Below are 144,179 nucleotides of genomic sequence, written 5' to 3'. Positions count from 1 at the left end.
TGCATTATGCTCTGCACCAGTTTTGGGCACACCAAACTATGAAAAGGCCTTAGTGTTGTTTGTGCATGAATGTGATGGATGTGCTTTGGCTGTATTAACGCAGGAACATGGAGGGAAGAATAGGCCATGCGGTTACTTTTCTTCTGCCCTTGATCCTGAGGCATGCGCTTTGCCAAGATGTCTGCGCGCTGTCGCTGCTGCTGCCACGTCTGTAAAACAGAGTGAGGGAATGGTCCTAGGCCATGATTTAACCCTGATGGTGCCTCACTCTGTAGATGTTCTACTGAACCGAACTCAAACGCAACACCTCACTTCTGCATGGTTGACAAGATATGAATTGATCTTGTTTGCTCCTCACATTCAAATTAAGAGGTGCTGTGTCCTTAATCCGGCTGAACTCCCACCTTTTCCGCAAGATGCTACTTGCGGCGATGAAGTACCACATGATTGTTTGTATACGACCGAACAAGAGACAAACGGTAGAATTGATTTGAAAGATACTCCCTTGGATAATCCACAAGGAGAGCTGTTTTGTGACGGCTTCTGCTTTAAAATTCTGGATGGTACATCCACAGCCGCTTATGCAATCACTACATTGAGCACGGTTGTGGAAACTAAGAGAATCACGCATAATTCTGCGCAGGCCGCAGAGATTATAGCATTGACCCGAGCTTGTGAACTTTCCAAAGGGCTTTCAGTAAATATATATACTTATAGTCAGTATGCCTTTGGGGTGGTTCACAACTTTGGGAGACTTTGGTCAGAGAGCGGGTTCCTAACTTCGCATGGCACCAAAATTCAACATGGCTCCCTAATAGTACAACTACTCTCAGCGGTTGCGCTCCCTACTAAGTTAGCAGTTATGAAATGTGCAGCACATCGAAAGATTGTAGATGATATTGGAAAAGGGAATGCTTTCGTTGATCAGATAGCTAGACAAACTGCCACTGATCTCTTCACGGAGATGTATGTTTCAAGAGAGACTGTAGATGCCTATGCAATGAATGAGGGTGTTGGGTCTGTATGGGATATCCAAGCTGCCGGCACCAAACTAAAATGGCCGGACGCCTTACCGATCGTGTTACTAGTCATGCGCACAACCTCTCAAACTAAGACTGGGCTCTCTCCATTTGAGGTGGTAATGAGGAGACCTGCCAATATCTGGAACCTTCCAGAATGTCAAACTTTAAAGAATATTGATAATCTACTACTTTCTGATTATTGTAGCCAATTGACCAAAAACCTGTATTTGATTTATCACCAGGTACGAGAAGCTTTACCTGTATGATACAAGGGCCCGGGCCACGGCATACGGCCTGGGAGTTGGGTGCTCGTCAAATCATTTGAGCGCACCTCCTGACTCGCGCCTCGCTGGCGTGGCCCATTCCAAGTCCTGTTGGTCACCCAGACAGCGGTGCGGGTTGCTGGATGAAAGAACTGGATCCACACTTCACACATCAAGAAACTTCCTCACCCTGTGCCACACGCTACAGAAGAAACAGAACCCCTCGCTGACAATGCAACGAATGATCCCAAAGCAGTAAGCAGCACTGAGAGTGTGTCAGAGAATATCTCTGAGCCCAGGAAGCTTGGGGAAGCTGCCATTTTGTCTCTGCACTCTCCACAAATTTTGCACCCAGAAACGGCTGTTTTGAATTCAGCCCCTTCACTTGCCTCTGACACGTTGCTTCCAGCAGGAAGTGACGACATATTGTTTCTGGATCAATCAGCACCAGGAAAAGTACGATATAACCTACGACCGCGAAGATAGACCTATGGCACGGTTTTGCTCTGCATCTGATATACTTACCGCACAGTTTTGCTGTGCATCTGATAGACTTACGGCACAGTTTGGCTGTGCATTCAGAGAAGGAAAAGAGTAATCGAGGGCTTGCTTTTTCCCCAAATTTGAGAAAGGGGATTCTATTGGCTGGGGTAGTGGAAGGACTAAGAAGTCGCTCGACCGAGAGGTCGCCAGCAACAAACTTTGGAGTGTTCGTTTGAAGACTACGATGCCCGCCACCGCTACAGCTTGTATGGGACTTGTAAATAAGGGGGTGACCAACTGGGACAATGGACAAAATGCCTGGGCCCCAAAAACGTATTGCTGTATTCTTATATTGATGTTTGGTTTTTTAATAGTCGTTGCCTTAGGATTGTGGTACCTCGAGGAAACTCACTCTTTAAAACTTTTGTTGCCTACTGAAAGTGCACCCATTGTTCCTACTCCCTTTGTACATTTGCATACTTTATCCCCTCGGGATTCCCAGCACAGACAAAGGTACCACAATAACACTTTACTGCTTATCACAAAGGCTACACATGCCATTTTTAATAAATATAACCGTTGGGTCTGCTCACATTTACCGCAACACGGGGATAAGGGGCTAGGTTGGTATATTCATCCTTTACCGTTGACAACTGCCTGCTATGCTTCTCTTAGAGCACTGTTTTTTGGCCGATGGAATGATAGCATCTCAGGGAACTTTGATGGCACCAATTTGAATAGTTTTGAGAAACGTGTTTTGACTCCCCTGGGATGCTCGCTTTTTGAAAATAGGAGTAAACCGAATGTTGCTTCTATTAGGCCTTCTGATAAACTGTCTCGTCCTTTCCAATCTTTGATTTCCTTTAAAATGGCTCAGATAGGCAATAAGGATGCCATGCCCCCTTCTTACACTGTTAACCATAGCCCCGATTCAGTTTCTTTTTGCATACAGAGGAATGGAACTCAGTCAATGGGAAATTTTCTAGGTTGTGCCAACGTTGCAAATTTGACTGGGGAGAGCAGACCTTTGTATGTAGGCGAACCTGTCTACTTTATCTGCGGTAATGTAGCATTCCCATGGTTGCCCAGGGATTGGCAGGGAACCTGTTATTTAGGAATCCTGCTGTTTCTTTGTTGCTGTATTCAGTGTCTACCTGGTATGTGTTCAATGCTAGGGGGATGTTGCGCACAAGCAATAGGTTCAATAGGACATAAAGTATATGCCCCAGATAAGACTTCCAAAGAATATATATTGAAGGATAGCAAATAACCTAATGGCAATAGATATTTCGGATTTCAGGGTGCATGGACGATGATGCATGGAGTTATTTGCAAGGAGATCCAAAGTAGTTTTTGGCACTTGGCATAGGCCAAAAGGAGGGTTTGTCGAAAGAGAAAGTATATCGTGCCTCCTATTGTAATAAATATATTAATATTGGCATACGCCAAGCTGCTCGAAAGTCGTTTGCAAAAAGAAATCCGTGTTGCAAGGTCCTGACCTTAAATCCATGTTCACCACCATTTTAGGTCAAACCGCCATTTTAGGATTCATTGTGTAAAAGTCACCCTGAGAGCTAAAAGGGTGGACGATGTCATTCCAGAATACAATATGGCCGTCTTGACCTCTGTACATAATAATAATAATAATAAAAATGTGTAACTTGCCTGCAGGCCACTTGTTGAGTTCGTGAACTGAGACCTTGGGCCTCATTACGACCCAGGCGGTAAGTTACCGCCTGGGCCGTGACTTTACCACCATGGCGTAAACTACGTTTACGCCATGGTGGTTGGCGGATTTACCGCCCCATTCCGACCTTGGCGGGGCGGTAAGTCTCCAATCCCCATTTACCCTTCCCCATTCCCATTTTTGCCCCATAGGGCATAATGGGAGTGGGGAAGGCGTTAATTACGCCACCGTAAATTACGGTGGCGTAATTAACTCCATGGTCCCTTAGCGCCATGGATTTTAACACCTACCTAAAAGCAGGTGTTAAATCCGCCATGGCGCTAAGGGACCTCGTACTCAGGCGGTAAGGGTCGGCGCTGTTTACGCCGTCGTAAAACCCTTACCGCCTGAGTCGTAATGAGGCCCCTTGTCCTTCGTTGACCTATGTGTAGAAGGATTACTTGTGCAATGAAACTAATCCACGAGCATATGTTGAGACAATGTATTCAAATCCTGACCGAAGAACATCTGTTTAACTACATTGTATTTATGTTTAAGAAGTCCTGCATGGAAAACCTTAGAATACACAGTTATTGCATAGGATGTTGATACATGTATTAAAGGCAAACCAGTTATATGCGGTTGTTTGAGACTTGGCACGAACCCTAGATCGGTGATGTATTAAAAGGAATATTAACCCGAAGTGGGGCTGGACATTGCGCCCACCAAATGTATAAAAAGCGAATGCATTCTAATGTACAATGTCTCTCACTGAACACACTGAACCACGCTGGAGTTCGTTGTGTTGTACTGAGGGCCGATAGCTATCTGATTTTGCTCTGTTTTTGTAACTGGATTCAGTATGAAATAAAGTACTTTGTATGTTCCTTTGTAACCCATGTTCGGTGTATTTCCTTTTGGGGTACTCAGCCTCGATATTTTATTTCTGTTTTCACACGTCAATTTAATTGCTAAATTAATTTATCAGTGCCTTGGAGTTGAGAGCAAATGTTGCTCTATCCTCTCTATAAAGTGATGTAAAATGATCATACCAAATATTTTCAATAATTGCAGTTACAAAAGGGTTCCCATTGATAGTAGTACCTTGCTGTACTATTTTCGAAAACAACTTGGAATCTTTAGATGCAGAGGCCTTGAGCAAAGCTTCACAATTTCTGTTTTCTTTAACAACCTGTTTGTGTTTAATAAAATGTTTACATTCGAATGATACATTCTTTGTATTGTAATGCTGCCATGCTCTGTAAGTTTACGGATGTTCACAAGGTATCTCTTATTTTCCCACCATCCTTTATCAAAGCAACTGGCCTTAGCTAATAGTTCTGCGGACACAGATTTGGAAGACTTTGTAAAACAGGCACATATAACATGGAGAGACAGTCATATGCATAACAAATTACTACAGGCAGGGTCCATCTGATGGGTGGTCATGATCTGTTCAAAGATGGAAATCAGATTGTTATAGGCAATGGGAAAAATGTCCTCCAAATGGCATCCTTCCCATCTCTGTCTCCTCCTATTGTGTACTGTGGAGAAAACCTTTCCCTTTAGATCAGGGGTTTGCAAACCTTTCGCTCTCCAGATGTTTTGCACTACAACTCCTATCATGCCAGATATCCTCTGAAACATCTGAAGAGCCAAAGGTAGCAGACCCCTGCTTTGAAGGAACGAAAATAGCCTTTATGGTTAGAGTTAGAGTGCTCCATGATCACTTTCATTTGTAATTAAAACGTCAATGTTTCTTAATTAATTTTATTTTAGTAAGCTAGATAAGATATACTCAATATGGCTGAGTTTGTTGCCGTTACAGTATTTAAAGGCTGGTGGAATGTCACCTGCCTCTCATTAAAATCCCTGACTCCTAGTTTATGAAAACGTTGGGCAGTCAGGATTGCACATTTATGGTATCTCTTATGATGCAGTGCAGTTAAAGGAGGCATATCCCAGATAATGTTCTCCTCTTCATGAATATCGATCTTTTCATCGTTCAAATTGCAAATTGAAATCACCCATAATTACAATATGCCACTTGTTTGTTGTTTTTTTATTGTACAAATTCCTTTATCATTCAATCTAATGTATTTCAAATGTCCATACCTTTAGGGCCATGGGGTCGATTTTAAAAATTGAACAATAATAATGCTTCCCCTCCCTTAAACACTGTTTTTTTGTTTTTAATTAGTATACATTTAGAATAATATGGACTATGTATACATTATACTCAAACCAACAACAGTGAATAACATTTCATAAGATAACAACAAGGAGATCCCTTCCATTATTATAAAATATGTCATATAAAGTTAATATACCACATTCTATTAATAAAGTTCTTTTAAAATCACCATTACATGGTCACACAATTTAACTAAATGCAATATTTAATTAGCATATTTAAAATGTCATAAAACGTTCCCAAATTGTATTAATAGATTGCAATTCTACTCCATTGCTATAAACCCTCAAGAATGTATGACAAAGTTGTGTAAGACTACAACAGTCTACTAAAAGATGCTTTGATGTTTCAAGGGTATTCTCACCACACAGTCTGCATTGTCTTCTATTTTGGGGTATGCACCTTCACACTTTCAATCTCAAGTGAATTAATCAGATTACATTACATTTTAAAATACCTTCATAGTGTGTAGTTAGTAGGATAGGCACGTATTCATGCAGGTGTTGTTCGCTCCTGTGTATTATTTCTATGAAAGGACCCCTTTGATTTTCGCTGCTAGATTTTATCATATTGCTCTCAATGTCATACGTTTTTTGAGATTGCTTTTACAATGCACTTACAAGTAGATAACGGCAGCTGGAAGGTTTGAGAACTTATTTGCGCAGCCCGATTTCCTGCTGTTGCATTAATGTAACTTAGACAGCTGTTACATACCGTTACCTTCATAATCACATGGGCTGGACCAGTCGTGAAAGTAATGTACCTGAATCTGTCCATATACATCTCCATTATAACATCAGCCTCTTATCAACTACTGTGGTAATTATATAGTTTAAATTCAAGCGGGATATAATTAATGGGCGTCTTCTTAGGTAGTCGTAGTAATGATCTAATCAATTTACCTTCCATTTTATTCAACTTTAAGCTATATGTCTGTGCCTATAATTCCCCTCCATATAAGATACAAGGTCATCCTTTTGCCTGATATATTGTTATAATTGAATGTAGTGAGTGACCTCCATGCTTTCCTGCAAAATTTTGGAGAGCCCCAATTTGCAGAGTGTTCTTTGCCTCTACAGAGTCAAAATGTGCAGACCACTTCAATGTATCATCCACGATCACTCCCAGATATGTGTACGTCATCACCTGCTCAATTTTATTTTAATTTTAAGTCCATCAATATGTCTTTCAGCTTTGCTCGACTAGGGGCAAAGGCCATGTTTTTTGTTTTCTCACTGTTCATTTTGAGACCCTCTTACGTTGAGTATTTGCCAAGCACATTTAGCTCAGACAGCCTTCATTTTTTAATGTGAGTTGGGAACACGATAAAGTTGGAACGACTGTGCCTGATTAGTATTCTTGAATGTGTCCTGCTGCGTGTGCTGATGCCCCTTGGGACAGTGCCCCACTGTCCTGAACAGGGAAAGCAGAGAGTAGGTAGGAGACCCTGCACAATCACGTTGGACACTGTAGAGCAATAAGAGTAGAATCTCTCTATTAATAAATCGAAAACTTTGTTCTTGGAGCAGTGGAAGGGGACTGGTTGCATCCTGGTGTATGTTCAAGGGAGGAGCCCTGTATACTGGATCAGTGGGTATCCACATGGTTACGATAACAAGGCCAGTAGTGCCCTAATCGGAGTCTCCTAATGGTCACACTTTGTTCACTTTGGGTCGAAACACGTGTCAGCTACATGAATAAACACACTTGTTCTACTTCTCCAAGAACCAAGTTTATGATTCATTAATAGCGAGATTCTACTATTGTTACTCTACTGTGTTCAGTTCGATTTTGCAGGTTCTCCTACCTACTTTCTACATTTTATATTGAGCAGTCCGCAGGGGTTCATAAAATGAGTATAGCCCTGTAACATCATCTCAGTACAGTCCCATGTCTCCTAAAAACATATTATACCATAGCCCATAATAAAATGAAGCCATTCACAATCATCTAAGTGTTTGGCTAATCATACGTTTTTCCATGACAGTGGCTATACTAGTTTCAACTTGGTTTTCATCCAAACAGCATGAAGGGTGTCAATCAGCTTTGGTCCCTAAGTTTTCTTTAGTTAAGATTACATTAGAAGGTACATGATTAGGGTTATCCTGAGACAGCACCACCTGTGTTTATTTCAGCATTTTGGGTCTGATTCTGAGGCCAATTTGCAACCCGTCCGGGGGGAAAGTTCTACAATTCATAGATCGTAAACCATTAGCTACTTAGGCAGTAGCGAGAGTCAAATGTATGTAATCTGTATTGTCAACCTCTGAGGTATTGTATCTGTGGGCTTGTGCACTATACCCCCTTATGACTGAGAGAGAGTGTTCTTACAACAAATCAAGTGTATGGATTTTTAAATTAAGTTATCTATTCCCTCTCCTAGATTATTGTTGGGTTTAGGGACATTTAACAAATTAACAAACACATTCCTTGCTGGTACATTGAGATGCAGATGGAGTAAGCCACTTGACACTTAAATGATTGATCAACACTGGTCTCTGTCGCTCATACAATGTAGATTTAGGTATATCCAGTAGACAAGAGGAACCTTTAAGGGTGCTAAATGGGTGACTAGTAAACCCTTTTTTGAAAGGAGGGCTCTCCTTGTCATGTCTTTCTATAACCTTGTTAGTGCCAACTGTGGTATCGAGGCCATTGGTGTTTTTAAATTATTATATGTCACTTCAATTAACTATTGCATGCCCTTCTTCAGGTCAGTGACCTCTTATTTTAGGTTGGCTATTGCCTGACGTAGGGATGTGATTTCTGTTGCAAGAGTTGGCATATCTTGATTGACATGACCCTGTTGTAGCACTCTCTCTCTCATGCTGTGGGGTAGTTCTATGATGTGATGATCCGTGTCTTTATTAAAAATGTTGTCGCCTGGGAAATGAGCTGTTACTTGACAGTGAATCATGTTTGTGTGTGTGTATGTGTGGGCATGTGTGTGTAAGTGTGGCACATATGCAGCCCAATTGGGGTGTAGGCTTCCTCCACCACCTCTCTGACACTCTTTTTCCTCTCTGTCTAGCCTGCCATTTCATCCATCCTCCTCTGCCCATTCTCGGGCACCTCTAACACTTCTTCACGGCAATATGCCTGTATCCCTCAACGGAAGTCTTGCAAAGGTGGCAATCTGTTCCACAGTGCTACTCTACATTTTCGCTCCGCTGTCAAATACTCCTCGGAAATCTGCTGTCTTCTGGAAGAGCTTAATTTGGATGTACTCTGTCTCACCAAGACTTGGTTCATGGCCAGCCATGTCACGAGTTTTGACACTCTCTTCCCTGATGGCTACAAGATCCTCTATGAACCCAGAACCGACCACCCTGGCAGGGGAGTAGCCCTGATCTTCCCACAGTGGATCCCTGCTTCTGTCATTCCTACGCATGCCTACTCCTCCTTTAAATGCCTGTCTGCAGGCTCTCTATCTCTCCTGGCCTCTCTCTCACTGTGGCCACCATCTACAGGCTGCCTGGCCAGGTCGCCCTCTTCCCCTCTGAATGGGCTGACCTTTCCTCCTCCCTCCTTGCCTCTACCTCTCAACTTCTCCTCCTCGGAGATATTAACATCCATTTGGATGCTACTAGCCCCTCCTCAGGGATCTTTCTCAACCTCTGTGACTCTCTCTCTCTCTATCTCTCTATCCTACCCTCACCTCGACTATCTGCCTCTCAGGTTAAGTCAACCCCAGCGCTGCCACCCACCTTTTCAGTCATCCGGCCCATGAAGCGTGTGTGGGTGGAGGCTTTTGCTGCTGCTTACTCTCCTCCTCCTACACCTTTGGCTGACTCACACTCTGAGACAGCCCTTTACAACCTTCATCTCTCTATCTCTAGCACCCTTCATGTCCTTGCTCCTCTCATGAGAATCCATTTCAAGACTGCATCCAAGTGCAACTCTTGGTACGATTCTGACCTCGCCAACCTTAAGCGCAAGTGGAGGGTGGCTGAGAGGAAGTGGAGGGCATCAAGTGCACCCTCTGACAAACTGGCCTGCCGCCTGCTCCAGAGGCATTACAGACTCTCTGTCCTCTCTAAGAAGAGAGCCTACATCCAAGCCAGTGTCTCTCCGGCCTCTAACAACTCGGCCGAACTATTCAAAATCTGCAAGGAGCTGACCAATTCTGCTGCAGTCTCTACATCTACTGTTCCCTCCCAAGCCCTTTGCACGGCTGTGGTATCTCATTTCACCACTAAAGCTCAGGACATCCTGTTTGCACTCTCTTCCTCTACCTCAACTTCTTTTCCCTTTACCATTCTAATACCCTCTCCGGCTGTTTCTCCTCTTCCTTTCTCCTCCTTCCCCCTGTTCACTCCTAACCATGTTTCTAGACAAGTCCTATCTATGAAAGCCTCATCAAAGCAGGTGCTCCGCTGCTCCTCCAGAACCATTAAGGACCACATCCACACCCTTGCTCCATCCTTGGCTGATTTCTGTGATCATTCTTTTACCACTGAACCTTCCCCTCCCCCCTTACTCACTCTCTTGTGCACCCCTATCTTAAGAAGTCCTCTGCCGATCCTTCCTCTCTGGCAAACTATCGCCCAATATCCATTTCTCCTTTCCTGGGCAAACTCCTGGAAAAGCTGGGCATCTCCCAGCTTATTCTACACACTGAATCTGTTGGTTGTCTCCATGACCACCAGTCTGGCTTCAGAGCAGCCAGAAGCATGGAAACTGCTCTCCTTCAGGCTCCCCTCAGCCTCTTCTGATCCTTCTCTCATACCAGACAGTCTGTCCGCAATTCAGGAATGGTGTGCCTCCAGCAATCTCTGCCTTAATGCCAGGAATACTGAGATCCTCCTCATTGGGACACCTTCTCCCACCTTCCCTCTTTCACTATGGCCACCAACCCTGGGCCCTCTGCCTGCTCATTCCTGTGAGGCTACAAACCTTGTTGCCATCTTTGACTCCATCCTCTCCTTCTCGCCTCACATTTCTGATGTCTCTAAGAAGTCAAACTTTCAGCTGGACCTCCTCAAAGGTATTCTTCCTTTTCTCACTTTCATACAGAAGATCATTGTCTCCAGAGCCCTGGTCCTCTATAGGATCGACTACTGGAACAACCTCTTTCTAAATCTGCCTGCCTCGACTCTTTGTCCTTTATAACATTTCCATAACAGAACTGGGAGGCTTGTCCTTGGCCTCAAGCCCATGGATCATATCTCTCCAGCCCTGAAATTTCTCCACTGGCTCCGTGTGGCTGCGAGGATCAAGTTCAAAACCTTTTGGATCGTCCACAAGGCTTTCTGTGGCCGGGATGGTCACTACATCCAACTTTAAATAATAATAAATAATGTGAAATCAAGGTGGTGGAAAAAGGGTAAACACCACAGAGTGAGTTGTTTGGAAAACATGTGGCAAAGCCAAGAGAATTGCAAGGAGAATCAAGGTGAATGTTAACCAATGGCACGGGTTTCAGAGAGAGAAAGAAAAGCTGTGTTGGCAAGAAAGCCTGAAGAATACAGAAGTATAACAATGTGCCAAAGGTTATCGGTTATGTGACCTTTAATGGGTGGACTGTTTGGTCCAACAACTGTGCCTACACTGAGCAGCCCCTGCTTGGAAAAGCCAAGGAAAGCAGAGATAACAAGCTTCATTTTATAACTCGTTGCTGAAGTGAATGAGCAGATGATTACAAAGTCGTACTGGGACTGTTTCTAAAAGACAAGAGATTTAAACTGATTATCGTTTGGAAGTTGAGAGAGCTAACATCTTGGGGAAGGGAACCCCGAGACTTTGTGAACTACATTGAATCCTTGGAGAAAGGAACCCTGAGGCCTTTTGAAACTGTTTTGAGCTAGATTTGATCTGATTATACTTTTGAAACTTGGAGAGTTGACTTCTTGAGGAAGGAAACCCCAAAACTGTGTGAACTGTGGTGAACTCTCAGGGAAGGGAATCTCAAGACAGTTTGAAGCCCGAAGAGCTGACTTTTTGGGGAAGGGAACCCAGTGACTTTGTGAACTGTGCTGTCCTCTTGGAGAAGGGAACTCCAAGATTTTGTGAACTTTGTTCTCTTGGGGAAGGGAACCCCAAGGCTTTTTTTTTACTGGTTTTGAACTTGGGAAGGGGAAGCTGGAAGTAAGCCAGGAGCTGAAAAAAGCTGAGGAACTTTATTTGGAACATTGTTTATTCTGTTGCTACCATCCCTCCACTTTAGCTTTAGTTGTGAGGGTAAGTATAGGTTTTGGACACAGACAGACTTTTAAGTTGAACAGACTTTTATGTTGAACCTATTGACACAGACTATCCTTAGTTTGTTTAGATAGGGAAATCACAACTCAGCATAGGGCAAAATAGGCCTTACTCCATCCTGATACCTAGGAAAATAAACCATTGTATTAAGAAAATTTAATCTGTTCTCTGTGTCTTACTTCATGATGCCTTCACAGCATTGAGTAATGTTTCAGATGTCTCAGACATGTAGGACTAGTATCAGCCTTCTAGATATGGTTTGGACTACAACTTCCATGATCCCTGCCCCACTGACTATACTAGCCCGGGCTGATGGGAAATGAAGCCCAAGACATCTGGAGTGGCAAAGGTTGCAAACCTCTGGCTTAAAAAATGACCAAGTGGGGTAGGATGAAAAGCCAAGTATGAAAAGATTATACTAACGAGGAAAGACATTGCAAACAAACAGCCAACAACAGTCTGCAATCATTATAAGACAGCTAAACTGTAAACTCAAGGATCAGAGGGGTAAGTTACAGGGGGGAAATTGCATTTATGCTGACATAAGTAATTTACAAGTGAAAGTGCCAACCACAAATCTAATTGCTTCATTGGATTTTGAAAAAGAGGAACAGTGTAATATTGCGGAACCCCATTAGCATAGACAGATGCAGCAGGGCGCAACCCACTTCCAAAGGCAGGGCATTGATATACTAGATGTAGGGACAGCATGCCTGGGGTACATAGCCCCAAATAAGTGATGTCCAGAGGCAGTAGAAGAGGAAGTAGAGGCGGTCGATGCAGCAAAGACAGCAGGTGCTGTTGTGGTAAATGATGTGGTAGAAGAGGGGGAACACAGGTGAATACTGTCCTTGATAGAATCGAGTTGACATCTGGTACCCCAATTATCTTAAATACAGCTCTGAAACAATCACAAGAAGTAATCAGATTATCTAAGGTAATCTCTCTGAAAGTAGGGTCTAGGTATGGAATCTGACTTGGAAATATGCAGCTCTGGCAAAGCTCACGTAGAGATTGGGTTGTCCCAAACACATCTACCAGATGAGCACTCCAGCTGGCCAATGGGAAATGGGAGCAGGGAAGACAGTATTTCAGAATGTGGGATCAATCAATTCTTGAAAAAAAAGAGTACATTAATGCATACATCAATTGCTAGCAAGAAAGAAGTGTGGGTCTGACCATAGAAACAACAAAAAAAGTGCAAACAAAAACAGAATATTTTAAAGTTGTAGTAGATGGGATTCAGATAAGCAATGCACATTATATTTGTTGACTCAGTGATGCATTTGAACATTAACAAGACCATGGGCCTCTTTATAATCCTGGCACTCCCATAATGAAGGGGGCCGGTACTGACCGGCCCCCTTCATTACGGGAGCGCCGATTACGAGGTTCCCTTTGCGGGACTCGGGTCAGACATCTAGTAAAACCAGACATCCTTTCCGGGTCCCGCGAGGGGGAGAGGGAGGTAATAACGGGCCATTTATAATGTGCCCGTTATTACCTCCCTCCCCATTCCCTTTTAGGGGAATGGGGAATGGTTCCTTGAAGGAGGAATTACTGGGTCATCCAATGTTGGAATGACCTGGTTATTACTCATTGAAGGAACCCGGTAATGGAGGCCGGTTTGGAGGCTGCCATGGTGCAAATAGCACCATGGCTGCCTCCAAACTCGTAATGAGGCCGTATGCTTCACTAGCATATGTTCACTGCACATGCACATGTAATGCTATGCCTTTTAAATAAAATGTGCTGCCTAGCTGCAAACAGAAAAATGATTTCAAAGCCAAACAATATATTTTTCCAATGCTTAGTTTTGTTCATTTTTCTTTTTTTCCTATTATGAGATAGAACAATATATTTGTAATTCTTGTTTGCTTCTCCAACGTACTACCAATGACAACGACAGACTGATCTGCAGCCTTGATCCTGAAGTCAAAGTTGATGGCATAATATATAACGTTTCAAAGCTTCAGCTGAGAAGCAATAGGCTAAACCATTGAGCAGTCCCATTATCAGTTCCTTTGGTTCAGTGTGTGGCACTGCAGCAAATTCTGAGCAAATGAAAAAAGCTAGAAAAGCCACAGCAAATGGCCTGTATGGCTGCAAGTGGCCCAGAGACCACAGAATCAGTATGGTTTAGGGTGCCTCCATGAAGGTCTTTTTGGTGTTTTGTTTACTTTTATTTTAATAAAGTGTGTCAGACATCTTGTATGTTTCACAGCGTATTGCTTATCAATGTTTATTCCCTTGAGTCAAGGAATATTCAGCATGTTTAATTTAAGAGTGTTTTGGGTAGGGTGAGGTGGAGGTAAGGTAGAAGATCTGTGTCTGTGTATGCATGAGTGTTTGGAGCATTTTGTTGGTTTCTGATTGCATACTTTGCACGCACAGTATATTACTAACTCTTTTTGTCCCAGAGACACAAAGGCCCTGATTCATGGAATGTATTGCAGGAAGAATTGGGACTTTGCATGCTATTCTACATGCACAGGCCTGTTTGTCGATTCGTGGAATCGACTTTGCAGGACTTGCCCCGGCCTCGTTAGGACTTCGCTTGGCATGTCTCTGCGAGCAGTCCAGTGCCTTGCGCGAGACCCCTGTTGGAAGGTGTGGGCTGGGCCTAACCAGAGACCAAAATAGGGGGTGGAACATGCAGAATGAGGAAGAACAAGGGAAAATGTGGGCGTATTCAGGGACGGTCCATGCTAAGCAATTGCAAACCTAACCAACTTTATGAATTTCAATGTGCAACCTCACGTCCAGAAAAGCCACACGCAAACCCCATGATCCATCCACCACATAATAGCAGGCGTACAGTTCAATGCGCATAGGATCAAATGCATATAAAGAACACAATGCACACCAAACCAACTTCCACAGCTACGAGGAACCCAGCAATATCAGGAGCTATCGAACACCAAAACTGGAGGAGGACGAGGATGACCAGGGCCTGGATTTTCACACAAGGCACCATGCTTTTCGCGATGCCTGATGACCAGACATTTACTAGGTACCGGTTCACCCCAATGTAATCAGAGACCTTGTCAGGGAGTGGGAAAATTACCTAGCATCACCCACCTTCTGCCTCCGGGTCCTTACTCCCCTTGAGAAAGTTATGACTGCACTCCATTTCATTGCAACGGGTTCCTTTCATGGAACCATGGCAATAGTTGGTGGGATTTCGCAGGCCACACAATCCCGCTGTCTCCATCGGGTATTGGCATGCATAACAGCATGTGAGTGCAGGCACATATATATGCCCCGAAACACTGCAGGAAAGGCAGAGAGTGTGTCAGGAAATCTATGCAGTAGCACACTTTCCATGTGTACTAGGTGCAATTGACTGTACACATATTGCGTTACGGCCCTCCAATGGACGGAGGACATATACCGCAATCGCAAGCACTGATATTCCTTTAACATGCAGGTAGTCTGTGATGCTAATGGACAGATCATGGAAGTGTATGCCAATTTTATTTGCAACATGCATGATAGCTACATCTACCACCAATCACCAATCCACTGGGCTCTGATATCTGGAAAAATATGCCAACACCTGGCTCATTGTGAGTATAAACTGTCAAGCACACGCATGCATGTGACACACTGAGCAATAGTAATGTACAAAGAAATGTATTTTTAAAATTTTGTATTTTTTTGTGATAAAGCTATTAGAACAGCCGGACCTATTAACAAACATTGAAATGTCCATCTTCTTTTTCGATAGTTACTCAACTTTGTTTATACAAATGTAGGATTAAAGCACGACCAAGGTAGATGTAGTCTGTAGCTAGTGTCCTCTTTTTAGTACAATTAAGTCAACGAATACCGAAATCTCCATCTTTTATTTTGATGGCCATTGGACTCAACTGAGGTGGATGCAGGATTAAAGCCTGCATGCCCCCTTTCTACCTCTATTACAACATAATGTCCACTTTCTATTTCGATGAGCATTGGACTGTGTTTATATGAACGCAGGTCGGAAGCCTGAATGCGCTAATACGACAGAAGTAACTATAAAGAAAGGAATTGACACGCGGATGCATTTATAAGGTAAGTTTGGAACTTGACACCGTGCCGCGTAAGAGCAAAAAGAACACGCTGATTTAGATGCTGGTTTGTTACCTCGATAGGCACAAGTCAGGATATAAATGCTCGCTTAATCGGGACGCCATTCGAAGACGGCGCGAGGCGTGAGGATGATTGCGCTACATACAAAATACTAGCAATGGCAGTTACAGAGCGCAGGAAGGTATATGACGTATACATCCCTGAATTAAGTTTCATGTTTGACATAACGATTCTAATCAGTCGCATTTTTGCGTTTTGTATTTTTGTTAGATTTCAGGCACACCTTGCCATAAATGAAGAAGAGAACCGGAAAAGGCTCATTACAGAAAAACGCTTTCTGAAAGTTCTGCTTTAACTAATAAGGTAAATAGGCATATTTATTTTCATGCTAGAAAAAACAACTCACATGGAATGACCATATCGAATTCCGAAAAATAAAAAGAGAAAAATAGAAAAAAGAAGATTGTGATTCCTACTATACAAATATCAAGGCAACCATGTTTAGCTTGACCTGGAATGTAGTCAATGGGTGATTTTAGATGGTTTTGCCATTCTGGATTGAAGGCCAGTAGAGGGTGCATTTTTGAATATTTTAATATTGGGAGGCAATGAAGCTCCTGATGTTTTTGTGTATAAAAGATTGACTAAAAGCTAAGTTAAGCTAAGGGTGATTCATTAGATTCTCCAAGGAAATGTATAGGTAGACGTTGTATTTATTAATTGTCACCCATTAGAAAACGGGGTTTGGGCACCCAAATGGAGGGTTTGTTCCCTATCTAAAGGAATTAATGAGGTTGGGTCTGAGCAAAGAAATGAAAGTTTGCTCCCCGAATTAAAGGAACTCGATTGAACGAAGAAATATAGGGTGAAGAGATAAGAGCTGCAAAGGTTTTTAACAGAATGTTTTGTTTGTTTTAAGATTTGAAAAGTTAGAAATGTTCACATATCCTGAAGAAGACATAGACGAATATCTGGAGGAAATTGACTAGATGTTGTCGAGTCAAAACTATTACATGTTGGAAGTCCTATGTGAAATGGATGACAAAAACTTGGGACACCTATAGTTGATGAGGTTTGTAATGTGGGCCAGTAGCACTAATGGATATATTACCATTAGCAAAAGATGAAGTTTGAAATATGGACTAATAGTATAAGTGGACATATTACCACTAGCAAGAACATTGGAAACTAAACAAATTGGAACAGAAGCCTTATGGTTATATGTAAATATTGGCCAATATTGGCTTCTATTGATGAATTGTCTTAGAATGATAGAAGTGAATGGTATGAATTGAGCATGAATGAATGAAAGAGAAGTATTAATAATGTTTTAACAATCTATTTTTGTACTATTTTTTACTGAATAATAATGAAAATAAAATAATGTTTGATTAGGATGGCAGCTTCTGTCTTTCTCCCTAATTATCTCTTTGAATTCTTTGGTCACCATCTATGTTGAATATAACCCTGAGCAACAGACCATGACAATAAATGCCAATAAAAACCATGTACAAATTGTCAGGGGAGAGATCCTACCCACTATCACCATTCATGATGATGCCATACCGGAATCCTGCCACACCAGCTAAGGTAAGAAGACATGACTACAAAAGTTCAGTGAATGGGATGCCATGTGTCAGGCAAGACACATGCAAAAACTGCAAGGACCACTCCCCATTCCTCCCATCAGCATGTGTCCCAGCACACATGCAGCCGGATCTGCCACCCTCATGACAACTCACCAACAGTGACAGCCTCCATCAAAACTCGCAACTATTGCCACCTTGATTGTCTTGATAAAACACCATACATAGACAGACCAGCCTACCATCACCATATGTCATATGCAACCACAAAGGTGTACTTGCCCACCTCAGTACAAGGAAAGCACAAATAACCCACACCGTGCCAGACTCCCTGCCACCAACGACAACAGAAGTGCCACCCTGATTCCCCTCATTTTTCCCTGCAAAAATTACCCATCTGGTTCACATCCACTGCATCTCACCTGAGACAACATTTTGAACCTGCAAAGGCATGCATTGCATCAATGACTAGATGCTGGACAGACATGACAACTCTCATAGGGAACTAGGAAATAGGCATGGACCATCCAGTATCAACATCTGGAAGTACAAACAACCAAGCGTGAGCAACCATCAACATCACAACTGCAAAACCGACCAACAGATAAATCACTGGCAGCAAAGCAAACACATTGCAAGCATAGCACAACATGCACCCTGGAAAAAGGTGCCACTCAGCCTTCTGATGTGGGCTCAAGTGGGAACATTGATTGCAGACACACCCACTATCAGGGCTCATGTGTGCATTTGGGTCAATCATGGATGCAGGGTAGGAAATGGACAACACGTGAGGAGAATGGAAGTTAAAGTGTGGTATCTGATGAGAAGGATGACAAAGAGAAAGAAGGAGATAGGTCACAGCGTGATTAATGCATAGCAGTGGAGTTCAGAGAGAGAGAGAGAGAGAGAGAGAGAGAGAGAGAGAGAGAGAGAGAGAGAGAAAGGGATAGGTGAAAAGGGGTGCTAGGAAGAGACTGGCTGGTGAGGAGATGAGAATGGATATGTCTGACATCACAGTGGGTGAGGGCAAAGAGAAGATGGCTAAGAGAGGAATCCAGAGACATGAAGACTTGTAAAAGAAGGAGCCTGGTCAGAGAGCCTGGAAGGAACATATGTGGAAAAGTAGCACATGTAGTGGGCAAGGATGGACAGAAGTGGGTGATTGAGAAGGGCAGACTGGCAAAGCAAGGCCACCTGTGAAAGGTCAATCCGCAGATTCACATGAAAGAAACATGCACATCCCACCATGGCATGCAGAGCAGAAAGACACCCATGTCCGCAACATCCCCAAAAAAGAATTGCGTACAACCACATACACATACCCTGCACCAACCACCAACCCTCCCCCCACAGTTGAACAACACTGTACATGGACCTCAGGACAATATGCAGCTGTTCAGTCAACCTCCAACATACCACACGCCCTGTGTAAGACAGTCCCAGTAATAGTGCATGGATCCCAAGGTGCACAGACAAAAGATACACACAAGCTGAGGGAGTGGACGATGTACCACATGCATGGGGCCACAATGTGCACACACACAGTGAAGTCACTCACAGTGCTGGATTAGATCATGAAGTAATGTAAAAAGCCATGCAATACATTTAGGTGTAGAGAACATACAGAAATTAACAATTAACAACACGTAACCTCATTTTGGAACACAGGAGCAGTCTATCAGAGGAACACATGTTCATATCTGTACAACCCTACATGCTGCAAGAGTGACAGACCTGTCCTGTGGAGTCAATGTACACAAATGCCCAGAACTGTGTCATCAGAGGCAATGCCATTAAGCGGGGCAGCCGAGGATGTGTAGACCTAATGATGGACGTGTGTGTCATATGTGGAATAGTAGCATGGCAGGTCATGTGAGCAAATAACGGAGTGGAGTTGGCAGTGGCACATGTCAAGGAGTAGATCGGACAGGGAGTACACCTGCATGAGCCATAGGAAACATGGGGCAGGGGAGTAGAAGCGTGTCAGGAAGGAGACATCATCACTGTCAGTGGGGCAAGTATTGGAGAACCAGAACAACAGATTACAGATGCATAGACAAATGCATGTCACTAATTTGCATGTACATCCACAATGTGGGAAATACTGGAATTAGCAAAAGTGTGACAAATGATGCACAATACCTTCCATTATTGACATCAATCATGTAAGTCCATCCTCAAAAACAACACAAATGCATTGAAGTGGAAATAAACATACACACAAATGCATGTGGACTGACACACATCTTCAGTGACATTTACTGTGACTCAATGAATACACCCTCAGCTACTAATTATGGGGAATGCATGCAAAGACTGTGGTGACCAATAATATACACATAACACAAGATACAGTGCACATACGTACCTGCTGACAGAGTTGGCCTGATGTGCTTCCCTCATCACCTCCACTGGAAACTGTTCCTCCAAATTCATGAAAGGAGGGTCAGTGCCTGGCAGAGGGTATGCGGACTAGCGATATGAAAGGGTGCAGGGTGGACCTCCCATGGAGTGCAGTCACCGGATGAATCAGGATCACTGCAACAACAGGGGACATAGTATTTCACTTGCCATAGTCACTAATTATGCATACAGCACATATGCGTCAATATATCATCAACCCATTGACCTGAAAATGCCATCCTAATATCCTCAAGGCAACCGTGGCACTTGACACCGCTGTAAATGGCCTTATGGTCACTACTGCACTCATCATTCCTTTGAGAGGGCAACATCAAATCTCTCAATTAAATAACAATTAAATGAAAATGAGTCCATCTTGGAATGGGGTATGGAAAAAAGGGTCCATCCTGAACAAGAGTTAATACAAATAAAAATTCAGACCACACAGATCACATACAAAAATAAATGTCCATCCTGGATTTATGTGAAATAAAATTCCACTCTGTATGGGGAGAGGGAGGGTGCATGTCAATATCCACATGAGTAGACAAAAATAAAAATAAAAATGAAACATTCCCTGCATGGGCTCATGGACATCAGGGCAACAGTGGTTCTAGAGGTGTGGGTGTGCTGTGGCCCACATCCTGCAGTTGACCTGCTGGTGGTTGATCTGGTGGACTCAATCCACGCAGTGCCAAGGCCTGGTCTTCATTGGCAAGGGCCAGCCATGACACGGATGCATGCACCAGCACCCTAATGGTGGTGAGGTCTCGATGCATTTCCTCACAAATGGACACAGAGTCTATATGTGCACTCACTCGTAACTGATCGAGTTGCTGAGACAGTGTCTATCTCATGGCAGCCATCTCCTCGTTGAGATGTGTTTTTGTGGCAGAGAGTTCATCATGCATTGCTTTCCCCAAGGCCTCCATCTCACGCCTCAGGGCCTCTCTATGTGCCCAAGAATCTGCTTGCAGGGACTCCTGAGATCAGCCCGTCAGCCCTTGATGTTGGCCTCCATGCCCTCGGATGGCGGCATGCAAAATGTGCTGCTCACACACTGTCTCTCCAGCCTGCACACGTCCATCACATGTGCGTGGCCCACAGCAGCCTGATGTAAGGGGCCATGCCTGTTGCTGCAGTTCGCCTGCTGTTGGCTGCAGGTCTAGAACCCTCCATTGGACATCAGCCCCAGAATCTGATGCCAACTCATGGGAGGGTGGCCTTGCAGCCGTAATCACCACAGATGTAGGGCCCACCACTGACTGGTCTTGTGAAGCCAGCTGTACAGCCACAGACTCATCTGATCTGCCTCACCTCCTCTCTCTGTGATGCAAACACATCTGGTTCTGCATCCAAATCAGCTGAGTCAGAAGTGTCCAAAGAGGCCGTAGTATGACTGATGATGGTGACTGATGATGGTCTGTAGCATCCATGGGTTTTCATGGCGAATGACACCACTGCCTCCACTGGTGGTCTGACATACCAACAGTCTTCTTCCTCTTCCTACACCTCTGCATCTGGTGTATCCTCATCTGCACATGGACAGATGATGACATTTTGAGTCATGTGCCTTCAGAATAAATGCACATGTGCATCAAAGTGCAGACAGGCACAAAATGGCAGGACACGCAAGCATCCGACGTCGTGACTCCCCACACTATGAGCTGTAAGCCACGGATGTATGGCATTTTCTGCCATATGGCACCCCACCCCAATCCCCCACCAGGCCTGCCCATGCCATCAGTGAACACATTGACATATGAAAGTGGCATACACATTGCCTGATGGTCAGTGCAACTGTCATATCAGCACAGCAGGGAAACACTACACATGGGGCATTGTAATGGTGAAGATCATCACATGGCATCAGTCAACCACCCAAGTCCACAGATACCACCAACATCAAAACATGACACACAATACAATATTTCAACTGAGAAGTGGCAACCATTTCCAGTCAATACACACATCTATACTGTTAAACCATTTGGCACCATCACTACATATGGCGCATGCCTGAGATGATAAACTGTCAAATCCTTTGAAATGTTCTCTGATTGCTGCATTGAGACATGGCATACACGCATTCCCTCACCATTGGCATCCACTTCATCCACCCAACATCACAACCACTGCCACATGTCACCTTAATGCAATCATGCACCCTGACCAGGAAAGCATGGCCCATTGCATTGTTGTGCTGAGCGTAGTCCATACACAATGAACAACATGATATGTGTACAGCAACGATGTGTGTGCTGTCAAAATCACAAACCTCTCAGTGGCAGGGCACCCAGTGTTTGGTGGCAGAGTGACCATACATATCATTGTTACCGTGTACTGGGTCCCATCAATGTTAACACCACGTCTTCCGGCACCTTGTGTGTGGCACCACGTTGGCGTCAGTCGCCTGCTATTTGCCTAGCAGAAGTTAGGAATACGCATAGTAATTTTAAATTGTGTGTGATGACATTGCCATTCACATGACATTGTCAAATGAAGCGTCAGTCGATGACTGGCTATGATTGACTGACCAACAGTCAGTGACTGATGTTTTCTATGACACTGTCAGCCAACGGCCACTCTCATCTCATACAATCCATACTGTTACGGCACATCATGGGTGTATGGCGAGCACCACATTTGTACTTGCCGTGTGTGGCCGCACAACTTGGTATCCCCTTGCACCTGCACAAATAGTGAATTGGGAAAGTTGTTAAATGCATCTACCAAAAGTATGCCATACTGTACACAATATATATGGCATTCAAAAAACACAGAGTTCTCCTCAAATGCAATACTCCACTGTGACTTATACCCTTGCTACACTACCACAAGTGTGGACAAGTATGCACCTCTCAAGAACACAGAAAGGCCAATGTGCGTTTGAGTGTACAGAAGAATGATGCCTTTGATAAGGCATGTGTCTGTCATGTACCAACTGATGGACAAATAGACAGGTGCTTCTGATTTCAAGTGGATGAACATGTTTGAACTACTACTATGTACATACATGTAATGGAATGCAGACAGGCACACTCATTTGTGTGATCAATGCTGTTACTGTTCAAACAGGCTGACTAGGCATATAGGATTTTCAAATTGCAAGAATGTCAATGTCTGCATGATGACCCACCATGAGCTATTGTTCACCATATAGAGCATGGTGTAACTCCTTACATCATACACATGTAAATGCATTAACATCATGCTGCTACTCCGGGCAGTGGTCTGTGGGCACTGATCCACCAGAGTCTGGACACATTGCAGGATGTCATGATAGATAGCTCTGATATGCATCATGACAATGCATCCCATGGGAGCAGATAACAATTTGAACATGAAACTCAGCATCAAATGATGTCAACATCTGCTGCATATAAATTAAGCAATGAATATTGACAGGCTGGAAGAATGTATTATACAACAGTACATGTAGGTCTTGCATTAATTGGCCATTGCACCAAGGAATATCCTGTGGGTGATGTGTGCCAGTTAAGGGGGCACATCATGGGGTCTGGCTATTTGCACATGTTATTGATATTGATACTGTGCATGCTTGTACTGCCACTACTGTGTACGGCAGCAGACAGTTATGTGTATTGCCACATGAATAGGTGCCACACATGTACACCAGACAGGATACTCCCAGAATGAGGGCCATGTTTTGAATATAAACATTAGCAAACATGCCTTTCCAAAGGAAGTTATACAACTGCAGCTAGAAGCACCACTACACATTTATGGTGGGTCATACTTGATTGAAGAAACATATGATGCACAAGAAATGCCACTCACCAGATTTGTCCTCATAGTTCTCCAGGCCTCCTACAGCTTGCACCTACTCAAGTGGAATGAATTGACTTGTGGCCTCTACATGTGGTGTTAGCTGCTCCTCCTGTGATGGCCCCCCTCCAGTGACCGTTGGCAATGCACCATCCGTTGTGCAGTTGTATGGGTGCTCCCCACATAATGGCACATCTCACAATAGTGATCGGTCAGGTAGTCAATGAGGATCTGGAGCTCCTCATCAGTGAAGTGCCTTTTCCTCTGTGGACCCAACTCCTGTGCCTTGCCATGGGATGAAGCCTCTTCCTGCTCTGCAGGATGACTCTTCTTGGCCCGAGGGGCCCTATGTGGTGGTGCTTCACTTGTCTGTCTGTGACCACATTGGCATCCAGGTGCCGGGTCATCAGTGGACTGGGGCCCACCACGTCCACCTGGGGTTGGGGCAGATGTGGCCTCACCATGTTGCTGACCCAACCCTGTCTGCTCCCTTTCCCTCTAGGGTCCTTTCCACTCATGTTTCAGGTTTAAAGGATAAATAGAAGGCACACCAAAATATTGTTCTGGGCAAAATGAGGAAGGGAACAGTCTACATGATATGCGACATAGATGTGTGGTCCAGCAATGCTCCAATGTACACCAAAAGCACAACATACTGTACACAATACACAGAGGCACACTGAAACTAAAGAATTTGGTACGTGACCTCTTCATGTGGTGCCAGCTGCTCCTCCTGTGATGGCCCTCATCCAGTGACCCTTGGTAATGCACCATCCGCTGTGCAGTTGTATGGGTACACCCTACATATTGAAACATCTCACGATAATGATCGCTCAGGTAGACAATGAGGATCTGGAGCTCTTCATCAGTGAAGCAACTCTTCCTGTGTGGACCCAACTCCTGTGCTGAGTCATGGGATGCAGCATCTTCCTGCTCTGCAGGACATCCCTTCTTGGCCCGAGGGTCCCCAGGTGATGGTGCTTGAGCTGTCTGTCTGCAACCACGTTGGCATCCAGGTACTGGGTAACGGGTGGCCTGGGGCCCACCACGTCCTCTTGGGCAGTTGCAGATGTGGACTCACCACATTCTCGACTCCAACCCTGTCTTCTGCCTTTCCCTCTTGGGGCCTTTCCACTCATTTTTCAGGTGTAAAGGATAAATGGAAGGCACACCAAGATATTGTTTTGGGCATAATGAGGAAAGGAACAGTCTACATGATGTGTGACGTAGATCTGTGGTCCAGCAAGGCTCCAATGTAAACCAAAAGCAGAAATTACTGTATGCAATATGCAGAGGCAGCCCTTAACTCCAAAATTAGGTACACTGCACACTGTAGGCCTCAAAAAGTATAAAAATAAATGCAAGTATGCATAGAGACAAACCCCCAAAACATAAAATATGCAGTACACTTTACCTGAAGTAAAAGGCTTGCAAAGCACTCCCAAATAAGTATGCAATACTTGTCCAGCTCGTACCTTCACATGCAGAACCAATTATGCGTGCTGCGTGCCTTATATTACACTGTCATTGCCGTGAGCCGTGTAAGTGTGCAGTGTCCTCCTGTTTTTCTCACTCACCCCTTATCTGCTGCTTCCTGATTGAGTGTGAGTTCCTGCTTGCAACCAGCACTGTCTTGGAGTGTCAGCTGTCCTACTTTTGACTGTACTCCTGTGTTGGGCCTGTGAGCACCTCTTCCGTACTTGGGACTGCCACCTCCCCCTGTCAACAACCCCACAGCTCCACAGCACCAAGCCAGGACCGAGGTACGCCATACCTGCCTCGGGGGTGCCATGTCTGCTCCATCTACGTCCCCTGAGGAGTGCAGCATCCACATGTCGAGGCAGAGGGCTGCCTACTTGAAGTCCACCCAAGTTGGCATCCTGGTGGATCGGATCCTGGGCACCACTGATTGTAAGGAATCCTACCATCCGCATGGTTGGTGTACGCTCGCCTGGGATTTTTTGAAATTTTTAATGAAATTGAATGATGGTAAATCAACCTCCGGAAAATGTGGGGTGCTAATCCGCAAACATTTTACTATGCTCACTGCATGACATACGCATAGACCTGTGTTCTCTGGGTAAACACAGCCTACAGGTGCCAAACGCTTGTCATATTTAGTTGGAATATGACAGGCAATAGTACATCAAGACATCTCGTAAGGGGGAAGGCAAAACCTTCCTCTTGCCATGGCCAGCCTAATTAACTAAAGAAAGGCTCAGTGTATTCAACCGCCCTTTGTTAGCTGCTGTTTGCAGCTTCTCATACTAATCAGAGACAATTCAAACAGGCCCACGGGGCCATGGTCGCAGGACTAATAAAGGACAGGAAAACCCCAACACATTTTGATATGCACAATGTCAACCTGAAACCAGCTACCACCTCTCATTATCAAGGGCAATGGCCTGCCATGTCTGGGACAACTGTTTACAGTAGTAAGCCCTGCAGGAGGATCCCATTCAAAGGGTACAGGTATGTGGTTTGGCGGCAATCAAAAGTCTGGTCTTGCCGTAGCTTCAAGGGAAACCTGCCACTTTAACCAGGAACCACAGGGAACACAATTAACGAGAGAGATGCTTTGAGCCACAACAGACAGGAAGATGGGTGGGACTTAGCATTACATGTTTTCACCCCTTTACCTTTTCTGTTGCAAAGCACTCTGCTTATGCCTCATGCATACAGGAGATTGTTGGTGGGGACCCAGGATTGGTTCATTAAGGTAGGCCTAGCCTACACCAATCACTGTGGCCCATTTGACTTTAAAAGAGGGTTGAGCCCCTCTTTTGGACAGATAATCTGAAGACTTTGCAAGGAGTAACAAGAAGATCTCATCTGGACCCTGGCTGAAGGAACAGTCTGCATTACATCTTCTGCCAGTGAAGGAAGGCCAGGATTTCCAAAAGGGAAAGCAAGATCCCTCCCCTAAACATATCCCAGGGAACAAAGGGACATACTGAATCCAGAGAACCCTCCAGCAGCTCCAGAACTGGTATCCAGCCAGCACACAGCATGCCCTGCTAGGTTCTGCAAGCAAGCTTCCTAGGTGGGAAGTGCTAGAGAGTCTCTGAACCAAAACAAAGACAAAGCCATTGTTTGCAATACTCTCCTCAGCTTTGGGATGTACACCTTAAAGTATGACACACACCCAGGGAAGAAGCTCGGAGGATTGCATCGATGAGTCTCAACCAGCGTCTGCTTTAAAGGACATTTTCAAGCCAGTCAAGCCCCTCAAGCTGCAACTGACTGCACTGCTAACGGCATCCAGATGCCTCGACCAGTGCTTCAGACCTGCCAAACAGCACTGAGAAAATGATTCCTGACCCTGAGCTGCTGTGTAGGCCAGCCTGCAGCTGTCCATCCAGTTTCACTCGCAGAACTGCCTGCCGCCTGATACCCGCAGCTGTGTCTCGTCTTGAACTCTGTCACAGGAGCTGCAAAGCATCCTGAAACCAACTCGTCCCTGCTGTGCACCAAAAACTTCTACAAGCACAAGTTACATGGTGGTTCTATCCCCCTGGTCCTCCTGCGAATGCCCCTACTGACATTGTACAACTCATTGCTCCCTTTGCGTTGAAACCAAGTATCCTTGAACTACTGAGATTAATTACTTTGCCGACAACCCTCCTGTCAGTATCCAGAGTGCATCACTTTTTCCTTCTTTGAAACTGTGTGTCATCTGCATTCATTTAAAGGGTGGTGTAATGCATTTAAAAAATGTAACTTCTTTGATTGCAATATGGAGTCTAGGTGAAATGCATCCTGAGAACACAAGTGAACATTTGACTCCAAGCTGAAATAAAATACCATTTCTGAACATAGTGTGCGTTTGCTGAAGTCGTGGAAAGACAGCTTGTTTTCGTATTCAGACCAAGTTTGTTGTGCATTTCGCAAGAAGCCATAGGCAAGGTTTGTCGGCTCCCATGAGAAACCAGGAGTTGTTTACAAAGCAGTGATGTTCAATGGCTTCACCGGCCAAGCAGCTGTGGAATTCTACTGACAGTGAACGTCTTTGGCAAAATACTAGGTTGACATTAGAATGAAAGACACCCGACAGACAGAGGAAAATCATGTTACTCTCTCTTTTGGACTTCGGCTGGGCTGACAGAAGCAGACATGCTCCTTCAGCCTGTTCCCGTTGGCGAGTGGCTCTCTTCCAACTTGGGTTTTCCAGTGAAGTGCTTTGCATAGATGAGGTATTTTAGGGGAGGGCTAACTGTGAAGTATTCCTGCTTTATTTCTATCTGTATTTTGCTTTAGTAACATTTATAAGAGATTATAAAAAGGGTCAGATAAGCACATATTTCAAAAACTAAATAGAGTGTGAATGAGTTCTTGTGTTCCAAAAAGCAAATTGCCTTCCTGACTTATAAAGGGCAATTGTGAACCCCATGAGTGCAAAATATCTTAATTACTGAGATTGGGAATGGAAAAACAGGTAGGTTGTATTTTGTAGTGTGCTAGAACTATCTGTTGTGATAATAGTAAAGTAGATAGAGTTATACAACCTTGACTGGACAGTCCCTTTTATCATTGGGTAATAATTGTACTTTCGCTGTGTTGCAACTAACCAACGATCCACGACTTTGCAGAGAAAAGCCTGCTGTTCAATCCACATTACCAAAATTGGACAAGGATGTTTCTTTTAATATGCTTGTGTTTCCAATCTGTTTGGATCCCATCTAGCGTACTAGAGATGTGGGGCTGATTGATGGGTTAGAAAGTGATATTTATCCATGGACCACTGGTGCCCTGGAAGTTGATTCGTCACAATGATGCCCTCTTTAACCCAGCAACGCAGCTGGGCAATGACACAAGACTGAACATCTGGGATGACAACACGGCTGCCATCAATGCCGAAGGGGTGGCAGACTGTACAAAGACCACTGTCCAAAAACTTTGGGACCACCTCCTGACCCGTAGCCATTCTAAGGTGGTGGCAGCCCTTACATATGAACTTTACATGGAGGTGTACCATGCAGGCTGCTACTGTTTCACCCAGGGAGTGCTGCTGGTCCTTGCGCAGTTCTATTCCGACTTCACGCCCAGATCTTCGAGTTGTGATCTGATTTGTGATAGGGAGGTGTACATAGTTTACGGCCCTATTGTCTTGTTTGCTCTTTCTCTTAGCCCTCTTCCACAGAAAGTTGTCCGATATTGTTTTAATCCATTATGTGTATTTTCACTCCTCTGCATATGCTGTGCACTTTATGTTTTGTTTTTTTGTATGCACCCTCACACTTTTGGGTTTATTGGTGTGTGGTATAAATGTAATAAAGTAAACTAAAGTAAAAGATCTCTGCCTGGAGAAGTCGTATGGATCCTGCTGTGAGTAGCCATATAGAGCAATGCTCTACAGGGTATGTGTTGCACGCATGTTTGAAGATGCCACACCCTGTTTGCAGCTTGTGTGATGTGAGATGCAGCAGCTTGCCTCCTCATGCCAATGCTGGGTATATGTGCCATCATAAATTGTATATTGGCATTTGCATGGGTATTGTCAGATTTTTCATCAGTGACTTGTTGTACTCGGGCACATGCTGTGTGAGATCATGGACCAAGTGCTGGGACAGTACGGATGCTATGCTGTGGGCATGTGAGGGATGTGCATGATGGACATCTCCATGTGTGGCACACCTGACAGTGCATCACAGACACATCTGCTGTGAGTGACACAATGTGCATGGATGTTCGTGTATGTCAAATTGATGCATTGACATCTCCAAAACAGGGATGTGACATCTCACCCACTGCATTTGGAGCCCAAGTGTATGTGTGTACATGCAATACATGTATGCTGGGCCACATAACATGCACAATTTGTTCCCAGATATGTGTGGCGGTACATGTTGTTTGCTTGTGTGTTGTTTGCGGCCATGCTGTTCCCATGCCCATGGCTGCATGTCATACTTTTGATTGGTCTTTTTATATGGTGGCGTTGCATGCTTTTGGTGATATGCTGGTGGCCATCAACAATGTGTTTGGTTGACATGTGCATGTGTCATGACTGTGATTCAGTCTTTACACTACACTCATGCAGCAGTTGACATGCAGTTTGCATGGGCACGTAAATGTGTGCCTAAGTTCCTGGTTGAGACATGCTGCAAGTTTGGTGTTGTGAATGTTGTGTATGACACACATGCATTGACGATGATTACTGATGTCAATGTGTTTTGTCCCATTTTCCACAGTTGCTGCAGCTTACGAAGATGACAGAGGCATTGCTGTAAAGCAGAAGGACAGGGACCGAAAAACTAGAATGTAGGGCATACCCCAGCTAGCCTCCATGGCTGAGGGGTAGCAAGGAACATCAAATTGAGCTGCTGGGGGTAGGTCCAGGAATTGTTGTGGTGGGGGACTCCTCAGTGGCTGTGGAGATGGAGGTGGTGGTGGAGGAGGAGGTAGATGAAGGCCAGCACACAGGGGGCATCCAGGAAGCATTCAGCCTGCACCCCTGGGCCATGCACAAGAGGATGTGCAGTGCACCAGTGAGGGAGCTGCCCAACCGCCTGTCCCTGCTCCATCTGCTGCAGCAATGACCACCATTGTGGATGCCTCCACCCAGACCGAGCCCCACCTTGGGGCCGGGGAGATCACCCCTGATATGTTGCACGCCCTACTGACTGGTATTGCAGGGCGGATGGCCTTGATTCATGATTATCTGAGAGCTTTATGTTCTGAGTTCTCAGAGCATCACAAATTGATGTGCCTCTACTGGGGCCAGATGGCACGTGCGCAACTCTCGGGTGGTCTCTGTGCACTGGCACATTCAGCTGCCCCTCCTCTACTGCCTCTCTGTGCCAAAGACATCCTCTAGGGGGCCTTACTTACCAGTTCCCATCACGGCCCCCTCTTCTCCAATCCCACCCACACCACCTAGTCTGGTGGCAAGTCTGGTAGCAAGCACATCACTGCCTCTGCTGGAAGTCCCAGCAAATACAGAGGGGATGGTCAATGTTCCTGCCTAGGCACCAACACAGAAACATGCATCAGTGGGACAACTGGCACCTCAGGAAGGTTCTGGTACTGTAACCCTCGCTGTGCAACATCTGGAAGGTGGGGTACCTGTGCAGTGTATGCTCAACCAGCAGCAGCAGATTAGGAGTGCCCAGAGGCAATCCTCACAGGGCCCCAACAACATCGAGGAGGCAAGAAAGGCTTGCAGGGATGCAGAGGAGAAGGAGAGCAGGACGTTGGAGGGTCTGCAAGCCATCCATGAGAGAACAGTGGCCCGTCTCCACGTGGAGTACGATGAATGCAACTCTGGCCTAGAGGTTGTGATGAGAGACTATTGAGCCCGCTGCTGATGTATGTAGTTAATTGTGGGGATTTTCTTTTTCATTTTTGCCCTTGGACAGTTCCCCCTTCCATGTAGTAGTTATTCATAATGTACATATTTATAATACAGATTTGAGTTTCTTGATCACAGAGTTGTTGGTGACTCTTTGTTCGTGTGTTGCATTTTGTTTACTTGGGTTTTGGTATGCATTTGTTTTGTGACTGTTACATGGGTTTGGGTCCTCACTGTGGATGTTTGGCACATGCTCATTACTTGTGCAGTCATTATTCGGTATGTCTGTCCCTCCAGATGCATGGCCACACACCTACACACATCAGCTGTCACCCAGTGCATGCTCACATGTCATGCTGCACATCTGTCACTGAAATGCTTCATCTTCACATGTGAGTTGTTTAAGTCTGGCTGTACACATCAGTTGTCTCCTTGGCTCACACACTCTCAGACATCCTTCACATCAACCATACACATGCCTGCTCAACTTACATTAGTTGCAGGGGCTTTGATTGCTATGCTTTCCTACCTGACTCCCTTCATTCATTGATTTTTGCATGCTACTATGCACACACATTAAATGTGACTCTGTCCTATCAGTGATGCTTGGACTTGTGTCCTCCTAAGTTATACACCTACAGCACGCTCAGCCCATTGAAATGGCACATGGGACAATGATACGTCACATTGCATTACATTGCTTTACTATGTCGAATGTACAGCGTGCGTTCACACTGTAGCCAGTGCTACATTCTGATATCCTGTAGGTGTCCAGCTGGTTGTGAATAACCAGGGAGTCCTGTGAAGAGCTACGGACATGGATTCAGCATCAGTGCCCCTGGTTGTTCAGTCTAGTGGTGGATATGTGGCTGGTGTGCTTCATGTTGGTGGCAGGCAAGTGGAGTTGAGGTAGGTTGTTGGTCAATATTGTACTGGTAGGAGTGTAATGTGGCAGGGTCAGGCTAGGCTGGTGTCAGAGGTGAGGTGGACTGGCGGGTGGTGTCAGTAACTGAGAGGCTGCCTGGGTGTGGTGTCGAAGGTGAGCTGGCAGGAGATGGCATGACCTTTGGGGCTGCATGGTGGTGGTGTGAGAATTGGGGGGCTGGTGTTGGCGGCAGGACCTGAGAGGCTGCCTGGGGGTGGTGTCTGGGCTTCAGGGGGCTGCCATGCAGTAGGGTATATGGTATCAGTTTGGGTGCTTTGGGAGTAGGGTGGGGGGTTTGCAAAATTGCAGGGGTGCAGCCATTACTTATGGTTGATCGTGTGCAGGATGGCAGGGGTGCAGCCATTTCTTAGGTGGGACATCAAACAGATTGGCTGGGGCACAGCCGTTACTTAGAAGGGAGCTGATGCAGGATCGCAGGGGTGCAACCGTTAATTATGTGCAACCTCGTGCAGATTGGCAGGGGTGCAGCCATTACTTACGGGGGACCTGAGGTACGGGCTTGGATTCTGTATCAGTGCCCCGAGTTGTTCAGTCTAGGGGTGGATATGTGGCTGGTGTGCTTCATGTTAGTGGCAGGCAAGTGGAGTTGAGTTAAGTTTTGTGTTAACATTGGGCTGGTAGGGGTGTTATGTGGCAGAGCCAGGCTAGGGTGGGATTGGAGGTGAGGGGGCAAGTGAGTGGTGTCAGGACCTGAGGAGCTGCCTGGGAGTTGTGTCAGAGGTGAGGGGGGCTGGAGGGTTGTGTCAGGACCTGAGGGGCTACCTGGTGGTGGTGTCGGAAGAGAGGGGGGGCTGGCAGGTATAGTCAGGACCTGAGGGGCTGCCTTGGTGTGGTGTTGGAGGTGAGGGGCACTGGTGGGTTCTGTCAGGACTTAAGGGGCTGCCTGGGGGTGGTGTCTGGGCTTGAGGGGATTGTGTGCTGTAGGGATATATGCCATCAATTTGGCTGAGTTGGGAGTAGGGTGGAGGGTTTGCAGGATCGCAGGGGTGCACCCGGTACTTATGTGGGACATTGCACATATTGGCAGGGGTGCAACCATTACTTATGAGGGAGCTCGCGCAGGACGACAGAGGTGAAGCTGTTACTTACGTGGGACATCAGGTAGATTGGCAGAGGCACAGCCATTACTTATGGGGTAGCTCACACAGGATGGCGGGGTGCAGCTGTTACTTACGTAGGACCTCATGCAGATTGGCTGGGGTGCTGCCGTTATTTATGGGCGACTTGAGCTACAGATATTGATTCTGCATCAGTGCACCCAGTTGTTAAATCTAGGGGTGGGTTTGTGTCTGGTGTGATTCATGTTGGCAGCAGGCAAGTGGAGTTGAGGTAAGATGTTGGTCAACATTGGACTGGTGGGGGTGTTATGTGGCAGGGTCAGGCTAGGGTGGGGTTGGAGGTGAGGGGGGCTGGTGGGTAGTGTCAGGACCTGAGGGGCTGACTGGGTGTGGTGTCAAAGGTGATGGGGGCTGGGGGTGGTGTCAGGACCTGAGGGGGTTGCTGGGATGGTGTCAGGACCTGAGGGTGCTGGCGGTGGTGTCAGGACCTGAGGGGCTCCCTGGGGGTGGTGTCGGGGTGTCGGAGGTGAGGGGGGCTGGTGGGTGGTGTCTGGACCTGAGGGTCTCCCTGTGGTGGTGTCGGATGTGAGGGGGGCTGGTGGGTGGTGTCAGGAGATGAAGGGCTGCCTGGGGGTGGTGTCTCGGCTTGAGAAGGCTGCCGTGCAGGAGGCGTATACGGCATCAGTTTGGGTGCATTGGGGGTAGGGTGGAGGGTTTGCAGGATCTAAGGGGTGCAGTTGTTACTTATGTGAGACCTCACACAGATTGTCAACGACACAGCCGTTACTTATGCAGAGCTCATTCTTGAGCGCAGGAGCACATCCGTTACTTACGTGAGACCTTGCTCAGATGGGCAGGGGTGCAGCCATTACTTATGGGGAACATTGCACAGTGTTGCTGGGGTGCTGGATGTTGGGTCAGAGATGTATGCGTTGGTTTGTGGAATGGTTGGAGTATGGCTATAGTTTTGGTTTGCTGGGGGCCTGTTGTGGGCGTTCCTCGCGCAGCTCACTTTTCTTTGTGGGTCAGGTTAAAATGCGCATGTGAATCCATGAATACACAGAGCGCGCATTCAAAACTTTGCTCATAGGGCCGCGCAGAGTCATTCTCGGCACGCAGACAGAGCAAGATCAATGCGCACGTATCCATGAATTGAGTCCTAAGGCAAGTGTTCCATGTTGGGTGTGCTTTTTGCAGATGTGTTCATGAGTTAGGCAATATATACGTTATTTCATCCGGCTTTTCCACATCAACCGAACTTGTACAGAAATATTGTTCTTTTTATGCCTTAAAAAGTGAATATCGTGAGTTGGGACGATATACATTTCAAAATGTTTTGGCATGCATTACTGATGCTCATTTGAGTCCCACAAACCTACAGTAAAAGTAGATCATTTTGAGCAATGGTGGGTCCAGTAAAGAGATTGTCTGGATCAGTAAGCATACTTCAATCTTAAACAAAAACATAATTTTAATATTAAACTGAGTGATGTGAAAAATGATATAATCACAAAGCCCGGTGTGGATTACATATTTAGTGATTCAAGCATGCAACCCTTTTACAAAGGCATTTTTGTGAACCATAAAGATCTGTGGGCATTCTTATATTCCCAAAATGCTCTTTAATTTTGTGGAAAGTAGGATGGACCAACCACTCGTGGGTGTGACCCGATCTTCTTTCTTTTAGGACCATTTTGAAGGAGTACAATAAAGGTGTGCCAGACTGTCCAGCTTAGAATGATAACATGACAGAATACATTAAAAAATGTATATATATATATGATTTGATTAGTAAAACAACTGTAATATTCTTATAATTACTGAAATGTATTCTGAAATTCATCATTATAATTAGACAATGCAATTATTTTTTTTAAAAGAGCCTGCTATCAATGGGCCTCATTACACGTGTGGCGGTCCTGAAAAACAAGGATGCCGGTAAGCTCACTGGCACCCTTGTTTCCAGACAGCCACACTACGAGTCTGCCTGGCAGGGCCACTGCACCAGGCATGCCTGACCCTGCCAGGCGCATCGACCCCGGGAGGCAGAGTCATCACGGAAGCACTGGCACTGTTAGCAACGGTGCTGGTGCTTCCGAGTCCCCAATCCCATGGAATCCTAAAGGACTCCATGGGAATGGGGACTTACAAAATCCGGCGCCTGACTTTCCTTGCCGCTGGGACTTGTAATGTCCTGGTGGCACCGGGAAGTCAGGCGCCAGATTCAGTATTGCGGGCTGGCGGTGGCACAGGCGGGTTACTACCAACCTTGTAATGAGGCTCAATGATAGTACAATTAAATAATTTCCTTTTTTTATTGTTTAATCAAAAATGAGATTTTTACAATATAAATGTAGATGTAAATGGGCCTCATTACGACCCAGGCGGTAAGTTACCGCCTGGGTCGTACCTTTACCACCATGGCGTAAACTACGTTTACGCCATGGTGGTTGTCGGACTTACCGCCCCATTCCGAGGTTGGCGGGGCGGTAAGTCCCCAATCCCCATTTACCCTTCCCCATTCACATTTTTGCCCCATAGGGCATAATGGGAGTGGGGAAGGCGTTAATTACGTCACCGTAAATTACGGTGGCGTAATTAACAACAAGGTCCCTTAGCGCCATGGATTTTAACACCTGCTAAAAGCAGGTGTTAAATCCGCCATGGCGCTAAGGGACCTCGGAATCAGGCGGTAAGGGTCGGCGCTGTTTACACCGCCATAAACCCCTTACCGCCTGGGTCCTAATGAGGCCCGTAAATATCTCTTCAAATGTCTCGAGAATTGTCCTAAAGAGAAGGCTACCTTAGGTTCGTTCATGTCGGTTGGGCTTGTTGACTGTTTGGTTAAGCAAATAATTTCCTAACCAACCTCGTAATGAGGCCCAATGTGAGTACAATTAAATAATTTCCTTTTTTATTAGTTGATTTTAGAGAAAAACACAGCCTACTTCCCAAGATATTTATTTTTTCTAAAAACCTGAAAAAGCTATTCCCGCCCACATAGAAACAGTCAGAGGTGCCCATTTTGTAAGTTATGGTGCATTCATTTCATTGTCAATCTGAGATGAAAACGGCTGATGACAGGCAGGGCAGCTCATGTTTCATGGGGGCGTAACATTAATGGAAAGCGAAAAAATAAGGCTTACATGAGCTGCCCTTCCTGTCATCTGCCGTTATCATCTCAGCTTTACACTCAAATGAATTCACCAATTCACCATAACTTACAAAATGAGCACCTCTGACTGTTTCTCTGTGGGCGGGAATAGCTTTTTCAGGTATTTAGAAAAAATAAATATCTTGGGAAGTAGGCTGTGTTTTTCTCTAAAATCAACTATTAAAAAGGAAGTTATTTAATTGTACTAACATTGGGCCTCATTACGAGGTTGGTAGTAACCCGCTTGTGCCACCGGCGGGTTGCTGCCAGCCCGTAACACTGAATATGGGGCCTGAATTCCCGGTGCCACCAGGACATTACAAGTCCCGGCGGCAAGGGAAGTCAGGCGCCGGATTTTGTAAATCCCCATTCCCATGGAGTCGGATTGGGATTGGGGAATAGGAATGCACCAGCACCGTTGCTAACAGTGCCAGTGCTTTCGTGATGACTCTGCCCCCCGGGGTCGATGCGCCTGGCAGGGTCAGACATGCCTAGTGCAGTGGCCCTACCAGGCAGGCTCGTAGTGTGGCTGTCTGGAAACAAGGGAGCTTTTTTGGAACATAAGAATGCCCACAAATATGCCTTTGGTAAAAGGGTTGCATGCTTGAATCACTAAATATGTAATCCACACTGGGCTTTGTGATCATATCATTTTTCATATCATCCAGCTTAATATTAAAATTATGTTTTTGTTTAAGATTGAAGTATGCTAACTGATCCAGACAATCTCTTCACTGGACCCACCATTGCTCAAAATGATCTATTTTTACTGTAGGTTTGTGGGACTCAAATGACCTTCAGTTATGTATGCCAACATATTTTGAAATGTATATCGTCCCAACTCACGATATTCACTTTTTAAGGCATAAAAAGAACAATATTTCTGTACAAGTTAGGTTGGTGTGGAAAAGCCGGATGAAATAACGTATATATTGCCTAACTCATGAACAAATCTGCAAAAAGCACAACCAACATGGAACACTTGCCTTAGGACTCAATTCATGGAAAATTTGCATTGATCCCACTATAACTGAGTGCCGAGAACAACTATGCGTGGCCCTATGAGCAAAGTTTCTAATGCAAGCTCCTTGTATTCATGGAATCAAATGCGCATTTTAACCCGACCCACGAAGAAAAGCGAGCTGCGCGAGGAACGCCCACAACAGGTGCCCAGAAAACCAAATCTATAGCCATACACCAACCATTCCACACACCTACGCATCCATCACTGACCCAACATCCAGCACCCCAGCAACACTGTGCAATGTTCCCGATAAGTAATGACTGGACCCCTGCCAATCTGAGCAAGGTCCCACACAAGTAACAGCAGTGCTCCTGCGCTCAAGCATGAGCTCCGCATAAGTAACGGCTGTGCCCCTGACAATCTGCGTGAGGTCTCACATAAGTAACAACTGCACCCCTTAGATCCTGCGAACCCTCCACGCTACCCACAATGCATCCAAACTGATGCTGTATACGCCTACTGGACGCATCCTCCTCAAGCCGAGACACCACCCCCAGGCAGCCCTTCATGTCCTGACACCACCCACCAGCCCCCCTCACATCTGACACCACCCCAGGGAGACCCTCAGGTCCAGACACCACCCACCAGCCCCCCTCACCTCCGACACCACCCCCAGGGATCCCCTCAGGTCCTGACACCACTGCCAGCACCCTCAGGTCCTGACACCACCCTAGAAACCCCCTCAGGTCCTGACACCACCCCAGCCCCCTCACCTTTGACACCAAACCCAGGAAGCCCCTCAAGTCCTGACACCACCCACCAGCCCCCCTCACCTCCAATCCCACCCTAGCCTGGCCCTGCCACATAACACCCCCACCAGTCCAATGTTGACCAACAGCTTACCTCAACTCCACTTGCCTGCCACAAACCCACCCCTAGATTGAACAACTGGGTGCACTGATGCAGAATCAATGTCTGTAGCTCAAGTCGCCCATAAATAACGGCAGCACCCCAGCCAATCTGCATGAGGTCCTACGTAAGTAACAGCTGCACCCCACCATCCTGCGTGAGCTCACCATAAGTAACGGCTGTGCCTCTGCTCATCTGCCTGATGTCCCACGTAAGTAACAGCTTCACCAATTTCATCCTGCTCGAGCTCTCTCATAAGTAATGGTTGCACCCCTGCCAATATGTGCGATGTCCCACATAAGTACTGGGTGCACCCCTGCGATCCTGCAAACTCTCCACCCTACTCCCAACTCAGCCAAATTGATGGCATATATCCCTACAGCACCCAACCCCCTCAAGCCCAGTCACCACCACCAGGCATCCCCTTAAATCCTGACAGAACCCACCAGTGTCCCTCACCTCCAACACCACACCCAGGTAGCCCCTGGGTCCTGACACAATCCTCCAGCCCCCCTCACCTCTGACACAACACCCAGGCATTTCCTCAGGTCCTGACAACACTCACTTGCCCCCTCACATCTGACACCACCCTAGCCTGGCTCTGCCACATAACACCCCTACCAGCCCAATGTTGACATACAACTTAACTCAACTCCACTTGCTTGCCACTAACATGAAGCACACCAGCCACATATCCACCCCTAGACTGAACAACTGAGAGCACTGATGCAGAATCCAAGCCCGTACCTCAGGTCCCCCGTAAGTAACGGGTGCACCCGTGCCGATCTACACGAGGTTCCACATAATTAACGGTTGCACCCCGGCGATCCTGATCAGCTCCCTTCTAAGTAACGGCTGTGCCCCAGCCAATCTGTGTGATGTCCCACATAAGAAATGGCTGCACCTCTGCCATCCTGCACACGATCCCCCATAAGTAATAGATGCACCCCTGCAATACTGCAAACCCTCCACCCTACTCCCAAAGCACTCAAACTGATGCCATATGCCCCTACATTCATGGCAGCCCCCTGAAGCCCTGACACCATCCCCAGGCAGCCCCTCAGGTCCTGCCACCAACACCAGCTCACCATGTCTCACACCACCATTAGGCAGCCCCGAAGGTCATGCCATCTCCTGCCATTCCCCCTCACCTCCAACACCACACCCAGTCAGCCCCTCAGGTACTGACACCACCCGCCCATCCACCTCACCTCCGACACCAGCCTAGCCTGACACAACCACATTATACCCCTACCAGTACAATATTGACCAACAACCTACCTCAACTCTACATGCCTGCCACCAACATGAAGCACACCAGCCACATATCCACCCCTAGACTGAACAACCGGGGGCACTGATGCAGAATCCATGTCCGTAGCTCATCACAGGACTCCCTGGTTATTCACAACCAGTTGGAAACCTACAGGCTATCAGAATGTAGCACTGGCTACACTGTGAACGCATCCTGTACATTCAACATAGTAAAGCAATGTAATGCAATGTGATGTATCATTGTCCCATGTGCCTTTTCAATGGACTGAACGTGCTGTAGGTGAATGAGTCAGGGCCTACTGGCAGGTGCCCCTCACAGGGGGGCGGGGACATGAGTCGGGGCTCCCAAGTGCATGGTGCCATGTGGCCTGCCTGTTGGTCATAATCTGGGGTGATGGGCTGCCTGCGGGGCATGCCCAGGGGTGATGGGCTGCCTGTGGGGCATGGTCTTGGGTGTTGGGCTGCCTGCGGGGCATGCCGAGGGCTGTAGGGTTGTCCCCTGTGGTGTGGGCTGCCTGCGGGGCATTGGGAGGGGCGTGGGACACACCCGAGAGGGCACACACTGCCAAATCGCATGTGAAAATCCACGCACACCCCTGGAATACACATACCCCGCTCGCCCCAGCGAAATCACGTGTGAAACTCCCCATGCACCCCTGGAATACATGCAAGCAGCCCAACCACCCTCCCCATGCCCCGCAGGCAACCCATCTCCCCAGACCATGCCCCACAGGCAGCCCATCACCGCTGGGCATGCCCCCGTAGGCAGCCCATCACCCCAGACCATGCCCCACAGTCAGCCCATCCGCCCTCTCCATGCCCTGCAGTCAGCCCACACCACAGGATGGATTTTTTCCACGCAATTTACCTGCCGCGAGTGGGGTATGCGTATTCCGGGCGTGCGCGGGGTGTGCTACACGCGATTTCGATGGCGTGAGCGGGTACGTGTATTGCATGCCCACTCGTGCCAGGTAAATTGGGTGTAAAACTCCACGCGCACCCCTCGGAATATGTGGAACTAGCTCGCGCCAGCGAAAACAGGTGTAAAACTCCCTGCGCACCCCTGGAATACATGAACCCCGCTCGCACTAGTGAAATCGCGTGCAAAACTCCCAGCGCACCCCTGGAATACATGTACCCTGCTCTTGCCAGCGATATCACATGTAAAACTCCCTGTGCACCCACGAAATACACCTAACCCGCTCGCGCCAGCGATATTTCGTGTAAAACTCTCTGCGCACCCATGGAATACATGTACCCTGCTCACGACTGTCCCCTTCCTCCTCAAAATTCTTGACAGAGCTGCCTATCTACAGATACAGAACCACCTCAAGACAAACAACTTATTAGGACTCTGACAATCAGGTTTCCGACCCAAACATGGCACCGAGACTGCCTTGATTGACCTCAAGACACAAATGGACAACATCAAAGGCAATGGCAAACGTGCACTTCTCCTCCTCCTCGACCTATTTGCGGCCTTCGACCTGGTCAACCATGACATCCTTTGTAAACACCTAACCTCAGCAGCCAAATTCTCTGACAAAGCCAATGCCTGGATCCAGTCCTTCTTGAATAACAGATCCATGAGGGTCTTTTCCCCGACAGCCTCTGCCAACCCAGCCCCAGTCTCCCCCACACTATGTAATGTATTCACTAAACCCCTTTTTGACATACTGGACCGATTGGGTGTCATCTGCACGAACTACGCAGACAACACTCAAATACTTGTCCCACTAACAGGCGACTACTCTACTGACAAGTCAGTTCTCAACAACATCTACTCCATTATCCAAGAATGGATGGCCAAGCACGGCCTCTGCCTCAACGACGATAAGACTGAGCTCCTACTCCTAGGCACCCAACCCAGACTCAATAGATTGGACAATCTGTATCAGACATTCTCTATTGACGAGAACATCATCCCTGTATCCAACAATGTCAAAACCCTTGGGATCTTCCTTGACTCATCCCTCACATTGACAAGACAGATTAACGCCATCTCCTGTGCCATCGCCTACACCTGCAAGCTTATCAATGCCAGCAGACCATACCTCTCACCCTCCAATTGTATTACATTAGCCAGAGCGCTAGTCCTCTCCAAAGTCGACTACTGTAACGCTCTTTATCTGGGCACCAGCCAAAAAACATCAACAAGCTGCAAGTTATTCAAAATAATGCCCTACGAGCAGCTCTGAACATTGCCAAACACAAACATATATCTGATACCAGAACATCCTGCAATTGGCTATTTATACCTCAGAGAATTGAATACAAAACGCTCTCGCTAACACACAAGTGCATGACTAACTAAGCACCCAGATACCTATCAGACAACTTCACATTCCACATCCCACTTTGCCCAACCAGATCTGCGCAAACACACCGTTTAACCACCCCCAGATACAAACTTAAAAAAGCAGGCGGCGCAAACTTCGCCGTACTTGCCTCCAAACTTTGGAACTCATTGCCACTGCATCTCAGATCTGAACCCTCTTTTCATAGATTCAAACACAGCGCTAAATCTTGGTTACTATCCAACAAAGCCTGAACTACCATCACTATTCTACTAACCGTTCATACTATCTACAACCTAGCACAACGTGTATTATGACATGTTCCTGACCTTTAACCAAGTATTTTGACATAACCTATGCTTGCCATACCTCGCATTAATCTGTACTTACCTGTTTAATGTACCAAATCTGCATTGTATTATATTATTCTGTAATCTGCATTGTATTGTATTACTCTGTAATGCTGCTCTTAATTTGAGCCCCTAGATACCCCAGGGCCAGGCGGCGCTATACAAATAATAAACTAAACTAAACTAAACTAAAATCAAGTGTAAAACTCCCTGCGCACCCATGGAATACACGTACCCCGCTCGCGCCAGCGAAATCCTGTCTAAAACTCCATGCGCACCCCTGGAATACACGTACCCCACTCGCGCCAGCAAAATCTCATGTAACACACCCCGCGCACCCCTGGAATACATATGCATTCCAGGGGTGCGCGGGTGTGTTACACGCCCACTCGCACCAGGTAAATTACATGGAAAAAGTCCTGCCTGTGGTGTGGGCTGCCTGCGGGGCATGGGGAGGGCAGATGGGCTGCCTGCTGCGCATGGAGAGGGCGGATTGGGCTGTCTGTGGGGCATGGTCTGGGGTGATGGGCTGCCTGCGGGGCATTGTCTGGGGTGATGGGCTGCCTGCGGGGCATGCCCAGGGGTGATGGGCTGCCTGTGGGGCATGGTCTGGGGAGATGGGCTGCCTGTGGGGCATGGGGATGGTGGATGGGCTGCTTGCGTGTATTCCAGGGTTGCACAGGGAGTTTCACACGCGATTTTGCTGGCACAAGCGGGGTACGTGTATTCCAGGGGTGCGCAGGGAATTTCACACAAGATTTCGCTAGCACGAGCAGGATACCTGTATTCCGAGGGGTGCGCGTGGATTTTTACATGTGATTTCGCTGGTGCAAGCGGGTTACATGTATTCCAGGGGTGCGCGTGAAGTTTCACATGCAATTTGGCTGTGTGGGCCCTCCCGGGTGTGCTCCTCCCCCTCTTCCCATGCCCCGCAGGCAGCACACACCACAGGGCACCACTCTACACCCTGGGCATGCCCCACAGGCAGCCCATCACCCCAGACCATGCCCCGCAGGCAGCCCATCACCCCAGATCATGACCCTCAGGCAGGCCACATGGCACCATGCACTTGGGAGGCCCAACTCATGTCCCCCACCCGCAGTGATGGGCACCTGCCAGCAGGCCCTGACTCATGTCCCCCACCCCGCCCCCAGTGACGGGCACCTGCCAGGAGGCCCCGACTCATGGCCCCCACCCCATGCACAGTGACGGGCAAGTACCAGCAGGCCCCGACTCATGTCCCCCACCGAACACATCATTACAATCCAGATCCATGGCCCTTATGGCCACCCAAATCCCACCCCATGCCATCCCAGTCCAAACACCCAACCAAACATTCCATCCACTCCACATTGAAATCCCCATGTCATGATAGATTCCAAATAACCAGTATGCCCATGAATACATGTCCGTCAGACCCACACAATGGCAACACATGAATGAGAAAACCCACATTGTGTAATGCGCGAAACCAATGAGAGAAGACCACACAAATGAAGTAAAAAAATTCAAATGTATTATATACAAAACAGAATGAATGAAATGAAATCACACAAGAAAATAAATAATAAATTAAAGTCTGGATGTCCGAAATGAAGGAAAAAAAATGAACGCTGAAATCAATAAAATCATAAGCAAAATGGCCCATGGTAAAAAAAAAAAAAAAAAAGTTAAATCCGGTACATAACTATATACAATTTAAAAATCAAGGGTCCATGAGCACAACAATCCAAAGGAAATCTAACAAAAAACCTACCTAATAAATAACTATTTACAAAAAGGTGGGGCATAGTCCATGCGCCCCAAAGGAACAAAAAATAGACAGGAAACCTACACCTACATAACTATTTACAAATGTGGCAGGCCAGTCCCATGGCTAATTTAGTGATGTTCCTCGAGGTCTCACAGGGATGCAGCCATGGAATCCCCCAACTCCCTGCCAGTTTCCTCGAGGCCCTCCACGGCCCAAAGCATAGAGTTCTCCACCTTGACCATCCTGAGCCGTGCCCTCTCCACCCGCCTCCTCTCCACATCTATTTGCCGGCCCAACCGCTGCCACATGGAAGACACTCGCAGTCCGGTTTCCTCCTGTCCCTCGGCCGATGCCTGACCCAGGGTGTTGATGGCCCTGAGCCATGATGCCTCCCACGCTGAGCCTGCTGCTGCCTCCGACGCAACTGCCTCTGCCACCACGATGGCCTCCGGGCTGATGGAATCCCCCAGTGCCGTTGTGCACGTGCCCTGACCGATGATGCCGGCACATCCTCCATCTGCTGGGGTCCAGTTGGTGGGGTGGCCACCCCTGCTGGACCTCTGACTCCTAACTGTGGCAGGGATGGGATCTCCACCAGGCTAGCTGCGTTGGTTGGAGCAGGTCCACAGGAGCCCCTGTTGGCTTCTGGGCCGGAAGACGGCACAGAGAACAACTGGCATATAGTGTGCACCGAGGAGGAGAGGGCCACAAGACTGGCCGACACATGGAGGAAACCCCCGACCATGGTCCCTCCCAACTGGGCCATGCTGCCACACAGCTCTTCGTGATGATATGCGTGGTCCCCCCAGGAAGCACGCTGTCTTCACGAATGTCACATGTGCGCAACGCGACACCAATCCGGACAGACTCAATCCTGTCACAGGTCCCACATCTGCAGGTAGAGGAGTGCCAGATGACGTGGACCTCCCCCCTACGTGAGGACGGGCCTGGGACGGGGCATCCGTGCTGGTGCATGGTGATGTAGTCACAGTGTCAGGGACAGTGACATGCACAGGCCCCTGTGCTGCTTCCTGCCACTGCCCCTAGACTGCACCACTTGCACCAGTGGTACCACCCCCACCCGGCCCCATGTGCGGCTCTGTTACAGCCTCCTCCTCCTCCGCACACACCACCAACCTGGATGGCTCGGCACCAGCTTCCGCCGTCGCAAGCCCCTGTGGGGGCTCACCCGCCCCTTCTCCAGCCATAGTGGCGGACGTGGCACCAGTTCCCTCACTCCCAGATGATGGAATTTCCAGGGAGGGTGACTGGGCCTTGCGTCACCGCCACTGTGTAAAGGGACACATTGAACACAAGCATAAGGGTACTGTACAATAGTCCCCTAGACAGAAAGCAATAGCACATGAGTGGCATTGTCATACTTCCATCATGTCCCTCCACAACACATCGGTCAGTGCAGGCAACACACATGCAGGAACAGGCATGGCACATGCAACAAACATTTGCATCCATTTCCAAGGCACCGTAGAATCATCTGATGGTGGGCTGAAACTCACATGCATCATGGGACATGCTGATCACATGCACATGCATCTGGCCCTGTATACACACAGACGCAGCGGATACAAAGATGACTAGGCTGTATCAGTGAATCAACACATTGTCACGGACATGTGTCATGCATCCATGGCACACACACTACTCAGACACATGGGGCCTCATTACGAATCAGGCGTTAAGGGGTTAATGGCGCCGTAAACAGTGCCGACCCTTAACGCCTGATTCCGAGGTTCCTTTGCGCCATGGTGAGTTTAACGCCTGCTTTTTGCAGGCGTTAAAATCCATGGCGCTAAGGGACCATGGTGCTAATTACGCCACCGTAATTTACGGTGGCGTAATTAGCGCCTTCCCCACTCCCATAATTCCCTATGGGGCAGAAATGGGAATGGGGAAGGGTAAAATGGGAAATGGGGATTTACCGCCCCACTCACCTTTGAATGGGGCGGTAAATCCGCCATCCACCATGGTCTAAGCATAGTTTACACCATGGTGGTAAGGGTACAACCCAGGCGGTAACTTACCGCCTGGGTCGTAATGAGGCCCACGGACATGTACACCATGCATGTCCATGACAGCAGCACACATCTCTCACACCCCAAACATGTCAAAGTACAGACACAGGCATGCATACATGTGTGCATTCCGCATGCTGCTCCGCATGATGCATTGTAACACATACACCATCCATGTGGGTCACGCCTGACTGGACTCACATGCAGCACCATCATGTCCCTGCACACACACATCCACACATGACCCATGTCACACATGCAGCCAAGTAGCTAACTACTACTACACTGCAACATGCACTGTTTCAAACGATAATGCATGGGCACTTACCTCTCGACTCCAGACGGGTCTGCATCCTGAGGATCTGGTGGTGAAACACTGGGCGAATGTGCTCCAGGACCCTCATTGCTGGGTGGTAAGATGGACCTGGTGCCCCACTGCATCCGCTGCGTCCAAGAGGAGCCAGCCCTTCTTGAGGGTCCTGGACTTGTAGTCCTCCCAGCGCTTCTGGACGTGTTTGATGTCACAGGGTGCCACCCCCTCCGTGTTGAGGCACCCACTATGTCCTTCCAGATCCTCTTCCGTCCTTCCTTGTCGGCACGCAATGGTGTGAAGAGGGCATCATAATGCCCCAGAACTTGCTCCACCAGGATACCAACTTCCTTTTCACTGAAGCTGGTAGCCCTCTGCCTCTCTGCTGGGGGGTTGCCACTGGTGCCGGATGGTGTTGTGTCAGACATGGCAACCCTCGAGGCAGGTGTGGGTGGGCAACTGGATCCTTGGGCTGGGCTATGGAGTGATGGAACACCAGTTGGGAGTCCTCTGTTCCAGCAGGGGTGGTCACAGCAACTGGACCCCTGCAGATGGCATATGTGCAGGCACCAAATGGCAGGGCACAGTGGCAGCAGGTGGCAGCAGCAGATGGCTCGTGGGAGGCTGCTAGGGGTTCTGGGGGCAGTTAATCGACCTCTGGGCAGGAGTGTGGTCTTCTGTGTGTTGTTGCGTGGCCAGCTTGATACATAGTGATTTGGCACGTGAAAAACAGCATGTTTGTGTGAATTCTAAGGAAAGGCCCTTATCGCATAAGCGTGTAGGTGACGTGAGCATGAGCGTTTCCCTCAGCACGGGTTAAAGGTCCCATGTGGGTTTCCATCGCTCTGTACGTGCTTTTCGTGGAGCGAAAACATTTTCCAGACGTTGGGGTTCACACGCGATTACTTCACAGCGGCCACAGTGCGTACTTCTTCTTTTGGCGGGGGTGTTGCCTACACGTTCTTCTTCTGTACGCAAGGCAGACGGTGAGTCGCGCATGCTATTTTTCCCACTGCGGGTGTCCCTGTTTGTCATGTACCACTTTTTTTAGGTCATACTAGCCCGCATGTTGATCACGTATGCATTTTCTGTGTTCCTGGCTGCCACAGCATACTACGTGTGTTTTTTTTACATGCACGTGGGCTACAGGGGTCGCATTTCTCTTTTTCATGCTTTTTGGATGTCTGAGCATTGCGTGACCCGTCATTTTTCCTAAGGGGGCACAGGCAGCCTTGCAGGAGCACAGGGGTGCTGTTTGCATCACGTACCTTGCCCCCCTCACCCAAGTTGCCCAGGAAAATTGTTGTGTGTACCTCCTATTGGTACTAGTACATCTGTGCCATGGTTGGGAGGCCACAAAAGGTGAGGGGTGCCTCAGTTGGGCAGCCTCCACGTGCCCTTTCCTCTCCCATGCGCAGCACGCCTGTGTGTGTTGTTGGGGATGTTGGGGCACCACCATGTCCACCGGTACGCCCCGCCATGTTGCAACATTGTGCAGGACACATGCTGCCACAATGATCCAGCACACTACTGGGTGTACATAGAGTAGCTGCCCGCCAGAGCGGTCAAGGGAGCAGAAGTGTGACTTGAGCACTCCAAATGTGCACTCCACTATGGCCAAGGTTGCAATATGATCTGCGTTGTATCTTACCTGAGTTGGGCTGGGGGGGATCCGTATTGGCTTCATCATTTGGGTGCTCAGGGGGTAGGCACTGTCCCCGGGGAAGTAATAATGATTGTCATTAGTTTGGTTTGTGTATTTGTCTGTGTGTGACATGCATGCATGTGCACAGGCATTTGGACTCACCAATGAGCCATGTGTCGTCATGCTTCACAGCTTCCAGGTCCCGGCTCAGGCCGGACATTCTGTATATGAAACTGTCATGGGTGGACCAAGGATAGTTACCATTGACAGACGTGATGATCTCCTGTGCAACGCATACTATCTGCATGTTGATGGTATGCCAGTGCTTGCGGTTGTGGTGGATATTCTCTGTGGCCCTAGGTGGACGTAGGGCCACATGGGTGCAATATAGGGCATCGGGCACTTTGGGGAAGTGTGCCACCCTGTAAAAGTCCTGGGCCATGGCCTTCCTTTCCGAGGGTGTTCTGGGCATGTATATGTGCCTGCGGACTGAGGGTCGTGCAGTCATGATTGCCAACACCTGGTGTAGGCAGCGTGACAGCGTGGGCTCTGAGACCCCCCCCACTATGGCAGTGTTCCGCTGAAATGACCCAGTGGCCAAGAAATGCAGTACATTGAGCACCCTTTCCAAGGGGATCAGTGCTTGGGAGCACAAGGTGGGTGATGTGAGGTCATCCTCCCACTCAGTGACCAGGTCTAGGATGATACGTGGTGAAAAATAAATAAAATTAAATAAATATAATAAGTAAAATCTGGCCATCAGGCATCCCGAAGAGGCTGGTCCTGGGCAAATAAATGCGGGGCCTGGCTATCCTTCTCCTGCGGTGTCCCATGATCAGTGCTGCAAGAAATGGGACATTCAGCGTAGCTGTATGTACGTGTTTGTTGTTTGAGCAAATGTTTATACTGCGCGGGGACGCTTCCGCCTGCCTTCGTGTGGCGGACGTGTTGAGGCTTGTGTGTGTCTTCTGGCGTGCGGGGGTTTCCCCTATTCGATTCCATGAATACGTGTAGTTCGCGTGCGGGTGGGCGTTCCGCGTACTTCCCAGCAGTACTTCCGTACTTCCCCATTTACGCCCTTATTTTCACTCGTTGTTCCGGCGTTCGCGATGTTGGAGTGACGTGTGCGCCAACTGCGTATTTGGCGCACATCCCAGGGAAAACACACGCAGGGCCTTCCATGAATCGCATGCGTGCGTGTGCTCTTGCTTTTTCACGCTTGCGACAGCTTGTGCTACGAATTTCGGCGCACATTTATTCCATGAATCGGCCCCTAAATGTGATGTTGCCTGTATTAACTCTTTCTTTTTGCACTCAGTTTTGTGAAAGTTGAAAATGTAATTCATGCGACTCAAAAGCACACACATTCTAAGTCCCGTCCATGCAACTTGTCAATTAGAATGTTTGATACCAGAGAAATAGAATGAGACATTCAGACACATGAGGAGGCAAGTGCATGCAGGGGCCGGACCACCATTGTGAGCACGTACATGCTGTGAGGGCCGCCCTCAATGCGATTTTACAGGTCTGTGAGGCGGAGTGCTCAAGCAAAGAGCAAGAGCGAGGCAAATAGCTTTACTTCTTCAATTTTCCTCTTGTCTCATGGAAAATTAAAGAAAACACCGGCACATATTCTTTTCAGGCGGCCTTTGCTAATGGATTCCCAAGGAATCAGTCTGCTCATTAGCAGGTGCTAGTGCAAGGTGGGTTCCATTGGAATGCATGCATTTTGCACGTGCGTGAAAATGCCATGCAGGCAGAAAATGAAATTCAGTGACAAGAAATGAATGGTGGAGGGCTGATTCATGGAATTATGTGCGCCGAGAAACGGGCTTTGTGCGCCATTCTGCCCGCAAATCCCTGTTTCACAAATGGTGATTTGAGAGCAGAATGCCGCAAAAAGCCAGTTTTTCGGCGCACATAATTCCATGAATCAGCCCTCCACCATTCATTTCTTGTTACTGAATTTCATTTTCTTTCTGCATGAATCAGCTGTCCCCCAATGTCTTCCCACTGCTCGGAAATGCTGTGGAGAGGAAAAGCAAACAGTGTAAAGACCGAGAAATAGGTACAGGGAGAGACAGAGGGAGTGTAGTGTGACACTGAGGAACAGAGAAAGCCAGAGTTAGATAGGCTTATGAGACGGTGGATAAGAGTGATGCTTCGGGGCTCTGATGAAGTGTAAAAGGCATCCCTTTATTCAGCAATCCTTTTAGCAATAAACAGTGAAACAGAATCTCCGGGGACCTCATGTTTGCATTGTCCTTTGTTCCAAACTTTATAGATGTGTATTGCATCAAAAATATGTCATTTATGTTGCTCTAATCAACATCAACACCCCAAACACTACTGTTGACCGTGATTTTATAGGTAGAAAGAAGGCTTCCCTAAAACGGTTATTCATACTCCCTTTAACCAGCCACATATACGGGCACACATACACGAAAGCACTGTTTAAGTTCACAACTAATCTTTTGTATGTTCTGCAGGTGAACAGGGTTCACATCGCAGCTCCGAATTTTCAGCACCTGAAACACCCAGAATCCACACGATTGAAATATTGTAACCACATTTGACAGGTTGCTTTTCACGAAGTACCGGCTTACCCCCACATATTTTGCCACTAGGGAAGTGTATGTTTACGAACAGCCAATACGCATTGGAGAAATGCAATCATCAGTACAGCAATAGGTAAACAGCCTGGCATGCTGCGAAAAGGCTATCTTTAAAAGAAGGCTTGGGGCAGACCTAAAGGAAATGAGAAACTATTGTCTCTATTCAGAACGGAGCGCGTGGCTAAACCTGTTCCTCTCCTCTCCCAGTAGGCCTTCATTCGCCTGGCCCCGGTGTTCATAATAATGCGTTTCAGGAAGGCTTTCACCTTTTCAGACTCCGGCCATCCATCATGGGTAGCTCATTGTGCCAGAACAATAACATTTAAAGAACAGTAGTTATATGGACTCTCCTAAGAATCTATATAGCCAGGTATGACTGTCTGACAAAGTATACCATGCAAATAGCTGTTAAAACTCCAGCTACCTACTAGAAAACCTTTGCGATACAGTTTCAGTGCAAAGCACACGCTCTGTACACATGCATTTTTTTTGTTCGTTGATCTACAGAGAGAAACACACATAAACGTTTCACCCACAGATGTGGGCTATTCAGGGTTTCGGTGGTTGGAGGTCGTTATGAAAACACTGAAACAGGAGCACAACTGTACGCCTCTGTCCACTATTTAAACGTTTTGAAAAACCACTAAGGGGCTCCTTTTAATCAGAGCTGTAACATTAATCAAAGGAGTAAACACCTTGGTAAGGCTTTTACTCCAATCATCCTTCCTTCTAAAGTCACAGATCATTTTCAAGCATTTGTATGGTGGAGAGGGGGTGCAGAGCGCAACTTGCGTTTCCGCCACCTTCCTTCCTCTCTGCCATAGAAATGCTCGAACACTCGCGCCATGCTTGCACAAATGCTGGAGATCCCTATGGATCCTAGCATAAACTCAGCTGACCCATAGGGAATCATTGCAAACGATGCCTGTCATTGTTGCATTGCAGGCAGCATTTACAATTACAATTAAACACTGGCCAACATGCTTGCATGTCCGGCAGAGTTTAATTCTAATTGTGAACACTGCTTGCTATTCTCGCTTTGCAAAATTAGTAAATGCTGCATTGCATGCACGCATATTTGACAGGGCTTAATTGTGATTCTGAATGCTGCTTGCAGTGCGAGTATGTAAGCGGTGCTCACAATTAAATGTAAATGCTGCCTGCCATGCAAGCAAGCCAGGCAGCATTTACTAAAATTGCATGACAGAGTGCAAAAGGTGGCATGCACATTTGTACACCACCTTTTGCTCTGCAGTTTTGCATTCCGCTGTGCAAATGATGACAATGTGGCTTAAGGGAACAGCCTACGTGTATGTCAACATGTAACCACTCCTCGCAGCTAAATTTCTCATTTGAAAAAATTGAGCACCTAAATTGAGATTTTTCTTGCATTCTGTGTGTTTGCTTACTTGTTGAAATCTAACGAATCCTGGCTATTTCATGATGTTAAAACTTGTTAAATAAAAACAAATGCAAAAATGTGTCATATTTCATTAAATGCCAAAATGCAGGCCAATTTGTGTTATGTACATACACTGACAACCGCCTTGCCTAATCTTACATCATTCATCATAGGAATAGATTCTAATCAATTGTATGAAGACATCCTGAATAACCCACACTATGAGAACACTGGGACTATACCTCAAACAAATCCTGTTTCGGGCAGGAATCATGACACAGCATAGTACGACCGACACACGCACGCAAGCACGCACACACACCCCCCCACACACACACACTTCATACCTCATTAGGTATAATGATACGCATAACATACATCCCTTCTAATGAATGCACAAAGAAAACCATGTGCTTTTATTATTTCATTGTCACTACATAACTGTTCCATCGACATTTTTTTTTTCTCACTGATAACACATTTCCTGACTGGTTCTGCACCCTATGACTGTGGCCTGACTGCACATGAACATCTCAGCTCTGTCCACCTAGGTCATCCTCCCTGGATGCATACATCATTTTGGCCTTTAGACACTTGATTAGCTGATATTGGTGCTTGGTTTGTTGGACTGTCTTGCAGATTGTTTGTGCTGTTTGGGCCTTGTGACTATGGTGTACTTTCCTAGGAGGGTCAATAAAGGACGGCTTGGCAAAGTGCAAAAAGCCTCTTCAACTAGCTTGCCCTATACTCCATTTTGGCTGAGGCCTAACGTCTGCCTCCAACTACCTGTAGTTCTGCTGGATAATGAAAGTCCCTGCTTCTTGTGTATTATTTGCTTATCTGCTCCTCCACTACACAGTCTCCCCCTGTGTCACTCTAGGTCACCATCAACCCATATGTATTATTCACATCACCCCCTCCACATCTTTTGCACCCCTCCTGGGCAGCCTATTGACACTTGAGTTCTTGCTGCATCCATCTGGTTCCCTGACAGTCTCATGGATCAACACTCCCTTCTCTGCCCCACCCCCTTCCTCTTACTTTGTACCACTGCCCCCTAGTTGTCATTGCCCTGCTCTCTGTCACTTCTTGAGTGTTCTTGCTACCCTCTTTTTTCATCCAGCTAAATACATGCCTTTCATACTTTCTGGGATTGCTATTTGTGTTTCATATGCTGCTATCCAGAACTGTCCATCCTCTGCCTTTCTTCCATAATTAGCTTCTACTACTGTGCCATGTAACCTCTAATTGTTTATCCCTTCTCATTTTCTCCTGGCCTCTACTGCCTAGCCTCTCTCTTCCATGCAGATGCTCCCTATGGCCAAAATCTTTAGATCTCCCCTGCCTCTCTCTGTATTCCATTTCTTGTCTCTGCATATGCCTTCCAGCACCGCCTCTGCTTTGACTTTCCTTTTTACCCTTGCCTCCTCTCTTAGCCTGCTTAAAGTCACTCCTCGTGTGTACACTGAACCCCCACCGCTTACCATAACTATACCTAGCTGACCTTGCCTTCACCTCCATCATTTCTGGCCCAGTCACCTCCAATGATCTCAATTCCTGGAGATTGACTGTCACCTGCTTGAAGGGTCCTTTATCTTGCACCTTATACATTGGACTTGCACCTCACTTGTCCACTCTCCTTCATCGACTGGTTCCTGTCACTGTCTAACACCCCTTTTTTCTCTGGCACCTCTCAGTATCTTTTTTCTTTTATAACTTTATTTAACTTTGCACACAGATTAAGCAGTTACATTTGCGACATTCAATTTCAGTGATCATAATACATGTACTGGTCGATTTTACATTACATTAACGTCCTCAGGGGGTGGTAGCTCTGCTAGATACTGTTTGTACTGTGTCCATATATTCCTGGGTCTAGAGGGGGTCATTACTGAGTCTATATACAATTCTTCTATGTCATTAGCCCACAACATGTCTCTGTTCCAGTCCTCTACTGTTGGCGGGTGAGCGTTTTTCCACCTCATCAGAATGGCCCTTTTTGCCAACAGCAGACTTAAATTGAGCAGTTTTCGCCAAGTTGGGTTAATTTTCCCAATCGCCCCCAATGTACACAACTGCGGTGTCCATTCGACTGGTTGGTCCGCCATTTTGTCTAGAGCTCTGAGACCCTGGCCCAGTATTGACTTAGTTCTACACAGTCCCAAAGCATATGGTATATATTAGCTTTTTCAGAGTTGCATCTTGGGCAGTTGCCAGAGAGAGTAGGGTATAGACGCTTGAGTTTCGCTGGCGTGTAGTGGGTTCTATGGATAATTTTATAGTGTATCAATTTGAATATAGAGTTGCAGGGTACCAGCTTAGTCAGTGCACAGATCTGGGACCAATCCTGTTCTTCTATCGGCTGGTCCAGATCTCGCTCCCAACCGGCCTTTGCAGTGTGGGGTGGTTTCGGGCGTGTTTGCATTATAGTTTTGTAGAGAGTGGAGGCCGTAACCTTCTCAGTCCCCCCCCGTGAATATGTAACCAAGGCCCATGTTTATTTCGGGTTCGTTCGGGAATGATGGGTAGATCCGTTGTGTGGGTGTTGCAACCTTGTCGAACTGCTGTCTGTGTGCGTTTGTGTTTCCTACCGTGTCTTTAATCTCATCCCACTTCAAAAACTGTTTATCCCGAAACATCTGTCCCCATTGTGTGATTCCTCTGGCAGTCCAATGCATTGCCACCGCACTGTCTATGGGGAAGGGTGTGTGGGGGTTGCCCCATATTGGCATGCTCGGGTGGTATAGTTTGCCGGGTCAAAACATATAATTTATTTTGGCCCATGCAGTGATTGTGACATTGGATGGATGTATAGTGTTATATCGTTTAGGTGTGGGCCTAGTGATTTTCTCTAGGGCCAGTATCGCTTCCTGTTCCCTCGCGGGAGGGGGTGGGGGGCCAGGGTTGAGGAAGCATGTAGCCCAGTTGGCAGCATATTGTGCCTGCGCTGCCAGGTAATACAATTCCATGTCGGGAGCCATTAGGCCGCCTCTGGGATACGTATCTGTTAGCACCCTCCAGCTCAGCCTCGAGTGGCCGCCCCATACAAACGCTATGCATGCACTATTAATTCTGGAGAATAGTGTGCGACCCGGCCACACCGGTACTGTACTGAACAGATAGAAAAGCTTAGGCGGAATGATCATTTTAATTAATGCTATCCTACCCATCATTGATATTGGAAGGGCATTCCAGCGCTTTATTTTGGTGCAAAGTGCGTCTGCCAGTGAGCTGTAGTTTAGTGTTCGGGAGAGTCAGCGGATCTGGCTACAGCCGCACCTAGGTAAACAATGTGTAATGGGCTCCATATAAGGCCGTGGAGGTTCTGGGGCTTCATAGTGGCATCTGTGAGCGGGAATATCTCTGACTTATTGGGATTTAGGCAAAGACCTGAATATTCTCCGAACTCTTTCACTGCAGCCAGCACCTTGCCCAATGTGCGGTCTGGGTTTTTCAGGTATAATAAAATATCATCCGCATAAAGCGTTATAATATGTGGCTTGCCTTCTAGCCATATCCCGAATGTGCCATAACGGAATCTGAGTATGTCCGCAAGGGGTTCAATAACCAGGGCGAAGAGTAGTGGGGAGAGTGGCCATCCCTGCCTAGTGCCCCCAGTAGTTCAAGTATGTCTGTGAAAGATCCATTAATTCTGATCTTAGTGTATGGTCGCGTGTAAAGAATTTGGATCCACCTTATGAAGTTTGGGCCAAATCCATAGTTTCGTAACACCCCGAACAGGAACAGCCATGAGACAGTGTCAAATGTTTTCCGCATATCTAAGGAGACCGCTATTCCTTGGCTTTCTGGGGGTATTGTGGCAATGATTTGGTGGCATCTCCTTATATTTGTTGCCGTAGATCTGCCTAATATAAACCCAGCCTGATCTTCGTGTATCATATATGGCATCAGTGGTGTAAGCCTAGTTGCTATTATTTTGGCCAGGATTTTGGCATCAGTGTTTATTAGTGATAAAGGTCGGTATGATCCACAGTCCCCAAGGGGCTTCCCTGATTTCAGCATGAGAGTAATTATAGCTTCCCTGGTGGTTTCGGGGAGTTCTCCTGTCTCCAGTGCCTCCATCCATACAGCGTGGAGCCTGGGAACCAGTTCACTACTAAACTCTTTATAGAACTCAGCACTTAGCCCATCTGAACCCGGCGCTTTCCCGTTGGGGAGAGCTTTTATTGCATCGAGTATTTCAGGTTCGGTGATGGGTAGCTCAAGTGATTCCCTAGTGGTATCCGCTAAAAGTGTTGTGGGTATCTGGGCTAGGTAGCTCTCAATCTCGTCATCTGTTGCAGTGCTTTGCGGGGAGTATAGGTCTTTGTAATAAGCATATAAGGTCTCCTTTATTTTGTCCTGGTCGGTGGATACCGCGCCATCAGGCATCTGTATCCATGGTATGGTTGTGGGGCCATTCTCTACACGTACTGTTCTAGCTAATAATTTCCCCGGGCGTTCCCCTTCCCCATATCTACAGGCTGCAGCTGGTCGATCAAAGATCTGACCTCTTGTTCTGCGGTCTCGGTGTATTCGTCTAGTTTGGTCTTTAGTTCAGAGCTGATCTGGGGTGACGGGGAGGATGCGTACTGTGATTGCAGGGATGATATTTGAGATTCTAGCGTAATCAACCTATTCCTAATGTCTTTAAGGATTCCACCCTCCACGGATATTGAGTGACCTCTGATGCAGACTTTGAACGCCTGCCATAGTATAGACTGGGTCGAGACAGAGTGTTCGTTGTTATCAAAGTAGTCCTGTATATATTGTTTCATCGAGGTGTTATAAACCAGGTCTTTCAGGGCTGCCGGCTTGAATCTCCAAGGTTGTCTGGAGAGGACCCGACCAGGGATTCTTACTGTCAGCTGTATCGGTGAGTGGTCTGAGTACGTTCTTGGGTGTATATGGAAGTCTGTGACCCATGCCATGCTGTCCCCATCTATGAGCCATACATCTATCCTGGAGTGCATGTCATGGACTGTGGAGTAATAGGTGTATTCCCTACTGATCGGATTCAATGTTCTCCAGGCGTCTTTTAGTTGTAGATCAGCCATATTTAGGTGTATTGCTTGCGCGGCTTTAGTCAGTGTTCAGTCAGATGTGCGATCAAGATGTACATCTAATATTGTGTTAAAGCCCCCACCACATATCACCTGGGCTGTCGGTATCTTGCCAATTTTTCAAACACTGAGGCATAGAAGTCTGGTTGATTAATGTTCGGACCGTACAAGTTCAGAAAGACAAATTCTTTATCATATAGGTTGCCATGAAGCATGACATATCTCCCCCCTGGGTCACACTCAACATCAATACATTCAAAGGACAGTGTTTTGTGAATCAGAATTGCTACCCCTCTTGCCCGGCTGGAGTATATCGTGAAATATTGATGTGAGCCCCAATTAGGCATCAATTGTCCTCCTTGTCACGGACCAGAGTGCGTTTCCTGTAAGAAGATCACCCTGGCCGCATGTCTATTGAGGTAGGCCAGTATCTTCCTCCTCTTAATCCTAGATCCCAGGCCCCTTACATTCCAGCTATGCATATTAATGTTGTCTTTGTCTAAGTTAGCCATTGTCTATGGGGTGTTCAAAGCCATGTGGCCCGTATAATCTGCCATTGTGAGATGGAATGACGACATGTCTGACATCTGTGTGCTTTTTCTTTTATAACAAAACCCCGCAACTCCCGTGTAAGGCCCTCCCCCCACCCTCACAGTTCCCCAAACTTCAACTGTGCCATTAGATATCCATCCCTCCCCACCCAACAACATTTCAAGCACCTGCTACAGGGGGGGCTGCGGTGTCTCCAGAGCCCAAGCCAGCTTCACTTATAGGTATCGTGTCCGGTTTACGCACGTTGCTCTCGCACATCCTACTGACTTCTGTGACGGTGTTTCCATAGCCGATTAGACATGTACATTCTACTTTAGTATCCCAGATGTGGGCCTCCAGGGTGGAGGCCTCAGGCGTTGCTGTTCCTTTTCACTTCAAGAACGGGATGAGAATATTTAGGTCTCAGTCTTGTTCAAATCGCCCACACTTTGAGTCTGTCCCGTGTTCGGGGGGATATGTGTTTCTATAAAGGTCGCCGCTTCTTCGGGAAATGTGAAAAAGTATGACTTGTTTTGATGCTGGATTTTGAGCCTGGCGGGGTAGAGCATTGCGTATTGAACTTGCCGTTCGCGTACCATTTTCTTGACTCCTGTAAAGAGCTTCCTTTCCTGTTGGACCGCCAGGGTAAAGTCTGGAAAGATGGGGATAACATTTGCTTCCCATTTGAGCTCTTGTTTTTCCCTGGCAGTTTAAAGGATCAGATCTCTATCCCTGTAGTTTAACATGCGTGCTATGATGGGCCTGGGGTATGCCCCGGGTTTCGGTTTCGGGGCCAGTGATCTGTGCGCCCTCTCGACTATGAACATCAGTGACTATCCGGGATCACCCAATAGTGTGCGGTGGAGATCTTCCACTGCCTTCTCCATTGATCCTTTCATGGCACCTTCTGGAACGCCAATAATGCGGATGTTGTTTCTCCTAGATCTCGCCTCCGGATCTGCACATTTGGACTTCACTGTTCCAAGTTCGATAGCCATTGTGGATACCGTGGTTTTCAGGGCCTCTAAAGTGTCCTCAGTGCCAGATATCCTAGATTCCGCCTCTGTCATGCGAGTGGTTGTCTTGTCAAGTTGTGTCTTAATGTTGGCAACACTTGCCGTGATCCCATCTAACTTGTCCATGAGTGTAGCGAAGCCCTGTTGCATCGCCTGAAAAACGGCCTGGGGGTCCATCATTATAGCCGGAGGTGCCTGCTTCTCATGCACCGACGTTTCCTGGTCTGTCTCGGGCTCCGCTTCCCTCTGCATCGCGGTCATGAATTTGTCGATGGTTCCTCTGCCTTTCTTCGGGCCAAAGTTCTTGGGCATCGTCTCCGAGATGGGAGATGTGGGTTATCCAGGCGCTCAATGGGAAGGCCGTGTTGGTTCCACCACGATTCGCTCTGCGCTATATCTGCCCGCGGTGGTGGAATCAGTGCCCCGTCGCATCTTTATTAGAAGGGGCAGACGTTTCTCATAGTCATATATGGACGAATGGAGCACTAGTTTCGGTGCGCATACTGTCATCAGTCCCTGGGGGATGGTGGCCTGCGTAGGCGGTGCGGGGAGCCCCCCCCGTGGGCCGCAGCCATGCGAGGCACCAAGCTCTCAACAAGATGAGTTTATTAACCGCCTGTCCCGCAGTCCCCTGAGCCCGCCGGGGATAGCTGGGTGGCACGCTGGTTATGAGGCAAGGGGGGCCTACCTCTTCAAGTGCGGTCCTATCACAGAGTAGGCCTTCACCCGTCCGGGCCTCTCGGGCTCCCAGGCGAAGAAGGCGGCAGGGGGGCCAGCGGGCGGTCCACGATATCCGGGGCAGCCGTGGCTTCCTCAGGCTGGACGGATGGAAGGAGCGGCCCGATGCCGCTGCACCAGGGCGGGGCTCCTCTCTCCTCGCGCCGGTCGCCTTCCTCCGGGCTCCTCCGCAGATCATCCGGGCTTCTATCTCTGGAATCCCCGCACCGATCAGCCTGGAATTTCGTGTGGGCTATCCGTATATATTGTTACCCCTCCTCTGCAAAAATCGCGGGTAACCGGTGCCTGCAAATTATCTTTTCTGGCTTTGCGGCCCTGGGTCTAGCCGGAGCTCACACGAGAGCCGCCATCTTCTCTCGTGCGCAACAGCGCCCCCCACCTCTCAGTATCTTTATATCCCTCACCTATACAGTATTTGTCTCTCTGATTCGATCCCTGCCCCAACCTATGCTAGATCTTACTGCTGCCAACCTAACTTGTGTTCCTGGTTACTGATCATTGCCCAACTCTGACATCTCCTGATTTCTCCCACTTGTGTATACCTGATGTGGACCCACAGCTGTTACCACAACTCCTCCTGGTTGACCATCTCAGTCCATGTCTCCTTGTGAACACCACCCTTCTTCTATGCATCAAAGTCCCTAATCTGCCATCTTCCTGCCTTCTGCCATGTCCTTACCTGCCTGCCTGATATTCCCTTTGCGTGTTTCTCTTCTTGTTAGATTGGTTCTGGTTCACCCAATACTTTTCTTCCAACTTCTGTTTCATTCTTTTGGAGGTCACCCACTGATCCCATTCTTATGTCTACTGACCTTTTTTAGACCACCTCACTCTTCCCTCACTAATATTCCTCACCATTGATCATCTTCTTTGTTTCCCCCTCTCCTAGCTTCCTCTTTCTCCTCCCTTGCCACACTGTCACTCCTGTTGCTACTCCGTTCTTCACACCATACTCTTCCACATTTTCCTTTTCCTCTTCCTCTATCTTCCTTTTACACTTTCCACCCACACAACCCTCTCCTACCCTTCCCTCCCTGTCTCTCCACTCAGACTGACCACCCAAACACCCCTCACTTGTCGGCTCTCTTATTAGCCCTTTCACTGCCTCACCCCCTCTATATGCTGTAACTGTTCACCTTATCCTTTCTCGTTCTCCCTACTTTATCCACACTTCTGACCTGTGTCTCTTGCTATCTCTAACTCCGGAATTCCCTCTTCTGTGCACCCATTAGGCAAGGCCTTTGTTCTTGTCCTCTCGATCATAACTACCTTATGTTCTGCTATCTTTTCCAGCTGCACAATCATTTATTTCCTCGCCACTTGCTCTAAATTGGCTAAACAATAAAAAAAAAAACAAGTACAAAGCTGCAGCCTACACCACAATATTGATCACTCGTATATTAATGTTTCTTCTAGGGAGGCAGTCACAGAATTCCACATTTATTTCTATGACCCTTTGATATGTGAATTTCTTAAGTGTGACCTTCTCATCCCTATTGGGTCTAGAGAAATTAATGCTAGAAAAGGATAGAGCATCCAAAGCACTGTCCTGCCGGTTAACATCTATAAGAAGGGCATTCATTTTATATGGGCAGCCATACACATTTCTTTTTTTTGACTCTCTCTCCCCGCAGCTATATCTGCTTCCACCCCCTTAGTTGCATACAAAATGGTTTTAGCATTATTTATATTAACTTCTTTTAAAACTCAAACAAGAAACAATACCACAACTGGGATCAAGAAATATCCCATTGCAAAGACAATACAATGAAGTTGTTCAATTGGCTGGAGAGCAAAGGTTGATTTCCAGTGATACCAGAGCCGGATTATCCATTAGGCCAAGTAGGCACCGGCCTATGGGCCCTACTCCTTTTAGCGTCCCAGCAACAACGTATCAAAATAAAGCAGTGCAGAAAATTAAAAATGGATTAGGAGATATTTGCGATGGAGGACCCGACATTTCGACTGCCTATGGGCCTCCACAGGGTTTAATCCACTACTGAGTAAGACTACATGAATTGCCTTTCATGCTTCACTTGCATCATTCCCGAGTGACCTGCTGCTTTCCCATCATGCTCTCCTCTTGCCCCCATTCTGTCCGAACGCCTGGATAACACAGATTTTACCTCTCCCTTTCCTCCCCTCTGTTTCCGCCTTCAGAGTTGTTCCTCACCAGCTGCTGTGCCACCCACTCGAGACGACATCATTCTGGATCCTATTGGAACACTGCCACACTTAATGATCACCCTCTAATAAACATACATGACCTTTCATAAGGGCAGGAATTCGAATTCTTGGCATTATTGGAGACTAGGGGCTAGATTACAGAAACTTTGCTAAGGTGCAAGCGTAAAGATGCGCAGTGTTAGCACTAGGGCAAAGTTTGCCCTATTTTCTAAAACACTGGGACATATTAGAACACTATTTCACCATGGCGACTGCAGTTTGGCATGGTCTAAGCACTAGGGTAAAAAATCTCCATACGACAGTTATACATGAATTCCCCACCTCCTCGTTTAATCATTAGTTTAATAGCCGTATTCTTGTCTTGATCCACCGATTTCTTGGTTATTATGCAATCTTTCTCAAGGAATGAGCTACCATTATCTTTAAACAACAGGCCATATGTGATATGCTGTTGGAGCTACGTGATTTGAATATTTGGCTACATTTCTATTCTTGCAGACTCTCTTTGTCAAGCACCATTGCATTTGGCACTCTGGCTATGAAGATCTGGCCTTCATGCCCCACTCACTCCGGAGTTCACACATCTGCCATTATTTTGCCGAGCTGGGCTATTATTGTATGCAACATCCTAGCTACCGCTCTCCCATGCCACGCATTAGCAAATGCAGGCATGACTTGCACGATCAGTTCAATCACACACTGCTTATCAAATGGCTCTTGACTACACTGCTGTTAGACCAGAGGTCTTTAAATTGTGGGTGCCATCCATGCCCAGGTGCATGCTAATCACAGAGATTAAAGGGAAATAACTAAAGGGGAAGATGAAAAAGAAACAGTGGGATGGAGGGAATCCTATCAGAATAGGAGGTAGGCAAGGAAGAGAAAGAAAATGAGAGCATGGGGATAAAAAGAAGAGACAGAACAATAAGTAAAGAGAATGCAGAAGTGCTGTTCTCAGTGAGGGAACAGAAGCCCGGGTGTGTGAGGAATTGCCATCTGTCAAGGGTGTGAAAGCCATGCTTTTTAATTTGTATTTATCAATAAGATTATGCCGGTAATTCCATCTCTAAAGGTAATCTCCTGATCCAAATCCCCTTTCATGAGACCCATGCCAAAAGCACAGTATGTATCCGAGCCTTATTGTATCAGTATCCTGAACTGCAGTATCTGCTCTACCAGTGACAGGTGAGGACTGGCAACTTTTGGCCTAGTGGGAAAGACAATTCAGTGACCCATTTCAAGTTCAGCAGCATGCTCCTCCAATCATGGACAACAGTGAAACCCTCCCTTCCCAAACCCATTATTCAAACTGTATATATGAAATAATAAAAAATAAAATGTTCATTGAAACAAAATGCATGGAAAACAACAAAGCAGTACTGTTAAAAATATCAATTTAATGTTAAATGGAAAATAAGGCTCTTCAACAAATCAACAAATAACGAACATTGGAATTCAGTGACACAAGCATGAATGTGCAAATATTTTCATTATTTTTCCATACAAATAATTAAAAGGAGTTATGCTATATTGATATATTATTTATAAAACAATGTAATGGAAATATTTGTTAACATGGTTAACAAAGACCACATCAAAGGAGAACTTGCACGCACAAGTTCTAGAACATGTGGAAGCTGGACAGGTTCCAGAAGATCTCACTCTACTGACATGATCATTAGTGCATCAAGCACGCCTTTCCCATTGCCCTAAGTCAGGTCTTTGTGAGTTTTAGTTTGCTAAATGCCCTCACACATGCAACTTGTGTAAAAGATACAGTCAGCAGATATTCATACATACAGAAAAATATTCATAAGCTGCTGAGCAAACATTATACACCAGAAGCATTCAATACATTTTGGCACTTCTCATCATCAACATTATCATCAAAAACAACAGTAACATTATCTTGCTGTCTAAGCTCACCTTCTGTTAGATTTGGGAACAAGTTGGCAAAACACACAAGTTCAGTTTTCAGAGAGAATTTGTCCACTTTTGCCAACTGAGAAATTCTCTCTTGACCTACTGCCTCTAGCACCTTTGAATCTTTTTGGATGGTCTCAATAACACCTTTAAATCTTTTTGGATGGTCTCAATAAAACAAGGATCTAAGTATTTCGAATGAAGGACCCGCTGCTTCTTTTGAGAAACTCTGTCAAGCATAAGAGGATCTGATCATGAATTGGTCTGAATACATCTACTTGAAAACGCTGAATTTCATCAGTAGGTTGCTCATCAAGTGAGGATCCTCCAGCCATATGTTTTTTCCTTGCAACCCTTCTCACCAGGAGCTCAGTTTCAACTTCCAGGAAGTTTACTACATTGTTTTCGGACATCAGCTCATCCATTTATGTTGCCAATTGTATATCCTTTTCTTCTAAATAATGAAACTTTTCTCAGTTGGTCAACTGCACTTTTCACCATTCCCCATACCACCATAAAGTCAATCCCACTAGTTTCCAGATATTTTGAACTTGGGCCAATAACATAAAAAATATACATGACAATGTTTACTTATAAAATAGTCCTGAACTTGCGTAGTTTTTCCAAAGGAGATGTGGCCTCATAAGAGGAGTTTGAATCCATTGATTATTTTGTGAAATCAACAATGAAACTTCCAGTCTCTCCAAAAATACAGAGTGTTAATCCCCTAGAAAAGCCAATTAGGAGCCTTTTCCTTTGTCCAACATCTTGTTTCTCAATTTCTTTAAAAAATCACAGCAATTTTTCCTGCCCTTTTCTCTGATCAAGTTAATCTTCCCATACATTTGTTCTCTTGTGAGAATCCCCAATAAAGGTTGTTAAACGAATCAGGAGACCTAAGAAATATGTTGTCCCCGATACAACATAGCAACCGAAGACACACAGATTAAGTATATGACAGTAGCACTAAATGTCGACAGGATCGGGCACAACTTTGGCAATCATTGTTCGTAAACCCACATATGAACTTCTTATATTTACTGCACCACCAAAAGACTCTCCTAAATGTACTTTGTAATCCAATCCATGGCCTTCAAAACAAGCAGCTTATTGAATCCTCTTCCTTTTCAGCGACAATGGAGATAAGCCATTCCATAATGGATTCATCTTTAACATATTGAATAACAACTGTAGCCTGGTCTACAACTCCTTCATCTTGTGTAGAATCAACTACTGAGGTCCTGTACTGAGGAAGTACAGTCATGGCCATCACAAGAGGCCTTGTAGGAGGCCCTTTTCTTACCCATTTGCCGGCAGAGTGTATTTGTTGACACCTACCTCTGAAATGATCCACTCTTTATAGTGGGTATATTCAAAGGTAGGTGATAACTTGTTGTTGCTATCCGGCTAGTGTGCACAGAATAGATTGGTGCCATTCTCTCCCTGCAATGCATTCATAACTGTTAGGCAAGATTGTATGCAGTACCCTGTGGGAGACTGCACCAGCCGTGTCCTCTTGGCAATATTTCACCACCCTTTGGTATAAACATGTACTACACAAGTTGGTAGAGTGATTGAGCAGCCAGGCTTATCTCAAGAGGGGTCAATGTGAGCTCTAGGGTTGCAACATAGAGTTTCCCACTGACAAGTATCCACATTAACTGTTACACTCAAGGTTTCTTGGATAAACAATTAGTTATTAATTTAACAGTCAGTTGAATAAGCCTTCCTCAGAAGGGGGCAAATATGTAAAAAACAAATATACTTCAAGAAATACACACTCTCAGTTTCAATAAATCAGTAGATACTCATTTGGGATGGCACACAGACACTTTCTACACCCTGAGGTGACTTAACTAACTAGAACACTGTGGACATTAATATTTCATTGGCACATTTAGAGCAATACTAAGTTTGGTGTCAAAAGGAAGTGGTTTAAGAATAAAACGATGGTTAGCAAATATTCTTAAGCAGGTAAGTACTTTTGAACCCCCAATGCAATGTATATTTAACCCTTTCCCAGCTATACAAGTTATATAATGGTTGATTTTTGTTACGATAGTTAAAGCACAAAGTCAGAGGTTAGAAGAGTCTTTCAGGGAGCCAGGACAGCCAATGTCAATTGAGCAAAAGTCTAGGGGAGCTGAAGCACTTCTTGGAGGTAAGTAAAAAGTCTTACACAATGTTTTATAAATCTTTGTAGAAAATGAAAAAACTGTTGGGCCACAAGCTGGGAGGCTTGTGAGGGGCAAAGCTGGAAGCAACTCTGCAACGGCAACCAAGGCAAGTCTCAACTGAGAGCTAGCAAGGCTATACGACAAGAGGTAAGTACCCCTTAGTTAAAAGCACCTTAGATCTGAAGACATTGGTTCTAGCTGGCTTCTGTTCCAGTTGTAGTATGGCAGATCCTATTGTTTCTGGGCCTCACTCATGGGCACAAGAGGGAGGATGTCTGGGGACTCCTGCACTATGGTTTGAAGGTTGGCTGCAGCAATGGACAAACTTCAGATCAGCAGCACTTTGCGTTTTCAGCTTCCCACAAATAGCACCACGTGGTTCTCGGTTACCTTATGGGCGTTCCTCGCATCTTGGGTTCAGCACTCTGTTTAGGTGGCTCAGGCTTGGTCAGTCCTGCTTCATGGGAGTATGAAGCATCGTCATGGAGCTCGGGTCTGACTTCGATTCTGGTGTTCCTCTCCCTGGCAATCGGTTCCTGTAGCAACAATGGAAGTACAGCCAGCTCCCAGAGGATTTCCAGATGAGTTTGTCTTGGGGTCAGTTAGTCCCACCAACTCAAGGGAAGAAGTCGTCCTTTGCTGGGCTTCTCTAGTTGAGGCGAATTTGGAGCTTCAGTAATGCAGCAGGGCTTTACTGGGCAAACCAATGGTCCAGGAGTTGCTGCAAGCATATCTTCCTAGTTCTTATTCAGATTCCTTCGTCCAGTGGTCTACTCTGCCTTCCAACAAAAGACATCTCCTTTTATGCAGGTTTCTCCCATTCATGTGCAGCCTAGCTGTCACTCACACAGCAGGGTGGCTGTCCTCTAAGGGCAGCTAGCTAGCCAATCACCTTTGGGTGCATTCCTGTAACCAAGGGGATTAAGCACAGGGAGTTTTGGGCACCTCCCTTACCTCCTGCCCTGCCAGACATGCTGGAGCCAGAGGCTGGCTTCACCAGTGAACCCTGCCAAAGACAAAATGAGCAAAGGGACCAAACCTGGTTTGGCACACAGAATAAATCTTAAGAAGGACCCTTTCCACAAGAAATGGCAAAGAACAAAGACCAGGGCTATTTTGACAAAATGGGCACCCATGGGTGCTTTACTGCAGCTGCAATTGCAGCCGGTGGTAGAAGCAATCAATGGTAGGAAAACGTAAACCACTGCCACTAGCCATTAGTTGTAGAAAGGGTAACATTAAAATGTCACATGAGAAACTGGACAAAGGAGATACTAAGTAACCCCTCCAGCACTCTATTGAAATATATTGTGGCCTGGGTCTAGAAAGTTACAAATGTAAATAATGTCAATTTCACTTCACTTCTCTGGGAAACAGTAGTTTAACCAAAAGAAGGTATTTAAACCTTTGGGAAACCCAAAAGACTTCCCTGTGCCCCTGCACTGAAGGTGCTGTCTGTCACAATGTAAAAAGATGATGCCTATGGAGTTTATCAGACTCCAAAGTCAAAAGAAACACTGGGCCTCATTACGAGGCAGGCACTGACAGAATAAAGGGGACCGGTACGGGACCGGCCCCCTTCATTCCATCAGGGCTGATTACGAGCTTCCCATCGCGGGACCCGGATCGCACTCCTGGTAAAACCAGGCCTGCTTTCCAGGTCCCGCGAGGGGAAGAAGGAGGTAACAACGGGACACTCGTAATGTGCCCGTTTGATACCTCCATCCCCATTCCCATTGAGCCCTATGGGGGCTTGAATGGGAATGTGGAATGGTTCCTGCAAGGATGAATTACCAGGTCCTCCAACGCTGGAATGACCCGGTTATTCCTCATTGCAGGAACCCGGTAAATGAGCCCGGTTTGGCGGCAGCCATGGAGCTAGTAGCTCCATGGCTGCCGCCAAACTCGTAATGAGGCTCACAGTGTTCAAATCATTGAAAAATACACAAGGGAGTGGGAAAAAAGGTCTCACTCTCTCCAGGATTAAAAGTCCTAAAGTCCAGCAAAACTAGCTTGGAGTCTCTAAGGTAGAAGGGAATTAGCACAGTTTGAGAATTGTCCCTAACAATTACATTCTCAGTCAGCATCAGACATGCCAGTATAAAAAAAACAATTCACACATATCTCAAAGAAAAAAAAGATACACTAGGATAGGGTTTCTATACAGACATGTATGAAATTGAACAAGAGTCACAGATGCGACACCTAAAACAACAATACATTAAAACTATATTAATCATCTGAGCCTACACTTGGATTAATTGATTCTAATTTCTAGACATTCATAATAATCCATTACTCATATGGCGCGTTTGGCAGAGCATGTTTCATAAAACACTTCGATATAACATAATTACCTGGTGTGATGGAACCTTAGATGTTGTCACTTCTCCCCAAGGTGGAGCCCATTCCCAGGGTGGTGAGGCTGCTACCCAATAGTCCCCCTGGGGTGGTACACAGCAGGAGGATCTCATGGGTAGAGAACCCCCTTCTGGTGACAAGGACGACCATCCACGGAGAACGCATTTTGACAACCCTCATCTAGCACCCTGTACATCCTCCAATCCTATGAACCACACTTCTAGATCACACACATCTATGTATGTCTGTACAACTGAATTTACAACATTCACTGAGATGAGGAAGAATAGGGAATAATCTAACAAGGACTTCATTGAGATTTACTGGGACGAGGAGGAGGTGCAGAGCACTGAAGAGTATTGAAGAGAATTTGGAGGAACATGAATGATTGTTCTAGTTATCAGTGGCCCTTCTGAATAAAGACAAAGGAAGGACTTCCTCAATTGCCAATCCCTCCATGGAGAAACCGAGAATGAGACAGCAGTTTGGTACGGGAAGAAAAGACTGATGACCAGAACACAGAGAGAGAGGCGTCCACATGCAGTCATACAGTGACGGACCTGGACAGAGCAGATGTTCATGTGAGTGCAGGAGTCTGACTGTGTGGTCAAAGGAAGACGCACCACTGCAAAGGATCAACAACCACAGAGATGTGGCAGCACGCCAGAGACCCAGGGAAACTGTGCAAGACCCGGACAGAGAGAGATGATTTTGAGACTGGCCAGGAGTTCCCATGTCCAACCCCAAAGGTACAGGGGTTACTGGAATAGTTGGTAGGAGGGCAAAAGGGTTGTAGTGGCAAGATGAGGGGAACCAAAAAAACATTCCTCAATACAGGGGAAAGAGGGAAAGTCACCATAACATATCAAAGGACACAAATAGTGACGCAGAAGGAAGCATAGAGAACAGGGTCTGGGACCCTTAACCAAACAGGTAGATCATCTCCAGTCATCTTCCTCATGGCAGTACTTGCCAAAGTAGTGAGCCAAGTCTGCTAGAAGAAAAACAAAGAGAAACAAGGTCTGGGACCTGCACTTACAAAAACCAAAAGAGAAGATCATTGCCAGTCATATTCCTTGTGGCAGTACTTGGTAAAGGAGTGAGTCAAGTCTGCTAGAAGAAAAACTAAGAGAACTACAGGTATGGGATCCGCACCTACGAAAGAAAATCAACATAATGTATCTTCTTGGTGGCAGTACTTGTCAGGAACGTGAACCAGGTCTGGCAAACAGAAACCAGAAAAAATCCTGGAGAAGGGCGTCATCCACCTGATGCGATGAACTCTACAACATAGTGTATGAAATACCAGGGGAAGGGAGCCATTCCCCTTGGTGCGGTGAACTGTGAAACAAAGTGTAAGAAAAGACAGACAAAGGAAGTAATTCCTCATGGTGTGGGGAACTGTGAACCAAAGTGTGAGAAAAGGGCAGGGCAAGGGAGACATCTCCCCCCTCCCTGTCATTGTGAACTGCAATGAAAGCTTGCAAAAAGACATGGTAAAGGGAGACATTTCTCCTGGTGTTGTGAACTCCAAAGTAAGCCCAATAAAATGGCAGGGAAACATTCTCCTGGATCCCATTAGTGAAGAAGCAACGGTTAGCAATAAGGACTTTACCTTTTGAGTTTGAACTGAGATCTTTACTGTGGCAATAAGACCCGAGGTGGCGGGCCAATACCGCCCCAGGTAATGGCCCGGGATGTAGAGACAGGCCCGAGCGTAGCGAGGGCCTTAACGAAGCACCAGGGGCATTATCGTGGGCGGTATTGGCCCGCTGCCGAGGGTCTTATAGCCATTAGTACCACAGCCCGTTAGACCGGGGTACTAATGGCATTTTTTTCTATTTTGAAACGATGCCGCGTTTCGAAACAGAAAAAATATAATTGAGAAAAAATGGCTGCCGGGAAAGGGAAACACTTTTGTTCCTCATCTTGTGTTCTCGATGGCGGCCATCGGGAGCAGATGCGCTGGGAACATAAGTGTTTCCAGCGCGTTCGCTCCAAGAAAAGAAAAAAGAAGGTAAGTGGGGTTGGGAGGGTGGGGGAATAGTTTGCGGGGTACGGGGGTGGAGGAAAAAAAAAACTTACCTGAATCCCCGGCGGGATTGCCCCATTTCGAGCCTCCTCATTGGCTATGGGGCTGACACGCTCCTAGCCGGGAACACATTAGTACCCGGCATGCACGGCGTACACGAGAATACCATGTGATATGGCTCGGTAAAGAGCCAATCCACGCGTTGTATTCCCGGTGCACAGCACGTGCCGGGTACTAATGTGTATTAACATTTCAACCTCGAACTTTATTTTGTTCCTTGGAAAGGGATTGAGATATGGGAAAGCGGATCATTCCCTCAGGGAAAGGTCCCACCAAAGACTTGGAACTGTGATTCCCTTGTCCAGAAGAAGGGAGCCATTCTTCTGGAAGAAGAATATCATCTACTTCATTAGTTTAGTCATACGTGTAAGGGACAGAAATATGGTTTTCACACAGGATGATGAACTCTTGATTTACACTGGCATCCTAACGGATTCCTTAGTATTTTAGTTGAGGCAGGGAAACCCCTCTTAGAGTTAGGGAGAGGTAGGTTTTCTCTTTATTTTCTTGTATAATAAAAGATTATGCCAACAACCATGCCACCTGTGTGTCAGTCTCCTCCTTCTGCACCCTTACATCAGCAATTGAAATTAGTATTCATTTATGGACCTCAGAAGGATGACAGCTTTATTTAAACCTTGCTAGGATTCAAAGCCATGACTTGCAGACCATAAATATATTATACACATATTATACATATATCCCAGCAGTGAGCACCTAACCCACTGAGTTATCATACCAGCTATGCCTCCTTCAAATGTGATACCATAGCTTTTGATAATGCATTGCCACTGGGTGTTACCATTCTTATTAATATAACACTTATAATTTCAGTGCTTAGAAACAGGAGGGGTATGACATGGCACACTAGTAAACATAGTAATAGCAGTGTTATATTTTTTTTCAACAACTGGAGGGGACAGGATAAGGTATTGGATGGGTATCATAATAAATGGTTCTTTTTAACTGCACAGTTCATTAAACAGCCTACTGTGATGAAATTGGATAGCTTAGCGAGTTAAAAGCTAAGCACTGACATGTGCCAACCTACACTTTCCAGGTTCCTATTTCGGCAGTGCTGTATCAGCCCATCATCTGATGCTTATGAATTAAGTACTATGACATTTGGTAGGATTACCACCTATGTTACCAGCTCTTAGAAGCAGGAGGGGCCAGACATAAATGGCTGTGCATAGAATATCAACTATATCCCTGGATATGGGAAAATCAAGGCCACGGTGTCATGAAAAAGTGGAGCATTGTGCAACAAATGATAGGCCTCAGAAACATGAAACAATCCAGTTGACTCTAAATAAGAAGCTCTGGATCTGGGGCGTCCAGTTTAATGGCCTATACAGAAACACACTACTCTCCATCTGCACCTTCGCAAATAAACCACATTACAGACAGCCAAAACAAGCATGAAGTAAGGAAGGATTCTCATGTAAAGGGGCATTGTGATGGAAATGTCATACTTCAGCTCACGTTAGCAGCTATGTGCACGCAGTTCATGTGACTAGAGAGTACAATGTAGGCTCATGATCCTAAATACTGGCGAAAATAGACATATGTTGGGCAGCCATGACATGATCTTTGCAAGCTTTCATTGTGTTTAGTCTCCAGACATACCAAACACATATTTTTGATGTTAAGGGCAATGGAGCAACTGCATAGTCCAGAGGGTCTCATCAAAATGGCAGTGCCATCCACACATGAACTCAAAAGGAGAATGTGCACGTCTCCTATTTGGGGTTCTGCTGGCGCAGTGTAAAAAACAGCAAAGGGGCCTAATCAAACGTTCAGCTGCGCGCCTCTAAAAAACCCTCTGACAGCCCTGAGCACAGGCACTCAGTTATCACTTTAAAATTCAAGAGTCACATAGACAGCTCAGGGTGCTTATCAGATGAGCATCTGCGCCTTCACTACCCCATGCAACCTCCCACCCTTCTTAAGGATTGGTGTGCTTTTTTTTTTTGCTACTCTACACAGTGATTGTTAGGAGGCTCATATATCCCTGTTCGTTAACTTGCTAAAACATACAATAAAACAAAAGCTGGGAATGGAATGATACACTAATAAGGGGCTGTGCAGCAATAGACTCGGAAGGAATGCATCGTTTCATAAGAATATACAAACGTATTCTGCAAGTTATGTTCTGCAAATCAGTGTCTAGAGGCCACCCACAAGAAAAGCTGCCACATTCATTACATTAGGGTTGCGCAGCGGCATGCTGACACCAATGCTGCTGTTTTAGGCAAGTCTAATCACATTTCGGTTGAGGTTGATGTTTCCACCTCTGATGCAAACTAAATAATCACTGCAGCTGTGCCTTCTCACTCACTCTGTATTCTGCCCTTGTGAACGGCACCACGTTTTCCTTTGCTGCTTTGTCCTAATGCACAGCAGCACTGGCTGGTAATACACTTTAATTGCATTTCACAGTTACAATCATAGGCGTCCCTAGAGAGTGTTAAAGGGGGGTGCTTATTTGTCCCCCTAATGGTTGCCCTGCTTCCTCCCCCCTCCCTGGGCACAGAGCACTTTTCAGGAGCTCTGAAGGTGCTTCTTCAATCGGCTGCGGGCAATTGCATATTTACAATTCTTTGTTTGCTCAGCCTGCCCTTTCTTCTGGCCTGTAGGGGACACTGCGGGAATGGATGGGCTATGAATATCACTGGGGTGAGGTCTTCAATGTTAAAAGTATGCTTCCCACGTGCTGGGCACACTATTGTTCTGGCAACATGCAGCTTACAATGTCATTGAAACCACAGAACAAGACATTTCCGTAGACAAACGTGCTTCCTAATCTTAAATCTAATCTGGGTTCGGGAAACTCCCCAAGACATTCCTCTTCGCCTCCTCCTTCTCTCACCCTTCCCTGCTAATGCCCTTCCGCTGCTACGACTGGCTTCCTGGCCAATTGTGTGTCCTACAGGGGCCAGACCCTCCTCCCACCGGTCTTCCCAATGCCAGCACTTGATTTGAAGCTCCTTTCCCTGACTAGAACAAGGAGTCTTGTCCACCCTAGTTTGCCCTTCACACTTACCCTTGCTCCTTCCTCCCTGCTGACTTGTCCATCATGGGCTCCCCTAGCACTACCTGCCTCTTCCCTGGGGTCTCCTCCATCGCCCTGCACTTTACTTAACTCACTGTACTTGCACAAGACCAAGCAGAACTGTTTCTTGTTTTATCCTCCACTGATCCCCCCTCTGTCTTTTTGTCTTGTGGCGCCTGGTGCCATATGAATGTCCAATAAATAATAAAATATATAGGATGAAGCAGTCAGCCCAACCCATACCTTGGCTGAACAGTGCCTTTTACAGCACATATATTTATAAGGGATTGAAAAAGCTATAATATTTACATCCAGCTTTAAACGTATAACACCTCAACAAGTCACACAACTTTCTGAACTACGCTGGTAGCTTTCTACTTAAGACATGTCACTTTACCTAGAATTCGATAAAAGATCAGTAACCCTTACTGTGCTCAAAATCACTTTATTACCATCAGTGCTGTTTTTATATATGACTTTAAAGTTAACGGTGTTTCATCTCCAACCACAATGACACTGTTAGGCTGACTCGTTTTTGAGTATTTTGAAGCTGATCTCGGAGTGGCATCCTTTCTGTTACCCACAATCGCTTACCACATACTAATTAAAGCTCGCCCTGGAACAATGTCTGTTTAGTTAAAAGGACTGACTCTTGCTGAGGGCCAACTATTACGTGGTTGTACTATGATTGATGTCAGGGCCGGTCTTACACCAGATTGCACCCCAGGCGAGAAGTATCATTGGCCCCCCCTCCCCCAAAAATTACAATAACAAAAATTGTATGTTACAAATTTTGTAAGTAGGGCACTCGAAAAATACCTAGATGGAAATACAAATTCAATAGAAAATGCATACTTTAGATACTAGGTGACAGTCTTAGAATGTTATCTGTATTATGGGTCTCATCATGAGATAGGTGGTATTCCAGTGGTAAATCCTATACTGGAATACCGCCCAATGGAATTACTGTTACCGCTACTTGATCCAGCAGAATTACTGCCAAATTACAAGTGGTGATGGGAGAGTTAATCCCCATTTTAAGCTCGCCCTGGAACAATGTCTGTTTAGTTAAAAGGAACTGACTCTTGCTGAGGGCCAACTATTACGTGGTTGTACTATGATTGATGTCAGGGCCGGTCTTACACCAGATTGCACCCCAGGCGAGAAGTATCATTGGCTCCCCCTCCCCCAAAAATTACAATAACAAAAATTGTATGTTACAAATGTTGTAAGTAGGGCACTCGAAAAATACCTAGATGAAATACAAATTCAATAGAAAATGCATACTTTAGATACTAGGTGACAGTCAGACTGGGACTTTAGGCCCACCAGCACTCAGTTTAACCAGCATGGTACTGCCTCTCCCAAAGGCATGGACCACCCAGATTTTAACAACATAATAGCCATCATAAATCTGGACACAAAGACTGATCAGAGCAACAACCTCACAACCTCACAACCAGTAAGAAATAGAGACTTCGACATGCCGAACAACTGCACTGACATCTGCAATACACCTCTGCATAACACTTAAATCTAGAACACATGGGACAGTGCTTTTAATGGAACAAAAATAATGCATTTACTCCCAATTTAGATTTTAAGTTGGCCAGGGCTCATGCCCGTCAGGGTCAAATAATTCCCCTTGCACTGTGGTACTACCTGGGCTCATTGAACCATTACTAATAATCTCACTCTGTGTACAAATGGGCAGTTTTCTATTTCTCACTTGCTTTGTGTGTCTCAAACTTCATGCCACTTTTGATTTGTCACTCCTCTCCGCTAATGACACACCAACTCCAGTCAGGTTCTCATCCCCTCTTTAACTCTCTGTGAAAGTACTTCTTTTTTTCTGGCCCTCAGTCTTACGAGCATGATGAGCCGAAACATCTCAGTCAGTAATTCCGGCATACACCTGATTATAATGGTTTTCTCTTGAGTCATTAACTTTAAATTTGATTTTCTCCCTATTGCAGCAATCCCGCAAAGATTCTTGTCAATCACAGAACAATGTTACCCCTTTTATGTACCAGTATTGTGATGCGCAAAAGTATGGCGAGTTTGAAAACTCCCAATTTCTACAGGTAAGGCACCATGAGATTTAATGATTTGTCAAGGAATAAACCATTTGTCAAGCTGTGACCATGGCATTCAAAAACCCACTGTGGAATGTACGCACCTGACCACATACCTTTGGAGCTGCAGTTGGGATACATATTTAGGTTTTGACTTTCAAGAACACAATCTTTTTTACGGTTTAATTGCAAAGTACACAAATCACACAGTAAAGCAACCTTACAATGTATGCATCTATTAGGAGGATAGCTCAGGTGCACTGTGCTAGCCTTGGAAGCAAGACGACACAGAGAACCACAGGTTCAATCCCTGGGTCCATGCTTGGAAACCTCTGGGTATTAATTGTGTTATAAATAACCTATCATATCATATCTGTACATAACATGTTAAGCTGAAAGAGTATAATTTCAAGTCTACTTCATGCAGCAAAAAAGGACAACTACGAGTCCCCGAAAACTAAGTAATACAACCTTAAAAAAAATCCCTCTTTTTTACACCACTTTATTTTCACAGGTTAAAGACACACAAAAAAAAAAAATTGTGATATGGTCATGGTCACCTGCCTCAACAATTTTTTTTAGACAATCTTCCGCTTTGTTATGCATGGTCTTAAAAATATGCAATATTGTTTGCTCACTTTCATGGCCTATTAAGAATGTCAATATTGCATAGGTAACTGGAGTTGTGTGTGCACTCTCAGTCTGAAACATCCCGTTACAGTCACAGGTACAATTACCTAACATTTACAAATACGAAAAAGCATTGTTAATACAAAATAAACAAGTAAACAAGTAATTGTCAGGACTGTGATAGGGTGCTGCCTTCGCAGGGGTGTCCCAGACTCCATAAACATGAATAGGTCCTCCATATGAAAACTCTGGAGGGCCCTGTGAGCGACAGGTACAGCACAATTAGCCAAATGGTGTTGCTTACCCAGTGAGCAGACTAGCGGCCCTGTAGCTGAATGTTTGGATCTTGTTTTGTTCTGCATGGTTGGCTCTGAATGAGACCTGATGGGCACTGTGGGTGGCAGAGAGGGAAGGAGGATGTAAGCTCTACTTTCCACAAGAAAAAGGCTGCAGGGGCTTATTCCTTCATTAAGTAGAGTTAAATGAATTGATTTATATTTCACCTGCCTCCATAATCGAGTACCAGTATGTTCCTTTATCTTGGAGAAGTCCATTTCATCAATATGTTAAAAATGAGAAGTGCATGTATTGAGGGCAAGTTAGGACTATCCCATTCAATGCACAGATCTTGTAGCTCGCAACCCAGTCACGTCAGTTGTCCCAACTTTTTCTCCCCATGACACAAAAGACACTGGCACCACCCCACAATCATCATAATATGGAACCAGAAAAGTAACACCATCTCATCAACTCTACTGATTCAGTACGACCCAACAATTGTATTAGGACTCCTGAGGAGCTATAGCCCAACTTTCTTTTCTCCAACCTCTCAATCTATAGCACCTTTAAATTACACAAATGGTTATAACATACTCAGAAAGCAGATGTGTGCCTATTAGCATCATCCCAACCATTCGAACCTTGGGGATAAGCTCACTGTTCATTGCACGCCTGCTAAATCTTTAGCTCTATCATGTACTGTGCATGTCATTAATTTGCCAAATTATCATACAGCATTTTAATTACAATAGCCGTGTCTCATTAATTGACTCATTAATGGTCAATTAAAAGGCTAAACGTATGGGTAACTGTCTTCTTTTGAATTTGAAAGGCATATTTCTTGCAGGTGGAATGAGAGGTATAAGAACAGTATCTAGGTTCCATCAATTACACAGGCCTCTATGATGTGTCTTTGTAGATGTGTAATTGTCAGCCTTGTTCCATTGCATAGTCCCTGTGATGGAATAAGACTGCTTAGTAGCATAATTAGATTGCGTAATTATAGCACATACTTTCAGATTAAGCTTGTGATAAGGCATTGGTTCCACAGTGTTTCGCTCATTACAGGTTGAAATATTGAGCCTGTAATTAACTGTTCATTGATAATGGAACTGCCATGCTCTGTATGAAGAGAAGTGAGAGTGGAAAGAGGTAACTTGAAATTATTCAAAATATTTGCAATAGTGAAGGTGACTGCGTAGAACTGAGCTCATTCAATTTGTTAAATTCATAGTTGTTATTGAATTGGAAGGTCACACAGAGGTGCACTTTGCCATTTGGAGAGCAGCGGGCAACCTAACACTGATACATTGCATCAGATGTTTGTTAAAGTGATAGCTGTTGTTGAAGTGGAAGGGCACACACATGTGTATTTTGCCATTTGGACAGCAGAGGGCAACCTAACACTGATAAATTGCATCAGCTGAGTACGGAAACACACCAAAATATTATATATATATATATATATATATATATATATATATATATATATATATATATATATATATATATATATATATATATATATATATATACATATATACGTATATATATATATATATATATATATATATATATATATATATATATATAGAGAGAGAGAGAGAGAGAGAGAGAGAGAGAGAGAGAGAGAGAGAGAGAGAGAGATTTTTAAGTCAGGTCACAGGAGCTGATTGGTGGGACTACGTGACTTCACTATATCCAAATGTATCTTGATTGACCCTAATTGGACAATAAATCCTTTGGCCACAATTACATTACCACCTCTCGTGGCATCACAAACTTCTCACACCGGCCCTCAATTACGTGATTATGCTAATCAGTCAAAAACACTTGTTTGCCATTGGTTGGCAATGTCCAACATACAAAATGGCTTGAAATGGCAAGGGCTGAGAAATTCACACTGAGTCAGACCAATGGTGTGACGCGCAGACAGGAGCAAAGACAGTGTACAATGTTGTACCCTAGGGATACTAACACTTCTACCCACTTATTGGCTCCTTGTCCCATGACACATAACCCCTACCACAATGCTCTGACCAGTCAGCTCCCTTTGCACACCTTGCTGCCAAGTGTAGTCTGTGAAACTATACCAAACAATGGCTGGATAATTTACCATATATAATTTCTATTTCTCTTCTAGTTCTCCTTGTGTATCCAGGTGCCTTGCTCATGGGCAGAGAATGTATCTCTTACAGTGACTTCACTGAGTCTTCCCTTCTCCTGGAAAACTTCAGCTTTCCAACATTTCAGCACACCGTTTCTGCAGTATTCTCAGGAAATACATTGTGTTTGTCACACAAGGCCTGCAGTTCTAGTATCATGAGCTGTCTGTGAGGAATTCTTTCTTAATGTGAGCCTACACACAAAATGCCTTCTCCAATGTTTGCATATTGCTCAAAAGCCCCCCTACAATATACCCCCCAACAACATCTGGTACCCTCCCCCGGTGCCTGCTCTGTACAACTATCCAACTAACCCATAATACACCCATAAAAGCCACCCCTCATTGTGTTCCACCATAGGATAGCTCACACTGTGCCTGCTTCTGTGCCATTTTTTTACAAACAGTGCCACATTCAATGATTTCCCATCCCTGATGTCACCCACCAGGTCACTCTTGACCTCACTATGTTACTTGCACAACTGGTACAACCATCCCCTTGGCACCAATGAATCTCTACCTTTACAACATTCCCTCCACCAATTGATATATTGATTGACATATTTTGGGGCAGCAGCTCTTTGCTCTTTTCCTTTGGTATCCATACCCTTGTTACCCTATGCAAACCCTCCCCATGAGCCTCATACTCCTCCGGTGAGCAACCCATTATCACACAAACTTTCCCATCAGCTGATCAAACTACCTAAAAAAGCTTCTTAGTTGTCAATGTCCAAGGTTGGCATTGTGAGCATTTCTGATGGACCATAATCAGGCATTTCTGTTTGTAGTGATGTGTCTCGCACACAGGATGTCATTTTTACAGCCCCATCAACATTCAGGGGCATCAAATATTTCCTGTTCCCCTCTTTCTCTTCCAAATTCTTAATCCTAATTCACATGCACAAAAGGTGATGAGTATCCGAATGAATATTGGGACAGTTATCTTAAAAATGTTCACCAACCACATAGGTACCAAGACAAATCAACTATTTAGGCAGTTGTCAGATGTTACTGTGCTTGCTTCCCTCATCATAGTCTAATAGAGCATGAGGAGCTCCTCATAAGTCTCAGTCAATTTTCCGTTTGATGTGTCATTTGCAGGCGTGAATGTACAGCAGCTACTTCCTATCATCTTACATACTCAACCCTCCATTGATGTGAACAAATCCAAAATGTACCTGTTCTGGAGGGCAAGTAATCTAACCACCCTCAGCTCTTCCCTCACAGCATTTAGTCCTTTCTCTGTTGAATCTCCCAATTACAAAACTTCATAATGGATTATTTGCAGCAATTTGGTGTTGGATGCTGTTTGGACACTTGGAAGCAATAGGGACGCAAAAAAAAATTGATGCTTTATTGAAAAATCTTTACTCAGGTGGAATAGCAGCCAGTCCCTCTGATGATTTTCAGGACCAGTAATTGCTGTCCCTGCTAATTATCTTCAAGTTCAAAGATCGGTCTGGTTGTGTATGCACCCCCCTGCTCAATGCTTTATTAGTGCGTAAATCTTTATTCAATAGTGCCGGATGATTGTTGAATGGAATCAGCTCTGAGCGGGGCACCACCAGTGCAGCGCTGTTTATTGTGATGAGGGAACACGTGCCTCCCCAATCTGGAGGGAGCTGGGCGTATGCCTTGGTCGCGCATGCCCACCATCTATCCATGCTAACCGCAGTCCTGCTGCTCAGTACCGGTATTCTCATAAAATATATTAAGCCAGTGTTTCTAAAACACAAAGAAAAGCATGTGAGTTCCTTTATGTGCAGAGGTTGTTTTTTTTCTCATTGATCCACGTTAGAGCATGAACATGTCTGTTCCAAACATTGAGACAGCTGGTATTCATTTTTTCTCACTACATCTTCTTCAAACCCTACCAGTCCTTCCACCCTGCATTGCAAAATGTCCCCCTCCAATGCCCCATAATGGAAGACAGACCCCTCAATGCGCATCAATGTTGTTGTATGGCACCGTGGAATGCTGTGTCTTGTCTCATTGTGACACTTTAATCTGATGTGGGTTGTGAACAGTTGCTCCCCCCTTTTCCCCCTTCCATCACATATTCTAATATAATGTGTTTTGTGGCCTCTTTTTGGCTTAAGGCGCTATATAAATAACAAATCATTATCATGTTTTCACCATTCTTGTGAGTTTCATATAATTGTTGGCATACACTTCCTCCCCCTTATCTATCCATTTGACAGCAACCGAGTGCACATTCAACAAGCACTGTGTCCTACACAATGATAAATGCATCAAATACCCCAACACCGCCTCTACTGCTGACACTTGTTGAGGGAGAAATAGCTTGGGCGCCCCTGTAACATGTGGAATGAGAGAGCACACATAACATTTGTCATTGGCCCTCTTTCGCCCTGCCAGCCTCATATGTCCCTACCAAATGGTGTTAGAAGCAGTGCCATGATTGCTGCTCCTAAACATTTCAGAATTAAATACATCTTGTTCGGTGCATACTCCTCCATTATTACTCCTAATAGGGGCAAACTGTCCCCTTTTACCCCGAAACCAAATAAACATAACACCAAAATAAAAACACTACACTACAACAACATAGTTTATACAGTGTCCTTCTTCTTCCTGCCACTTCCACTTGGTGCACCCCTATCGGCCCACTCACAGGTTTGCTATACAGGGGAAGGAAGAGAAAAATGTTATGGACAGTTGTTGTATACTTCCCATCAGTCGGGCCCTTCTGTTCTCCTGCAAGGGGAGCACCGGTTTTGTCCCAGCGGACATCTGAAAGATGGATACATGGATGCCTCCCTGCTACCTTCACAGCTGTTGGAGTGCAGTATGTCGCAGTGAAGGGTCCAGTGAAATGTGCTTCTTTCCAAAATATTCTGGATTTACTGATGAGGATCTTTTCGCCAGGATAAAGGGGAGGATGTGCTGCAAATGCCTCTTCTTCTTGTGCAGTTGGAGTATCCGTGCTTGATGCTGGGTCAGCAGGCCTGCCTTGAGGTGGTTGCACCTGGCATGACATGTATTTGAGGGATTTCATGAGCTCATTTTAATATACTTTAAATTCATCTTCAAGGAATTGGGCAGAACTGATAGTGTCCGAAATTTTATGTGCAGGAGTGAGAGGGGCATGCATTCTCTTCGTGCAGAGTCAAATGATGATCAGTGCCAGGGTAATTGCGTAGTACAAATAAAGTGAGCTGAAGAAAATAATGATAATTCTTCCCAAGTATCACTGACAGCTTGGCAAGGTGCTCTTTAAGCAAGCCATTAAGGTTCTCAACAAGTCTGCTGAGTTGAGATGGTACGCAAAACACAGTTTGTGCTTGATGCTGAGTAAGGACGTTACCTCCTAAAAAAGATAATTGGCAAAGTGTTGTCTGTCATCGGACCTCAACACATCACATACCCCCCACCTCGGGAATAGTTCATGGACCAAAGATGTGGCAGCAGATTTTGTATCATTATGAGCGCATAGGCCATTCCCAAGCCAACATGAGAAGGACATGCCTCGGCAATCACGTACCTATAAGAGCCACATCAATCCTGCATATCAACCTAGTCAATATGCAAATGCTGGAAGGGCCACTCCAGTATTATTGCCTTAATATTTGTAAGTGTGTGCCCTGCTTTACATTTCTGGTACGTTACACAATTATTTATGAACTCAGTTACCAGATCTTGGGAGTTAGGCACAAACCATTGTTTGTGCAGCAAGATGCTGTTTTGACACATGTGCTGGGTAATGCAGCTGATCCAGGGCTTTTTGAAGAAGCCTCTGGGGCATTACTGGTTTTCCTGTACTGTTTTGTGTCCACACCAGGTCTGTAGGGGATATTGAATAGCCCCTCCGTTTCCATAACTCCTGTTCTTGTTGGGGAGCACCCCCCTGAAACTCAATTACTTGCACAATGGGCAATGCATTAAATGGCACTGTGAGTTAAGGGTGTTGCCTTTGCACCAACATAGGCACTTGGTCCTTTTAGAAGGCAGGAACAGTGTTGTGTGAAATGGTAAATATGCTGCATCTTTTGGCCGTATTGTTGCCTTGTGCAATTAAATGTGTGCCACAGCACAGTCTTATATTTTGGCTGATAAAACAGTCTCAACCAAATCCAATGCCTGCTTTCCAGTGGCTGCCTACCAGTGTGATGAACTGACTACTGTAGGAGTACAGGGATAACTAGTAGCTAAAACACATATTTATCCCTACACTACTGCTAAACCAGAAGTGACCCCAATCATAAATATGAAATAGATTACACCTTAGCGTCCTTTGGTAACCTGGACCGTGGGAAAGCTATAGTCTTCAAGAGGCATGGGAGCTGGTACCTAAGCACTCAAAACAATAGAACTGTGGTATCAAAATAAATGAATGCTCAATGAAGGTTCTATAAAAATAGAACCTTTAGTTAAACTTACAAAAATGCACAACTAAAAAAAGACTAATGGCCCACCCATTAAAGGAAGCACAGAGATAGTACAATTTAAAATAAGAGGGTACTCTAGGTTTGCTGACATGGGTTCTCAGGTAAATATTTCAGCTGCAACATGTCAAAGATATTGCATATGTTTTGTCAAAGCACCCTGAATGTGACTAGGCATTTTGACCACAGGGAAAATTGTGGCACCATGCATGAGTTGGGTCAGGGAGCAGTGGCACCTGGTTTGAATGTTGCGTTGATGCTCGGTAGTGGAAACGGCTTGCTGGTCAATGATGCTGGGGTAAGCTGGCAATATCCAGTCAGTGACGCTATAAGACTGTGACTTCACATGCAGTGATGCAGAGACTGGCTGTGGTAGTGATTGGGCTTGTCTCCCTAACACGTTCTTTGAGTTTCTTCAATGGCAATGGCTTGAAGTTTAAAGGAGCTAGCAACCAGGCAGGTGTTGTGGTGTTTCAGAAATTGTAAGTCTTGGCTGGTTTCCGATATGCAGATGGGAGATATGCAGATCTTGCATCAAGGGAAACATGATGATGCGGAGGCGGTTAAGCGTTGAGTCAAGAAATGACGGTGTTGACCGTGTCCATCCCATTGTCCAATCAGTTCAGAGATGATGCAGAAGTCGGGGGGGGGGGCAGTGGTGGCTTTATTGGTTCTGTGCCTGATTCAAGTTTCAGTCCAGTATTTCATGGGCAAGCTGAGTCCTTTCTTCTGACCTTCCAGCCAGGAAGGTTTGTAGGGAGCACTTGCAGGGTTCTGTCCTCTCCAGTGAGTGGAATCCTGGGGACCTGCGTTTCATTTGCAGCAGGCATTGTCCAGCACCAGCTGGTTATCACAACTAGGCTCATGGGAGGCATGGGTAAGGGAGAAGAGCTTTCCAGCATTCCTCATCCGTGGAGCTCCATGTTTTACCACTCTGGCACCTTTCTTCACCTCAATGGATTTCTGTTCACCCAACAGAGTTTCAGTGATCATTCTTCATTCTTCAACCCAAAGTTGACTGAACTAAGGGGAGGGTTGTGTCCCCTTTTGTAGACAACCTGCTAGAATTGATTCTTCCAGAGGAATTTTACTAGCAAGGGTCCAATCCAGACTACCATACAATGTGTCCTATGCCCTCAGATGTCATTCCCTGAGTGTCTTTTCAGCAGAAGGTGAGGTGGCGGGGGAGGGGGGTTACGGAGTTTGGGAGCACTTGCAAAGATCAGGTTGGTGAGACATTTCTGTGCCTGAACCTCTCCATAGGGTTACACTAACTTCACCTTCTTCCTGTGCCTTCTTACACCTTAAGGTTTTCAATAATCAGCTTGCTAATGTGAGATAGTAATTCTGTCCTTGAAGCACTGGCTCCCTGGGTATCTCCATGGAGGGGTCCTGTTCCCTAGAGGAAGGTAGTGACCCTCCTCAGGTGGATCAAACAGAAGGTTACTGGGTTAGAATCCACATGGTTTTTGTGGGTTCACCCAAGCCAGACAGTAAATATACCAGGCCCTGTGATGAGTGAGACCCTTATAACCAAGTTGACAATAATATGACCTTCAATGTTGCGGTTGCATAATTGTACAGTCTCAGTAGCCGCCATGTCATAACCAAACATGTCATAACCATAACTGTTATTAGGCTGTTGGGCTACTCAATCATATTCTTTTTTCAGGCAGAGGTTCAGACGGTTGAATAGCTGCCTCTGTTTTTTCAGAACTTTGAGATTCAGAAATTGTGTAAGGCAATGCACATGTGACTTTTGAACCTGTCCTGCTGCCACTAAAGGGCAGCTACTTGGGATATCTGCAGGCAGTCATAACAAAGTACCTGCGTGCATTATGCTTGTTGACATGGATCATTGTGAAAGTGGGATATGATTACCAGATCTCACGTTCTGAAAGTAAATTACTCATATGATTTTATTGTTAAAAATGAAAAAAAAGCTCAGGCTATCCCACTGTCACTGCAGAAGAGTCAGAGCTTGTGAGGGGAAAACCAAGCTCCACCCACTGTACAGCAACAGCAGATAGCAATAATCTCCCTTTGCATTAGCACAGTGTTATGGAAGTGTTAGATTGTGGCCAAGCATCTTTGCATCCAGTTTTTAGGACTTCCTGCATTCCTAGATTAATTAAATTAGGCATTATGTTGGAAACCATGCTTACTTCATCCACAAGGAGGACATTCATGTATCATATAATTCTGCATACTTCAGTTGCAGCTACTGCTGACAATTTGTTTTGGTGTTCCACTGGGGGAAGGAGTACCTTGACCATATGTCATTCAACATACAGTTGCAGTTTACGCATCTTAATCGGGTTACCCACTCCTCTGATTTTCCAGCTCATACATACTATGCCCTCATCCGCCAACAAGATGGTAGGCTTGTGTCAGTGGAAGTATACCCCAAGCACATACACCCGGCAGAATTCTAAGCAGGCTAGAAAGGGTTGAATCCCGGTGTATTCAACACTAGGATGAGTAGCAACTCGTCTCCTCAATCGTAAGTCAAGCAGTTTGCCAAACATTTTTCCCTCCCCTCCCTTGGCCACCCCTAGCCCCCTCCAAATTAGAGGGGTGACACCCCAACAGAACATCAAACCAAAACAGCAACAATCGCAGCACTGCATGGGGGCTGTGTGCTGGCCAAGAACGGCAACTACTCTGATGTAGCATGTGAGATAACATGGTCTGGTGTACAATTTAGAGATTGACACAGAAGAATTGTAGGGGGTTTAGACAAAGCCAGTCTGAACCTCAAAACCACCCAAAAGCAAGGGTTCATCGCAAATAAGGGTGAATGGAGTTCGAACAGGAGGACCTGGTGTTGATCTCCCAGGTATTCATGGGAGTTTCATATCTCGAGGAAGATCCAGGAAGGCCCACAGGGCTGGTAGAATACAGCTGCTAGCCAAGAAAGTGATTATCGATGACCTTGATGCCTCCTCCGGGATGGTGAAAAAGAACACCCTGTCCGCATGTTCAAGCTTCAATTTTACTGGGTATAACATGGAATATTTGACTCCTAGCTCTCAAGGTTGTTTCTAGACAGCTAGGAAGGGTTTGCGTTCCTATTGAATAGCCAAGGAGAAGTCTGGATACAAATGAATCCTGGCAGAGCCAAGTAATAGTTTGCCTTTGGCTCTGGCTGCACATAGCAAGGCATTCCTATCTTGATAGTTTAGTACTCTGGCTGTAATTGGACGGGGGGGCCGGGCTTGGGTTTTGAGGTGAAGAAAGGTGGGCCCCTTCAATTGCAAATTGAGGTGAGAGCTTCAGGAAATCCAGCAAAGAGAGAAGAATATGTTCCACATAATCCTCCATGGGACCATCAATTTCATCGTCAGGAGCGCCAATAATGCAGAGGTTATTGCGCTTGGACCTAGACTCCAGGTCCTCATTCTTTTGTCTGACCACCTGGACCTATCTGGACAGCAAGGCCACGTCTACTCTCAGTGTGTTGATGTTATCTTCTGCCAGGTCAACCCTAGACTCCACCCGGGTATTGGTGTTCTCCATCAGGGCTTTGATAGAGCTAATTGTCCTGCTCATATCGTCAAATTTCAGGTGAGGTGAAGTGAACCACTTCCACATATATTTCAGAATCTTTTTGAGTTCTTTGGGCTCAGTAGACACCCCAGGGGGCTTTAGCTTCCGGTTGGGACTCACTCGGCTTTGGTGTTGCATTGGTAAGCATATTGATGGAGATTTGTTTTCTACTAGCCCCCTTAGTGATCATTCGCACCGGGATGCATATAGAGCTGCAGTAGAACAAAGTAATGTGAGGGTGAGTAGGGTAAAGTGGAAGCCAGAGGTGACCCGGCATGCCCACCGGTGATCAGAGCGAGGTCCTCAGCCAACAGAACAGAACCCTATGATAAAGCAGGGAATCAAGCAACCCGCGAGAGCAGCGGAGGGGGAATTATGGGGGGGTGTGGAGCACACCAAGCGGTGTAGGCCTGGTGGCAAGCCCTCATGGGGGGTCCAAAAGGTAGCATGAGAGGACTTTACAGATCCTGGAGGGTACTGGGGAGGCCCTGCTACATACCAGCATCGGCTGTGTGGATCCAGTGATGGTCCTGTGAGGTGCTCATCCCCACATCTGCTGTGCTGCCTGTTACAATATATGTGTCTGAGATGGAGGAGCTAGGGGAGCAGGCAGATTCTGCCGAAAAAGCAAAAGGAAAAACTCCAGGTTACGATTGGCCACAACCTACCCTGCCACCATAAAGCTACCCTGCCACTACGTAACAAGACGGGAGAGCCGCTGAAATAGAGGAAGATCTGCTGCGGCCCCCATGCGCACCACCATGTCTTGGTTGTAGGAAGGCGCAGGGGGCTGGGTACCTGTAATCTGGGTCAGGCAGGAGCCTCCTGCCCACCGCAGCCACCGTCCACTACAGGGATGTTGTGACAGATGGCCCGCATATGCAGCACAGCAGGGCAACCAAGGCAATGCCGGCCTGTGTTTTCACTGCTGTACGTGGTCTTCCCCCCGCCGGCAGCAGGGCTGCCACTGCAGTTACAGGGTTAGGGAAGGGTGGGCCATCTACACCATGAGGTCATCCAATCCAGTTCCGAGGGACTTGCGGCTGTGAGCAGTCCAGGCCACCCCACAAGTGAAACAGTGCTGAAGTCAGTGGAGGGATGGGGGATCACCCATCGGCTATAACTTCCATGGTCTCATCGGCGTCAGGGCGTAACGAGTGAGGGAATCCCACTCTCTAGTGTGGCATTACATTGGTAGCTCCTCCCCCACTGATGCCTCTGGAACCTTGCTCTCGCCCCACAAGCAATCCGCACAGCTCGGAAGTCAAAGGCGGATCACAGTACGAGTATAAGCCATCGTGCTGAAAATTAAGATTTATCAGCTCCAACGCCTCAAGGATGTCCGGCAATCAGACTGCTTCTGCTACAAGCGTTTAAACAGCAATCCATCTGCTTTCCATAGTGTAATGTGCCACTGATAAGGATTTCAAATTCTTAAGGATGTTGCCCAAGAGCTACTCGGTCAGGCAGCCATTTCTTAGCTGTGCAACAGCGCCCCCTACCAATGTGGGTTTGTTAAAATTGTAAAACAGCCCTTTGGAGGAAGTGGGGGGGTGCAAAGAATTGTTACATTGCTCTATATTCAGAGCTTCCAATTCTTTCTGGTAAAGTTGTCTTTCCCAACCATAATTACATTGCATTCTAAACTCGCTCTAAAAATTATTTTTATGTTTATTTTTTTTTAACAGTTTTTATTGAATTTTGAATGTTACACATTGCAGTTCACTCTCAATCATAAACATCATTACAGTACTGTTGTGCAACATTGTTTTAACAAGTGACAGGTCCTGAATCTGTATCCACGGAAGCTGCTGGCCCCACAGGTCCCCCTTAGATGTGCAGTCAACTACTGAATTATACAGCAGAAATCTCCACACCTCTGAGGGAAAAGGGGAAAGTGGATAAAATAAAACACAAAACACAGGTCACTCTCTCTCTCTCTCGAAATAGCTGAGCACCTGCAGAGGATGAGAAAATAATAATAAGTTACTTTCTCCCAAAATACCTCTCTCCCACCAAAAACCCCTTGAAGAGATGAATACCTGTTTAGCCTTCCAAAAATCTGAAAGACGTAAATTTTACAAGTTTCTTGTATACTTTTCCAGAACTCTTAGAAGAATAATAAACTTATTTTACTCCAATTCAGCGACTGTTGCTTTTTCTAATTACACGTTGTCTTTTGAGTTAGCAGTTATTGACACTTTATAGAAGATTACTTCCGGACTAAATGTTCCACAAACAACTCCTTAGATTGTGAACGAATGGAGAGCTAAATGTGAGTTCAAACTGACTGACACTAAAAGATTCTTCTCAAAAAGGATTTATGTCCTTTTCTTCCTTTGAGATTAATTAGCAGAGTAGTTTGTATTTCATGTAGATTCTTTTTAGAAAATGAATCTTGTATTTAACTCTTCTACAAAAGAGTTCTTAAATTGCTGGCAAGGAATTAGTTCAGAGTTCATTAAAAATGAACCTTCCTTTCAATGACTGATGTTATACTACTTTGAATTCCATATGCTTTTCACATAAAATTGTGCACAACATTTAAATATTACATTTTACATTGCATTACTGAATTTGTCATACACAAACCCATTGTACACTGTTTTATCTATCTACACATTAGCTTCTTGAAACAAAGATACAGTGAAACTCCAACACAGAAGCACTAAAATCTAATTTGAATAGTACTTGTCGCAAATGTGCAGAAAGAGCAATGATGAAACTTCAATCACTGACACCACTTAGTGCGTGTGCAACTAACTCATTTGACTCTTTCTAAATGCTATGCGCATCAAGATAAATAAACACTTAATCTCACTAGCGCGTGTGCAAAAAAGGAAATACTAAATCTCTGAAGCGCGCGTGCGCAAAAAAAGAAATGTATTTTTTACATGCGCCTATGCGCGAAAAAAGGAAAAACTAATTTCACAAGCACGTGTGCGTGACAAAAATAAATGCTATATTTCACAAGCGTGCATGCGTGAAAAGGAAATACTGGCTACAATTACATGCGCAATGATTGAGCAACTCGAAAAAACTACTCCGTCATACGCGCATGCGCATTAACTTTAAACAATTGTAAGTGCCCATAGACGGGAAATTAAACAGAGCCATCTCGCGCCTGAACTTAAGACCATTACTAAAGTAAGGATTTCCTACCACAACAGCGCTTCATTCAATTGTTATACATAACGTTGAAAGAAAGCAAATACTTTGTCTACTCTAATCACTGTAACAGTTTCACTTGGTAAACAGCTGATACAATAGGCCAAAACGTGTTACAGGGAAACCATTCAGGCTCTGAATATGCAAATATCATAAATAAACATCAGTCTCAGATTCTTTGATTTCCACTAACCTCACTAAATACCTAACCTATATTTAACCACAAGTTCTTAAAATGTTCAGTTTTAACTTCCTCTTGAAATTACTTCAAAGATATACTTTTGCCAATAGTCTCTTTTCCTTAGGCACTAAAGTGCAGCGCTCCCACCAAATTGTCCGCTTGTCTTCTCCCAAGGCGATATAACTTGAAAGTTGAATCAAACTCGAGATAGTTTATCATCCAATAACTTGTATAGGGCCTAAACTCAGACTTCATAAGAAACAGGACCTTCCTGCTTCAGGTTTGTTTCCCAATCATCTCACAGCTTGCTAATGACCAATCAAACCCCTGCTTCTTTGCCACCATGATGAATTGGGACACTATCCCTCTGTAACAAAGAAGGTTAAGGAACTTATGAATTAATTACCAAAATCAATGACCAAAATATAGGAAATCTGACAGTACCCCCCCTTTCAAGCTCTGTCCTCAGGGCCAACCTTATTTGGAAACTTGCGATGGAATTTCATGACAAACTCAGGGTCATGAACATGTTCCGCTAACTCCCAAGATCTTTCCTCTGGACCAAATCCTTTCCAGTCAATCAAATATTGTAACCTCCCTCTACTCATTCTAGAATCCAAAATGGCCTTGATTTCAAATTCTTCTGAATCATCTTCTGTTATAATCTTTGGAGGGACAGGATTTAGTCTTCTTCCTTTAATCACTAGTTTTAATAAACTAACATGAAACGTGGGATGGACCTTCAGACCTGCAGGTAAATTTAATCTGACAGACACTGGATTAATGATTCTTTCTACTTTAAAGGGACCAACAAATTGGGAACTAAATTTATTTTTACCCTTTAATCTCAAATATTTAGTAGATAGCCAAACTAGATCTCCAATTTTATGCTTGGAAAAGGATTTATTTTTTTATCCACAAACTTCTTCTACTTTTTCTGACTTAACTGTAAAGATCTAGTTACTTTGTGAAAACCTGTCATTCGCCGTCCTGTTTGGCGTTTATATCTGCGTTGGCGGTTACGCGCTGGAAGGGCGAGCGGAGGTTCCGCTACGTGATTCGTCCTTTACGCACCCTATGGTCTAGTGGTTTTCCAACATGGAGCCGCTGGGAAATATTTCTTTCTTCCTCTCCCAGCGATCGCCGCGTTGCAACCCCCTTCACTGCGCTAGCTCGCTTCTTTGGGTTTACATGCTAGTTTTTCCAGCCTCGACCGCCACGGTCACTTCCCTGTACCTTCGGTACGCCTCCCTCGGACTACCTTTCCCTCTCTCTCCCTTTCCTTGCCTCGCCTCTTCTTCCCGCTTTCGCCTTACCTTCCGGCTTGTTTCCTCTTACGGTGCGCGGTCCTCCGCGCCCGCCTTCTCTGCCTTACCTTCGGCTGCACTGTCATTCAGCCGCCTTGGTTCCTGTTGCTCCGGAGTAGTTTTCTCCGCTGGTACCCTTTCCGGTGGCTCTCTTTCTCTCCGGGTCCTTCTCTACTTTGGATGTCCGGCTTCGCCTGCTCCCATCTCTACCTGCCTCAAGAACGCCACTACAACTGTTTGCTCCGGATCCTCTCAAGCAGCTGCACTCCTCGGAGGGTTTTTTCTGCCTGAACATCCTTTTTCCCTTCGCACTGTCTGGTCTCGGGAAGGGGGCCCCAGGTTTGCTATACTTTAGCGCTCACTGTGGCTTCCTCTCGAGACAGATACGTTCTACACAAAAAGGAGAAGGACTACCTCTCTCACAGGCAACTGCAACCAGAGGATTTTGAATCAGGTGAGGAGAGTGGGGAGGAACGGGAGTTAGCGGAATCTTCCAGCCCAGACAGATTGCAACGCCCTTCAGAAGAAATGTCGGCAGAAGAGCAGATACAAGAACTATGGAAGGCCATTCAGGGAATGTCCCAAGAGTTACAAACTGTTAAGGCAGAGAATGTGGTCTTGAAACAGATGATTACTGCCCGCAAACCACAATCCCCAGAACTTCCTGTCATGGCTCTTTCGGCAGGGAAGTTCGATGGAACTCCTAAAAAAGTCAAAGAGTTTTTGGAGGCCTGCTTAGTATATTTTACTTTCAGGCCCTGGCTGTTTGCCACCGACCAGACAAAGATCGGGTTCATGATATCGAACATGACCGGCAATGCCCTGGCATGGGTTACTCCGCTGGTTACCGAGGCTAATCCCATCTTACACGATTTTGCTGGTTTTCAGACCCTGTTGAAGCAAACCTTTGAGAGGCCCGAACTGACTTACACCGCCTGCGAGGACCTGTTGGATATCTGACAAGGGTCATCGGATGTTCTATCGTACATTTCAGAGTTCAAGAGATTGGCTTCGGGTGCTGGGTGGTCTGAACAGGCACAATTTGCCATATTCCGGCGAGGCCTCAAGGAGGACATTAAGGACGAACTCGCCAGAGCATCCCTGCCGCCTTCTTTTCCGGATCTGCTTTCCGCAGCCTTACAAATTGAATATAGACTGCAGGAGCGACGGTCAGAACGCCGAAAACAACAAACTACTGTTCATTTTTCTGATTCCACCTCATCCTCCACCGTCTCCTCCTCTCCTTGCCATACCTCAGACGAACCCATGCAGATTGGATCTAGTAGAGGACCTCTTTCCGCGGCTGAAAGAAGAAGAAGGAAGATCTAGTTACTTTGTAAAAACCTGTCATTCGCCGTCCTGTTTGGCGTTTATATCCGCGTTGGCGGTTATGCGCTGGAAGGGCGAGCGGAGGTTCCGCTACGTGATTCGTCCTTTACGCACCCTACGGTCTAGTGGTTTTCCAACATGGCGCCGCTGGGAAGTATTTCTTTCTCCTCTCCCAGCGATCGCCGTGTTGCAACCCCCTTCACTGCGCTAGCTCGCTTCTTTGGGTTTACACGCTAGTTTTTCCAGCCTCGACCGCCACGGTCACTTCCCTGTACCTTCGGTCCGCCTCCCTCGGACTACCTTTCCCTCTCTCTCCCTTTCCTTGCCTCGCCTCTTCTTCCCGCTTTCTCCTTACCTTCCAGCTTGTTTCCTCTTACGGTGCGCGGTCCTCCGCGCCCGCCTTCTCTGCCTTACCTTTGGCTGCACTGTCATTCAGCCGCCTTGGTTCCTGTTGCTCCGGAGTAGTTTTCTCCGCTGGTACCCTTTCCGGTGGCTCTCTTTCTCTCCGGGTCCTTCTCTACTTTGGATGTCCGGCTTCGCCTGCTCCCATCAGCTACCTGCCTCAAGAACGCCACTACAACTGCTTGCTCTGGATCCTCTCAAGCCGCTGCACTCCTCGGAGGGTTTTTTTCTGCCTGAACAGGCTTTTTCCCTCCGCACTGTCTGGTCTCGGGAAGGGGGCCCCAGGTTTGCTATACTTTAGCGCTCACTGTGGCTTCCTCTCGAGACAGATACGTTCTACATAAAAAGGAGAAGGACTACCTCTCTCACAGGCAACTGCAACCAGAGGATTTTGAATCAGGTGAGGAGAGTGGGGAGGAACGGAAGTTAGCAGAATCTTCCAGGCCAGACAGATTGCAATGCCCTTCAGAAGAAATGTCGGCAGAAGAGCAGATACAAGAACTATGGAAGGCCATTCAGGGAATGTCCCAAGAGTTACAAACTGTTAAGGCAGAGAATGTGGTCTTGAAACAGATGATTACTGCCCGCGAACCACAATACCCAGAACTTCCTCTCATGGCTCTTTCGGCAGGGAAGTTCGATGGAACTCCTCAAAAAGTCAAAGTTTTTGGAGGCCTGCTTAGTATATTTTACTTTCAGGCCCCGGCTGTTTGCCACAGACCAGACAAAGATCGGGTTCATGATATCGAACATGACTGGCAATGCCCTGGCATGGGTTACTCCGCTGGTTACCGAGGCTAATCCCATTTTACACGATTTTGCTGGTTTTCAGACCCTGTTGAAGCAAACCTTTGAGAGGCCCTAACTGACTTACACCGCCTGCGAGGACCTGTTGGATATACGACAAGGGTCATCGGATGTTCTATCGTACATTTCAGAGTTCAAAAGATTGGCTTCGGGTGCTGGGTAGTCTGAACAGGCACAATTTGCCATATTCCGGCGAGGCCTCAAGGAGGACATTAAGGACAAACTCGGCAGAGCATCCAGGCCGCCTTCTTTTCCGGATCTGCTTTCCGCAGCCTTACAAATTGAATATAGACTGCACTAGCGACGGTCAGAACGCCGAAAACAACGAACTACTGTTCATTTTTCCGATTCCACCTCATCCTCCACCGTCTCCTCCTCTCCTTCCCATACCTCAGATGAACCCATGCAAATTGGATCTACTAGAGGACCTCTTTCCGCGGCTGAAAGAAGAAGAAGGAAGGAGAAAGGTCTATGTGCCTATTGTGGGTCGGATCAACATCTCCTCAAGGAATGTACTGAACTTCCTCAGAAACGTCAGGGAAACGGTTTACCTTGGCACCAGTAGGGACCTGGTTCCGAGGGACTTCTGATTCATCCACCAGTCCCTATGTTTCTCTCTCTATTTCGGCTCCTTACATCCCCGAGGATTCCAGGCTTATGGTTCTACCTGTTATTATAAAGGTCAACGGCAGAGCAGTTGAGTGCCTTGCACTTCTGGACTGCGAGGCCACCGGAAACTTTGTCGATATCATCTGGACCAAAAGAATGGGTCTCCGCACCCTGCCTCGCAAAGAAGATCGAAAGGTAGAAGGGGTCGACGGTTCTCCTCTCTCTTCAGGACCCATAACTCACACCACCGAGGACCTATCGGTTACCATATTTCAACATTCCGAGACAATCCGGTTCGACATTATTCGAGCTGCCCATTTTCCGGTTATTCTTGGCATCACATGGCTCAGAAAGCATAACCCTCATGTCAATTGGGCGGACAATCAACTACAATTGTGTTCCTCCTACTGCAAGCTCAACTGTATTTCTGACGACGGTATTCCTCAGATTGTCACGGGGTCTACCAAACAGCCGGCTGGGGTACATGCTCTACCTCTGTACTGTTCCCCTTACTTGGAGGTGTTCGTCGAAAGAAAGCCAGCGACCTTACCTCCGCATAGGCCAGAAGATTGTACCATAGACTTAGAACCAAATGCTTTGGTTCCCTTCTGTAGGATGTTCTCTTTAACTCAAGCAGAAAGAAAGGTTCTAAGAGATTATCTTGATGCCAATGTTCAGAATGGGCTCATTCAACCTTCCAAGTCTCCTGCCGGAGCTTCTTTGTTCTTTGTCAAGAAGAGGGACTCTACTGACGTGCGCCCTTGTATCGATTACCGAGGCCTCAACAAGGTTACCATCCGGGATAGGTATCCCATGCCATTAATACATGAGATCATTGAAGCTGTTCAAGGTGCACGTTGGTTCACCAAATTAGACTTCAGAAATGCATATCATTTGTTACGCATCGCCAAAGGAGATGAATGGAAGACCGCCTTTCGCACTCCTTTCGGCTTACTTGAGTACCGAGTCATGCCCTTTGGTTTGGTGAATGCTCCTGCTGTTTTTCAATGGTTTATGGATCGGATGTTTTCAGACTTATTGTCTGTCTCCATGATCATATACCTGGACGACATCCTGATATATTCCGGCAATCTAGAGGATCACAAAACCCATGTCCAACAAGTTCTGGAAAGGCTTAAAGACAACCAACTTCTTGTCAAACCAGAGAAGTGTGTTTTTGCTGCTACTTCAGTGCCCTATCTAGGGTATCACCTTTCTGAAAGAGGTATCTCCATGCATCCCAGCAAGGTAGGAGCTATTCTGGACTAGCCTTCCCCGACATCGATCAAAGAGGTCCAAAGGTTTCTCGGGCTCTCTAATTTCTATCGCACATTCATCCCAAACTTCTCTGAAGCAGCCCTCCCTATTACTTCTTTACTCAAGAAGGTCAACAATCCCTTTCGCTGGACTTCCGAAGCAGAACAGAGTTTTCACGATCTCAAGAACCTCTTTTGTACTGCTCCCATTTTGCGCCATCCTGACCAGAGCAGACAGTTCATCGTCGAGACTGACGCCTCGGCCATGGCCATTGGAGCTGTTCTGCTACAAGTGTTCGAGGAACGGGAGCACCCCATTTGCTACTTCTCTAAGACGTTGACTCCCAGCCAACTCAACTACTCCGTACTGGAAAAAGAATGCTGGCTATTAAACAAGCATGTGATACTTGGCGACATCTACTGATGGGAGCAAGGTAGACCGTTATCATCAGAACAGACCATAAGAATCTCAAGGTCCTGCAGAATATGGAGTGTGTCAACTCCAGGCAGGCTCGCTGGGCATATTTCTTTGCCCAATATGATCTGCAAATTACTTACTTGCCTGGTACCAATAATACGCTTGTGGATGCACTCTCTCAGAAGGGTCCCAAATGTGAGGAGAAAAGACATACCCCAGAGCTGATGTTCCACAGGAATAGGATCCTGACGGTTGCCAAAACCTTTTTAGAAGAGGTTCGAGCTGGTGTTGCTTCGGAAGGTACTGTTCCGCTACCCAGAGGAGAGACATCCTACACCAAAAAGGAGGGTTTGCTATACCTCAACCATCGGTTATACATACCTTCCGGTCCACCACGTCTCAAGATCATAAATTGGTGTCATGATTCACTCACTGCAGGTCATCGTGGAAAGCTTAATACCACAGAATCTATCACTCGTTCTTTTTTTTGGCCGGAACTCAAGAAGGATGTAGAGGAATACATACTCAGTTGCCCGGTTTGTGCCATGACTAAGTCCATAACTGGCAAACCCTTGGGTCTTCTCACCCAACCTGAGGTACCCTCTCGCCTTGGGGTTTGATTTCTACTGATTTCATTGTAGAACTTCCTCTTTCCAACTCCTGCACATGTATTATGGTTACAGTTGACACATGACCAAACTGGCTCATTTTTTCCGATTGCCTGGTCTGCCTACCGCAACTGAGATGGCTGAGGTTTTTGCCCAGGATATTTTCTGTCTTCATGGTCTTCCTGACAAGATCATCTCTGATCGTGGCAGCCAATTTGTTTCGAAGTTTTGGAAGGCTCTTTGTTCTCGCCTTGGTATGGAACGTGCCCTGTCGTCTGGTTTCCACCCACAGACTAACGGTCAAACTGAGCGCCTTAACGCCACATTGGAACAGTACCTTATATGCTACAGCAATCGTCTTCAGGACAATTGGGTTTCTTTGCTTCCTACGGCGGAGTTTACTTATAATAACTCATTTCATACAGCCATTGGACTCTCTCCTTTCTTTTGCACCTATGGGGTACACCCAAGATCTCTTCTTCCCTACATCCCGTCGCCCACCAATTCCCTGACGGCTGAAGAGGTTCTGCAGTCTATTTCTGATGCACACATCACTGCCAGAAGGTGCTTGGAGAAGAGTTGTCAATACAACAAAACCCAAGCGGACAAACATCGTAGGCCTTGCCCTGAATGGAAGGAAGGGGACAAGGTCTGGCTGTCCACCAGATTCTTGCCGCGATGGGTTCACCCTTATAAACTCTCTCCTCGCTTTTTGGGTCCTTTTCCCATTCTTTCCAAAATAAATCCTGTTACCTTTCGACTTAAACTACCTTCTTACCTCAGCCGCATTCATCCTGTCTCCCATGCCTCTCTTCTCAAACCTTTCATTCTGGACGTCCACCAGAGAGCTGTTCCCGACCAGCCTTTTCCTCAGGTGGATTCCTCTATGGAGTATGAGGTCTCCACTTTACGTGACTCCCGCCACTACCGTGGTAGGTTGGAGTAATTGGTGTGCTGGAAGGGTTACCCTAGGGCGGAGGACTCGTGGGAACCAGCTTCCAACATTCATTCCCCTCGATTGTTGTCTCAGTTTCATGCCCGCTTCCCCTTTAAGCTGGGGGTCCTACACTCTAGGAGGGGGCATACTGTAATTCGCCGTCCTGTTTGGCGTTTATATCCGCGTTGGCGGTTACGCGCTTGAAGGGCGAGCGGAGGTTCCGCTACATGATTCCTCCTTTACGCACTCTACAGTCTAGTGGTTTTCCAACATGGCGCCGCTGGGAAGTATTTCTTTCCTCCTCTCCCAGCGATCGCCGCGTTGCACCCCCCTTCACTGCGCTAGCTCGCTTCTCTGGGTTTACACGCTAGTTTTTCCAGCCTCGACCGCCACGGTCACTTCCCTGTACCTTCGGTCTGCCTCCCTCGGACTACCTTTCCCTCTCTCTCCCTTTCCTTGCCTCGCCTCTTCTTCCCGCTTTCTCTTTACCTTCCGGCTTGTTTCCTCCTATGGTGCACGGTCCTCCGTGCCCGCCTTCTCTGCCTTACCTTCGGCTGCGCTGTCATTCAGCCGCCCTGGTTCCTGTTGCTCCGGAGTAGTTTTCTCCGCTGGTACCCTTTCCGGTGGCTCTCTTTCTCTCTGGGTCCTTCTCTACTTTGGATATCCGGCTTCGCCTGCTCCCATCAGCTACCTGCCTCAAGAACGCCACTACAACTGCTTGCTCCGGATCCTTTCAAGCCGCTGCACTCCTCGGAGGGTTTTTTCTGCCTGAACAGGCTTTTTCCCTTCGCACTGTCTGGTCTCGGGAAGGGGGCCCCAGGTTTGCTATACTTTAGCGCTCACTGTGGCTTCCTCTCGAGACAGATACGTTCTACACAAAAAGGAGAAGGACTACCTCTCTCACAGGCAACTGCAACCAGAGGATTTTGAATCAGGTGAGGAGAGTGGGGAGGAACGGGAGTTAGCGGAATCTTCCAGCCCGGACAAAACCTTCTTGCATAGTTTGCAATCCTTCCTCCAAAGCCGGACTTGATGACTTCTCCTTTACCAACTCCCGCAGGAAACGTGGATGACATCCCCTACTGCAAAAGAAAGGAGACATCGACGTTGAATCTTTTCTGGAATTGTTATAAGCAAATTCTGCCATCCAAAGAAGATCTATCCAACCTTCATTTTCATTCAAAAAATATCTTAAATACTTCTCCAATTCCTGATTGACACGTTCAACCTGACTGTTGGATTCAGGATGATATCCTGAAGTTAAATGAATTTCCATTCCTAACTGCTTACAGAAAGCATTCCAAAATGAGCTTCCTTAGTCAAACAATCAACAACAGCCAAGATTACTGAACAACCATGATCAATTGGCAAATCAACAATGAAATCTACAGAAACAGTATGCCATGGATGAGGAGGAATATCCAGAGGATTCAGTAAGCCTGCCGGCTTACCACAGGAAGATTTTGCCTTTGCACAAAGTTCACAAGTTTTAACAAAATTTAATGTATCGATCCTCATGGTCTTCCCATTAAAAATGTCTTTGCACTAAATCTAGTGTCTTACGAAAGCCTGGTTGTCCCACAAGTCCTGAGTCATGGCATTCATGGAGAATCCTTTCACGCAATTCTTCACTAGGTAAATATAACCGGTCTCCTATATAACCGGTCTCCTAGATAAGGTAAACCTTCCCAAATAGATCTAGTCGAATCATGACACGCCCAATTCTTCATTTCACGCTCATTTAAGACATCTTGAATTTCTTGCTTCAATTCTCTACTAGTAGAAAAGCTTGCAGAAACAAAATGATCTTCAGAAATCAAGGACTTTGGAACAATTCCCAATTCCTGTTCACAACCTGGAAATTGTCTCAACAAGGCGTCTGCTTTTCCATTTAATTTTCCTGGTCTAAAGGTTACAATGAAATCAAAATCTACAAAAAACAACGACCAGCGCAACTGTATGGTAGTTAAAGTCCTTGCAGACTTCAAAAACAAAAGATTTCGATGATCCGTCAGAACAGTGACAGTATGTCTTGCTCCCATCAAATAATGCCTCGATTCCATGAAAGCCGCCTTAATGGCCAATAACTCCAGATCCATAATGGTGTAATTACATTCAGCTTCAGAAAACTTTTTGGAAAAATAGGCGACCGGATGTAAATGTCCTGTGTGTTCATGTCGCTGTGATAGAATAGCTCCCATGGCTTGATTTGAAGCATCAGCTCGTACGAAGAATGCCTTTGAAGCATCCGGATGCATCAAAATTGGACCAGGGATGAATTTGTCTTTGGGAACTTGAAAAGCCTCTTCAGCCTCCTTGCTCCAATTGAATTTCGCCCCACTTCTTCAATAACTTAGTAATAGGTGGTATAATCTGAGAAAAACCCTCAATAAATCTCCTGTAAAAATTGGCAAAACCAAGGAAACTTTGTACTTCCTTTATCCTAGTAGGAGTTGGCCAAGTTTTTACTGCCTGTACCTTCTTATCTTCCATTTCCAAACCTGAAGGAGAGATTACAAACCCAAGAAACTCAACTGTTTTAGTATGAAATTGACTTTTCTCAAGTTTTGCAAAAAGATGATTTTCCCTCAACTTATCTAAAACCAATCTTACATGATTTTGATGCTGTTTTTCATCAGAGGAAAAAAATCTAAATATCGTCAATATAAACTATTACAAAGATATCCAAGTATTCTCTAAGAATGTCATTAATAAAAAATTGAAAAGCTGCCGGTGCATTACGTAATCCGAAGGGCATGACCTGATACTCATACAAACCAAAACGTGTCTTAAAAGCGGTTTTCCATTCATCTCCCTGTCTAACTCTGACTAGATGGTAAGCCCCTCTAAGATCTAGTTTAGAAAAAATCTCAGCTCCTTGAATATGATCTAACATTTCAGAAATTAAAGGTAAAGGATACTTGTTCTTAACAGTTATCTTATTCAAGGAACAATAATCAATTCAAGTTTGTAACTATCCATCTATCTTTGGGACAAAAAATAAGGGAGAAGCGGCAGGGGATTGAGAGTGTCTGATGAAACCCTTAGCTAGATTTTCCTCCAAATATTCTTTTAAATACACATTCTCCTACTGGGTCAATGTGTAAACCCGACTATCAGGCAACAATGCATCATCCTCCAAATCAATCTTACAATCGTAGGACCTGTGTGGAGGTAACTCCCCAGCTTCTATCTCATCAAAAACATCTCCAAAATCAGAATAACAGTCAGGCAATAGTCCAATAGCTGCTCCAATAGAATGACTTACTCCCCCATTACAGGCCAAAAACGGTGTGCCTAAACTGTCCTCTCCTTCCACTACAACTGAATTTCTGAAATTAAAACAATGCTCTTTACAGAATTCTGAACTAAACTTCACAACTCTCCTTCCCCAATCAATTGCAGGATGGTGTGAAGTTAACCAGGGCATCCCTAAAATTATCTTTAACTGTGGGGCATCTATTAACTCAAAAGAAATGTATTCCCCATGATCATTCCCGATAAACAGATGCAAAGGAACAGTTTCATGTGTAATTGGACCTGAAGTCAAATAAGAACTATCCACAGCTCTGACTTGCTCACTAACTACCTTTCGTACCAAAGGGATTTCTAAAGATTATGCAAGTTTCTTATCAATAAAATTTCCTGTTGCTCCTGAATCCATCGTGGCTGGGCCGGACCCCTTCAAAATCCCTTCATAAATCAAGGATACATTGATGGTAATGTGTTGTACAGGAGCCTGAAGAGTATTAGCAGCAACCGGTGTTCTGGCTCCAAAAGCCTGGAGTCTTTTTGGGGTATGAGGACAATTGCTAAGGAAATGGCCACTTCTTCCACAATATAACTTAAATTATTTGACCTACGTCTCTCCTTCTCTTCTTTAGTCAACAGACCTCTTTTCTTACCACTTGACTCTACCACCTTACTCCTTTCTTCTTTACTAGTCTGTTCTTTAGACTTTTCATTTCAATGAACAAATTTGACCTCACCCAAACCTTTCTTCCTCTCACTACGTCTTTCATTAAGCATAAAATACACTTGCATGACCAAATCTATTAGAGCTACACAAGAAGTGGGCCTATCAACTATGTTAGCCAAAGCATCCTTTAAATTCTCTCGAAGGCCTCAATAGGCCAACTACATTCCATTACCAAAGATTTAAACTGTGTGATATAACTTGTTAAGTCTCTATTACCTTGTCTTAACTCTAACCATTCGCCCTCAACCTCAATTGAGAGTTGTCTTTTTCCAAATATCTTTTTGAATTCTTCCAGAAACTGATCAAAATCTTTTAAAGCTAGACTCTTTTGACTAACAAGCAAAACTGACCATGCTGCTGCCTCCCCTGTAAGATAAGATAACATAAACGCTACTCTTGATTCAGCTGTAGGGAAACTTCCTGGTCTGCAAAGAAAGTGAAGTTCACATTGTGTAACAAAGATTTGAAATCTTTTTGTATCTCCGCCGAAACGCTCTGGTGGAGCCAAAGGAGTTGGGACCCCCAAAATCTCCATTCCGCCTATAGCACCTTGACCACTTCCTGCATCCTCTCTAAACAAAACTGGAGGTTGCTGTGCCCTAAAATCTCCTGCCTCCAAACCCCGCTGTCCTAGAGATCCCTGAATCTGAGATACAACTTCCCCCAATTCTTCTACTCTTCTACTAAGGTTAGCATTCTCTTGATGAGAAATACGTAACTCATCCCTAAATTCCTTAATCAAATTCTCTAACTCAGCCATGATGACCTAATGGGTTCAGCAGCTCAGGTGGATTATCATTTGACTTTCATTCTGTCAGGTCCTGAATCTGTATCCACGGAAGCTGCTGGCCCCACAGGTCCCCCTTAGATGTGCAGTCAACTACTGAATTATACAGCAGAAATCTCCACACCTCTGAGGGAAAAGGGGAAAGTGGATAAAATAAAACACAAAACACAGGTCACTCTCTCTCTCTCTCTCCCGAAACAGCTGAGCACCGGCAGAGGATGAGAAAATAATAATAAGTTACTTTCTCCCAAAATACCTCTATCCCACTAAAAACCCCTTGAAGAGATGAATACCTGTTTAGCCTTCCAAAAATCTGAAAGGCGTACATTTTAGAAGTTTCTTGTATACTTTTCCAGAACTTTTAGAAGATATAATACACTTCTTTTACTGCAATTCAGCGACTGTTGCTTTTTCTAATTACACATTGTCTTTTGAATTAGCTGTTATTGACACTTTATAGAAGATTACTTCCGGACTAAATGTTCCACAAACAACTCCTTAGATTGTGAACGAATGGAGAGCTAATTGTGAGTTCAAACTGACTGACACTAAAAGATTCTTCTCAAAAAGAATGTATGTCCTTTTCTTCCTTTGAGATGAATCCCTCGGCCTGGGATTGGTCTCTTGATAAACTCCCACCAGTTGACCCTCCAAGTCATCAGGAGGACCTGACCTCTGGCATTAGTTTGGAACCACACATGCCCTGGGCTCCAAACCCGAGGACCTGACAATCGGTCCTTTGGCCGAGGCCACCAATACATCAGACTCTGGTGGGGGTCGCATTTGGTTGCTTTGCCCTATCACACAAAATCAGGATGTGTTGGGACTTTGCTTTTTGTTGTTTTATTTTCCTCATTTTGTTTTTTCAACTCATCATATAGACTGTGGATTTAATCACACATTGTGTGGATGGTTTTTTGTTTGAAAATGTTTATTTCTTGTCAAATACCAGAATGTATGTTCCATAGTATTTGATGTAATTCACTGTGCATTTTAATGATTATGGTTTCGACTTTTGAAAGTACCATTTTTTTGTAAATGCTCCTTTGGGAGATCATGTTTATTTGTTAAACAATAACTGTATAATTAAAAATAGCCACTAAGCTATCACAGCAGTTTTCTCTATATATTTTCTTTTGCTCCAAGGTAGTAACACTCGATGCTCCGGGGTAGCCTGAGATATCAAATTAATTAGATATCCAGAGCATTTGGGTTCAACATTTATTGTTTTATAGGCGTACTAGTTTTCAGCCTTTGTTTGTAGAGCACCACACGAAAAAACAGTGTGTGTAAAAAGAGCAATATTTTTGATGGGATATGGTCAGTTCCTTGTTTGTATAACAGCAGTTTTGATGCCCTTAACCTGACCTTCCCAATACTTAGGGTTTTCCCTCCAGTTTACATATTTCACAAGCGTGCATGCGTGAAAAGGAAATACTGGCTACAATTACATGCGCAATGACTGAGCAACTCGAAAAAACTACTCCGTCATACGCGCATGCGCATTAACTTTAAACAATTGTAAGTGCCCATAGACGGGAAATTAAACGGAGCCATCTCGCGCCTGAACTTAAGACCATTACTAAAGTAAGGATTTCCTGCCACAACAGCGCTTCATTCCATTGTTATACATAACGTTGAAAGAAAGCAAATACTTTGTCTACTCTAATCACTGTAACAGTTTCACTTGGTAAACAGCTGATACAATAGGCCAAAACGTGTTACAGGGAAACCATTCAGGCTCTGAATATGCAAATATCATAAATAAACATCAGTCTCAGATTCTTTGATTTCCACTAACCTCACTAAATACCTAACCTATATTTAACCACAAGTTCTTAAAATGTTCAGTTTTAAATTCCTCTTGAAATTACTTCAAAGATATACTTTTGCCAATAGTCTCTTTTCCTTAGGCACTAAAGTGCAGCGCTCCAACCAAATTGTCCGCTTGTCTTCTCCCAAGGCGATATAACTTGAAAGTTGAATCAAACTCGAGATAGTTTATCATCCAATAACTTGTATAGGGCCTAAACTCAGACTTCATAAGAAACAGGACCTTCCTGCTTCAGGTTTGTTTCCCAATCATCTCACAGCTTGCTAATGACCGATCAAACCCCTGCTTCTTTGCCACCATGATGAATTGGGACACTATCCCTCTGTAACAAAGAAGGTTAAGGAACTTAAGAATTAATTACCAAAATCGATGACCAAAATATAGGAAATCTGACAGTACCCCCCCTTTCAAGCTCTGTCCTCAGGGCCAACCTTATTTGAAAACTTGCGATGGAATTTCATGACAAACTCAGGGGCATGAACATGTTCCGCTAACTCCCAAGGTCTTTCCTCTGGACCAAATCCTTTCCAGTCAATCAAATATTGTAACCTCCCACTACTCATTCTAGAATCCAAAATGGCCTTGATTTCAAATTCTTCTGAATCATCTTCTGTTATAATCTTTGGAGGGACAGGATTTAGTCTTCTTCCTTTAATCACTAGTTTTAATAAACTAACATGAAACGTGGGATGGACCTTCAGACCTGCAGGTAAATTTAATCTGACAGACACTGGATTAATGATTCTTTCTACTTTAAAGGGACCAACCAATTGGGAACTAAATTTATTTTTACCCTTTAATCTCAAATATTTAGTAGATAGCCAAACTAGATCTCCAATTTTATGCTTGGAAAAGGATTTATTTTTTTATCCACAAACTTCTTCTACTTTTTCTGACTTAACTGTAAAGATCTAGTTACTTTGTGAAAACCTGTCATTCGCCGTCCTGTTTGGCGTTTATATCCGCGTTGGCGGTTACGCGCTGGAAGGGCGAGTGGAGGTTCCGCTACGTGATTCGTCCTTTACGCACCCTATGGTCTAGTGGTTTTCCAAGATGGCGCCGCTGGGAAATATTTCTTTCCTCCTCTCCCAGCGATCGCCGCGTTGCAACCCCCTTCACTGCGCTAGCTCGCTTCTTTGGGTTTACATGCTAGTTTTTCCAGCCTCGACCGCCACGGTCACTTCCCTGTACCTTCGGTCCGCCTCCCTCGGACTACCTTTCCCTCTCTCCCTTTCCGTGCCTCGCCTCTTCTTCCCGCTTTCTCCTTACCTTCTGGCTTGTTTCCTCTTACGCCTTCTCTGCCTTACCTTCGGCTGCACTGTCATTCAGCCGCCTTGGTTCCTGTTGCTCCGGAGTAGTTTTCTCCGCTGGTACCCTTTCCGGTGGCTCTCTTTCTCTCCGGGTCCTTCTCTACTTTGGATGTCCGGCTTCGCCTGCTCCCATCAGCTACCTGCCTCAAGAACGCCACTACAACTGTTTGCTCCGGATCCTCTCAAGCCGCTGCACTCCTCAGAGGGTTTTTTCTGCCTGAACAGGCTTTTTCCCTTTGCATTGTCTGGTCTCGGGAAGGGGGCCCCAGGTTTGCTATACTTTAGCGCTCACTGTGGTTTCCTCTCGAGACAGATACGTTCTACACAAAAAGGAGAAGGACTACCTCTCTCACAGGCAACTGCAACCAGAGGATTTTGAATCAGGTGAGGAGAGTGGGGAGGAACGGGAGTTAGCGGAATCTTCCAGCCCAGACAGATTGCAACGCCCTTCAGAAGAAATCTTGGCAGAAGAGCAGATACAAGAACTATGGAAGGCCATTCAGGGAATGTCCCAAGAGTTACACACTGTTAAGGCAGAGAATCTGGTCTTGAAACAGATGATTACTGCCCGCAAACCACAATCCCCAGAACTTCCTGTCATGGCTCTTTCGGCAGGGAATTCGATGGAACTCCTAAAAAAGTCAAAGAGTTTTTGGAGGCCTGCTTAGTATATTTTTCTTTCAGGCCCCGGCTGTTTGCCACCGACCAGACAAAGATCGGGTTCATGATATCGAACATGACCGGCAATGCCCTGGCATGGGTTACTCCACTGGTTACCAAGGCTAATCCCATCTTACACGATTTTGCTGGTTTAAAGACCCTGCTGAAGCAAACCTTTGAGAGGCCCGAACTGACTTACACCGCCTGCGAGGACCTGTTGGATATCTGACAAGGGTCATCGGATGTTCTATCGTACATTTCAGAGTTCAAGAGATTGGCTTCGGGTGCTGGGTGGTCTGAACAGGCACAATTTGCCATATTCCGGCGAGGCCTCAAGGAGGACATTAAGGACGAACTCGCCAGAGCATCCAGGCCGCCTTCTTTTCCGGATCAGCTTTCCGCAGCCTTACAAATTGAATATAGACTGCAGGAGCGACGGTCAGAACGCCGAAAACAACAAACTACTGTTCATTTTTCCGATTCCACCTCATCCTCCACCGTCTCCTCCTCTCCTTCCCATACCTCAGACGAACCCATGCAGATTGGATTTAGTAGAGGACCTCTTTCTGCGGCTGAAAGAAGAAGAAGGAAGATCTAGTTACTTTGTGAAAACCTGTCATTCGCCGTCCTGTTTGGCGTTTATATCTGCGTTGGTGGTTATGCGCTGGAAGGGCGAGCGGAGGTTCCACTACGTGATTTGTCCTTTACGCACCCTACGGTCTAGTGGTTTTCCAACATGGCGCCTCTGGGAAGTATTTCTTTCTCCTCTCCCAGCGATTGCCGCTTTGCAACCCCCTTCACTGTGCTAGCTCGCTTCTTTGGGTTTACACGCTAGTTTTTACAGCCTCGACCGCCACGGTCACTTCCCTGTACCTTCCGTCCGCCTCCCTCGGACTACCTTTCCCTCTCTCTCCCTTTCCTTGCCTCGCCTCTTCTTCCCGCTTTCTCCTTACCTTCCGGCTTGTTTCCTCTTACGGTGCGCGGTCCTCCGCGCCCGCCTTCTCTGCCTTACCTTCGGCTGCCCTGTCATTCAGCCGCCTTGGTTCCTGTTGCTCCGGAGTAGTTTTCTCCGCTGGTACCCTTTCCGGTGGCTCTCTTTCTCTCCGGGTCCTTCTCTACTTTGGATGTCCGGCTTCGCCTGCTCCCATCAGCTACCTGCCTCAAGAAAGCCACTACAACTGCTTGCTCTGGATCCTCTCAAGCCACTGCACTCCTCGGAGGGTTTTTTCTGCCTGAACAGGCTTTTTCCCTTCGCACTGTCTGGTCTCGGGAAGGGGGCCCCAGGTTTGCTATACTTTAGCGCTCACTGTGGCTTCCTCTCGAGACAGATACATTCTGCATAAAAAGGAGAAGGACTACCTCTCTCACAGGCAACTGCAACCAGAGGATTTTGAATCAGGTGAGGAGAGTGGGGAGGAACGGAAGTTAGCAGAATCTTCCAGGCCAGACAGATTGCAACGCCCTTCAGAAGAAATGTCGGCAGAAGAGCAGATACAAGAACTATGGAAGGCCATTCAGGGAATGTCCCAAGAGTTACAAACTGTTAAGGCAGAGAATGTGGTCTTGAAACAGATGATTACTGCCCGCAAACCACAATCCCCAGAACTTCCTGTCATGGCTCTTTCGGCAGGGAAGTTCGATGGAACTCCTAAAAAAGTCAAAGAGTTTTTGGAGGCCTGCTTAGTATATTTTACTTTCCGGCCCCGGCTGTTTGCCACCGACCAGACAAAGATCGGGTTCATGATATCGAACATGACCGGCAATGCCCTGGCATGGGTTACTCCGCTGGTTACCGAGGCTAATACCATCTTACACGATTTTGCTGGTTTTCAGACCCTGTTGAAGCAAACCTTTGAGAGGCCCGAACTGACTTACACCGCCTGCAAGGACCTTTTGGATATCTGACAAGGGTCATCGGATGTTCTATCGTACATTTCAGAGTTCAAGAGATTGGCTTCGGGTGCTGGGTGGTCTGAACAGGCACAATTTGCCATATTCCGGCGAGGCCTCAAGGAGGACATTAAGGACGAACTCGCCAGAGCATCAAGGCCGCCTTCTTTTCCGGATCTGCTTTCCGCAGCCTTACAAATTGAATATAGACTGCAGGTGCGACGGTCAGAACGCCGAAAACAACAAACTACTGTTCATTTTTCCGATTCCACCTCATCCTCCACCGTCTCCTCCTCTCCTTCCCATACCTCAGACGAACCCATGCAGATTGGATCTAGTAGAGGACCTCTTTCAGCGGCTGAAAGAAGAAGAAGGAAGATCTAGTTACTTTGTGAAAACCTGTCATTCGCCGTCCTGTTTGGCATTTATATCCGCGTTGGCGGTTACGCGCTGGAAGGGCGAGCGGAGGTTCCGCTACGTGATTCGTCCTTTACGCACCCTATGGTCTAGTGGTTTTCCAACATGGCGCCGCTGGGAAATATTTCTTTCCTCCTCTCCCAGCGATCGCCACGTTGCAACCCCCTTCACTGCGCTAGCTCGCTTCTTTGGGTTTACATGCTAGTTTATCCAGCCTCGACCGCCACAGTCACTTCCCTGTACCTTCGGTCCGCCTCCCTCGGACTACCTTTCCCTCTCTCTCCCTTTCCTTGCCTCGCCTCTTCTTCCCGCTTTCTCCTTACCTTCCGGCTTGTTTCCTCTTACGGAGCGCGGTCCTCCGCGCCCGCCTTCTCTGCCTCACCTTCGGCTGCACTGTCATTCAGCCGCCTTGGTTCCTGTTGCTCCGGAGTAGTTTTCTCCGCTGGTACCCTTTCCGGTGGCTCTCTTTCTCTCCGGGTCCTTCTCTACTTTGGATGTCCGGCTTCGCCTGCTCCCATCAGCTACCTGCCTCAAGAACGCCACTACAACTGTTTGCTCCGGATCCTCTCAAGCCGCTGCACTCCTCGGAGGGTTTTTTCTGCCTGAACAGGCTTTTTCCCTTCGCACTGTCTGGTCTCGGGAAGGGGCCCCCAGGTTTGCTATACTTCAGCGCTCACTGTGGCTTCCTCTCGAGACAGATACGTTCTACACAAAAAGGAGAAGGACTACCTCTCTCACAGGCAACTGCAACCAGAGGATTTTGAATCAGGTGAGGACAGTGGGGAGGAACGGGAGTTAGTGGAATCTTCCAGCCCAGACAGATTGCAACGCCCTTCAGAAGAAATGTCGGCAGAAGAGCAGATACAAGAACTATGGAAGGCCATTCAGGGAATTTCCCAAGAGTTACAAACTGTTAAGGCAGAGAATGTGGTCTTGAAACAGATGATTACTGCCCGCAAACCAAAATCCCCAGAACTTCCTGTCATGGCTCTTTCGGCAGGGAAGTTCGATGGAACTCCTAAAAAAGTCAAAGAGTTTTTGGAGGCCTGCTTAGTATATTTTACTTTCAGGCCCCGGCTGTTTGCCACCGACCAGACAAAGATCGGGTTCATGATATCGAACATGACCGGCAATGCCCTGGCATGGGTTACTCCGCTGGTTACCGAGGCTAATCCCATCTTACACGATTTTGCTGGTTTTCAGACCCTGTTGAAGCAAACCTTTGAGAGGCCCGAACTGACTTACACCGCCTGCGAGGACCTGTTGGATATCTGACAAGGGTCATCGGATGTTCTATCGTACATTTCAGAGTTCAATAGATTGGCTTCGGGTGCTGGGTGGTCTGAACAGGCACAATTTGCCATATTCCGGCGAGGCCTCAAGGAGGACATTAAGGACGAACTCGCCAGAGCATCCAGGCCGCCTTCTTTTCCGGATCTGCTTTCCGCAGCCTTACAAATTGAATATAGACTGCAGGAGCGACTGTCAGAACGCCGAAAACAACAAACTACTGTTCATTTTTCCGATTCCACCTCATCCTCCACCGTCTCCTCCTCTCCTTCCCATACCTCAGACGAACCCATGCAGATTAGATCTAGTAGAGGACCTCTTTCCGCGGCTGAAAGAAGAAGAAGGAATATCTAGTTACTTTGTGAAAACCTGTCATTCGCCGTCCTGTTTGGCGTTTATATCCGCGTTGGCGGTTATGCGCTGGAAGGGCGAGCGGAGGTTCTGCTACGTGATTCGTCCTTTACGCACCCTACGGTCTAGTGGTTTTCCAACATGGCGCCGCTGGGAAGTATTTCTTTCTCCTCTCCCAGCGATCGCTGCGTTGCAACCCCCTTCACTGCGCTAGCTCGCTTCTTTGGGTTTACACACTAGTTTTTCCAGCCTCGACCGCCACGGTCACTTCCCTGTACCTTCCGTCCGCCTCCCTCGGACTACCTTTCCCTCTCTCTCCCTTTCCTTGCCTCGCCTCTTCTTCCCGCTTTCTCCTTACCTTCCGGCTTGTTTCCTCTTACGGTGCGCGGTCCTCCGCGCCCGCCTTCTCTGCCTTACCTTCGGCTGCACTGTCATTCAGCCGCCTTGGTTCCTGTTGCTCCGGAGTAGTTTTCTCCGCTGGTACCCTTTCCGGTGGCTCTCTTTCTCTCCGGGTCCTTCTCTACTTTGGATGTCCGGCTTCGCCTGCTCCCATCAGCTACCTGCCTCAAGAACGCCACTACAACTGCTTGCTCTGGATCCTCTCAAGCCGCTGCACTCCTCGGAGGGTTTTTTCTGCCTGAACAGGCTTTTTCCCTTCGCACTGTCTGGTCTCGGGAAGGGGGCCCCAGGTTTGCTATACTTCAGCGCTCACTGTGGCTTCCTCTCGAGACAGATACGTTCTACACAAAAAGGAGAAGGACTACCTCTCTCACAGGCAACTGCAACCAGAGGATTTTGAATCAGGTGAGGACAGTGGGGAGGAACGGGAGTTAGTGGAATCTTCCAGCCCAGACAGATTGCAACGCCCTTCAGAAGAAATGTCGGCAGAAGAGCAGATACAAGAACTATGGAAGGCCATTCAGGGAATTTCCCAAGAGTTACAAACTGTTAAGGCAGAGAATGTGGTCTTGAAACAGATGATTACTGCCCGCAAACCACAATCCCCAGAACTTCCTGTCATGGCTCTTTCGGCAGGGAAGTTCGATGGAACTCCTAAAAAAGTCAAAGAGTTTTTGGAGGCCTGCTTAGTATATTTTACTTTCAGGCCCCGGCTGTTTGCCACCGACCAGACAAAGATCGGGTTCATGATATCGAACATGACCGGCAATGCCCTGGCATGGGTTACTCCGCTGGTTACCGAGGCTAATCCCATCTTACACGATTTTGCTGGTTTTCAGACCCTGTTGAAGCAAACCTTTGAGAGGCCCGAACTGACTTACACCGCCTGCGAGGACCTGTTGGATATCTGACAAGGGTCATCGGATGTTCTATCGTACATTTCAGAGTTCAAGAGATTGGCTTCGGGTGCTGGGTGGTCTGAACAGGCACAATTTGCCATATTCCGGCGAGGCCTCAAGGAGGACATTAAGGACGAACTCGCCAGAGCATCCAGGCCGCCTTCTTTTCCGGATCTGCTTTCCGCAGCCTTACAAATTGAATATAGACTGCAGGAGCGACTGTCAGAACGCCGAAAACAACAAACTACTGTTCATTTTTCTGATTCCACCTCATCCTCCACCGTCTCCTCCTCTCCTTCCCATACCTCAGACGAACCCATGCAGATTGGATCTAGTAGAGGACCTCTTTCCGCGGCTGAAAGAAGAAGAAGGAAGATCTAGTTACTTTGTGAAAACCTGTCATTCGCCGTCCTGTTTGGCGTTTATATCCGCGTTGGCGGTTATGCGCTGGAAGGGCGAGCGGAGGTTCTGCTACGTGATTCGTCCTTTACGCACCCTACGGTCTAGTGGTTTTCCAACATGGCGCCGCTGGGAAGTATTTCTTTCTCCTCTCCCAGCGATCGCTGCGTTGCAACCCCCTTCACTGCGCTAGCTCGCTTCTTTGGGTTTACACACTAGTTTTTCCAGCCTCGACCGCCACGGTCACTTCCCTGTACCTTCCGTCCGCCTCCCTCGGACTACCTTTCCCTCTCTCTCCCTTTCCTTGCCTCGCCTCTTCTTCCCGCTTTCTCCTTACCTTCCGGCTTGTTTCCTCTTACGGTGCGCGGTCCTCCGCGCCCGCCTTCTCTGCCTTACCTTCGGCTGCACTGTCATTCAGCCGCCTTGGTTCCTGTTGCTCCGGAGTAGTTTTCTCCGCTGGTACCCTTTCTGGTGGCTCTCTTTCTCTCCGGGTCCTTCTCTACTTTGGATGTCCGGCTTCGTCTGCTCCCATCAGCTACCTGCCTCAAGAACGCCACTACAACTGCTTGCTCTGGATCCTCTCAAGCCGCTGCAGTCCTCGGAGGGTTTTTTCTGCCTGAACAGGCTTTTTCCCTTCGCACTGTCTGGTCTCGGGAAGGGGGCCCCAGGTTTGCTATACTTTAGCGCTCACTGTGTCTTCCTCTCGAGATAGATACGTTCTACATAAAAAGGAGAAGGACTACCTCTCTCACAGGCAACTGCAACCAGAGGATTTTGAATCAGGTGAGGAGAGTGGGGAGGAACGGAAGTTAGCAGAATCTTCCAGGCCAGACAGATTGCAACGCCTTCAGAAGAAATGTCGGCAGAAGAGCAAATACAAGAACTATGGAAGGCCATTCAGGGAATGTCCCAAGAGTTACAAACTGTTAAGGCAGAGAATGTGGTCTTGAAACAGATGATTACTGCCCGCAAACCACAATCCCCAGAACTTCCTGTCATGGCTCTTTCGGCAGGGAAGTTCGATGGAACTCCTAAAAAAGTCAAAGAGTTTTTGGAGGCCTGCTTAGTATATTTTACTTTCAGGCCCCGGCTGTTTGCCACCGACCAGACAAAGATCGGGTTCATGATATCGAACATGACCGGCAATGCCCTGGCATGGGTTACTCCGCTGGTTACCGAGGCTAATCCCATCTTACACGATTTTGCTGGTTTTCAGACCCTGTTGAAGCAAACCTTTGAGAGGCCCGAACTGACTTACACCGCCTGTGAGGACCTGTTGGATATCTGACAAGGGTCATCGGATGTTCTATCGTACATTTCAGAGTTCAAGAGATTGGCTTCGGGTGCTGGGTGGTCTGAACAGGCACAATTTGCCATATTCCGGCGAGACCTCAAGGAGGACATTAAGGACGAACTCGCCAGAGCATCAAGGTCGCCTTCTTTTCCGGATCTGCTTTCCGCAGCCTTACAAATTGAATATAGACTGCAGGAGCGACGGTCAGAACGCCGAAAACAACAAACTACTGTTCATTTTTCCGATTCCACCTCATCCTCCACCGTCTCCTCCTCTCCTTCCCATACCTCAGACGAACCCATGCAGATTGGATCTAGTAGAGGACCTCTTTCCACGGCTGAAAGAAGAAGAAGGAAGATCTAGTTACTTTGTGAAAACCTGTCATTCGCCGTCCTGTTTGGCGTTTATATCCGCGTTGGCGGTTACGCGCTGGAAGGGCGAGCGGAGGTTCCGCTACGTGATTCGTCCTTTACGCACCCTATGGTCTAGTGGTTTTCCAACATGGCGCCCCTGGGAAATATTTCTTTCCTCCTCTCCCAGCGATCGCCGCGTTGCAACCCCTTTCACTGCGCTAGCTCGCTTCTTTGGGTTTACATGCTAGTTTATCCAGCCTCGACCGCCACGGTCACTTCCCTGTACCTTCGGTCCGCCTCCCTCGGACTACCTTTCCCTCTCTCTCCCTTTCCTTGCCTCGCCTCTTCTTCCCGCTTTCTCCTTACCTTCCGGCTTGTTTCCTCTTACGGTGCGCGGTCCTCCGCGCCCGCCTTCTCTGCCTTACCTTCGGCTGCACTGTCATTCAGCCGCCTTGGTTCCTGTTGCTCCGGAGTAGTTTTCTCCGCTGGTACCCTTTCCGGTGGCTCTCTTTCTCTCCGGGTCCTTCTCTACTTTGGATGTCCGGCTTCGCCTGCTCCCATCAGCTACCTGCCTCAAGAACGCCACTACAACTGTTTGCTCCGGATCCTCTCAAGCCGCTGCACTCCTCTGAGGGTTTTTCTGCCTGAACAGGCTTTTTTCCTTCGCACTGTCTGGTCTCGGGAAGGGGCCCCCAGGTTTGCTATTCTTCAGCGCTCACTGTGGCTTCCTCTCGAGAGAGATATGTTCTACACAAAAAGGAGAAGGACTACCTCTCTCACAGGCAACTGCAACCAGAGGATTTTGAATCAGGTGAGGACAGTGGGGAGGAACGGGAGTTAGCGGAATCTTCCAGCCCAGACAGATTGCAACGCCCTTCAGAAGAAATGTCAGCAGAAGAGCAGATACAAGAACTATGGAAGGCCATTCAGGGAATTTCCCAAGAGTTACAAACTGTTAAGGCAGAGAATGTGGTCTTGAAACAGATGATTACTGCCCGCAAACCACAATCCCCAGAACATCCTGTCATGGCTCTTTGGGCAGGGAAGTTCGATGGAACTCCTAAAAAAGTCAAAGAGTTTTTGGAGGCCTGCTTAGTATATTTTACTTTCAGGCCCCGGCTGTTTGCCACCGACCAGACAAAGATCGGGTTCATGATATCGAACATGACCGGCAATGCCCTGGCATGGGTTACTCCGCTGGTTACCGAGGCTAATCCCATTTTACACGATTTTGCTGGTTTTCAGACCCTGTTGAAGCAAACCTTTGAGAGGCCCGAACTGGCTTACACCGCCTGCGAGGACCTGTTGGATATCTGACAAGGGTCATCGGATGTTCTATCGTACATTTCAGAGTTCAAGAGATTGGCTTCGGGTGCTGGGTGGTCTGAACAGGCACAATTTGCCATATTCCGGCGAGGCCTCAAGGAGGACATTAAGGACGAACTCGCCAGAGCATCCAGGCCGCCTTCTTTTCCGGATCTGCTTTCCGCAGCCTTACAAATTGAATATAGACTGCAGGAGCGACGGTCAGAACGCCGAAAACAACAAACTACTGTTCATTTTTCCAATTCCACCTCATCCTCCACCGTCTCCTCCTCTCCTTCCCATACCTCAGATGAACCCATGCAGATTGGATCTACTAGAGGACCTCTTTCCGCGGCTGAAAAAAGAAGAAGGAAGGAGAAAGGTCTATGTGCCTATTGTGGGTCGGATCAACATCTCCTCAAGGAATGTACTGAACTTCCTCAGAAACGTCAGGGAAACGGTTTACCTCGGCGCCAGTAGGGACCTGGTTCCGAGTGACTTCTGATTCATCCACCAGTCCCTATGTTTCTCTCTCTATTTCGGCTCCTTACATCCCCGAGGATTCCAGGCTTATGGTTCTACCTCTTATTATAAAGGTCAACGGCAGAGCAGTTGAGTGCCTTGCACTTCTGGACTGCGAGGCCGCCGGAAACTTTGTCGACATCATCTGGACCAAAAGAATGGGTCTCCGCACCCTGCCTCGCAAAGAAGATCGAAAGGTAGAAGGGGTCTACGGTTCTCCTCTCTCTTCAGGACCCATAACTCACACCACCGAAAATTTTTGAGTAAACTTGAAGATAATTGAGAAACAACAAGATGACTAACTCATCAGATTTTAAAGATTTCAGTTATGATCTACGCCAAAGAAGAGATAAGAGAATCTGAGACTACTTCCTTTGATCCTTTGAAGACTTCTGAGTAACTTTAAATAGTGAAAATTACAATAGCAATATTTGTTTAGATAAGTTTTTGCTTAACATTTAGGGGGTAATTCATAGAATTCAGCGCACAAGTGGCGCACGCGGCTGGCGCACAGTGCGCGCGTGCGAATCCCTGCGCCAGCCGCATGTGCTAAAATCCATTTCCGCGCACACCGTATTCATGGATTCCAGCCACCAAAACCAGCCGTGGCACACAGTGGCGCAGCGACCCTGCAGCAGCCCCAGTTACGCCCCCAAGAACGCCTCTTGTGCAGGGAAAAGCCATCAATATACCCAATCCAGCGCAAAGGGCTGTGCCAACCCTGTACCAGCACGGCAAGCGGGCTACGTGTATCACTGGGGTGTGCGGGAAGTACCTCACGCGATTGGCCCCGTGCGAGCAGAGTACGCGTATTTCAGGGGTGCGCGGGAAGTTCCACATGCGATTTCTGTAGGGTACGCGTATCTCAGGGGTGCGCGGGAATTTCCACATGCGATTGGGCCCGTGCGAGCAGGGTACGCGTATCTCAGGAGTGCGCAGGAAGTGCCACACGCGATTTCAGCAGGGTACATGTATTTCAGGGGTGCGCGGGAATTTCCACACGCGATTGGGGGTACGCGTATCTCAGGGGTGCGCGGGAAGTGCCACACGCGATTTCCGCAGGGTACGCGTATCTCAGCGGTGCGCGGGAATTTCCACACACGATTGGGCCCATGCGGGCAGGGTACGCGTATCTCAGGGGTGCGCAGGAAGTGCCACACGCGATTTCAGCAGGGTACGTGTATTCCAGGGATGCGCGGGAAGTTCCACACGCGATTCCATCAGGGTACGCGTATTACGGTTACCAGACATTTGGTCGAATGCATTTGATCGAATTACAATATGGTCGAATCAATTTGGTCGAAAAAATGGTCAAATTTTTTTTTTCCCCCCCAACCCCTGTTTTTGGTGTTAAAACACCTTTTTTACCTTTTTTAACCTATACTAGAGCAAAAAAAAAAATACTTAAAAAAAAAAAAATTCGACCTTTTTTTTTCGACCAAATTGATTCGACCAATTTGTCATTCGATCAAATATATTCGACCATTTGACTGGACAGCGTGTATTACAGGGGTGCGCGGGGAGCACCACACGTGAATTGCACGTGTGGGTCCTCTCAGGTGTTCCCTCTACACCCTCTCCGGCCCCTGCAGGTGGCTCACACCACAGGGGCCTACCCTGCACATGTCCTGCAGGCACACCATCCACCATGGCCATGACCCCCAGCCAACCCACATGTCAACTTGCACTACTGCCCACCAACGCATGTCCCCCTGCACCCCCAGTCACCAGGGGCAGCCACCACCAGGCCCCCACCCATGTCTCCCAGCACCCCCACCACCCAGCCACCAGGGGTAGCCTCCACCAGGCCCCCACCCATGTCTCCCAGCACCCCCACCCCCACAGTCACCAGGGGCAGCCTCCACCAGGCCCCCACCCATGTCTCCCACCACCCCCACCCCCAGTCACCAGGGGCAGCCTCCACCAGGCCCCCACCCATGTCTCCCACCACCCCCACCCTCCAGTCACCAGGGGCAGCCTCCACCAGGCCCCCACCCATGTCTTCCACCACCCCCACCCCCCAGCAGTGCAGGGGCACCCACCACCAGGCCCCCACCCATGTCTCCCACCACCCCCACCCCCCCAGTCACCAGGGGCAGCCTCCACCAGGCCCCCACCCATGTCTCCCACCACCCCCACCCCCCAGCAGTGCAGGGGCACCCACCACCAGGCCCCCACCCATGTCTCCCACCACCCCCACCCCCAGCCACCAGGGGCAGCCTCCACCAGGCCCCCACCCATATCTCCCAGCACCCCCACCCCCCAGCACTGTGGGGCACCTGCCAGCAGGCCCCAACCCATGTCCAACTCATGTTCCCCACCACCCCCACCCCCCAGCACTGTGGGGCACCTGCCAGCAGGCCCCACCCATGTCCAATGCATGTTCCCCACCACCCCCACCCCCCAGCAGTGCAGGGGCAGCCACCACCAGGCCCCCACCCATGTCTCCCAGCACCCCCACCCCCCAGCCACCAGGGGCAGCCTCCACCAGGCCCCCACCCATGTCTCCCACCACCCCCACCCCCCAGTCACCAGGGGCAGCCTCCACCAGGCCCCCACCCATGTCTCCCACCACCCCCACCCCCCTGCACTGTGGGGCACCTGCCAGCAGGCCCCACCCATGTCCAACGCATGTTCCCCACCACCCCCACCCCCCAGCAGTGCAGGGGCAGCCTCCACCAGGCCCCCACCCATGTCTCACACCACCCCCACCCCCCAGCCACCAGGGGCAGCCTCCACCAGGCCCCCACCCATGTCTCCCACCACCCCACCCCCCCGGTCACCAGGGGCAGCCTCCACCAGGCCCCCACCCATGTCTCCCACCACCCCCACCCCCCAGCAGTGCAGGGGCACCCACCACCAGGCCCCCACCCATGTCTCCCACCACCCCCACCCCCCAGTCACCAGGGGCAGCCTCCACCAGGCCCCCACCCATGTCTGACAACACCCCCACCCCCCAGCCACCAGGGGCAGCCTCCACCAGGCCCCCACCCATGTCTCCCACCACCCCCACCCCCCAGTCACCAGGGGCAGCCTCCACCAGGCCCCCACCCATGTCTCCCACCACCCCCACCCCCCAGCAGTGCAGGGGCACCCACCACCAGGCCCCCGCCCATGTCTCCCACCACCCCCACCCCCCAGCAGTGCAGGGGCAGCCTCCACCAGGCCCCCACCCATGTCTCCCAGCACCCCCACCCCCCAGCACTGTGGGGTGCCTGCCAGCAGGCCCCCGCCCATGTCCAACTCATGTTCCCCACCATCCCCACCCCCCAGCACTGTGGGGCACCTGCCAGCAGGCCCCCACCCATGTGAACTCATGTTCCCCACCCCCCACCCCCCAGCACTGTGGGGCACCTGCCAGCAGGCCCCCACCCATGTCTCCCAGCACCCCCACACCCCAGCCGCCAGGGGCAGCCTCCACCAGGCCCCCACCGATGTCTCCCACCACCCCCACCCCCCCAGTCACCAGGGGCAGCCTCCACCCGGACCCCACCCATGTCTCCCACCCCCCCACCCCCCAGCAGTGCAGGGGCACCCACCATCAGGCCCCCACACATGTCTCCCACCACCCCCACCCCCCAGCAGTGCAGGGGCAGCCTCCACCAGGCCCCCACCCATGTCTCCCACCACCCCCACCCCCCAGCACTGTGGGGCACCTGCCAGCAGGCCCCCACCCATGTCCAACACATGTTCCCCACCACCCCCACCCCCCAGCAGTGCAGGGGCAGCCACCACCAGGCCCCCACCCATGTCTCCCAGCACCCCCACCCCCCAGCCACCAGGGGCAGCCTCCACCAGGCCCCCACCCATGTCTCCCAGCACCCCCACCCCCCCAGTCACCAGGGGCAGCCTCCACCAGGCCCCCACCCATGTCTCCCACCACCCCCACCCCCCAGCAGTGCAGGGGCAGCCTCCACCAGGCCCCCACCCATGTCTCACACCACCCCCACACCCCAGCCACCAGGGGCACCCACCACCAGACCCCCACCCATGTCTCCCAGCACCCCCACCCCCCAGCCACCAGGGGCAGCCTCCACCAGGCCCCCACCCATATCTCCCACCACCCCACCCCCCCAGTCACCAGGGGCAGCCTCCACCAGGCCCCCACCCATGTCTCCCAGCACCCCCACCCCCCCAGTCACCAGGGGCAGCCTCCACCAGGCCCCCACCCATGTCTCCCACCACCCCCACCCCCCAGCAGTGCAGGGGCAGCCTCCACCAGGCCCCCACCCATGTCTCACACCACCCCCACCCCCTAGCCACCAGGGGCAGCCTCCACCAGGCCCCCACCCATGTCTCCCACCACCCCCACCCCCAGTCAACAGGGCAGCCTCCACCAGGCCCCCACCCATGTCTCCCACCACCCCCACCCCCAGCAGTGCAGGGGCACCCACCACCAGGCCCCCACCCATGTCTCCCACCAACCCCAGCCCCCAGCAGTGCAGTTGCAGCCTCCACCAGCCCCCACCCATGTCTCCCTGCATCCCCACCCCCCAGCACTGTGGGGCACCCACCACAAGGCCCCCACCCATGTCTCCCACCACCCCCACCCCCCCAGTCACCAGGGGTAGCCTCCACCAGGCCCCCACCCATGTCTCCCACCACCCCAACCCCCAGCAGTGCAGGGGCACCCACCACCAGGCTCCCACCCATGTCTCCCACCACCCCCACCCCCCAGCAGTGCAGGGGCAGCCTCCACCAGGCCCCCACCCATGTCTCCCAGCACCCCCACCCCCCAGCACTGTGGGGCACCTGACAGCAGGCCCCCACCCATGTCCAACTCATGTTCCCCACCACCCCCACCCCCCAGCACTGTGGGGCACCTGCCAGCAGGCCCCAACCATGTCCAACGCATGTTCCCCACCACCCCCACCCCCCAGCAGTGCAGGGGCAGCCACCACCAGGCCCCCACCCATGTCTCCCAGCACCCCCACCCCCCAGCCACCAGGGGCAGCCTCCACCAGGCCCCCACCCATGTCTCCCACAACCCCCACCCCCCAGCCATCACTGGCAGCCTCCACCAGGCCCCCATCCATGTCCAACTCATGTTCCCCACCACCCCCACCCCCACCCCCACCCCCCAGCACTGTGGGGCACCTGCCAGCAGGCCCCCACCCATGTCCAACTCATGTTCCCGACCACCCCCACCCCCCAGCACTGTGGGGCACCTGCCAGCAGGCCGCCACCCATGTGCAACTCATGTTCCCCACCACCCCCACCCCCCAGCACTGTGGGGCACCTGCCAGCAGGCCCCCACCCATGTGCAACTCATGTTCCCCACCACCCCCACCCCCAAGCACTGTGGGGCACCTGCCAGCAGGCCCCCACCTATGTTTCCCAGCACCCCCACCCCCCAGTCACCAGGGGCAGGCTCCACCAGGCCCCCACCCATGTCTCCCAGCACCCCCAACCCCCCAGTCACCAGGGGCAGCCTCCACCAGGCCCCCACCCATGTCTCCCACCACCCCCACCCCCCAGCAGTGCAGGGGCAGCCTCCACCAGGCCCCCACCCATGTCTCCCAGCACCCCCACCCCCCAGCCACCAGGGGCAGCCTCCACCAGGCCCCCACCCATGTCTCCCACCACCCCACCCCCCAGTCACCAGGGGCAGCCTCCACCAGGCCCCAACCCATGTCTCCCACCACCCCCAACCCCAGCAGTGCAGGGGCACCCACCACCAGGCACCCACACATGTCTCCCACCACCCCCACCCCCCAGCAGTGCAGGGGAAGCCTCCACCAGGCCCCCACCCATGTCTCACACCACCCCCACCCCCCAGCACTGTGGGGCACCTGCCAGCAGGCCCCACCCATGTCCAACTCATGTTCCCCACCACCCCCACCCCCCAGCACTGTGGGGCACCTGCCTGCAGGCCCCCACCCATGTGCAACTCATGTTCCCCAGCCAACATGTCATCACAATCTAGATCCCTGGTCCCTATGGTCAGCCTCCAAATGCAAAACACCCACCCGAGTATTGCATCCACCCACTCATAATTTGCAATTACATCACAGAACACCAATTGCAAGTTCCGAAACAAACACATTTCCCTCACATACACCCAATGGGTGTCAGTGAATCTCAAAACACATATTATGAAATGCATGAAACCAATGAGATACCACACATTGAAGTTCACCAAAAAAAATATGTATTAAAGGAAACATAAATAGAATAAAAAATGAACAGAAACGTGAATGTACAAAAATGAAAAGAAGCATGTCCGTTAAAAAAGCAAAACCAAAAATAAAATTCCAAAGTAATGTTGTCCAAAGTCAATGTCCACAAAACAAAATCCAATGGGAAATAAAAAAGAAAGCCATTGCTCCATGGTTAAAAAGTGAAAAAAAAATACAATCCGACTGTGAACTATGTACATGGGAACAAGCCAGGGTCCATTATCCCAACAAAATAAAGGAAACCTATCTAACTACACTAACTAATAAAATAAACTATATACAAAAATGTGGCCAATGTCCGAAAGGTCCAAATAAAATAAAAACAAAAATGAAACCTAACACTACCTACATAACTATGTACAAGGGCAGCGGGCTAGTTTCACGGCTCACTTGTAGATGTCCCGGGCCAGGGCATCATCGAACTCCTCCTCAATGTCCCGGAGGCGGTCCTCCTCCATGGCCCCGAGGGACCGCAGGGCCGTCGACGTCTCCACCTCCAAACCCCTGCGGATTGCCTCGAGGCACTCGGCCCGCCTCAGGGCCCTCCGCATGGAGTTCTCCGCCCTGACCATTGTGAGCCATGCCTCTTCCGCCCGCTGCCGCTCCGCATCTATGGCGTGGCCCACCGCTGCCACACGGACGACACTCTCTGTCCTGGGTCCTCTTGCCCTCCGGCCGATGCCTGCCCCTCCGATGTTGAAGGCCCCGAGCCTTCATGGCTCCCACCACGTTGCTGCTGCTGCTGTGCCTCTGCCCGTGCACTGCCTCCTGCTGCCTGCACATCCCCCGCCGGCTGGGGTGCAGTCGTAGATGTGGCCACCCCTGCTGGACGTCTGACTCCCGACTGTGGCAGGGATGCCTCCTCCACCAGCCTGGCCGCACCGTCAGAGGCAGCTCCACAGGGCACCCAGGTGACTGATGGGTGGGAAGATGGCACAGAGGACGACTGGCGCGTAGGGGGTCCAGTTGAGGAGGGGGTCGGAGCAAGCCCCATCAGACGGAGGAATCCGGCCTGGGTGACCTGTCCCAGCAGGCTGACGTGGTCAACGAGCAATTCGAGATGACGTGCAGTCTCTTCATGAAAAGACTGCAGGTCACCTCGCATGGCCCGTTGACGCAACGCCACACCAGCCAGGACAGGCTCAACCCGGACCTGGATAGCCACGTCCGCAGGCAGAGGAAGGCCAGTTGACGTGAGCTCATCCCCTGCCTGAAAACGGGTCTGCACGTAGGCATCCCTGCTAGTGCAAGATGATGCAGGGACAGGTTCAGGGACAGGATTGCACACAGGCACCTCCGCGGCGGCCTGTGCTGCCTCCTGTCCCTGGTCCTGCACTGCACCACTAGCACCAGTGGGATCCCCCCCTCCAGACCCCGTCTCTGGTGCTTGCACGGCCTCCTCCTCCACCAAACCCCCCACCAACCTGGATGACTCCGTGCCATCTTCCCCTGTTGGGCCCTGTGGGGTCCCAGCTGCCCCTTCTGCTGCCGAGGAGTCCAACTCCAACCTCTGCCTCTTGGACCTCCCCCCGGCAGCTGCGGCCGGGGACGCGGCACCGGACTCCTCACTCCCCGACGAGATCACAACATGGGAGGGGAGCCGGGCCTTGCGTCTCCGGCTGGCGGTGGGATCCCCGCCGCTGTGCTCCACAGCACCTTCTCCGCCCTCTTCATCAGTTGACGCTGCAGACAGGGAGAAACAAAACACAGGCATCAGGGCACTATACAATGGACACATACACACATGACAGTTGTACATGAGTGGCATTGGCAAACCTCAGACATGTCATCACAATCCCCAACACACATGTCATTACAACTCGCACACATGAGCCATACCACAGCCATATCGCAACTGCCACCACCATCCATACACATACAACAGCATGAGCAGCCAAAGGTGAGCCAGACAGCACATGCAACACAGGAAGTGCACCACACATGTACACACACCACCACACTTGCATGCATGTGTACACCTCTGCCAAGTGTCGCAGTGTTCAGACGGGCATCCATGTCACATCTGCCAATCAGGCTTCCACATACCGCTGTCACATGCATCCATGTTGCATCACTGTTGCACTCTTGTCAAATATACACACATGCACATGTACACAGTGCTGATACATGCAGCCAAAAACAACATACATTCGTGACATCACGGACATGTCTACTTACATACACATTCATCCAAACATGTGTGCCCACACAACTGCATTTGGCATGCAAGCCTACACACACAAGCACCATCCATGTCTCACATATTACAGCCCTCGCATGTGTCAGCCCCACGGCCCTGTACACCCCCACCCATACTCGACCCCATACAAACAGATGTGCAACCTGCACACTACTGAATAATCACCACACGCACTGCTCACAATCAGGATGCATGTACACTCACCGCTCGACTCCAGACGGGTCTGCTTCTCAAGGACCTGGACGTGGAGCGCTGGGGATATGCGTTCCAGGACCCTCATCTGTTCTTCCGACAAGTGGCCCCGGCGCCCCTTGGCATCCGCTGCCTTCAAGAGGCGCCAGGCCTTGTTCAGGGTCCTGGACCTGAAGTCCTCCCAGCGCTTCTTGACATGTTGTAAGTCGCGGACTGCCACCCCCTCCGCGTTGATGGCAGTCACGATGTCAGTCCAGATCCTAGTCCGTCCTTCCTTGTCGGCACGGGAACTTCCGAAGAGGGCATCATACTGCCCCAGGACTTGCTCCACCAGGACACCAACTTCGGTGGCACTGAAGCTGGTGCCCCTCTGCCTCTCTGGCCGGGGGTTGTCAGTGGTCCCAGATGGTGTTTGCCCCGACATGACAACCCCAGAGGCAGGAGTGGGTGGGCAACTGGGTCCTGGGGCTGGGCTGTGGAGCGATGGAATCCCAGTCGGGAGTCTTCGGTTCCAGCAGGGGTGGTCACAGCAACAGCACCCCTGGCTGATGTGCAGGCAGCAAATGGCAGGGCACGTGGGCAGCAGGCAGTCAGGCAGCAGCAGATGGCAGGTGGGAGCATGCTCGGGGCTCTGGGGGGCAGTAGTTCGGCCTTCTGGGCAGGAGCGTGGTCTTCCGTGTCCTTACGCGTGGCCAGCTTGATACGGAGTGATTTGGCACGTGAAAAATCTGCACGTCAGCGTGTAATTCGAGGAAAGGCCCTTAGCACGTAAGCGCGTCTGCACGCATATGCATTTTCATTGGACAGAAGGCCCCTCAAGCGCAAGCGCCCCTGTGACGTGACGCGTACAGACGTGCATGGGCATTACAGCGCGCGTGAAAAACTGCACGTCCGCGTGTAATATGAGGAAAGGGCCCATGCGCGTAAGCGCACGTGGAAACTGCACGTCCGCGTGTAATACGAGGAAAGGGCCCATGCGCGTAAGAGCGCGTGAAAAACTGCACGTCCGCATGTAATACGAGGAAAGGGCCCATGCGCGTAAGTGACGTGACGCGCGCGTGCGTTTCCCTCAGCACGGGTTAAAGGTGAGCGGGCCCAGCAGTTCGCTGTATGTGCCTTTCGTGGAGACCGACGTGTGTTGCGGCATCCTGTTGTTTCGCGCGCCATCACAACTTCACAGCTATCAAGGATGTATCTCTTTTTTTGGCGGGGGTATTGGCTACGCGTGTTTTTCTGCATCGCGCTAGTCAGACGGTGAGTCGCACACACTCTTTTTCCCACTGCGGGTGCCCCTGTGTATCGCACCCATTTTCGATGTCATAGTAGCCTGCGTGTCCCACGCGTACGCGTTATTCGTGTTACTGGGTGCCACCGCGTACTGCGGGAGGTTGAATCCACGCATGTAGGCTGCAGGGTTGCGTGCACGGTTTTACTGCAGTTTTGGGGTGCCTGAGCGTTGCGTGACCCGTCACCACATCACCGGGGTCACATACAGCCTTGCAGGTGCAGGGGGGCTGTTAACATCTTGCTTCCCACCCCCTTCACCCCAATTGCCCAGGTCAATTGTGGTGTACACCTCCCATTGGCACCACTCCATCTGTGCCAGCACTACTACATCTGTGCCATGGTTGGGAGGCCACCAAAGGTGAGGGGCGCCTCAGCTGGGCGTACTCCTCGTGGCGGGCGTGGTCGGGGACGTGGCCGTGGTGACCAGGGAGTAGGGGGACTCCAGGGTGTCCAGGGCAGCCACAGAGGGGGAAGAGGCAGGGGTGTGCCACTTCAGCACAATGTTGTGCCATGTGTCGGTGCAGCCATGCCACCACCCCCTGTGGTTCCGGGGGATGCAGCTCCTGCATCTGGCACTGGCACCCATATGACCCGGCAGTCCGTTCCATCGACTGCCACGGGCCCAAGGGTAGTGGTAGCTGCAGGTGCAGCTGTGTACACCGCCACCCAGGCTCAGGGTCTGCCAGCGCAGGCTGCGTTGGCACTTGAAGAGCCCTTGGTAGATCTCCAACAGGCCAAGGGGGAAACCATAGGGGCAGGCCGGGCTGCTCAGACCAAGACACGTGTCCCTGGGGCAGTCATGTCATCTGCTGCCCCAAACAGCCGGGTGTTGGCAAGTGCAGGGGCAGATGCACCCAACAGCACCCCGGTTGTGAGTCTGCCAACCAGGACCGTTGCGGTCAATGACCCTGCCACAGCTGATGTTGCTGCGCAGGGTCCATTAGTGGGCACCCAGCTGCCACTGACACAAGTCAGGCCTTTGGTCATCCCTCCACCTGCCACTCCCTTGGCTCAATCCACCGAACCCACTGGCCATACTGGTCAGGGCAGCATTAGCCAGCCAGGGTCTGCGCCACAGTCCAAGAGGAGGAAGGTTGCACCTGCAGCACAGGCTGGGACCCCACACACAGCCACGACCTCCTGCACGTCGAGGAAGAAGCCTTTCTGTAAGCAGGAACTGTACTTCCTCGTGGACTACGTGCGGGCCACAGCCGTGACATGCTAGTGGGTGCCAATAGTCAGACTACGCCTGCCCAAAGTGACACCCACTGGAAGCATGTTGCGGAACATGTCAGTTCATTCGGCCATGAGGTGCGCACGGTGCAGGAGTGCAAAAAGCGTTGGAATGACATCAAGCGCAGCACTAAGGCCAAGCGTGCCTCAAATTACAACTTGACTCTGGTGACTGGCGGTGGGCCTGCACCAGAGGAGGAAGAACTCACTCCGCATGAGGCTCTCGTTGCGGAGTTCATACCACCTGAATTGGTCGAAGGAGTGGGAGAGAAGCTGGACTTTGATGCCCAGTCCAGTGAGTGTTGATGCGTGTTTGTTGAGGACGTGTGTGTTTCACTTGTGGGATGTGTTATGCATGATTGCTGCTACATGTGACGTGTACATGGTTCTGATGTGTAAATAATGAAATGCTACCGTCATGCATGTCTTCTCTGCCTGCATGCGGGACTCCATGTAGGCATGCTCCCTTGCCCCTCCTCCGCCCCTCTGCACCCCAGTTCCACCTTTGCACTGGTCTGCTTCAATCTTGCCAATGTGTACTTTCTTGTTCATGTGTCCTGTGTAGATGCTAACTTCCAGCGTAGAATCTGCCAGACATATGCCGTGTGGTACAGCCTTAGTACTCGATGCAGGGTATCTCACTTGTACTGTGCATGGGTCAGATGTCCCGCAGGGACATGAGTGCCCATTCATGCTCCATGTGCATTGCACGCATGCCCCTATGTGTCCTTGACTGGATGATCACTGTAATATAAGTCCTTGGTTACATACATTGCCTGCCATCTCATCAGCCTTCCCATGTCAACTGTGGCTCAGTCCTGCGTTGCACACATGTTTAGGCTCTTTCAATCTGTGTGGCTCACAGGCCTCAGCCTGTTCAATGGCCAATGACTCTGTCCAACTCTTGTTGTGTCTTCTTCACACGTGGGCGGCCTCCGGAGTTTCCATCATGTGCCCTGCCCACTGTCCCAGCATCATTTGCGGTGTTGTAATTTGAATCACATTAAGCTGTTGATGCCAGTCAACACTGCCTGTCAATACACAGGTGTATGGTCAGCCTTTTGATACCATGCTAGGCATCCCTGCTTTGGTACTGGGGTGGAGGGGTGCTTGGCTTCTAGACATGGTACACATTGAATGCACAATGCATGTGATGTCTGAATTTGACATTGCACTGCCTTCACATTTCCTGGCACACACCATGTAGTGCTTGTACATGTAGGTAGTGAGTGGCGTACAATTTTCTGCACTGCATAGACCCACTTCCATGGAAACTGCCACCTTTCAACAGGTCTGATCACAGAAGCTATTCAAAGTATACCCAGCATGCATGCCAGGTTATATGTTGTGTGTCACATGTCTGCCTGATGCGTTTGCTGTCTGTGTGTGTGTTGTGTGCTTCTGACATGTGTATTGACCTTTTTCTCTCTATTTTTCAGGTGATGACGCAATGGAGGCAGAGGATGGTGTTGTCATGCCAGACACAGGGTTGGTAACACCACATCAACCCAGCACTAGTGGGGGTCGTGGGGTGGTAGGCCACAAAAACCCCCAAGTGCTGCAGTACATCTTGTCTCTGGCTGCCTATGAGTCCAGCCTTGATGACGACTCTGACGGCCATGTTGAGTTGGATGAGCATCAAGTCCATGTGTCAGGGGTGAGTGATTCTGATGTGGACACTCCTCTGTCTGCGACACCTGCACTGAGGGATCAGACAGTCTTGGTTCCTCTGCCCGTGGTGGATCGGGACGCAGGGTCACCGTCCACACCAGTCACTGATGTGCCTGGGACATCACGTCGACGGGGCACGTAGTCGTGCAGCCGCAGGCGGTGCCAACACAGCGAGGACCCCCGGTCCTTGGGTCCCGCAGGGGTCAAGCCCGGCAACGCGGTCGCCACGCGCAACCGCTGTATACTGAGTGGGAGCAAGACATGACTGCAAATTCCGAACGGCAGGGGGCAGCAATGGAGAACATCGCTGAGAGCATGGAGCGTGTGGCCCGATCTGTGCTCCCCACTGCTAGACAGGTGCTTCTCCAGCAGCAGGTGGCACGGTCCACGGCCCGCTCGCTCAGGCTGGGCATGGCGGCCTCAGACAGGGCACGCCAGGCTGAAATGTCGTCTCTGCGTCAAGCAATTGCTGCTCACGCAGAGGCGCACATGGATGCCCTGAGGGAGGAGTATGCTTCCCTCAGATCCACTCTGGGTGTCCTTATGATGTCCCAGAGGCAGCAGGCAGAGGAGAGGTTTGCACAGCTTGAGCGTACCATCTCGGATGAGCTACAGGCTTGCCCGGAGGTGCAACGGTTGTCCAGCCATGCGTTTCAGGAGGAACTCCGTGTTACACGTGCTACCTTGCAAGAGGAAGCACGTGTATCACGTGAGGTTCTGCATGCAGACCTACGTCACATCGCCACACAGAACCAGGCTCACCCGTCCGGCAGACTTGCTGCCGACGAGGGGCAAGCTGCGGCTAGGCGTGGCCAGGCTACTGTGCCACGTCCTCCTTTCCAGGATGAGCCAGACTCGGACGACCATCTATCTCCCACATAGGTCGTGCTGTGCAGGCGTTGAGCCCATGGAGGATTTTTTTTTGGCTCAGCATCATCGCATGTGGATGTTGAGCAGCACCCCGTACCTCCCCCCTCCTGGGTGCCACCCCTCCCCCCCGGGTCGTATGTGGCCATTTTTGATTTTTCTTTTAGTTTAGTTAGTTAAGTTTCTGTTTGATAGTTAGTTTAAATAAGTAATGTAGGTTTTCCAAAGTTAGTGTAATTAGTTAATAGTTGATTTAGTTTAAAATTGCTAGTCTATTGTGCTTTCATGTGACAGTGCGGTGCTTTGTGGCTTTTGAAGGCATCCACTGTCTGTTCCAGCTGGGCCCTTCATGGTTGTCTTGTGTATGTGTTTGCTGCTTGGGGTCCTTGACTCACATATGCCACTCCTGCCTCCCTTATCCATGGGCTCGCAAGGATGGTTCGGTGTTACAGCATTTTACACAAGGGCTTTGGACTGTCATATCTGTGGCATGTCTGGTGCTGTGTGACTTGTGTTGACACCCCTAGTGGGGATGATTTAGCTGTCATTGTCCACTGTTCAGCTTTTGCTAGATGGGGTGTGTCATGATTAATGTGGACATTGATTGCTATGCATTGTGTAGTATGTTTCATATCTTTCCTGTACATGTGCTTGTTGCAATTCATGCTGTAGATAGTGTTCCACACTTTGGAGGTGAAAGACGGACTGATGGTGTGATTTGTGATGTGACTCTCTGACATGGTCAAGTAATGAGATGACTGATGAGACACACACAGATGACTTCGAAGCATTAATCATGTGTTTCATGCCCTTTCTGCAGGGGGATGAGCCTCCAGAGCACCTTTGCCAGCAGACATGGCCCATTGGACGACGGAATTCTGGACCCCTTTGTTGGTGCCCACATGCACATGTGTGCACAAGCAGAGGCACAGTGATTGCAGACCCACATCCTAGAACTGCTGACATGTTCCAAGGAACTCCAGGCAAGGTGAGCATCACAGGGGGGCCACGACACAGCAAAGCTTGCACCAGGCGAGTTGCACATGCAGGCTTAGTCACAGCACTGAGGGTGAGCTTAGACGAATATTGGTGTTGAAGCACACAATGCAGCTCAGATGTGTTTGTGGACTGATGGCTGTTGATAGTAGGGTTGTCTGGGACACATGCAGGGGCAGTGGCACATACCCTCCGGTACACCAAGGTCCACTGAGGCACTTGTATCAACCATGTAGCCCTCCGAGACATGGAAAGGGGCAGCTCACAGGGACATACAGCAAGGGACATACTGGGGTGCAGTGCATGTCTTTTCCACGTACTTCATGATAAATGCACTGCCAACTTTGTTTCGGTCATGGTGGTACGCAACTTGCTCTGTAGTCATGGCTTGCTATATGGGTCTGTCTGCTTACCCTGGGAACATTGCATGTTGTGTGAATTGTGAAACATTGGTGTTCCATTTGCCACGCACCCACCAGCGGCTGCCTTACTGCATTGACTATGTATGACCCGTCACAGGGGTGATGTTATATATGGGTACGAAGCATCAACCACAGATTGTCTGTTTGTAGAGTAGTTTGTTGCTATGGGGCATGTTTGGTGTTGTGTTTTTGTGTAATTGGCACGTACAGGTTGTTGACTGTGGCTCTCTTTGCAGCATTGCAGTGCTCCTGTAACCGGACCTGAGAGTGCGCAGGCAGGAGGCCAGCACTCAAAACCAGAGCTAAGTGTCTTGTTGTTTTTCTTACGAACTGCTCTGCATAGGCTTGCTGGGGAGTGTACTGATGCATGGATGTCTGTGTGGTTCAATTTGGTATGTTTTTTTTCTCCCTAATCACCCGTGATCCTATGCAATTTTGAAACCTGTACCCTCTACCCGGTGTTCCTGCTTCCTGTGCCTATCCAAGCAACGTTCCCTGACCCTCTTTCCCCACTGGGGTTGCGGATGCCTGTGTAAGCCCCGAACTTGCAGGCGCCAAAACCCTAGAGGGGGTGGTTGGTTCGTACCACTCCTGAGCCTGGACTACAGAAGGCCATGACAATGATGTCCAAGTTTGTTTGGATTGTGTATGTGTTCATGCAGGTTGTCCTTTTTGTGCATTCCCTAGTTTCATGTGTCATTCCTCCTCCCCTCTCCTGCCACTCATTCCAGTCATCCAGTGTGTCAACACCTTTCCCGACTGCATATCTCTGAACTCATTCCCCACCAGGGTCTCAGGGGCCTTTGTGAGTTTGACCTTGCAGGCACCCGGGACATGGTGGGGGTGGTTGTTTCGTGACACTCCCGTGCCTGTACAGGGGACCTGTGACAGTACACATCCATTCATGGTGCATCATCCTATGTCATGTACCACACATGTCTCACATCCTGTCGTGACATTGTTTTGCTGTGCTACCTTGGTTGTTGCATCATTGTGGTAGTACTTGGCCTTTGTGAGGTACTGCTACGTCAAGTCATCTACTGGAGGGTGTTCGGGTTCGTTTTTATGCCTTGGATTTTGTGATTTTGGAAATGAGTGTGGATTCTGAGGGTTCAGGCATCTTTTTACACACAAGGTGGGAGATGGTGACGAAGGGTAAAGGTGATCCTGTGGCCAGGTGGAATTGAGGTTTGGAGGCTCCATGACCCAGGTGCAGTTGTTCAGTGGGTCATGGTCATTTGTGAGGGAGGGGGGGTTGTTGTTGATAGTTGCCTTGCCCTGCAGTGTGATGGGAACTCTGACATAGTAATCGTGGTATCCTATGTACATGTTGTGTTCTGCTGATCAATGCCTGTTCATGTGTTGTGTTTTCCTTTCAGGTGCGAGGGGATAGTTGTGGTTTGACATGCTGGGGTGTACACATGGTGGATGTTCACATGTGATGTGTAGGGAACACTGATGGTCACTTGAGTGCACATGCATATGTGGAGTGCATGTCCTTGCAGAACCACACACTTGCACTCTGATGCACTACATGTACTCCCACCCTTGCATATCCACATGTACACTGTTTGCCTTCTGGTGCCCACTGTGTCCCGGCAGCACATGTTCTGTGACCGATCATGGATCCAGTACATGCCTAATTTGATGTTTGACGTGATCTGTCACTTAGATGTGATGCTCAGGGTGTGCATCACACACAATGGCTGTTCACTGTGCTGTGCGCTGAGCAGTGTGATGCAGGAGTAGGACACTGCACACATAAGCTGCAGTGTTGATTTTGCAATGCATAATGTGCATGTAGACAAGCATTCATTGTGATGTTACGTCTACGACTGTTGTAATGCATTTGGAAATGACTTATTTTGGGTGGGAGATTTTGTTGATCTGTCATTTCATCTGATTCCGGGTCAGGCAGCAGTGTCTGATGCCACTGTACATTTAGGACATGGCAATGTGTACCTTATCGTTACTGCATTGGTGTATGGGTATTGCTTGCCATGTCATGTTGATTTTTGGGAGGGTTTGAGTGACATGACAGTGATGGCCATGGCCTGTTTGCAGGTGTGTGTGATGCACACCTTGCATGTCCGGGTCATCCGCTTCTCAGAGCAACTAGCTGGGGGTAGATTTCTCTCCGCAGCAGGGCCCTCCCCCTGGAACAGACTTCCGGCCTGACTTGAACTTGAGGGGAACCATCTCCAGTTCTGGAAGCACCTCAAGACCTTCCTCTTTGCTTCTGCTTACTGTCTGCCTCTCCCTTGCAGAATTCTCCACTGGAACTGCACAGGAGCTGCAACTGGGCCACTCTCACCGACCTCGGTCCCTGGCCCAGCCACTTTCCACTTGCACTGCCTCCCTGGCAACCCCTGCACTGCAGTACTGTCTCTCTATCCCTACAGCCCTCCCTTCCCAGCACTTGTCTGCACTTACCTTTGTAGTTGCCACCAGGCGACCTATGTATTATTTTTTTGGGCTACTTCCCCTGTACTGGACTCCCCCCACCCTTCCCCTTGCACTTTTCCCATTCCCCCTACCCCTGCACTTGCACAATCTCAATGACACCTGGCCTAGTAGTACCGTTCTCTGTGTTCCCTTGTTCCCCCCTCCCTGCCTCATTGCGCCTTGGAATACTTGTGTATGGCCCATATCATGTCATATGTCATATGTGTGCCTTTTGGTCACACAGGATACCTTGTGTTTAAGTAGCTAGGGATGCAGACGGTGTGGCACTTCCATGGCAACTATCTCAGGGTGGTAGGGTTGTGACAGTTGACTGTCTCTTTGTCATCATCGATTGTCACCTGGTATGTGCCAGGCCTGTGTGCACTCCGCAGGGGTGGGAGTTTAGGTGAAAAATGTGGCCACAAGCTGGGTCCGGGCTTCCTCGCCACATGCCCTGTCCCCTCCCATGGGCAGCGCCTGTGCCTGTGGTTGGGGATGTGGGGGCACTACCATGTCCACCGGGACGCCCTGCCGTGTTGCAACATTGTGCAGGACACATGCTGCCACATTGATCCTGCACACTACTGGTGGTGCATAGAGTAGTTGCCCACCAGAGCGGTCAAGGGAGCGGAAACATGACTTGATCACTCTGAATGTGCGCTCCACTATGCCCCTGGTTGCAATATGGGCGGCGTTGTATCTTACCTGGGGTGGTGTGGTGGGGTTCCGGATTTGCGTCATCATGTGATTGCTCAGAGGGTAGGCACTGTCCCCTGGGGAGGTGATAATAGTTGAGATTATTAGGGTTTGGATATTTGTCTGTGTGTGACTTGCATGCATGTGCAAGGGCATTTGTACTGACCTAGGAGCCATGTGTCGCCATGCTGCCCAGCTTCCAGGGCCCGGCTCAGGGCGGACATTCTGTATATGAAACTGTCATGGGTGGAGCCTGGGTAGTTTGCATAGACAGAGGTGATGATTCCCTTTGCATCACATACCACCTGTACATTGATGGAATGCCAGTGCTTGCGGTTTCGGTAGATGTGCTCAATGGCCCTAGGTGGACGTAGGGCCACATGGGTGCAATCTATGGCACCAAGCACTTTGGGGAAGTGTGCCACCCTGAAAAAATCCAGGACAACGGCCTGCCTTTCTGCGGGTGTTCTGGGCATGTATATGTGCCTGCGGACTGAGGGGCGCGCTGTCATGATTGCCAGTACCTGGTGTAGGCAGCGTGACTGCGTGGCCTGTGAGACCCCCCCCACTATGGCAGTGGTCCGCTGAAATGACCCAGTGGCCAAAAAATGCAGGACATTGAGCAGCTTCTCCAAGGGGCTCAATGCTTAGGAGCAAAGGGTGGGGGGATGTGAGGTCATCTTCCCACTCACTGACCAGGTCTAGGATGATATGGGGTGGAAACCAATACCTGCCATAGACCTGGCTATTCTCCTCCTCCTGCGGTGTCCCACGATCAGTGCAGCGACAAATGGGGCATTCATCGTAGCTGTATATACGCGTTTGTTGTTTGCGTGCACTTTTATGCTGTGCGTGGGGACGGCTCTGCCTGCCTTCGTGTGGGCGGACGCGTTGACGCCTGTGCACGTCTTTTGCCGTGCGCGGGTTTCCCGTATTCGGATACGGTCCGAGTGTCATCGCGTGTGATCGGAGGGGAGTGAGCGTACACGCAACTGGCCTGGGTACGTGTGTTTCGGGGTGCGCGGGAAGTTCCACACGCGATTAGCCTGGGTACGTGTGTTCCGGGGTGCCGGGAACTTTCACACGCGATTGGTGGAAATCCACGTGTGTTCTGTCATCACGTGCAATGAGGGAAACACCTGCGCGCGTCACGTCACAGACGCGCTCACGCGCTAAGGGCCTTTGGTCCAATGAAATCGCATATGCGTGCTGCCGTGCATACGCGCTAAGGGCCTTTCCTCGTATTACAGGCCGACGTGCAGTTTTCCACGCGCGCTTACGCGCATGGGCCCTTTCCTCATATTACACGCGGACGTGCAGTTTTTCACGCGCGCTGAAATGCCCACGCACGTCTGTACGTGTCACGTCACAGGGGCGCTTGCGCTTGAGGGGCCTTCTGTCCAATGAAAATGCGTATGCATGCAGACGCCCTTACGCGCTAAGGGCCTTTCCTCAAATTACACACTGACGTGCAGATTTTTCATGTGCCAAATCACTCCGTATCAAGCTGGCCACGTGTAAGCACACGGAAGACCACGCTCCTGCCCAGAAGGCCGAAATACTGCCCCCCAGAGCCCCGAGCACGCTCCCACCTGCCATCTGCTGCTGCCTGACTGCCTGCTGCCCACGTGCCCTGCCATTTGCTGCCTGCACATCAGCCAGGGGTGCTGTTGCTGTGACCATCCCTGCTGGAACCGAAGACTCCCGACTGGGATTCCATCGCTCCACAGCCCAGCCCCAGGACCCAGTTGCCCACCCACTCGTGCCTCTGGGGTTGTCATGTCGGGGCAAACACCATCTGGGACCACTGACAACCCCCGGCCAGAGAGGCAGAGGCCCTGGGGCTGCTGGGAGACATGGGTGGGGGCCTGGTGGAGGCTGCCCCTGGTGACCGGGGGGGTGGGGTTGCTGGGAGACATGGGTGGGGGCCTGGTGGAGGCTGCCCCTGGTGGCTGGGGGGTGGGGGTGCTGGGAGACATGGGTGGGGGCCTGGTGGAGGCTGCCCCTGGTGGCTGGGGGGTGGGGGTGCTGGGAGACATGGGTGGGGGCCTGGTGGTGGCTGCCCCTGCACTGCTGGGGGGTGGGGGTGGTGGGGAACATGCGTTGGACATGGGTGGGGCCTGCTGGCAGGTGCCCCACAGTGCTGGGGGGTGGGGGTGGTGGGGAACATGAGTTGGACATGGGTGGGGGCCTGCTGGCAGGTGCCCCACAGTGCTGGGTGGTGGGGGTGCTGGGAGACATGGGTGGGGGCCTGGTGGAGGCTGCCCCTGGTGACTGGGGGGTGGGGGTGGTGGGAGACATGGGTGGGGGCCTGGTGGAGGCTGCCCCTGGTGGCTGGGGGGTGGGGGTGGTGTGAGACATGGGTGGGGGCCTGGTGGAGGCTGCCCCTGCACTGCTGGGGGGTGGGGGTGGTGGGAGACATGGGTGGGGGCCTGGTGGAGGCTGCCCCTGGTGGCTGGGGGGTGGGGGTGCTGGGAGACATGGGTGGGGGCCTGGTGGGGGCTGCCCCTGGTGGCTGGGGGGTGGGGGTGCTGGGAGACATGGGTGGGGGCCTGGTGGAGGCTGCCCCTGCACTGCTGGGGGGTGGGGGTGGTGGGAGACATGGGTGGGGGCCTGGTGGAGGCTGCCCCTGGTGACTGGGTGGCAGGGGTGGTGGGAGACATGGGTGGGGGCCTGGTGGAGGCTGCCCCTGGTGACTGGGGGGGTGGGGGTGGTGGGAGACATGGGTGGGGGCCTGGTGGAGGCTGCCCCTGGTGGCTGGCGGGTGGGGGTGCTGGGAGACATGGGTGGGGGCCTGTTGGTGGGTGCCCCTGCACTGCTGGGGGGTGGGGGTGGTGGGAGACATGGGTGGGGGCCTGGTGGAGGCTGCCCCTGGTGACTGGGGGGGTGGGGGTGCTGGGAGACATGGGTGGGGGCCTGGTGGAGGCTGCCCCTGGTGGCTGGGGGGTGGGGGTGCTGGGAGACATGGGTGGGGGCCTGGTGGTGGCTGCCCCTGCACTGCTGGGGGGTGGGAGTGGTGGGGAACATGCGTTGGACATGGGTGGGGGGCTGCTGGCTGGTGCCCCACAGTGCTGGGGGGTGGGGGTGGTGGGGAACATGAGTTGGACATGGGTGGGGGCCTGCTAGCACGTTCCCCACAGTGCTGGGGGGGTGGGGGGGGGTGGGAGACATGGGTGGGGGCCTGGTGGAGGCTGCCCCTGGTGGCTGGGGGGTGGGGGTGGTGTGAGACATGGGTGGGGGCCTGGTGGAGGCTGCCCCTGCACTGCTGGGGGGTGGGGATGGTGGGAGACATGGGTGGGGGCCTGGTGGAGGCTGCCCCTGGTGACTGGGGGGTGGGGGTGCTGGGAGACATGGGTGGGGGCCTGGTGGAGGCTGCCCCTGGTGACTGGGGGGGTGGGGGTGCTGGGAGACATGGGTGGGGGCCTGGTGGAGGCTGCCCCTGGTGGCTGGGGGGTGGGGGTGCTGGGAGACATGGGTGGGGGCCTGGTGGTGGGTGCCCCTGGTGGCTGGGGGGTGGGGGTGGTGTGAGACATGGGTGGGGGCCTGGTGGAGGCTGCCCCTACACTGCTGGGGGGTGGGGGTGGTGGGAGACATGGGTGGGGGCCTGCTGGAGGCTGCCCCTGGTGGCTGGGGGTGGGGGTGCTGGGAGACATGGGTGGGGGCCTGGTGGAGGCTGCCCCTGGTGACTGGGGGGGTGGGGGTGGTGGGAGACATGGGTGGGGGCCTGGTGGAGGCTGCCCCTGGTGGGTCGGGGGTAGGGATGCTGGGAGACATGGGTGGGGGCCTGGTGGAGGCTGCCCCTTCACTGCTGGGGGGTGGGGGTGGTGGGAGACATGGGTGGGGGCCTGGTGGAGGCTGCCCCTGGTGGCTGGGGGGTGCGGGTGCTGGGAGACATGGGTGGGGCCTGGTGGTGGGTGCCTCTGCACTGCTGGGGTGTGGGGGTGGTGGGGAACATGAGTTGGACATGGGTGGGGGCCTGGTGGTGGGTGCCCCTGGTGCCTGGGGGTGCAGGGGGACATGCGTTGGTGGGCAGTAGTGCAAGTTGACATGTGGGTTGGCTGGTGGGCATGGCCATGGTGGATGGGGTGCCTGCAGGACATGTGCTGGGTAGTCCCCTGTGGTGTGAGCCACCTGCAGGGGCCGTGGAGGGTGTAGAGGGAACACCTGGGAGGACCCACACGTGCAATTCACGCGCGCCCCCGAAATACACGTACCCCGCTCAATCGCGTGTGTAAATTCCTGCGCGCCCCCGAAATACACGTACCCCGCTCAATCGCATGTGTAACTTCCCGCGCACCCCCGAAATACACGTACCCCGCTCAATCGCGTGTGTAACTTCCTGCGTGCCCCCGAAATACACGTACCCCGCTCAATCGCATGTGTGACTTCCCGCGCGCCCCCGAAATACTCGTACCCCGCTGAATCGCGTGTGTAACTTCCCGCGCGCCCCCGAAATACACGTACCCCGCTCAATCGCGTGTGTAACTTCCCGCGCGCCCCCGAAATACACGTACCCCGCCCAATCGCATGTGTAACTTCCCGCGCGCCCCCGAAATACACGTACCCCGCTCAATAGCGTGTGTAACTTCCCGCGCGCCCCCGAAATACACGTACCCCGCTCAATCGCATGTGTGACTTCCCGCGCGCCCCCGAAATACTCGTACCCCGCTGAATCGCGTGTGTAACTTCCCGCGCGCCCCCGAAATACACGTACCCCGCTCAATCGCGTGTGTAACTTCCCGCGCGCCCCCGAAATACACGTACCCCGCCCAATCGCATGTGTAACTTCCCGCGCGCCCCCGAAATACACGTACCCCGCTCAATAGCGTGTGTAACTTCCCGCGCGCCCCCGAAATACACACAGGCCCAATTGCTGTATGTTGCCACTTTTGTGATGCGCTGGGACTCTACCGCCTGCCTTCGTGTGACGGACGTGTTTCAGCTTGTGCGTGTCTTTGGCTGTGCGTGGCTTTGCCCTATTCGATTCCATGAATACGTGTGGTTCGGTTGCGTGTGGGCGTTCCGTCTGCTTCCCTGCAGTACATCCCCAGTTACGCCCATATTTTTGCGCGTTGTTCCCCATTCCGCGCGTTACGCCCCGTGTCCCGCCCACTTTCTGGTGTATGCGCCGAGGTTGTGCGCTTTCACTATGCGCGTCGCGCACGCCTTTCGGGATGTTGCAGTGACTTGTGCGCCATGCACGGGTTTGGTGCACATCCCGAGGTGTACACGCGCAGGGACTTCCATGAATCGCACGCGTGCGCCTGTTTTTATCCGCTTGCGCCTGCTTGCGCCTGCTTGCGCGAAGATTTTCGGCGCACGTTTGTTCCATGAATCGGCCCCTAAATCTCTCAAGCGCGCGTGCGCAAAAGAAGAAATACTATAATTCACAAGCGCGCGTGCGTGAAAAGGAAATACTGGCTACAATCACATGCGCGATGACGGAGCAACTCGAAATAACTACTCCGTCATACGCGCATGCGCATTAACTTTAAACAATTGTAAGTGCGCATAGATGGGAAATGAAACAGAGCCGTCTCGCGCCTGAACTTAAGACCATTACTAAAGTAAGGATTTCATGCCACAACGGCGCTTCATTCCATTGTTATACATAACGTTGAAAGAAAGCAAATACTTTGTCTACCCTAATCACTGTAACAGTTTCACTTGGTAAGCAGCTGATACAATAGTCCAAAACGGTTTACAGGGTAACCATTCAGGCTCTGAATATGCAAATATCATAAATAAACATCATCTCAGATTATTTGATTTCCACTAACCTCACTAAATACCTAAACTATATTTAACCATAAGTTCTTAAAATGTTCAGTTTTAACTTCCTCTTGAAATTACTTCAAAGATATACCTTTGCCAATAGTCTCTTTTCCTTAGGCACTAAAGCGCAGCGCTCCCACCAAACTGTCCGCTTGTCTTCTCCCACGGTGATATAACTTGAAAGTTGAATCAAACTCGAGATAGTTTATCATCAAATAACTTGTATTGGGCCTAAACTCAGACTTCAAAAGAAACAGGACCTTCCTGCTTCAGGTTTGTCTCCCAATCATCTCACAGCTTGCTAATGACCAATCAAACCCCTGCTTCTTTGCCACCATGATGAATTGGGACACTATCCCTGTGTAGCAAAGAAGGTTAAGGAACTTAAGAATTAATTACCAAAATACATGACCAAAATATAGGAAACCTGACAACAAGAAACAGAACAATAAACAACTGTCTTCTTCCTTCAGGATTGATCAGCCTGTCCATTCAGTGTTTGTGGGGGTGTGGGTCCTAACCAGCTGCTTTTTGGTACTTGGGTTGCTACGTATCGTATCTTTCCATTGGCAAATGTACATTCGCTCGTTTCTGTGTACTCAGGGGGGGCATGTCATCTGACGGGAGGAACATGTCTCTTATTATGGCTTTCCACGCCTTGAATGTGACACTAGCACCATCTACACACCCAGCAGTTCCCGCGCCCCATGCCCCTGTTTCGGCCGCCGCACACTTTCCATTTCAGACTTCCACCTGCTATATAGCGGGCCCGTTTTTGATTTCCATGCCATTGCTATTGTCCTTTTCGCTAGTATGCATACCATGTTCATAGTTTTCACCACGTGCTTTATCTTACTGAGTTTGGCGTAGGTGCCCATGAGGCATTCTTTCGGGGACCATTCATATCTGGTGTTTCCATCATGTGCGCATTCCTGTTTGACTTTTGCCCAGAAGTTAGCAGCTTTCCTGCATCTCCAGAACATATGCATTAAATCAGTGTCATCGCTCCCACACCACGGACATGCCGGCATGGTGTGCTTGTTAAAGCTCACCCTCTCTTTGGGGTCATATATGTTCTATGCAAGACAGGTTTTAATTTAAGGTTGCTAAGTCTCTGTCGATGATAATTACTAGTTTGTGCCACTGTAAAAGCAAGGAAATATCGAGGCTGAGTACCACAAAAGGAAATACACCAAACACGGGCTATAAAAGATTCACAGATCTTTTATTCTACTGTACAGTTACAAAGAAACAGAAAATACAGAAAGCTATCCGGCTCTCAATACATCACAATGAGTACCAGCCATTCAGAGTGAGGAGTGAGAGTGCTGGACATCTAGACATTCGCATATTTATAAACTTCAGTAATAATGTCCAACCCCTCTGCAGGATAATAATCTGTGGTCTAGAGTTTGTGCCAAGTTCACTTATGGCTCATACAATAATATGCACATGGATTACATTGGTTCTCCAACAAGTTACAATGGCAAAGTGTATTCCTGGGTTTATCAGTAAGCCTTAGCACATATTCCCTTACAATGTAGTTCTGCCAGTGTCCACGCTCGACATTATCATTACATTGTCCTCAATGTGTATACAAGGCTGAAGCTTGGTAGTGCAGACAATCCTTAGACCACAAGTCATGCTTGGGAGCTATAAACAGCATAGTTTCAAATCATCTACCCATTTGAATTGGATGACCAACCTTTGAAAATATAGATTCTTTCTAAATGATCTCCCTCTTTGTATGGTTGAAGAACCTCCTGTGCTATATTAGGTCTTTCTTGGGTGGCAATCAGTTGTTCAGCCCTGTCTGGAGCCGTTCCTCAGCTTGTATTTGGTGCTCTGCTAATTGGGCCAAAACAGCCTCTACTGATGCCATGATGTCTTGAGGTAAGATGTTTTTAGTTGGGGTTTCCTTGGAGTCAGAGAGGGAAATAAATTCTGCGTCCCCCTCTGTTTCTGGATTTGAGTCAATCTCGGTTAGGTTGGGTGTACTCACATTCTTTATTCTCCTTTTAATTCTGACTAACTCAGGAGAGAGGTGATGTGCAGTCAGAGGGGAGAATCCCTGTTTTAGGGACAAACAAACCCAATGCCCCTGGCCGAATGAGTCGTTGAGGTTTTCAAATATGTATTCAAAGGATTACGTCATCTTGTTTTAATCGGAAAGTGGCAAGTGTAATAGTGTTGAGAGGAATTTGGGAGTCTTATATTAGATGTTGACATTTGTTTGGAATCTGACTGACACTGTGTGGCAATTAGGTGAACCTTTAAATATAGTTCTTTGCCTGAGGGATGTTGAAACACAAGACGCATACGATTCCTTTTCTCTCCTTAGTGTATGGGTTGCACAATGTATATGAATTGAGAGCATCTTATTGTGACACCTTTTGTCCACCAACTCCTTCTCTGCTACAGTTCATTCAGCGGTGCTCTCTGTCTCTCACCCAGACTCTCCAGATGTGTCTCCAATTCAGAGGAAAGCACCAGCATTCCTCTGCAGAGCTTTCTCACAGCAGCCTGATTTCCACCTGGCTTCCCGCTGCACTCGCTCTGCAACCCTCTCCGGCTTCTTTGGACTTCTCAGGCTTTCGCTTCTACATGACTGCTCTCTCATTCAGTTCCCTCCTTTTGCTCCAGCACTGGCCTTTAAATATCCTGCCAGCTTGATTAGAGCCTCAGCAACTAGACTGAGCTGATGAGTTCTGCAGTCTGTTGTCAGTCTGTGTTGCATCTTCCTTGTCCCAGTACCAAAGTGGTGTTTGTGTGTGTGAAAATCAATAACAAGGGAATTAATGGCTCTGGGGTGTCTCTTCCTTATCCCCGTACCCAACTGGTATTTACTGTGAGATACTTTAGGAAAAGGATAGTAAAGGGATTGGTAATAACCTACAAAGGCCTGGGGGATATTGGATTCATTAGAAAAGGGAAATGGGGGATCCTGTGTCTCACCCATGTGTGCCTCATTGCCCACTCCCCAAGTCTCCTCCAGCCTGGCGATCCTCCTTCGGATATCCACCCCCAGGGTTAAGATCCGATAGCGACAACCTTTTCCTGGCCACCTAGGAGCATGATATATTGGGAAGAGAAGTGGGGAGGCCCTCAGGTTCCTCACAGAACCCCCCAAGGGATATTTCCAGCAGTACATCAGATACACATTCCATGAAATATTCCAAGCTGGAACACAAAGGATTCCAATATAAATGTAATACTGGCAAATTCATTGTGACCCCTCCAACTTCATAGAATAAACTAGCTGCTAGGATGCTTTGATGGTTTTTAGCAACTCATTCTAATTTTATTATAGAATTTCGGGAGGCTATTATTAGACATCCCAATCGAAGGCCACCATTATAATTTGTTTTGTCCTATTCTAATGTAGAGCTACCATCTATTTTAAGGCCTGATGCTAGCTACATCTCCTGCAGTTAAAGCAGGTCATAATTGGCGAGCAGATCCGCTTTCATAATATCATTAGAAAAGCTCCTATAGCCCATGGTGTTGAAGCTTAGAAAACAAAAGTCTTGGACAGCTAAAGAGAGACATTGCTTTCCCCAATTACTCGAAGACCTGTGAGATGATCTCCAGCAAGAACGTCCATAATGTAGTCTTATGATCCAGTGGGCAGAGTTTAAATGTACTTGCCCTACAGTTTTTGCTTACTTGACAGTGTTTTCACTTAGATACTTTGAGGATGAGTCACCCTTACTCTTCCACGCTGAGTTCTGTTGATCCATTATGACACTGCTTTTAAGATTAAACTTCTTAATCAGGATTGCATAGTCCAAGTCCAGAATTGATCTCATTATGTCCTCCTTTCTGAATATGTTGACCAAACGCAGCAAATAGCTTGCATACATTTCCCTGCTGCTAGGGCACTTACAAGCCCATACCTGCTTTCCTGCCTATCCTATACCTCCTCAAAATCCATATCACCTATCAATTCACCCTCATTAAGATTGTAATTCCACCACTGTTGCCTGATTTCCAACACCCCAGTAAGTCCCTTGCATTCCAAAGAATTCAGAATACATTTAATCTCCATTGACGTCAATGGAATAACCTCCAAAATCATTTAAATTCCTTTTTAATGGAGCACAGCTTTCAGTAAATTCACAGAAATGTATTCCTGCTGTTGCATGTTCTTCTTAGCCCAAAAACACTGCCCATGCTCGCTGTCCTACCTCACTTCCACCATCCAAACATGGTTGTATTGTATTTGGTTATTTAGATAGCACTCTTTCCCCACTTGTGTGGACTCAATTTGCTTTTCTGGTAGGAACACCCTTGGTTTCCATAGTCAATGTGGTGAAAAATATGAAGGGGTTTAGTTTAAGAGATGCGTGTGTGCATTAGGTGGCTGGCTAGGCTCGACTAAGCAGCCCAAAGAGAGGCCAGGCACGTGGGTGGGTGCTGTTGGTGGATTGCAATAGATTGCTATTGTATAGAGAGTCGATGTGTGGCCAGCTATACCGAGTTTCGTTCGGATGGTAGTCACTGTATGCTAGTGGCAGAGGTGTTGAGGTAAGTTAGGTGTTTCAGTCTGGGCCGCTATGTGTGTTGCTAGAACGGGTGTGCTTAGCCATAGCAGTATTCTACGGTGCATGGTTGCATGGCCATGTCTGCAGCCTGTTTCCACACTAGTGGTGTGTATACGTACCGTGGACTTGGAAATTATATGGCTGGAGGTGTCACAATTTAATGGGCCGAGACAGAGATTAAACCTAAATTTGGGATTCCTGTATAGTTGGGGAGAGGCCCAGTTTCCACGCCACAGTAGGCTCCACAATTGAATAGGCCAAGGTGGGTGCCATACCCAGACCCTTGAGTCCTGCATAGTGGGCGAGAGGCCCAAGTCTCACAATGCAGCTTGAGCACAAGAGTACTAGAGACAACACAAATATACTTGAGAAACCTGTACATTTGGAGAGAGGCCTAAGCTTCACAATGCAGCTTGCGTACAAGATTACCAAAGACAACACACCTATATTTGAGAATCCTGTATACTAGGAGAGAGGCCTACGTTTAACAATGCAGCTTGAGTACAGGATTACCAGAGACAGAACACCTAGATTTGAGAATCCTCTATAGTGGGATAGAGGCCTATATTTCACAATGCAGCTTGAGCACAAGATTGCCAGAGGCAACGCACCGAGATTTGAGAATCCTGCACAGTGGACAAGAGGCCTAAGTTTCACAATGCAGTTTAAGTTTACATGCAGGAAAGAACACAGGTAGAGAATGCAGTAGTCCTGTCTAGATGTGGCGCAAGTTAACATTCACTGTTTGAGCTACCTGTGGCAATGTCCAACAATTCACAACTCTGTCTGGTTATTAAGCTGGCTAGTTTTGACATCCTGGCCTGAAGGATTTTGGGAGTAAGTAGATTGGCAGGGCTTCTGGAGTACAGTGATTGCTGTACTCTCTACCCATGTAACACCTACCTGGGTAGTTGCTGCTGGTCGACAGCTGGCCACTGGCTTCCCCTGCTGATACCTGCATACACTGTTTGGAGCCACCATTACTGGAGCAGCCCTTTGCCTTTGGGCCCTTACATGCAGGGGCTGCCGGGCAAA

This window comes from Ambystoma mexicanum, chromosome 2q (genome assembly GCF_040938575.1).
Source record: "Ambystoma mexicanum isolate Mex_15411 chromosome 2q, UKY_AmexF1_1, whole genome shotgun sequence".
NCBI lineage: Eukaryota > Metazoa > Chordata > Amphibia > Caudata > Ambystomatidae > Ambystoma > Ambystoma mexicanum.
The sequence above is the reverse complement of the archived record's forward strand: the minus strand, read 5'-3'. Positions refer to the sequence as shown.